The 102,064-nt window shown below is 41.2% G+C and overlaps 1 protein-coding gene across 2 annotated transcripts; it reads left to right on the forward strand.

Moving 5' to 3' along the window:
* The first annotated feature begins 15,988 nt into the window (after nt 1-15,988).
* cmtm6 (CKLF-like MARVEL transmembrane domain containing 6) lies at nt 15,989-92,398 on the forward strand. 2 transcript variants are annotated; one of them, XM_072575762.1, is made up of 5 exons: nt 15,989-16,010; nt 16,414-16,807; nt 70,882-71,058; nt 86,340-86,438; nt 88,325-92,398. In XM_072575762.1, the coding sequence occupies exons 2-5, from the start codon at nt 16,676-16,678 to the stop codon at nt 88,496-88,498; spliced, it is 582 nt and encodes a 193-aa protein (XP_072431863.1). In that variant the 5' UTR covers nt 15,989-16,010; nt 16,414-16,675; the 3' UTR covers nt 88,499-92,398. The 2 variants fall into 2 exon arrangements, with proteins under 2 accessions (XP_072431863.1, XP_072431862.1); XM_072575761.1 differs by lacking the exon at nt 15,989-16,010 and adding an exon at nt 16,098-16,207.
* The last annotated feature ends 9,666 nt before the right edge of the window (nt 92,399-102,064 follow it).

The following is a 102,064-nucleotide window of genomic DNA, read 5'->3' on the forward strand; positions in this document are numbered from 1 at the left end:
GAACATCTCCGAGACACCCGCACCAATCAACCAAACCGCCCCGTTGCCCAACATTTCAACTCCCCCTCCCACTCTGCCGAGGACATGGAGGTCCTGGGCCTCCTTCACCGCCGCTCCCTCACCACCAGATGCCTGGAGGAAGAACGCCTCATCTTCCGCCTCGGAATACTTCAACCCCAGGGCATCAATGTGGACTTCAACAATTTCCTCATTTCCCCTTCCCCCACCTCATCCTAGTTTCAAACTTCCAGCTCAGTAACTGTCTCCTTGACTTGTCCGGACTTGTCCGACCTGCCTATCTTCTTTTCCACCTATCCACTCCACCCTCTGCTCCTTGACCTATCACCTTCATCTCCTCCCCCACTCACCCATTGTACTCTATGCTACTCTCTCCCCAACCCCACCCTCCTCTAACTTATCTCTCCACGCTTCAGGCTCACTGCCTTTATTCCTAATGAAGGGCTTTTGCCCGAAACGTCGATTTCGCTGCTCATTGGATGCTGCCTGAACTGCTGTGCTCTTCCAGCACCACTAATCCAGGGTTAGAAGGTAGCCAAGAAGGAACTGAAGAATGGACTTAGGAGAGCGTGTAGAGGGCATGAAAAAGCGTTGGCGGGGAGAATTAAGGAAAACTAAGTAGAATTAAGGGCTGCGTACATTAAGTTACTACATTTTACATTAGGATTAAGTCTCGGCACAACATTGTGGGCTTAGGGCCTGTTCTGTGCTGTACTTTTCTAAGTTCCATGTTCTAAAACCCCAAGGCATTCTACACTTAAGTGAGGAACAAGGGGATGGCCAGAATGAGGGTAGGGCCAATCAGGGATAGTGGAGGGAATTTGTGCCTGGAGTCAAAGGAGGTAGGGGAGGTCCTTAATGAATACTTTGCTTTAGTATTCACGAGTGAGAGGGACCTTGTCGTTTGTGAGGACAGCGTGAAACAGACTGATACACTCGAACAAGTTGATGTTAAGAAGGAGGATGTGTTAGAAATTTTGAAAAACATGAAGAGAGTTAAGTCCCCAGGCCAGACAGGATATATCCAATGTTACTACAGGAAGTGAGGGAAGAGATTGCTGCACCTTTGGCAATGATCTTTCTGTCCTCACTGTCCACTGGAGTAGTACCAGATAATTGGAGGGTGGCAAATGTTATTCCCTTGTTCAAGAAAGGGAATAGGAATAACCCAGGGAATTACAGACCAGTCAGTCTTATGTCTGTGGTGGACAAATTATTGGAGAGGATTCTGAGAGACAGGATTTATGATTATTTGGAAAAGCATAGTTTGATGAGAGATGTTCAGCATGGCTTTGTGAGGGGCAGGTCATGCCTCACAAGCCTTATTGTATTATTTGAGGATGTGATAAAACATATTGATGAAGGTAGAGCAGTGGATGTGGTGTACATGGATTTAGCAAAGCATTTGATATGATTCCCCATCGTAGACTCATTCAGAAAGTAAGGAGGTATGAAATACAGAGAAATTTGGCTGTCTGGGTACAGAATTGGCTGGCCCATAGAAGACAGAGGGTGGTAGTAAATGGATAGTATTAAGCCTGGAGCTCAGTGAAGAGTGGTGTTCTGCAAGGATATGTCTTGGGACTTCTGCTCTTTGTGGTTTTTATAAATGACTTGGATGAGGAAGTGGAAGAGTGGGTTAGTAAGTTTGTTGATGACACAAAAGTTGGTTGAGTGGCAGATAGTATGCAGGGCTGTTGTAGGTTGCAACAGGACATTGATAGAATGCAGAGCTGGGCTGAGAACTGGCAGCTGGAGTTCAACCTGGAAAAGCGTGAAGTCATTCATTTTGGAAGGTCGAATTTGAATGCAGATTACAGGGTTAAAGGCAGGATTCTTGGCAGTGTGGAGGAACAGAGGGATCTTGAGGTCCTCAAAGTTCCCAACCAAGTTGATAGGGTTGTTAAGAAGACTTTTGTGTGCAGCTCTATAAAGCCCTGGTTAGACTACACATGGAATATTGTGTTCAGTTCAAGTCGCCTCATTATAGGACAGATGTGGAAGCTTTAGAGAGTGTGCAGAGGTGATTTACCAGGATGCTGCCTGGACTGGAGGGCAGGTCTTATGAAGAAAGATTGAGGGAAGTAGGGCTTTTCTCATTGGAGTGACGAAGAATAAGAGGTGACTTGATAGAGGTATACAAGACGATCAGAGGCATAGATAGAGTGAATAGCCAGAGACTTTTTCCCAGGGCAGAAATGGCTATCACGGAGGTGACTGGAGGAAAGTTTAGTGGAGATGTCAGAGGTAGGTTCTTTACACAGAGACTGGTGGGTGCATGGAATGTAGTGCCCAGCAGTGGTAGTATAGTCAGATACATTTAAGTGACACTTGGATAGGCACATGGATGACAGTAAAATGAAGGGTATGTAGATTAGTTTGATCTTAAAGTAGGATAAAAGGTCAGCACAACATCAAAGACCAAAGGGCCTCTACTGTGCTGTACTGTTCTATATTCTATGTTCTCACTCAATCTTTCCTCAAAAGAAAATAATTCCATACCAGAATCAACTGTGTGAACTTTCTCTGGACTGCCTCCAATGCCTTTATATTTTCCTGTCAATAAAGGGATTGATATTGTTCACAGTATTCCAAGTGTAATGTAAATGCTTTATAAATAGTTTTGGCAAGACTTCCCTATTTTTACACTATTTCCTTTGAAAATAAAAGGCCAACAGTACATTTGCCTTCCTTATTATCTGCTGAACTTGTACGCTAGCTTTTTGTTATTTATACATGAGGACACTCAAATCCCATTGTGTGCATCTTTCTACAATTTTTCTCTAGGTAATATTCATTGCTCTATTCTGCTTGCCAATGTGCATCTTCTCATGTTTTCCCCCAATATATTCCATCTGCCAAGTTTTTGCCCACTTACCTAACCTGCCTATATCCCTCTGTAGTATCTGTCATCCTCAGATTCCCACCTATTTTGGTGCAAATTTGGCACTAGTATATGTTTTTCTCCTTTTTTTTAAATTAGACAATACAGTTTACAAAACAATTAACATTAACAGCTGTACACAGAGAAACAGCAATTTTACAAGGGAGAGGAGCAGCAAAGCCAGGCCCCAAACCCTATCGTTCAACCAGTTTTCAGGGAAATGAGGACAAACCTCAAATCCCACTTTCAGTCATCACAAAACAGTAACAGTAACAAATAGATATAAGACAGTACAATTAGATAAAAAAAACAGTTTGGCACTAGTATATTCCTTCATTTAAGTCATTAACATATTGTAGTGATAGGAACCAGGTGGGTCTCATTGATGGTGGGTGGAGGTGTGGGATTGAATGGTGGGATCATACCAGCTCTATCTCATCATCACCTCATTCAGTACCCCCACTATTGCTAAATTATCAGAATGCTTGTCTGACATTATGTGCAAACATTTCATCCAATTGAACATTTAAAAGACTGAACCTATTGTTTTGATCCCCAAAATGTAAACCACGTGAAGGCAGTCTCTCGCAACAGGATGACCATGGAGAGGCTCAGAATAGGATAGTATAGTCAACTATGTCAGAGGTCACAGACAAGATGAGAGACATTCTGACTTTAGGCGCATTCCCAATTACAATTGCTAACAATTGGTGCTTTGGAAGCCCTGGAATTTCCTCAGTACATGTCTCTGCCCTGCCACTTTTCTTCCTTCTTTTATTTGCACATGAGACAAAGCTGGTGGAAGGATGAACTGAGCAGAGGATGTAAGTTTGTTTCAGTTTGATTTGGGACGGGCTGGGTGAGTTAGACAAATGCATGGTAGATGCACTATTACGTGGATAAATGTGGGTTATCCATTTGGGAGCAAAATAGGACAGCAGATTATTATTTGAATGGCTATAAGTTCAGAGTCAGGAATATTCAACTAGCACCAGTCACAGAAATGAAGTGTGCAAGTGTACAGGCAATAAATAAGGCAGCCTGTATGTTAACTTTCATAGTGCGAGGATTTGAGTACAGGAACAAGGATGTCTTGTTGCAATTATACAGGGCACTGGTAATGCCACACCTGGAATATTGTGTGCATTGTTGGTCTCCTTATCTGAGAAAGGCTGTTCTTGTTATATAGAGAGTCAAAGAGTCATACAGCACAGAAACAGGCCCTTTAACCCAATTCGTCCAATGATGGCCAGCTTTCCTAAATTGAACTAATCTCATTTGCCTGCATTTGGCCCATATCCCTCTAAACCTTTCCTATCCATCCTGTCCAAATGTATTTTAAATGTTGTAATCGTACCCACATTACCAATTCCTCTGGCAATTCATTCCATACATGCACTACCCTCTTGTGAAAAAGTTGCCCCTCAGGTCACTTTTAAATCGTTTCCCTCTCACCTTAAGCCTACACCCTCTAGTTTGGACTCTTTTGGGGAAAGGAAGTTGTCTATTCACCTTATCTATGCCCCTCATGACTTTATAATGACCAATGAAGGCAGGCATGCCACATTCTGCCTTCTTCACCACCCAGTCTACCTGTGATGCCACTTTCAAGGAGCTACATACCTACACCCCTAGGTGTCTCTGTTCAACAGCACTCCCTAGGGCCTGACCATTAACCGTGCTCGCCCTGCCCTGGGTTTGTCTTACCCAATGCAAAACCTCGCATTTATCTAAATTAAACCCCATTTGCCACTCCTCGGCTCACTAGTTTAGTTGATCAAGATCCTATTGTACTATTTTACAATCTTCTTCACTGTTCACTATAACCACCTGCAAATTGGTGTCATCTGCAAATTTAATAACAATGCCTCCTATATTCTCATCCAAATAGTTTATATAAATAACAAACATAGCAGACCTAGCACCGATCATTGCAGCACATCGCTGGTCTCCAGTCTGAAGAACAATCCCCTACCACCATCCTTTGTATTACTAATATACCAATTTTGTGTCTAATTGGCCAGCTCTTTCTGGATCCCATGCAATCTAACCTTACTAACCAGTCTACCATGCAGTACCTTGATGAAGGCCTTGCTAAAGGCTACATTTACCATCCTGCCTTCATCTATCTTTGTGGTCACTTCTTCAAAAAACTCAATTTCCCATACACAAAACCTTGCTGAGCATCCCTCAACAGTCCTTGCTTTTCCAAATGCATGTAAAGATCCTGTCTCTCAGAATCCCCTCCAATAACTTACCCACTGATGTCTGGCTCACCGGTCTATAGTCCCTGGCTTTTCCTTGTAGCCTTTCTTAAATAATGGCACAACATTAGTCACCTCCAGGCTTCTGGCACTTCACTCCTGGTTGTCAATGATGCAAATATCTCTGATAGGGGTCCTGAACTTCTTTCCTAGCTTTATACAATGTCCTGGGATACAATGTCCTTGATCAGGTCCCAAGGATTTATTTAACTTTGTGTTTTAAGACCTGCAGCACCTCCTCTTCTGTAATGCAAACTCTTTTCAAAACGTCACTAGTGATTTCCCCGAATTCCCCAGCTTCCATGTCTTTCTCCACAGTAAATCCTGACTAGAAATATTCATTTAGGATCTCACCATCTCCTGTGGCTCCACACATAGAAGACGTAATTTTGTTGAGGGGCCCTGTTCCCTCTCTAGTTACTGTTTTGCCCTTAATATAGTTGTAGAATCTCTTTGGATTCTCCTTTACTCTAACTGCCAAAGCTCTGTCATGTTCCTTTTTTGCCCTCATGATTTCTCTCATAAGTGTACTGCTACACACCCTATATTAACCTCAGCAGTCTATACCTAACACATGCCTCCTTCTTTCTCATTATCTCTAGTCATGCACTGTTCCCTACTCCTACTAACCTTGCACTTCACTCTAACAGGAACAAGCTGTTAGAAAATTTCCCATTTGCCAGATATCCCTTTACCTTTGAACAACCTCCCCGAATCAACGTTTGAAAGTTTCTGTCTAATACCATCAAAATTGGCCTTGACCTAATTTAGAGTTTTACTTGTGGACTAGGTCTATCCTTTTCCATAGCTGTTTTAAAATTAATAGAATTATGGACATTGGTCCCAACTGAAGCAAAAGTTTGCCAAATTGATTCCTGCAATGGCAGAATCGACATTTGAGGAGATTAAGTTGTTTAGGATTGTATTCAGTTTAGAAGAAAGGGGGAGGGAATCTCACAAAATTTTAACAGAACTACACAAATTAAATGTAGGAAGGATGTTACCAATGGTGGGGATGTTCAGAACCAGGGGTCATAGTTTAAGAATAAGGGGTAAACCATTTTAGCACTGTGATGAAGAGAAATGTCTTACACATAGTGGTGACCCTGTGGACTTCACTTCCATAGAAACTGGTTGAGGCCAAAACAGGATGTGTCTTCAGGAAGGAGGTAGATATAGCTCTTGGGTCTAAAGGGGTCAAAGGATATGAGAGGAGGGCGAGATTAAGGTATTGAATTCAATGATGAGCCATGATCACATTGAATGGCAGAATAGGCTCAAGGGATCGAATAGTCTACTCATGCTCCTATCGTCTTTGTAAGGCACTTTTTAAAACATTATTTGATAGATATTTTGGTCATCTAAAATAACATGTGGCTCATTGTCATATCTTTTGTTTTTATTGCTCCTGAGATGCTCAATGGGATATTTCATTACATCAAAGGTACATATAAGTTGCTAATGCTGTTGTTAAAATGAAATAGAGTGAAACTAGATGAGATCCTTAAAGGAAGAAGAGGTGTCATGAAGTAAGGGGACAGACAAAAATGACTCAATATTGAATTGCACTTTAACAACACCAGACTGGCAAGTGGTAGAAGATACAATCAAACAGAAAGCTCCAGTTAGTGGGAAGGTGTTACCACCATCAATGAAGTGTCTATCATGAGAAGATAATGAATCATTAGATCATCAAATGATACAGCACAGAAACAGACAATTCAGGTCACTGTGCAATTCTTTTCTCCACAGTCCTGTAAATTCTTTTTTTTTGGATGATGATCAAATTATCCGTTGAAAGTCTCCTTTGGTCACCATAATGTCAAGCAGTTTAGATTAGAGTGGCGCTGGAAAAGCACAGCAGGTCGGGCAGCATCCGAGGAGCAGGAAAATCGACGTTTCAGGCAAAAGCTCTTCATCAGGAACAGAGCTATGAAGAGCTTTTGCCTGAAACATCGATTTTCCTGCTCCTCGGATGCTGCCTGACCTGCTGCGCTTTTCCAGCACCACTCTAATCTAAACTCTGGTTTCCAGCATCTGCAGTCCTCACTTTTGCCTATAATGTCAAGCAGTATCAAGAATTCCAGATGCTAACTCCTCACTGCATGGAAGAGAATTTCCTCGTGTTGCCATTGTATGTTTTTGCCAATCATCCTTAAATCTATGACATCTGGTTCTTGATCCTTCCACTAATGGAACCATTTCACCTTATCAAGTCTATCCAGACTCCCCATAATTTTAAATATCTTGTCAAATCTCCTCTCAACCTTTTCTTGTCCAGCGAAAACAGTCCCAACTTCTCCAATCTCTCTATGTAACCCCAGTTCCTCATGCAGGTGGTTGGAAAATTTCTTCTGCTTTTAATTCCATTTACAAAAATGTGTTTGTTTGAATTTGACCTTTCTCAGTGGTAGGATATCATAATACTTGATTTCTAAATGTTGCTGATAGCTTTGATTTTTTTAAATTCCATGAGGCAAGCCTTAGAATACACAGTGGTAACTGAACTGTTTCTAGTGAGAGGGTTTTGAATCCAGTTCTCTCATTTGAAAGGCTTGCTGAGTCAGAGTCATGGAGATGTACAGCATGGAAATAAACCCTTTGATCCAACTTGTCCATGCCGACCAGATATCTCAACCCAAACTAATCCCACCTGCCAGCACCCAGCCCATATCCCTCCAAACCCTTCATATTCATATACCCATGCAGATGCCTCTTAAATGTTGCAATTGTACCAGTCTCCACCACATCCTCTGGCAGCTCATTCCATGCACGTACCACCCTCTGCGTGAAAATGTTACCCCTTAGGTCTCTTTTATATCTTTCCCCAAGCCCTCTAGTTCTGGACTCCCCCTCCCTAGGGAAAATACTTTGTCTATTTATCCTATCCATGCCCCTCATGATTTCATAAACCTCTATAAGGCCACCCTTCAGTCTCCAATACTCCAGGGAAAACAGCCCGAGCCTAGTCAACCTCTCCCTATACCTCAAATCCTCCAACCCTGGCAACATCCTTGTAAATCTTTTCTGAACCCTTTCAAGTTTCACAACATCTTTCCAGTAGGAGACCAGAATTGCACGCAATATTCCAAACAGTGGCCTAACCAATGTCCTCTACACCTGCAACATGACCTCCCAACTCCTGTATTCAATACTCTGACCAATAAAGGAAAGCATACCAAACCCCTTCTTCACTATCCTATCTTCCTGCAACTCCACTTTCAAGGAGCTATGAACCTGCATTCCAAGGTCTCTTTGTTCAGCAACACTCCCTAGGACCTTACCATTAAGTGTATAAGTCCTGCTAAGGTTTGCTTTCCCAAAATGCAGCACTTCGCATTTATCTAAAATTAAACTCCATCTGCCACTTCTCAGCCCATTGGCTCATCTGATTGAGATCCTGTTGTAACCTGAGGTAACCTTCTTTGCTGTCCACTACATCTCCAATATTGATATCATCTGCAAACTTGCTAACTATACCTCTTATACTTACATCCAAATAATTTATATAAATGATGAAAGTAGTGGACCCAGCACCGATCCTTGTGGCCCTCCACTGGTCACAGGCCTCCAGTCTGAAACACAACCCTCCACCACCACCCTGTCTTCTACCTTTGAGCCAGTTCTGTATCCAAATAATGAGTTCTCCCTTTATTCCATGAGATCTAACCAGTCTCCCATGTGTACTTTGCAATGTTTCCTTTTGATTTCCTTTTGAATCATTAAACACATGCAAATCTGTTTCTCAAAGTTTGGATTTTAAAATGCATTGAATTATGCTTTGCTGCGGTTAAATTTTAAGCATGTTTTTGCACAATAAACTCTTGGGTTGTAAGGGTCTTATTTACCACTGAGTGGGTATTCTGGATGGAGATGCGCAAAGGGACTATGATAGCTGATCCACTGAGAGGCCCGGCTATGGGGGAGGTAAGCTGAATGTGGAGGAGTTTGGCAACCTTAATACCAAAAGGAACACTGGCTGATGGGCAGCAAGAGAGCAGAATCGGGTGTTTGAGGTTGTTACTTCTGAGGAGACAGTGACAAATGTCTAAGAAAGTCTAGAGGGAGAAGGTGAGGACTGCAGATGCTGGAGATAAGAGTTGAGAGTATGGTGCTGGAAAAGCACAGCCAGTCAGACAGCATCCGAGGAGCAGGAGAATCGACATTTCCGGCATAAGCCCTTCATCAGGATGCTTTTCCAGCACCACACTCTCGAATGTCTAGAGGGAAATACACAAAGGTAGTGGGCCTACCTAAGAGGGAGTCAAACCTGAGATTGAGGTAAGAGCATTGAAAGATTGAAGTGGGAATTTGGGATGGCAGAGGGCACACAGGGGGATCAATGAAAGAAGACATGACAACAAGAAGGAAGAATCTGGGAGAGGTAAAAATGGGGAAGTGATGGGCTCAGGACTGGAGACTTGATGGGGATGGTATTTTTTATGATATTGGCACTTATTCAGAGGTAGCTTTTGATATAGAAATAGGTCTGGTAAGGATTAAAGGTGTGAAGACGCAGTAATCGGTTGGAAGGAATGTTTTCAGTTTAGTCAATACTGTAATAATAAAATACACTACAAAAGCACGGTTTTATGAATGAATGAAATGTGAATGCAGTGTTATTAAATATAAACACTTGTGAGTGGGTTAGTAAAGAGTAATGAATGAGTAAATCTAAAGTGTTTGTGAGTGGGTTAGTAAAAAGACCTATAATACAATATCTCACAACAGTGAGAAAAATGTTGGAAATTGTATCTAGAGGTTCCAGAGGTAGGAATAAGGCTGGAGAAATAATGGCAGCAATATTAGAGGTGAAAGTAAGCAGTCCTGAAATTTGGACAAGACTGATAGTTTTAGGATTTGGAGTAGCAGAATTAAAAGAGAGATGAGGAGAAATTACTTCTCTCAAAGGGTTGTGAATCTGTTGAATTTGCTAAGCCAGAGTGTTCCAAATGCTGGAACATTGAATAAATTTGAGGAGGTGATAGATTTTTAATTAGTAATGGGTTGAAGAGTTACGGAGAGTGGCAGAAAAGTGGAGTTGAGGCCAAGATGAGATCAGCCATGATCGTATCAAATAGCAGAGTTAGTTCAAGAGGCTGAACTGCCTGATACTGCTCCTAGTTCTTATGGTTTTATAGACAAAAATAGAAATTGTTGGAAAAACTCAGCAGGTCTTGCAGCATTTGTGGAGAGAGATCAGAGTTAACATTTCAGGTCCAGTGACCCTTCATCAGGACCGAGAACCTTTTTAAGTAAGAGTCACGCCGTTGAAGTTTGAGAACCCCAAAAGTAAAAAGTTCTATTTTACTGACTAGTCATAGTGTTTTGGATTATTGGGAATTTTAGGGTTAAAGAGCCCCTATTAGAGTGATTTATTATATGTTCGAATATGTACCTGTCCTCTGACAGGCTGAGACCAGAAATCTCAGCAGGTGTCTGGCTACCTCCGAACTGTCTGGAACCATTGAGCTTTATGAAGAGATTGACTAGGCTGTTTTTCCTGGAGCTTCGGAGGGTGACCTTATAGATGTTTATAAAATCATGAGGGGCATGGATAGGATAAATAGTCAAGGTCTTTTCCCTGGGGTGGGGGAGTCCAGAACTAGAAGGCATAGGTTTAGGGTGAGAGGAGAAAGATATAAAAGAGACCTAAGAGGCAACTTTTTCACGCAGAGGGTGGTGCGTGTGTGGAATGGGCTGCCAGAGGAAGTGGTGGAGGCTAGTACAATTGCAACATTTAAAAGGCATCTGTAAGGGTATATGAATATGAAGAGTTTGGAGAGATATGGGCCGGGTGCTGGCAGGTGGGACTAGATTGGGTTGGGATATCTGATTGAAATGGACGAGCTGACTGAAGGGTCTGTTTCTGTGCTGCACATCTCTATGACTCTATAACTACACAAAATAATGTTAAAATGGAAAAAAAATTAAAAATGTATATCAAACATTTAAAACTTAACTAAAATTAACTGCTTAGCTGATTAACTGAAAAAAGTAAGCCTCCTCTTCAATAAACTCCTCAAAGAAAAAAAATCTTCTCCACAGCTGACCACGTGTAGGAATCGCCAAATGGAAAACACAACTCCACATTTTTAAAAAAAAGTTATGTTTTCAAAAAAAATTTCCAATAGTTTTAAATTGAGGGGTGATAGATATAGAAAAATGTCAGAGATAGTTTCTTACTCAGACAGTGGTAGGGGTGTGGAACACACTGCCTGCAACAGCAGTAGACTCACCTTCTTTGAGGACATTTAAATAGTCATTGGATATGGATGATAATGGAATAGTGTAGGTTAGGTGGGCTTCAGATTTGTTTCACAGGTTGGCGCAACATTGAGGGCCAAAGGGCCTGTTCTGCGCTGTAATGTTCTATGTTCTAAATGTAAAAAAAAATCCCTTTAAAATGCATATAGTCTTCTGTAACTTCTAAATTTAGAATTTAAAAAAACCCCAGCCATTCATCTTAGATGCTGAAAAGCTCATTTTAAAAAAAGTGAGTTTGAAAAAATTTCAGGATTTTTTATGTTTGATATTTTTGGGTTTTGAATGTCAATGAAACAAAATGAATACAGTTCTTATATTAGTGAAGTATAATAACTATAATAACTTCAATAAAACTGCAAGAAATTTTCTAGCAAAGGAAAAATAATTTCTTAGGTGAGTGGGTCAAAAACTAAAACTCATAGATTATAAATGAACACTTAAGTTGATGGGAAAGTGATGGTGTAGTGGCATTGGCACTGGACTAGTAATCCAGATATCCAGGTTGTATTCTGAGGGCTAAGGTCTGAATTCCAACATAGCAGATACTGGAATCTGAATTCAATAAAGATCTGGAAGAGTGTAACAATGACCATGAAACCATTGTTGATTTTTATAAAGACCCGACTAGTATAAAAGTCCATCTGGTTCTGGGTGATGTTTTGAACTGACAGATGATTCTAAACCAGCAGCAACATGGTTGACTCTTAACTGCCTTCTAATATGGCTAGCAAGCCACTCAGTTGTATCAACCGTGAGAAAGTATCAAAAATAAATAAAATCAGATCAACCACTTGGATCCACCTCATTGGTAACAGCAAATTCAGCCCTGTTGACACTGTAAAATCCTTCTTAACAACAAAATTGTCACATGGATGAGAAGCAACAGCTTGACATGGTCATACAGAATCATACCTTTCAGACATACCTTGTCATAGACGCTACCATTACCATCTCTGAATATAACAGACCCATCAGAGGGGTGGCATGATGATATACAGTCAGGAGGAAATTACCCTGCGAGTCCTCAACATTGACTCCAGAGCCTATGCAGTCTCGTGTCATTAGATTAAATATGTACCATACTCCTCCATGTTGAACACCACTTGTAATGAAGCACTAAAGGTTGCAAGGGTGCAGAATGTGCTCTGACTGGGGGGACTTCAATGTTCATTACCAAGAGTGACTTGCATCACAACTGAACAATCTGGTTAAGTCCAAAATGTCATGAGTCATTGGCATAGTGCACTGGAAATCAGGTCCCGTTATTCCTGGAATAATCACAAAAGTTAAAAATTTTAAAATCACTATAGAATTTCTCAGTTTAATTTGATTTCAGACCCAGGTTGATAGAAAGCATGGACCAGGTTCTGTACTTAACAAGAATTGCCATTTATTACATGTACATCTAGCTACAGGCAAGCAGTTACAAACTGTTGGCATAAAGCACTATAACCTTAAATTATAATTCCCTAATATAGTCCCTTTACAAACACTGAGAGGTAGATGTAATGGCAGACAAAAAAATGATAAGGAACTAAAACTGTAAGGACAGTCCAATAATCTTTGTTCCCAAGTTCTGTTGAATTGGTTCTTGCTGATCTGAAAGTTTTTCATGACTGTCCTTTTCTTGCGCTGGTTTACAAGAGGCATGGGGTGGCTGGTTCACTTGTCTGATTTAACAATTCAAAGTCAAAGTTTAAAGTAACTGCTGAAGATTAAATAGTTATCTTAAATTTTAAAGTGATCGTTGACTGCAGAGTACAGAGATGCAACTTCCATGCTGGTGGATATCAAATCCTTTCTCTTTATCTTGTTCCCAACCATAAGCTATTCAGTTACCTGACAAACTATCATACAGATTAGATTAGATTCCCTACAGTATGGAAACAAGCCCTTCAGCCCAACAAGTCCACATCAACCCTCTGAAGAGTAACCCACCCAGACCCATTCCCCATATTTACCCCTATGGGCAATTTAGCATGACCAATTTACCTAACCTGCACATCTTTGGAATGTGGGAGGAAACCGGAGCATCCAGAAGAAACCCACACAGACACAAGCAGAATGTGCAAACTCCACACAGTCACCCAAAGCAGGAATCGAATCTGGGTAAAAGTGAGGACTGCAGATGCTGGAAACCAGAGTCTAGATCAGTGATGCTGGAAAAGCACAGCAAATCAGGCAGCATCCGAGGAGCAGGAAAATTGAGGTTTCAGGCAAAACCCCTTCATCAGGAATAGAGGCAGGAGCCTTCAGGGTGGAGAAATAAATTGGCGGGGGGGGGGGGGGGGGGGGGAGCTGGGGAGAAGGTAGCAAAGAGTACAATAGGTGAATGGGGGTGGGGATGGAGGAGCAGATAGGTGGGAAGGGAGATTGGCAGGTAGGACAGGTCATGGGGACAGTGCTGAGCTGGAAGGTTGGAACTGCGGTAAGGTGGGGGGAGGGGAAATGAGGAAACTGGTGAAGTCTACATTGAGGCCCTGAGGTTGAAGTGTTCTGAGGCAGAAGATGAGGTGTTCTTCCTCCAGGTGTGGGGTGGTGAGGCAGTGGCAGTGGAGGAGGCCCAGGACCTGCATGTCCTCGGCAGTGTGGGAGAGGGAGTTGAAATGTTGGGCCACATGGCGGTGGGGTTGATTGGTGCGGGTGTCCCGGAGATGTTCCCTGAAGTGCTCTGCGAGGAGGTGTCCAGTCTCCCCAATGTAGAGGAAACCGCATCGGGAGCAACAGATACAATAAATGTCATTGGTGGATGTGCAGGTGAAACTTTGATGGATGTGGAAGGCTCCTTTGGGGCCTTAGATGGAGGTGTGGGCACAGGTTTTGCAATTCCTGCGGTGGCAGGGGAAGGTGCCAGAACGGAAGGGTGGTTTGTTGGGAGGGGGGGGGGGGGGGAGTGGGGGCACGTGGTGTCAGGCAGCAGTGCCTGATTACTACCTCAATGGAATCCATTTAGGTAAAGGGGCAGTTCAGAGAGATCTGGGTGTTCTTGTACACCAGTCAATGAAGGCAAGCATGCAGGTACAGCAGGTAGTGAAGAAGGCTAATAGCATGCTGGCCTTCATAACAAGAGGAATTGAGTATAGAAGCAAAGAGGTGCTTCTGCGGCTGTACAGGGCCCTGGTGAGACCACACCTGGAGTACTGTGTGCAGTTCTGGTCTCCAAATTTGAGGAAAGACATTCTGGCTATTGAGGGAGTGCAGCGTAGGTTCACGAGGTCAATTCCTGGAATGGCGGGATTACCTTACACTGAAAGACTGAAGCGACTGGGCTTGTATACCCTTGAGTTTAGAAGACTGAGAGGGGATCTGATTGAGACATATAAGATTATTAAAGGATTGGACACTCTGGCAGCAGGAAACATGTTTCCGCTGATGGGTGAGTGCCGAACCAGAGGACACAGCTTAAAAATATGGTGTAGACCATTTAGGACAGAAATGAGGAGAAACTTCTTCACCCAGAGAGTGGTGGCTGTGTGGAATGCTCTGCCCCAGAGGGCAGTGGAGGCCCAGTCTCTGGATTCATTTAAGAAAGAGTTGGATAGAGCTCTCAAAGATAGTGGAATCAAGGGTTATGGAGATAAGGCAGGAAGAGAATACTGATTAGGAATGATCAGCCATGATCATATTGAATGGCGGTGCAGGCTCAAAGGGCTGAATGGTATCCCCTACACCTATTGTCTATTGCTAACCACTTGAGCTGCCCCATGTTGGCAGGCAAAACACTTTTGTTAACACCATTTCTCAAGGGCAACTAGGGAGAGGCAATAAATGCTGACCCAGCCAGCGATGCCCTCATCCCACGTGAATTTACAAACAGTCTGAATCAACCTATCTGCAATAATCCCCACTTTCCAGCACTTGACATTTCAAGCGTTCATCCACATACATTTTAAAGGTTGTGAGTTTATCTACCAATGCAATCCTCCCAGGCAGTGCATTCCAAATTGAGGTTATTTTTCCTCAAATTCCTTCTAAACCTCCTACCCTTCACTTCAAAATTATTCCGTGTCATTACTCCCCTTCAACTAAGAGAAACAGCTGCTTCCTTTCCACCCTGTTTATTCCCCTCATAATCTTATGCACCTCAATCAGGTTCTTCTCTACTCTAAATCCTCTCCAGCTTCTTTTTCACGGCTAAACTACTCGATCTCAGGCAACGTCCTGGTGAATTTCCTCTGCGCCGCCTCAGTGAAATGATATCTTCCTATAGTGTGGGGCGATCAAACTGCACATCGTGCTCCAACTGTGGCCTAACCAAACTTCTGTACACCTCCCTGCTTTCATAACATATGCCACGACTTTTTCTCGATTCTTTCTCTCTGTCGGCTGATGCTGTTTAATTATTTCCATTTTCTGTCTGGGTTTTACTACAGTTTCATTACGCAGTGTCAGCCTAGGTACTTTCTGAAAATTTCCAATTTACTGGATTCCCTGAGAGAAATCCACACCAAATCGTCTTCCACTCGTCTGCCCAGGGAATTTCCCCATGCCCCACGTGTCAACCTGGGAAGTGTTGAGGGGAGCTGGGATTTCGAGAAGGTCATCTCGAACTCGAAAGGGTTTTTCTCCCCGTGCAGGTGCTGATTGTAACGGATGAGGTGTAGTGTGGGAAGTCCCAGTAGAAGCCATTCTCCTCCCCCCCCCTTCAATGATGAAAGTGAAACCAGGAAGTGAAGCAGTTGAGTGAGACAGACAGGGTTCGAGCGAGGCGGGGAAGCGCGGTGTGTGATCGGGGCGGCAGCAAGAGAGAGTCAGCCAGGGCTCGTCCCCCTCGGTGAGTGGACAGAGACGGTGTTTATGGTGGTCGGGGGAGCTGTAGGAGCCGAGTTGCTGCAGTGTGGGGAAAGTGTGGCCTTGTGACGCCCTGAGCAAGCGGAGAGAAGGCGGGAGGGACTGGGTGGAGGCGGAGAGGAGAGGAGGGGAGGGGAGGTTGGATCTGAACGTTCTCACCAACATCTCCCCCCTGTTTTCTATTCGCAGATGCGTTCATTTTCACTCCGGGCGACGCGATGCCAGAAGTGATCGGCGGCGCTGAGGGAAAAGCGAGGCTCTCGGAATTTTTGTCTTAAAGCCCACCGATAGGACTTTCCGTGTGACAAAATAAGATCAGCTCCAAGGAGGGGAGGAGGTGAATTTCGGTGTCGCGTTTCCTCCTCTTTCCCTTTTTCTGTTTGGTTTAAAAAAAAACACACAGTCGAAGTTGGCCGACAGGGCAAGTGGGTATTAAAGAGTCAGCGACAGGATGCGGCAGGGACAAGGCAACGGCATGGATGAGGTTTACCAGCGAACCACGGAGCCAATCCAGAACTCCGACTCCTGCTGTAACCTCGGTTACCTCCGCACTCACAAAGGGATCCTCAAACTGCTACAAGTGGTGAGTCTGACCTGTTCAGCTCCTGGCTCTTCTACATGGATGGCAGAATTATTTTGGGCGGGTTAAGAACCCAGGTTGACAAGTCAGTCGAAGTCAGGGCGGGATTGAGGTGCGATCCCGGTTTAAGGAAATCCTGTATATCATTTGTAATTATATTAATTCCGCTTGGATGTGCTCTTGGAGTTTCCTTCACACGGTTTCCTAACAGCCAAACAGGCCTCGCCCAGCGTTTCCCACATTTCTGTCAGTTAAAAGAAAATGTAAATGCTAACGTTGCCATGATTTTGGTGAACGCAGAGAACTGCGGATGCTGGAAATTTGCACCAAAAATAATAAGTTTCCTCCAGCACTTTGTGTTTATTGCTTATGATTTCGATGATGGCTTGCTCACTAGCGTCCTGGAAATGGATCTTCAATTCTTGGAAATTCCAGGACACTCCTAGATGTTGGCAGCCGCAACTGAAGAGGGTCACAAGTTTAAGACAGTGGAAAATAATTATATTCCTTTTACTTTTGCTCTCAGTTTCAAGGAGTCCAGTTCATTGCCAGCATGTGTTAATTGATTACCTGATTTATATTCATCATGCAATGCTACCCTCATTTGAAGGCCAATGTGAAAACGTTTAGTACAGAGTGATGAACAAAACCAGCTTCTTAGATGTAAAAGATTCGAGATGCTTTTAATCTGACAGCAAAGTAGAAGGATTGCATTATGAAGTGGGAAGATTTTGTTGGAAAAGAGGGAATGGAGTCTGGGAGTAGTGAGAGGAAGGAGAGAACAACCATTAAGACAGCACAGACAGTGCTGCCTGAGATATCTAGGCGAGCATAAACATGACAGTTCTTTTAAGAAACCTTCAAGTAATTTTAAGACTGTACTTAAAGTATTTCTCTGGACATAGAATCAGTGGGCTCAACATGTATAATGCTGGCATTACTTTTACATGAAAAAATTACATAACATGGAATTTTTTTTGGAATCAAGTTCTTTGCAATTGACTGAACGTTGTTATATTGAGATGTACATATTAGAAAGTTTTTGCAAATGATCCTTGAACAGTACATGAGCTAGCTTATCTGAGAAAATAGTAATTGACTTCAGTGTGCAGAGGCTGTAGTGACAATAATCATCCTGCAGTTCTGTCATCTGTCATTGGAAAAATATTTGAGCTATTGTAAAGTATATGATAAAGAACATTTAGAAATACATAATCTAATCAAAAAGAGTCAACATGAATTCATGACGAGAAATCATGCCTAGGAAATTTATTCAAATTTATTTGAGGAAGTAAAAAGCTGGATAGATAAAAGGGGTCCAATAGATATAATATATTTGGAGTTTCAAAAGGCATAGGATAAGGTACTGTACCAAAAGCTACTTAATGAGATTTGCGCCCCTGGTATTGTGGCAGTATGTCAGCATGGATAGAGAATTAATTGGTTCACCAATAAAAAACAGAGAGTTAGGATAAACGGGCATTTTCAGGAAGGCAACCTATAACTAGTGGAGTACCACAGGGATTAGTGCTGAGGCCACAATTATAACCATAGCGATGTACAGCATGGAAATAGGCCCTTCGGTCCAACTTGTCCTTGCCAATTGTATCCTAAATTAATCTAGTCCCATAATGATATACTAAAACTGGTCAAAATACTATAAAGAAATAATCCATTTGCTCCACCAAATCTGAGCCATGCTTCTCTCTATAAGAATCACACCGTCTAATTCCATTCACCTATCTGTTCCCAAGCTGTTTAATATTAACTTTTTTCTCAGAACGGATTTTTAAAAAATGTTCTTATGGACAACAATAGGTTTAAGCAAAAAAATTATGTTCTGACCTCACTTTTCTTATAATTATCTTAATTTTGTTCTGTCTTATCCACCTGTGAAAATACTTTCCTTAGCACAATTCTTCATAACCTGCAACTTTTAATCCTTTTAGTTCAAGTGAAAAAGCCAAAGCTTCTAGTCCCATTTGCCAGCATTTGGTCCATACACTTCTATACCCTTCCTATTCATTTACCCATCCAGATGCCTTTTGTAATTGGACTGAGGTGTGTTAACATGTTACAATTCAATTCAAATTCTCTTTATTGCAAAAAGATTCAATTCACACCTGCTGTTCAGTAGCAGTAGACAGTTTCTCATCTCCTCACTTGTGAAGAAAGTTGAATTGATTTAACTCGCAAAAATAAATAATATATAGGCATAATGAATATTTTCCACACCTTTGTCATTTCTAACATTTGTGTGCCATTTAGTTAACAGAAGGAAATGAGAGTAACAGAAAAGAGCTGAAAAATGTGTTGCTGGAAAAGCGCAGCAGGTCAGGCAGCATCCAAGGAACAGGAGAATCGATGTTTCGGGAATAAGCCCTTCTTCAGGAATCCAATTCTGATCTGACCTGACCTGCTGTGCTTTCCAGCAACACATTTTTCAGCTCTGATCTCCAGCATCTGCAGTCCTCACTTTCTCCTAGTAACAGAAAAGACACAGCCTGCAGATTTCAGGATCTTACCAGAGATATGAGGTGATGTTTAAAGAGAGACGTGAAAAGCTTTGGCTTTTTCACTTGAACTGAAAGGATTAAAAGTTGCAGATTATGAAGAATTGTGCTAAGGAAAGTATTTTCACAGGTGGACAAGACAGAACAAAATTAAGAGATATATAAATTAGGTCAGAGCATAATTCTTTGCTTAAACCTATTGTTGTCCATGAGAACTCTTTTTTAAAAATCCATTCTTAAAAAAAAGTTAATATTAAACTGATTGGGGAACAGATAGATAAATGGAATTAGATAGTGTGATTCTTACAAAGAGCAGCATGCCTCAGATTTGGTGGAGCAAATGGATCATTTCTTTATAGTATTTTGACCAGTTTTAGTACATCATTAAAATAGGAATTGTATTCAAGCCTAATATCTATCAAAACTTGCACAAATCATCTCATATTTGTTATTTTACAATATTTTAATTGCATATTCATTAATTTTGATTCATAGAATCTCTGCAGGGTGGATGCAGGCCATTCAGCCCACACTGACCCTCTGAAGAGCAACCCACCCAGACCCACATTCCTGCATTTCCCTGGCTATTCCATCTAACCTGCACATCTTTGGACTGTGGGAGGAAACCCACAGATACACTGGGAGAATGTGCAAACTCTCGCCTGAGGGTGGAATCCAACCCAGGTACCTGGTGCTGTGAGGCAACAGTGCTAACCACTTAGCCACCCCAGAAATAGCTTTCTAGGCAAGACAGACAATCTAACTCTTGCTATGTGGGCAATCTGGATGTGGGTGTAGAAGGATGGGTTAGTAAATATGTGGATGACAATTAGCTAGGCAGAGTTGTGGATAGTGCCTAAAATATTTTGGGTTACAGAGGGACATAGATAAGGTTCAGAGCTGGGCTGAGAAGTGGAAAATGGAGTTTAATGCAGAAAAGTGTGAGGTAGTTCACTTCGGCAGAAGTAACAGGAATGCAGAGAACTGGGTTAATGGTAAAATTCTTGGCAGTGTAGATGAACAGAGAGATCTCTGTGTCCTGGTGCATAAATCCCTGAAGGTTACCACCCAGGTTGAGATGGTTGTAAAGAAGGCATATGATATGTTGCCGTTTATTGGTAGGGGGATTGAATTTCGGAGCCATGAGGTCATGCTTCTGTTGTACAAAACACTGTTGAGGCCGCACCTGGAGTATTGTGTGCAGTTCTGGTCACCAGATTATAGGAAGGATGGAAAGGGTTTAGAGGAGATTTACTAGGATGTTGCCTGGTATGGAGGAAAGGTCTTATGAGAAAAGGCTGAGGGAACTGAGGCTATTTTCATTGAAGAGAAGATGATTGAGAGGTGACTTAATTGAGATGTATAAGATAATCAGAGGGTTAGGTAGGTTGGACAGTGTGAGCCTTTTTCCTCGGATGGTGAAGGCTAACATGAGGGGACATAGCTTTAAATTGAGGGGTGATAGATTTAGGACAGATATCAGGGGTAGTTTCTTTACTGAGAGTGTAGAAGGGGTGTGGAATGGCCTGCCTGCAACAGTAATAGACTTGCCAACGTCAAGGGCATTTTAAATGAGCATTGGACATACATTTGGATAATATTGGAACAGTGTAGGTTAGATGGGCATCAGATTAACTTCACATTTCGGTGCAACATCGAGGGCCGAAGAGTCTGTACTGCGTTGTAACAGTCTATGTTCTATCTGTCTCCTCTGAGCTGAATGTAATTGTTCTGTTATCTATTGAGTTTAGAATCATGAGCGCAAGGAGGCTTTTCAGCCTTCAGTGTTTGCTGGCTCTTAGATTCACCGTAGAATCCCTACAGTATGGAAGCAGGCCATTCTGTCCATCAAGTCTACACTGACCCTCTGAAGAGCATCCAGCAAGACCCACCCCTACCCTATCCCTGTAACCTTGCATTTTCCATGACCAATCCACCTAACCTGCACATCTTTGGACTCTGGGAGGAAGCCCATGGGGAAAATGTGTGAATTCCACACAGACAGTTGACCAAGGGTGGAATCAAACCTGGTTCCCTTGTGCTGTGACGAAGCAGTGCCAACCACTGAGCCACCGTGCCAATCTGTATTCATCTATACTCAAGCTCCTAAAAATATGTTGAACTGATCAAATTGCTCTAGATGTTTATGGAAGTTTTGTAAGCGCTCTGCTGGTCACCTCAGCTGAGTAACAAGTAAATAATTAGTTTATAGTAATTAATACTGAAATGAATAAATAAAAATTGCACCAAATATGAATTTAGAAGTATTTCAACTTGCCCATAAAATTGACCAGTTCTTATTGAATATATTAGGTATTGCTCTCGAGCCTAATCTGTTGAGTCTACAATCTTTAATCACCTGTGAAGTATCTGAGGATTCATAATGGAAATGCAAGCTCTCATGCCTGGCTCCAAGAGTTATTTGTGCTCCCATTTGCAGTTCTGTACAATGTCATGAGAAACCTACTAACTATTATCCTTTTTGATGTTTCTCACTAGTCCTCTATGCTGATGCTGCAAATCGCCTTCCTGTCCAAATTCTTCCAACTCTGATTCAGCGCCATATTTACTTGGGCAATAAGTGCTAGCCAGTCAGCGACTCCCACATCCCACAAGCAAATTTTTTAAAAAAATGTTTTTGATCTACAACGTCCCATTCTCTTCCGCTTGTCCCCTTGACCCTCCAGATCATCTCAAACCTCACTCTAGTTAATGATTTACTTTTTGGGCCACTTTTCAGGGCTTTTGAACTTTGGGTTAAAAACTGATTTCTGTTCCAAAGCCAAAATATACATAGCCGTAAACAATGTTTGTGAACAGGTCACAGGCAAGACTATGTGCTAGAGGTAGGTTAGTGTACAGGTATTTGGTTATGTAGCTGGTCTATCAAGGAAAGAAATAAAGTTATCTCACTATAAGATATACATTTAAATCACTCATAAACTACACTGTATAATTCTTTCACTGGAAATACGTGCTAGGTCAATGGTGTGAATCTTCCATTTGGCCATTTCCCTGAAAATGAATGATAATATTGGAAGGAGTACCCTATTCTTGATTACTTACCAGTCAAGAAATATTGTGGCATGGGGTAGTAAGTGTACATGTAGTAAATGGCTGAATTCGATGAGTATGCTTGGTATTTACTGATTTGCTGAATTAATAAGTAGTGAGAATTTTGAAAACAGTACATAGGACTATGCAGTTCATTGTTCTACATTATTATCTTTCTCTTAAGTCTTTCAACTGGGTTTGTGGGCAACCTAACATTTTTGCATACTGGTAATGAATGGGTAACTCTCACTTGCATAACAAGTAGGATGCATCATCTCACAGTCCAACAATGTGCAGGTTAGGTGGATTGGCCATACTAAATTACCCTCAGTATCCAAGGATGTTGCACAGTGTGTGTGCTATTTGCATGGAAATTTGTCTGCAAATTGTCTGCTCACATATGAGCCAGGGCACAATGGCAGAAAATTGCTTCCTCAATACCATTGTCTATCTTATGCTGGAATTATAACTCGACTGAAAGCACACAGGTTTGTTTTACGTCTACGTAGCTACATACATTGATTAGAGGAAGTTGCAACTGAATAGGTAACTCTTTAATCATACAGTCACAGAGATGTACAGCAAGGAAACAGACCCTTTCGTCCAACTCGTCCATGCCAACCAGTTATCCTAACCTAATCTAGTCCCATTTGCCAGCACGTGGCCTATATCCCTCTAAACCCTTCCTATTCATGAACCCATCCAGATGCCTTTTAAATGTTGTAATTGTACCAGCCTCTGCAATTCCTCTGGCAGCTCATTCCACACACGCACCACCCTTTGCGTGAAAGTGTTGCCCCTTAGGTCCCTTTTAAATTTTTCCCCTGAACCTATGATCTCTAGTTCTGGACTCCCACAACCCAGGGAAAAGACCATGTCTATTTATCCTATCCATGCCCCTCATGATTTATAAACCACTGTAAGGCCACCCCTCAGATTCTGACACCCCTGACTATTCAGCCTTCCTGATAGCTGAAATCCTCCAAACCTGGCGAAATCCTTGTGAATCTTTTCTGAACCCTTTTAAGTTTCACAACATCCATCCTACAGCAGGGAGAACAGAATTGCACACATTATTCCAAAAGTGGCCTAACCCATATCCTGCAACATGACCTCCCATCTCCTATGCTCAATGCTCTGACCACTAAAGGAAAGCATACCAAATGCCTCCTTCACTATCGTATCTACCTGAGACTCCACTTTCTATGAACTATGAACCTGCACTTTTTGTTCAGCAACACTCCCCACAGCCGTACCATGTAAGTTCCTATAAATTCCTCATTGCCTCTAAGTGCTGCTCCAACTGATCCATGCGATCTGCTAGGATTTGCAACCAAGCACTCTTAACTGCAGACGTAATCTTCAATAAATTGGAATTGCTCCCTAATCTCCCACATCTGACCGGAAGAGCACATCACCTACTGAAGGCCATCTTTGCACCTTAACAATCCACAGAAAATAGCACAGTCTTACTGTTCCAGGTTAACTTAGTACCTGTGTTTTATATTTTTAAACTTTAATCAAGAGACAGATCTCAGTAAAACATATTCTACTCGCTATTTTAAAAAAGACAGCAAGGTTAGACTTTAAATTCATGCACTTATCTGCTGCTGTGCTGTGAGCTCTCTCTCACAGGTTCCTCCAAAGTCAGTTGTGAATTTCACTGTTTGTTAATTTTTCTTAAACACACTCCAATGTCCAGAAATACTGAAAGGCAGAAGCTGTGCAGATTCACTGCTGTATCAGACAGCAGTGTAGGCCTCTTTTGCTCTCTCTCTCTCTTGCTCTTGCTCTGTGTGGCCTTTGCACGTTCTCCCCATGTCTACATGGGTTGTCTCAGGGTGCTCCAGTTTTCTCCCACAGTCCAAAGATTTCCTTACTCCTCTGAGTATAAGAGTTGGGATGTCATGTTGAGGTTGGTGTGATCTCTTCTGGAGTACTGTGTCCAGTTCTGGTCGCCCACTTATAGGAAGGATATTATTAAGCAGGAGAGGATTCAGAAGAGATTTTCTAGGATGTTGCCAGGTATGGAAGGTTTGAGTTATAAAGGAAGACTGGCACTTTTTTCACTAGAGTGAAGGAGGGTGAAAGGTGACTTTTTCGAGGCTTATAAAATAATGAGATGCATGGATAGAATTAATGGTAGTTGTCTTTTCCCAAGGATGGGTGATTTCAAGACTAGGGGGTACATTTTTAAAGTGAAGAAGAAAGAGATTTTAAAAAGACATGAGGGCCAAAATGTTTACACAAGAGTGTGATTTGCATGTGGAATGACATCCTGAGGAAGCAGTGAATGTGAGTAAAATTACAACGTTTAAAAGATATTTGGGTAACTATATGAATAGGAATGTTTTGTGGGCATGTGGGCTAAGAGCAGGCAGGTGGGGCTGATTTAGTTTGGGATTACGTTCAGTATGGACATGGTCTACTTCCATGCTGTATGATTCAATTTGCAGATTACATGGATTGGCCATGCTAAATTGCCCACCGTGTTTAGCGATGTGCAGGCTAGTTGAATTAGCCATGGGAAATGTAGGGTTACAGGGATGGGGTGCGTCTGGGTCTGGATGGAATACTCTTTGCAGGGTCAAAGAGTGATCTCTTTGTGATCACAGAGTGATCACAGGCCATTCAGTAATCTGAATGGCCTGCTTCCATGCTGTAGGGATTCTATGATTCTATTCTATAATTCTTTGTGTACAAATGCTTCCTAATATCTGTCCTGAACAGTCTCTATCTAATTTTTAGACTTTGCACCCTAGTTCTAGAATCCATAACCAGTGAAAATAGACTATCTTTTACCTACCCTGTCTTTTTCTGTTGATATCTTGAAGCCTTCAATCAGCTCACCCCATTACTTTTTAAATTCTCAAGACAATGGGCCTAATTTGTATAATCTGTCCCCATAACTTAACCCCAAAAGTCCAGTATCATTCTTGTAAACCGACACTGTATTTCAGCCCTGGACACTATGGGCAATTTAGCATAGCTTATCCACTTCCATAGCCAATTTTTGCTCTATGCAAGGAAACCAGAGCACCCAGTGGAAACCCAAACAAACAAAAGGAGAACATACAAACTCCACACAGACAGTCACCCAAAGATGGAATTGAATCCAGGTACTTGACACTGTGAGTCATCAGTGCTAACCACTGGGCCACCTTACCACCTGCCACTTGTTTACGGTCAATTCTATCTGCCAAAGTTTTGACCATTCACTGCATCTATCAATGTCCCTTTGTAATTCTATGATATCATATGCACTGTCTGCAATGCTGCCTATCTTTGTGTCATTAGCATATTTGGATATATGATCCGCTGTGCATTATCAAAGTTGTTCAAAAATAATATAAATATTTGAGGCCCCAACACAGATTCTTGTGGGGAAACCACTAGTCACATTCAGCTAATTTAAGTACCTGCCATTATCCCTACATTCTCGCAGACAAATCAGTAATTTGTCCTGAATTCAATGGACTTCTGTCTTTGTTAACAGTCTGTTATGTGGATCTTTAATGGTAATCAGACAGTGGCCAAATAATCTGTTTTAGTAATAATGTTGGTAGTTTCATAGATATTCTTAAATAGAATCATACAGCAAGAAAACAGACCATTGGGTCCAACTCATCCATGCCGACCAAGTTTTGCTTGACACTATCAACTGGAATGACTCTACAAGACTTTGGGGAAAATTTGTTGTCCATCAAGCTGCCCACAGTGTATTCAATTGTTTTCATGTGAACAGGTGCTGTATGGTATAATTTGATGATACCAGCTATAGAGTCATACAGCACAGAAACAGACCCTTTGGTCCAACTCATCCACACTAACCAGACATTTCAAACCCATAAACACATAAATAGAAAGTGGGCCTTGCCACCAGTGCTTCATCCAGAGGCTCACTGATGATGTTACCAAGTATGATGATGAAACGTCTGAAAACAAACCTTCCAGCTCGGCAAGCAAACATATATCCAGAATTTCAACCTGAGCTACAAATCTTGGCAAAACTTGCTAATCCCAAAGCCTATCAGTTTTTCCAGGATTTGGCCAATATCTGTGTAAATAGTTCCTATTAATATACTGATCCAGATGCGTTTTAAATGTTGTAAATGCACCTGTCTCCACAACTACGTGTGGCAGTTTAGTTCCATACATGTACCATCTTCTGTATGTAAATGTTACCCCTTAGGCCCTTTTTTAAATCTTTCCCCTGTCACATTAAACCTATGACCTCTAGTTTTGGACTCTCCAGAATGGAATGAACTAGGTTTGGGTCCTTGCCCCCACTTTATTTGGTATTTCCTTCTCCATGCTCCTGATCTTTGAATTCTTGATAGGTATGAAAGGAGTTTATTTGGTCCAATTGCAATCAAAGTCAAAAATACAGCATACCATGATAAATGACTCCTGTCGGCTGAAGATGCCATGCCAGTCATCCACATACAAATGCAGCCATGTTGACTCATGGATTGTCATCTCAATATTTGTATTTTGCTGTAAGCACCACAAAAACTGTGATTATCTGAGAAGGTATTACATTTCTGTCCTTGATTGCTCTGCAATAAAGCCCTCTGAAAATGATTGGCTAGCTCTTTTACCTTGGTACCACAGACTGTCTTTTGATGCAGAACTGTGGGAAAGCAGCTAGCATCTTTGTCAAACTCATGAAATTCATATAGACTGACATCATGCTGACTCTTAGAATCAAGATGTTGGTTTATGAGAATAAGAGCAACATACTATGGATGCTGGGGATCTCAAGTGAAAATGGAACATGGTGGCAGCAAGCATGAAATCAGCTAAGGAGAGGCACCAGTTAACTTTTCAAGTTTAGCATGATTCTTCGGTACTGAAACCAGGTGTAGACACTGTAGGCTTCTGGACTCAACATTTGAGTTTGACAACTTCTGACTATGAATTCAGTCCTCCATTTTATTCCATCCCAACTCCCTCCCCCTCTTTATTTGGTTACCATGAATTTGCTTTCGGCTATTGACTCCTACAATTAACACAGAATCTGATTGTATTTTTCTTAATGATTTCCAGAAGGTATTAGACAGCATGCCACAGTAAAGGATAGTACATTAGATGATGGCACATGGGTTTGAGGTAATCTATTAGCATGGATAGAGAATTGGTTAATAGACAAGAGGCAGGAAGTGTGGATAAAAATAGGCACTTTTAGGTTGGCAGGCTGTAGCTAGTGCGGTGCTACAAGGATCAATGCTGGGGCCTCCATTATTTACACTTTGTATTAATGACAGATGAAGAGATCAAGAGTATTGCATCTAGATTTTCTGTTGTCATTTATATAAATGATTTGGATATAAACATAGGAGGTATAGTTAGTAAGTTTACAGATGACACCAAAATTGGAGGTGTCGTGGACAGTGAAAAAAGTTACCTCGGATTACAGCGAGACCTTGACCAGACGGGCCAATGGGCTGAGGAGTGTCAGATGGAATTTAATTTAGATAAATGTGAGGTGCTGCATTTTGGGAAAGCAAATTTTAGCAGGACTTGTACACTTAATGGTAAGGTCCTAGGGAGTGTTACTGAACCAAGAAACCTTGGAGTGCAAGTTCATAGCTCTTTGAAAGTAGAGTCACAGGTGGATAGGATAGTGAAGAAGGTGTTTGCTATGTTTTCCTTTATTGGTCAAGTATTGAGTACAGGAGTTGGGAAGTCATGCTGCAGCTGTACAGGATATTGGTTCAGCCACTTTTGGAATATTGCGTGCACTTCTGGTCTCCCTCCTATTGGAAGGATGTTGTGAAACTTGAAAGGATTCAGAAAAGATTTCCAAGGATGTTGCCAGGGTTGGAGGATTTAAGCTGTGGGGAGAGGTTGAATTGGCTAGGGCTGTTTTCCTTGGAGGCTCAAAGGCTGAGGGGTGACTTTTTAGAGAGCTTTATAAAATTATGAGGGGCATGGATTGGGTTAATAGACTAAGTCTTTTTTCTGGGGTGGAGGAGTCCAGAACTAGAGGGCATGGGTGAGAGGGGAAAGATATAAAAGGGACTTAAGGGGCAACTTTTTCACAGAGGGTGGTGCATGCGTGGAATGATCTGCCAGAGGAAGTGGCGGAGTCTTGTACAATGACAACATTTAAGAGGCATCTGGATGGGTATATGAATAGAAAGGTTTGGAGGGATATGTGCTGGGTGCTGGCTGGTGGGACTAGATTGTGTTGGGATATCTTGTCAGCATGGACAGGTTGGACTGAAGAGTCTGTTTCCGTGCTGTACATCTCTATGACTCTATGACAGAAGAAAGCTAGGTCAAACTGTAAACTGTAAGGAAGATTCAAAGTGTTTTGCGCAGATTAAGCTGATGGGCAACAAAGTGGCAGATGGAGTATAATGTGGAGAAATGTGTGGGTTGTCACTTTCGTAGTGCTCTAAGGCAAGCAGAATATTTCTTTAAAACATGTGAAATTGTTAAATGTCAATGTTAAGAGGAACTCTGAATTAGTCATACCTAGAATGCAAATAGCTAGCATGCTGGTGTAGCAAACAATTAGAAAGGCAAATGGCACTTTGGCCTTATTACAAGAGGGGTGAAGTATCAGAATGAGGATTATTTGTGACAGTTTACATTAGGCATTGGGCTTTGGTGAGACTGCACCTGGAGTACTGTGTACAGTTTTGGTCCTATAGTTAAGGCAAGATATTCTTGCAATGTAGGTGGTGTCGTAAAGTTTCATGAGAATGGTTTATGGGATAAGAGGATTGTTTTGTGCTGAGTCACTGAGTAGTTTGGGCCTATTTTCTCTGGCAAGTAGAAGAGTGAGTGTGACCTCATTGAAATGTATAAAGCTGTGAAGGGGATTGCTGGAGTAGTCACCAAGAGAATATTCCTGTTAGCTAGGGATTCTAGGTTGTGAATCTTAGGAAATTCCTACCCCAGGAGGTTGTACTTGTTGGTATTGTATATACTGAAGGTGTTTAGCCTCCCTGGAGATCACTGGACAGGGGTGTCAGACAGGAAATCAGACTTCAGGGCAATGGTCTATCGTGATTGTTTTGAATGACAGAGCAAACTCGGGCCATATAGTCTTCTCCTGCTCCTATTTCTTATGTTACCCAATATTTATTTAAATTTATTGTTTCTTTTGTATTGATTCTTGAGGTCAGCCAAAACTGATCTGCACCGTCTTAACTTGGCAGACAGTAGAAAGTGAAGATCCCAGATGCTGGAGATCCGAGTCTAGAGTGTGGTGCTGGAAAAGCACAGAAGGTCAAGCAGCATCTGAGGAGCAGGAGAATTGATGTTTCGGGCAGAAGCCCTTCATCAGGAATGAGCCCTTAACGTGCAGCCAGGCTATTCTCCGATCACCTTGTATTCATTCACCTAAGTTACCTCCTAATCAAGAAATATTTTGCTTTAAAAATTCTCATCCTTGTTTTCAAATCCCTCTATGGCTTTGCCCCTTCCTATCTCAGTAGTCTCCTCCAGTCGCATAATCCTTAAACTGTCTGCAACCCTCTAATACTGGTTCCTTGTCCATCTGAAAATGTCATTGCTCCATGTTGGTGACCATGCCTACAGTTGCCTTTTGGAATCCCCCTCCCTACACTTCCTATCTGACTTCCTTCTGTTCAAACACTCCTTTGAACCTACAATTGATCTGTGTTGATACTTCCTTGCATGTTTCGGTGTTATACTTTGCCTTGTAATGTTGCTTTTTGAAGAATTATGGGATAACATTAAATACAAGTAGTTGGGGCATAAGGATTTAGAGCTGAATATTTAAATATTAATTGTAGCTAAATTGCAGCACTCTGCCCTCTGGGTCAGAATGTTTTCTTAAAGTACTGCATTGATTGTAATGTCTTCTCCATTACAGCAGTGACTGCCCTTCAAAAATTACATAATTAGATGAATGTCCTTTTGGAACACCTTATTGGAATATTCAGGCTGTGCAAATATTCAAGGTTCTTATTTTAATGTTTTTTTCAAAATCAATGAGCACTGAAGAGAAGCTTCACTGCATACAGCAACTTATTCCACAGAATACAGAAAGGAAGCAAAACATATTTTTACTGAACAACTTACCTTTGACCAACACCTTCATTGGTTCATCAAGTTAGTAAGTGAGGCGTACAGATGCCTGATTTCAACTGGATGCTGCCATTGGTGTTAGATCTCATAAGAACATTGATATTGAAGTGTTGTGGAATTTCAAACATTGGGGCACAGATTCATGTTATGGGGTAATCATTTCAGACTGAGATGAGGAAAGCTTCTTCACTCAAATAATTATAGAATCATTGTCCCAGAGGTTTGTGGGTGTGCCGTTACTGATTATATTTATGGCTGGGACTGAAAGATAAACTAATACCAGCAGAAATGTGGAGTTGTAGCTGACAATCAGCAGTGATCATAATGAATGGTGGAGCAGGCTTAATCAGCTCTTTTCCTGATCCCATTTCTTATGTTCTATTAAATGTTACATGAAATAAGGGAAACTGATTCAACTGTAGATCTCCATGAACTCTGTTGCAAATACACGTAGTGCAGCATCACCATTTGCAAGTTCCCTGAGTAACGAATTTTGAAACAGAATACTGCCATTCATTGGATCAAAAGAATCTTTGAACTCTCTTTCACAGCATTAGGTGTACGCACCCTATGTGGATACAAGGGGTTCAAGACAGTTCATCAACACCTTTTCATAGGCAATAAGGCATAGGCAATTAATATTGGCCTTGATAGGGTTATATATATTACACAAATGAATAAATTTAAACAAGTAATTTTCAGCCAAAGGTGAGAGGAAGTGTCGAGCATAATTTCTTTCAGTCCAAAAATGCCAGAATTCACTGTTTATGTTCAAGAATGAATGATTATTACTCGGGCAAAATTGTAGAGGGACAACCAATCTTAGGGAGGGAGGTGTTGGTGGGAAATTGTCAAAGGGAAATTAATTATTTTAAAACAGTAAAGTTTCCTTTGGTTTAATTGTTGGGAAATGTAGTGCAATTTAATACTCAATATTTACATACGTGTTTTGGTAAAAATCCCCAAAACACATGTTTGCTTCATGATCGGAAAGTACATTTGTGAGTCATATGATAGTCAGTGCAAGTCTTTGATACAGTCAGAGGCCTTTGTTGTTTTGCTGAAGTTTAAATGCTTGATTTGCAGGTCCAAAGAAAAGAAATCCCAATGACATAAAACCAAACTAAAGAAATATTCACTTTAATCTATGACCTAAATCAAGATGAAAATTTTCAGACTGAACAAACAATTCTGGTAGCACACTTTGCGTGTGAAGCAGGGATATGAATTTAAAATGATTGTGTAATAGATCTAAACATCTGGTACATAGTTGAATGTTTCCAAAATGCTGTCTCAGGATCTCTGCTTTTTGCTTGGCAATCCTACTGTGCAGAACAATCTGTCCTGTTCCCCTGAAATAGCTAATCACAGTGCTCTGACTTGGTTTGCTATTTTCTTGGTTTTTTTCGTATTTGAGCATACTTCCTTCTTTTAGCTTGATAATGTTGCACATTACAGCTGACATGAATATATTTTAAATTCACTTGCAATCCTTTGAGCTGCAGCTCCACCCCCAGTGCATTCTTTCCAACCACCTGTGTTAGAGGCACCATGTTGGTAACAGCAAGAGCAATGTCAAGATGTGGCAAATCGCCTCCAGCTTCTCAAAGGATAAAGTTAGGATTGTTTAAGATATAAGTTTCACTAAATGATGGAAAATTCAGCCACAAGCTTTCACACTGCAGGCAGCTGCAAGTTCCCTTCCAAGTGACTCACTGTCCCAACTTGGGAATACACCATTATTCCTTCAGTTTCACTGTGTCAAAATCCTGGAATTTCATCACTAATAGTGTAAAATAGTGGATTGTAATGTTCAAGAAGACAGGTTACCAACTTTGTCAAGGCCAACTAGGAACAAATGCTGGCCTGGCCAGCAACACCCACATCCCACAAATTATTTTCTAAAAATGACTAATTTCGTTCCCTCTCCATCATTCTGAGTCTGCTGTGAATGTAAGAGCCATGACATAGCAGGGCACACTTTGTCAGTGATGTGTGATAGGAAAGCTGACTGTAGTAAACTAGGCTCAACTGCTAATGGGTAAACCACAGTAACAGTGTGGGCTGTTTAAAGGTTTTCTTGTAATCAAATACGTCAGTAAGCTTTAAATGTTGGCTTTACATGTGCAGTTGAGAATCATGCTCGACAAATCAGACATGATTGAGCTAAAAGGAGGAAGTGTGCACATATACAAAACAAAAGGAAAAAGGAAATAGCAAACCAAGTCATAAACAGTTACAAAGTGGTACAAAGAAAATAGGTGGTGGCTTCATGACAAAAAACTACAAAAGGTGTCCAATCTGATATCATAAGGTTTTTTTTAATATAATAAATGTGACAAGGGTGAATATGGATTTATTAAAGGCAAATACAGATACTATTATAGTGGATAGGAAAACCTTGAAGGTTTGTTAAATGCATCTATTTCATAGTACAAGGGGACCTAAAAGTAAATTGCATGGAGAAAGCTATTGGATTCAGTACTGGTGTAATGGGGAAAATGATGGGGTTGCTTAGTTTCCACTCACGGACACCAGAGATCCCTTTAAATTCCTGTCCAATTCAAATTAACATTGGGAAAGCTGAAATTCATAGAGGTTCCTTAATTTTTGAATTTCCTTTCTTTGGCACTGATCATAAAATTTAGGCCGACAGCTTGGCTGAATAAAGAGGGTTGTAGGTTTGTAGTTTATAATTAGAATTAAGTTAAAAATAATGTATGTAAGTAGGAACACGAAGTTGTAACATAATAGACTGAATAAGTGGATGGGAATGGCTATGACAGACACACAATTGTTTGCATAACTGTAAGAGATCAAGATGCAAGAAAGACAAATCAAATGGTTTTCTTGACAAGAGTCTTGGAGTTGTACAGAAGCAGAAGTTGTCAGTTTGCTTTCTAAGTATATTCAGCCTTGTATTTATAGTAAACGCGATCTGGCATGTTTTAATAGTGGCTAATTAGCTCAATAACTATTCCACACCCCACCCCACTCGAATTGCATGTTTAGATTCTTGTCCCATTGAGGATTAGTGCATATAATCTAGGCTGATGCTTCAATAGAGGCTTCCTGCCACAAGGATCGATGCTGGATCCAGTACTTTTTGTCATTTATTTAAATGATTTGGATGCGAGCATAAGAGGTACAGTTAGTAAATTTGCAGATTACACCAAAATTGGAGGTGTAGTGGACAGCAAAGAAGGTTACCTCAGATTACAATGGGATGTTGATCAGATGGGCCAATAGGCTGAGAAGTGGCGCATGGAGTTTAATTCAAATAAATGCGAGGTGCTGGATTTTGGGGAAGCAAATCTTAGCAGGACATATACACTTAATGGTAAGGTCCTAGGGAGTGTTGCTGAACAAAGAGACCTTGGAGTACAGGTTGATAGCTCCTTGAATGTGGAGTCGCAGGAAAATAGAATAGTGAGGAAGGCGTTTGGTATGCTTTCCTTTATTGGTCAGAGTATTCAGGGATATCTGGTCGGCATAGACAGGTTGGACTGAAGGGTCTGTTTCCATGCTGTGCATCTCTGTGACTCTAAATTGCTGGAGAAAATGAGCAGATCTGGCTGCATCTGTGGAGAGAAAACCAAATTAATATTTCAGGTCCAGTGACCCTTCTTTGATACTTGTTTTCTGCTCAGTTATGCCTCAAAACATGGCATTTCTCGAAAGAGCACTGACTTCTTTGCACATTTCAACATTCTTCCTGTAATCATTTTTTTGGGAAATGAAGAATAAATATCTAGATTACTATTTGTTGGCATTTTATGAATAGAAGTTGGCTGCTATGTTTGCTTCCAGAGCAGTAGTAATTGCAATTCAGAGTAATTAATCAGGAAATGCTGGAAATACTCAGCAGACTTAATAACATCTCTGAAGAGAGAAACAGTTAGTATTTCAAGTTGATGAACTCTGGAAGATTATCCATCTGAACCATTAAGTCTTTCTTCACACATGGTGCCAGATCTACTGAAATTTTCAGAATTTCTGTTATTATTTCTAATTTCCAACTTCCTCAGCTACTATGCTTTTGGTGACCTGAAAAGCGTAAGGTTTAGTCTTTAGATTACATTGATCAGCGTAGAATGTTAGTTATTTAATACAAATTTATCTTTTTAATGATTAAAACAATTTCAGCGTATGATTAATGTATATACTAACTGCAGGTGCCACAAGACTTTGACATAGATTGCAGGTGCCTGATTGCAGAATTGTCTGTTGAACAATATTCTTTTGGCAACTCCTCCTAATTATTGTCATCTTGTTGCTTTCTTAATCCTGATCATATGTAGTTTTAGTTTAATTTCTGATGCTTTTGTCTTCTTTCATGGGAAGAGAATCAGCTCTAGTTTTCCTTCTATCCCTTCACGTTCCTATATTTTAGAAAGGGCTTTGTGAGATGGGGGGTTGCATTTGCATGTCGGATTGTTAGGTTTTAGCGGGGGTGGGGATTACACGCCACTACTGCAAGGGCTAACATCCCAGTGAATGGAGGTGGGTCTTTCTAAGCTGCCTACCTCAGCATTCACCCATCTCAGTTTCTGGCTTGGTCCAGCTTCATGAGGCAGTGACTTCAACTGCACCCTACTCCTACCACCCCGCATTTAAACTAATGTGGTTGGGTTCTGCCGAAGGTAGGGTGGAGGATTGTGAGATCAAGAAAAAGCCCAACTCTCTCTTCCTGTCTTGAAGGTGATTATCTGTGCCTACCTTTCTGATTTTCAACATATGTCCAAAGTTGTTGGTGAATGACAGGAGATTTTTAGAGATTTGCAGTACTCTTAAGTACTGTCTATTTACCTCATTCTAATTCACGTTTTGATTAATAGTTTACTGCTAATTTAAGTGAGGCGATTATTTTGATTACTACTGGTTTCTTCAATGTCAAATTCCTTAGAATATAATTGTCTCACTATCTCCACTTTGACCTTCCAACTTTTTTCCCCCAGATAATGTCCATTCTATTGTTGTCAAAGATTACCACTATTCAGAAATATATACAAATGCTTACCATTGGATACTACTATCTGCGGCATGTTAACGTATGGCACTTCAATAGCGAGTGTTAATCCCACTTTCCTACCAACAAATATTCAACATTAGTTTTTCATAGCAACTAGTCTCTGTTTCTGTACATCAATTTGCAGCCAGTTCTCAACACTAATCAGAAGAACCATTTGACAGGGTAAATGCTGAGAGGCTATTTCTCCTCATGGGACTGTCTAGGACCAGACAACAGTCTCAGTAAGGGATGCTAACCTAAGACCGAGATGAGGAGGAATTTCTTCTCCTGTGGGTTGAGTGTCTTTGAAACTCCTTGCCATAGAAAGCTGTAAGGACACAGTCATTGTGTCTATATAAGGCTGAGGTAGACAGGCTCTTGATAAGTAGGGAAATCAAGGATTATAGGGAAAGGGCAGGAAAGTGGAGGTGAAGAATGTTGGCTCAGCCATGATAGTTTGGAATGGTAGAGCAGGCTTGAGGGGCCAAATGGCCTACTGGTTTGCTGAAAACAGTTTGCTTAAAAGAGAGGGTATTACTAACCAACTCATTAGACACACCGTCACTTTCATTAATCTCTTTGTCCACAGTAATTTGCACTGCTCATTCAAAAACACTCCTAGCTAAAGCAATATAACTCTTCTAACTTGTGAATATATCAAAATTTCCAGTTTCTTGTCATCAGTGTCCAGTTTAAATATCATTGTATTTCATTCTAATTTTAGTGCCAAAAAAATCAATATTATAAATATTTTTACTTTTAATTTTTGTCAATGTTTTTATTGTCAACTGTTGCAGAGGAGTTATCCCCAGAGCGCTGGCCCATAGTTCTTCCTGACCCAATATGATGAAACCACATTATTACATTGCCGTGTGATATATCTGATTGTGTGCATGTTGGCTATTGCAATTACAACATTGCAATGACAAAACTTTATGTAAGCTGAGAATGGCTTGCGCTGGACTTTGCTGAAGCACTGCAGCAAGCCTGAGACCGAGATTGGCCAGGGAACTCAGCATTGTGTTGAAGTGCCAGGCAACCGGAAACTCAGGGTCATTTTTGTGGACAGCATGTAGGTATCTGCAAAGCGGTTACCTCGTCTGTGTTCCAACGTAGAGGAGACCATATTGAGAGCAGTGAATGTAGTAGTCCATTTTTCACTTGGGAACCTTGCAGCCTTCACGACTCCATATAAGAGTTCAATAATTTTAGACACCTTCTTTCATGTCCCTCCCCCCAATCCCACACACCAGGCCTTGTCATCACTTGGGTTGCTACCATAACCAACCCGTTGTCGGCTTCTAATAGCCCTCATCAACAACTATTCATTCCCCCATGGCATCTGTTGCCTACCCAACTGCTGTTCTCTTTCTCTGGGTTTCATCTCCACCTTTTCTTTACTGCCCTGCTCACTCCAAACCCAGTTTCAGATTATATTCCACCCTTTCCTTAGCTACAGTCAATTCTGAAGAAGGATCACTGGACCTAAAGTGTTAACTCTGCTTTCTTTCCAAGGATGCTGCCAGATCTGCTGATTTTTTCCAGCAATTTCTGGTTTTGTTTCTGATTTGCAGCTTTTTTTTAAAATTTCCTTCCTCTCTCTCTTTGCTATGTTTGCAATGAACTTGTCAGCTCACCAGGTGGGCTAACGTTGCTGCAACATTCTGTCCAGTTCAAATGCAAATGTCTCTTTCAAAGCAATAGAATGATTGATTCTATTTTATCGCTTGTGCTTTTGTCTTTATGCTCCCAAATTTTAGTGGTACTTTCAGATCATTACAGAAGCTTGTTTGTACCAAGTGGTGAAACTTGAATTCAGGGTCTTATGGTGCAATGGTAGTGGCCTTACCTTTGACCCAGAATTTTAGGATTCGGGTCCCACCTGCCCTGCAGGTGTGTTATAACAGCTCCGAATAGGTTGATTAAAAATAATTACCACTTTGCTCGCCATGAGTCACAACACAGGCAATTCAGTTTACTAAAACAATGTATAGGTCTGTTTTAAGTATAACCTGATATCTACTGAGGAGGCCCATATGTTAGTACTGGTTGAAACACGAGGACTTGTTTTCCAATCCAGAAATGCTTTCACACGCCACTGAACATACTTTTCCACCACCATGTTAATTATTTTTCCTTTTATTCTCTACCACTAAATCAGCTATGTTCCTAAATCAGTGACAAATTTACATGCAAAAGGAATTTTATTTAACTCTATCACTGTGCCATGAGAGCCCTACATGATTTTTATATCTTTAATTACCTGTTCAGGGATCTTATTGCATTCCGCTGGAGCAAGTAGGACTTGATCCTGGGTGTCCTGGCACAAAGATGGGATCACTACTACTGTGCCACAAGAGTCTTGAATGAGTTTTTTTAAACTTATTGAAGCTATTTTTCTAAGCAATCTGTTCAGACATGTCATTACACATCTCTGAGGCAGATGGGATTTGAAAACCAGCCTCCTGGTAGGGATACAACCACAAGAACCAAGGCCTGCATGAGTTTTATTTCATAAATCTGCTGACCAGGTGCACCGGATACAGCTTTCCTCATACTATTAATGAGATTAGCACCCAAATCTATGAAGTGAATTAGAATGAATTGACACTAATGATTGCTCATTTGCCAGTATTATGTTGAGTTAAGGCCTTTTTGGCGCAGTGTGGTATCGCTGTGACTGAGCCAGAAAATCTTGATTCAAGTTCTATCTATCCCAGGTGTGTCATGTAACACTCTGAACAAGTTCATTAAGTATAATTACCAGGATGGGTTTATTTGGACCAGTAAGACAGCTGCGTGTGGATACATCTCTGCATCTTCTGTACAATGGCAGAGTAGCATAACTTGTTTGGTTCTAGGGAAACCACGTTCTGAATGCACACTTGAAATGTCATAAGATTCTAGGTTGCCTGTACTAATAAGCTACATGGAGTTGTGAAACCTCATTCTGTCGTCTCCTAGCAGTTTTTTTTCTCATAGTGTAAATTTGTTCCATCCTCAGTAAATGGATGTGTAGTTACTGGTAATCAGGAGGTTTCCTTGCCCCACATTTTACTTGATGCCCTGAGACTTCACTGGGTCTAGAATCAATGTTGCAGAACCTGGGGCAATGTACTTCCAACAATATATACTATTGTGCTGCCTGTTCTGCTGGATCTGACTTGCCAGTGGGTGGACAGGATAGTGTTGGTGTTGTCTGGCACATAATCAAACACAAAGTAATCATCTGGCTGTTCCTCTCCTGATATTGACCCTAGCCCCAAGGTGGTAGTAAGGACTTTCCAGGGTTGCCAGGACTGAATTTGCTGTTGTTATTTGCTGTCCCATGTTCAATATCAGGTGGACTGTTTGGTTTTATTCTTGTTTTTCAGCTTCTTAGTGGTTAGAAAGGACTGAATGGTTTGCCAGGCCATTTCAGAGGCCACAACATTGCTGTTCATCTGGAGTAACATGTAGGCCAGACCCATGGAAGGATAGTAGATGGATTTTTACAGTAATCAACAGTGGTTTCATGGTCATCATTGCACTTCTAATTCTGATTTTTTTTTTCTGCTTTGAATTCAAATTCTACCATCTGCAGTGAAGAGATATGAGCTCAGGTACCCAGAGCATTACCTGGGTCTCAGGGACAATGTCATCACGTCAAACCAAGGTCACTGACTTTGTCACTGTATTCCCAAATAGAAGAAATAATTATTTACTGCACTAAAATACAGCATTTTAAAAATAATGTCCTACTAACAATCCTCTGAGCTCCCTGTTGTCCAGTGGAAATTGTTCCCTTATTCCTCCCTGTGATGAAAAGTTTTGAAATCTTTCAAATTAGTATATTTAGCTTGTATGGGTTTATTTTGTTTTTATCTATTTTGTGTAGTAAACCTCTGTTTTATTGCTAATACCAAATGTATAGCCTTGCATGTTTATGTTTCAGTGAAAAACCACAATGTTAAATTAGATTTGACTTTGCATTTCATTTATCAAGACATGTTTAATTCTGGGATGTAACCTGTCCAGTAGTAACATGAAGTGGGATCATTAACACTCCTCAATGAAAGTTTCCTATCAGTTATATCATCCTGCCGAATCAATGCTATACACATACTCTTTTTATGGTTTTCATATAATTCCTACCTTGAAAGCAACATGTTCATGGGAAGCAACTTTATTTGCATTTGTGTTCATGTTATTGTACCTGACCTTCAGGTAATGACTTCCAATGGTCTTCATCTTAAATTCATAATTCCTTATTCACCTGGCTTAAGCATAGTGAAAGGGGATTTGCAAAACAGCAATAAACTGTTTGTTACATTAATGTTTTAGACATCAAAGTTCAATAATGCATATTCATTACCAGATGCTTGCCTCGTGTTGTTGAAGATATGCGAGTGTCAAGGTTTCAATATGTTCAGTCAATGTAGGAGCTCAGTAGCAAATGAAGCAGAGCTTGCCAGCCCTAGCCAAGCTGTTCCAGTAAAGCTACAACACTGGCATCTATCCAATGATGTGAAAAATTACTCCGGTATGTCCTGTTTGCAAAAGGCATGACATATTCAACCTGACCAATTATTGCCTCAATCGCCTGGTCTTGGCTATCAGTAAAGTGATGGAAGGGATCGTCAACAATGCTGTCAAGCACCACTAACCCAGCAATAACATGCTTGGGTACCAAAAGGGCCAATCAGCTCTTGATTTTATTACAGCCTTAGTTCACACAAGGGCAAAAGAGATGAATCCAAAGGAAAATGATGGAGACTACCTTTGTTTTTGACAGCAAGATGGCACGGTGGCTCAATGGTTAGCATTGTACCAGGGACCCAGGTTTGATTTCACCCTCTGGGCAACAGTCTATGTGGAGTTTGCACATTCTCCCCATGTCTATGTGCGTTTCCTCCCATGGTCCAAAGATGTGCAGGTCAGGTGTATTGGCCATGCTAAATTGCCCATAGCCTGAACATCCCTGGATACTATGTAGATGAGTCATGGGAAATGCAGGGATGTAGGGATAGCGTTGGGGGGCAGGTCTGGGTGGAATGTTCTTTGGAGAGTTTGTGTGGACTTGATGGGCCGAAAGGCCTGCTTCCACATTTGTAATAGTTCTGTGTAGGCAGTACTTGACCAAGTGTGGCATCAGGGAGTTCTAGCAAAACTGGAAGCAATGAGATTCGAGAGTTAAATTCTCAGTTGTGTGGAGTCATGTGCTGCCCAGCGGAAGATGGTTGTGGTTGTTGAAGGTCAATCGTCACAGCCACAGGACATTTCTGCAGAAAAGTATACATATTTCAGTGAAAGAATGGTTTGGTGATCACCTGAAATTTGGCTAGATTTGGAAATAATTTCTCTAGCTGCTGCTATTTAATCCCTGAAACACTGGGCAAGAAGCTTTATGAGATTCCCACAGGTAGATTATTTTGCCTTTTCCAATTTTTTTTGTTTCACAGTTACTAAATGTTTTCAGTTTCAGTGACAACTCAGTGTTAATGCTATTCAATTTAGAAATAAAAGATTTAATGTATTTAGTGAAGCAGCAGTCTTGGCAAACTGCAAAACAATTACAACATGTTGTCAGAAATATTGGACAATATTCTCACGAGGTATTTTCATCATGTATTACAGAAGAAGAACGGATATCCTTGTGCATGGTGGGGGCACATACCCTGGTTTATCATTAATAGTAATCATGCTAACGCCAAAAACAGGAGAGGGAAAAGTCAAAGTCAGATACAGTTTAATTTTTGGGAGTAGCATCTGTTTATTGTAACAGAAATTGCTTCTTGGAATTTGTGTCTGTGAATAAACAGGAATTCCTGTCCAGTTTTGTGAGCATTTTTTGAACCATCATGTGCAACTTATGAAGTTAGGCAGAAATTAGTAGGTGTGAGGCCTTGTGTTGCCTTTTGAGAAAGCACTGGTCTGGGCAATAAGGTTCATAAAATCTATCTTTACTTCACAATCAGTAAGTGGAGTTAATGTGCCCAACATGGGGATTAGGTACACTACATTCTCTCGCAAATCAGGCAATTCATAGACTAGCATTATCTGAAAACTAGATAATTTTTAATAATCAATATTTTCTCCTTTCAAATAGGTTGTGCTGATAAGTCCATAAACTGTAGGAGCAGAAGTAGGCCACGCACTCCATCAACTCTGCTGTGCTATTTAATTAGATCGTAGCTAATCTGATCATCCCAAATTGCAATTTTCAGCCTTTTTCCCCATAATAGTGATTCCCTTCTTGGTTAGAAACTGTCTATCAGTAATTAACAACCCAGCCTCTGTAGCCCTCTGCAGTAAAGAATTCCACAGATTCACCACCACCTCAGAGAAGAAATTTCTCCTCATTTCTGCCTTATTCTGAGATATTCCCCTTTGGTCCTAGATTCTCCCACAATGGAAAACAACCTTTCAGGCGAACAGCCCCCAAAGAATCTCCTTTGTTTCAATAAGATCACTTCACATTCTTCTAAACTGCAATGAGTACAGGCCCAAACTGCTCAACCTCTCCTCATTAAAAAAAATCCCTCCAGATCTGGGATTAATCTTCTCTGGGTTGCCTCCAATTCCAGTGTTCTTGCCCTAGCTAAAAGGACCAACACTGTACAAAGTATTCCAGTGTGGCCTGATAAATACTTCATAAAGTTTTAGTAAGACTTGCCTATTTTCATATTCCATTTCATTTTGAAATGAAAGCCGATAGTCCATTTGCATCCCATATTGCCTACTAAGCCTGGCTGCTAACTTTTTGTAATTTATGTATGAAGATCTCTAAATCCCTTTGTGTGGCAGCATTCTGCAGTTTGTTCATTTCAATATTGTTCTGCTCTCTATCTCTTACCAAAATGCATGCCGTCACACTTTCTCACATTGTATTCCAGCTACTGAGTTTTTGCCCACTTGCTAAATCTTTGTGACCCTCGTCAGACTCAGCACTTACGTTCCCACCTATTTTGCTTGATTATGTTGAGTTTTTTTTAAATGCTGTGCTGATACATCCTTGATAATAGATGTTAACATTTTCCCAATAACTAATATTAAATCAGCTGGTCTGTAGCCACCTGTTCTATACTTTGAATGAATGTGTGATACTGGCAGTTTTCCAATGCTCCAACATTTTCCAGAAACAAAGAATTCTTGGAAGATAATTACTACTTTGAAGATTACTGGATTCTTGGGAGTAGTAGGGAAGCAGGAGAAGCAAGAAAGAATTATTAAATCCAATGCATGAGAGTGAATTAATATTAGCAGTGACATGGCCATTAACCTAAAGTGCTTTGTAACTATATCACTTGGGTTTCCTGTGCCCCCAGGCCCCAATTCAGTGGATGAATAGTTTCTGATCTAAGTTAGTATGGTTTTTTTTCCACAAAGACTCCAGTTCTGAGATCCAGCATGGCTTCGGTCCTCTGGCTGCTGGATTTGAGGGAATGTACCTGTGTAGGCTGGGATCTCTCTTATCTGGGGAATGAAGTTGAACGTGGTGCTTGATTGTAAATGTTCTAATGGTTGAGTGGTTTCTAATTGGCAAAAAGGCTGTACCTGCTCACCGTGCTACAGTGCAGTTAGTTAATGGTTTTGATCTTCTGGTAATAAGAGCAGTGAATGTAGAGGCACACAAGCACTGTTGCTAGTCAGAAACATTTGGAAGTCCAGACTGTGTTGTTAAAACAGATGTTTAAAATTCTACTGCTGGACTCAGTTGGCTGCCTGGATCATAAAGGAATGTCTCTGACACTGACCTCAGTGTAAACAATTAGGATTTGATGGCCCGACCATGCACAGAAATTTCTCCTGCTGTTAATCAGAGGCAAAGAACCTGGGATGATAGTGATTTACAGCAAGCACTGTATCAGGAAGGAATACAAATTAGTTTAAACCTTAAACAATATTTATCCAGTGCTCCCCACTATCATGATATCACTCAACTTCCTCCACACCCCCGACACAGCTTACCATGTACAAATCCCCCACCACAAAGGAAGCCCGGAATTAGAAGACTTTTTGAAGCTTAGTTGAAATTTTTTTTTACTTAATATTTCTTGGCATGTCTTTTCACTCACAGACCCATGTAACTGTTATAATAATTCTCAAAGTGTGAATGTTCAAGTTGCATTAGCTCCAGCTAATCTGACAATGTCTGTCAGTCTTTGGGTGGAGTTGGTTGAGTTCCGTTCTCATAAGGGGACAGATAAGTATTCTGCACAGCTCTCAAGAGACCTGGGTAATTATGCCTGACTAATAATGTAAGTACTTAGTTTATTGCACAGCAGCAAATAGCTTTAAACTATATCTTGTTATCTATGATGTTCCTCTTCTGTTTAGGTTGACCAGTGGCTTATCCTCTACCACTGATAATCAGACAGACCATAGATGCCCAGGTTTCTTTTATTCACTCTGACATGGGCATCACTGACTGGCCAGTATTTATTACCCATCCCCAGTTGCCCTTGAGAAAGTGGTGGCGTGCTGCATTCTTGAACTACTGCAGTCCACCCATCCACATCCACTCACAATGCTGCTGGGGAGGGAATTGACCCAGCAACAGTGAAAGAAAGCGATATATTTACAAGTCAGGATGGTGAGTGGCTTGGAGGGGAACTTTCTGGTAGTGATGTTCCCATGTATCTGCTGCCCTTGTTCTTCGATACGGAGGTGGCTGTGGGTTTGGAAGGTGCTGTCTAAGGATCTTTAATGAATTTCTGCAGTGCATCTTGTAGATAGTACACACTGCTGTTACTGAGTGTCAGGGTTGGAGGGAGTAGATGGTTGTTGATTTAGTGCCAATCTAGTGGGCTGCTTTATCCTGGATGGTGTCAAGCTTGTTGAGGTATTGTGGGAGCTGCACCCATCCAGGCAAGTGGAAAGTAATCCTGACTTGTACCTTGTAGATGGTGGACATGCTTCATGGAGTCAGGAGAGGAGTTACTCACTGCAGTATTCTTAGCCTCTGACCTGCTCTTGTAGCTGTTATATTTATATGGCAAGTCCAGTTGAATACAGGGAGAACTAGCTACTTGGAAACAGCTGGCTCGATGGTAGGAGATAGAGGATGGTACTGGAAGGTTGCCTTTCAGACTGGAGGCCTGTGATCAGCGGTGTGTCACAAGGATCGGTGCTGGGTCCACTGTATTTGACATTTTTATATAAATGATTTGGATGTGAACATAAGAAGTATAGTTAGTAAGCTTGCAGATGACACCAGTGAAGAAGATTACCTCCGAGTACAATTGGATCTTGATCAGATGGGCCAATGGGCCGAGGAATGGCAGATGGAGTTTAATTTTGATAAATGTGAGGTGCTGCATTTTGGAAAGGCAAATCGGAGCAGGGCATACACACTTAATGGTAAGTTCCTGGATGGTGATACTGAATAAAGAGACCTCGGAGTGTAGGTTCATGGTTCCATGAAAGTGGTGTCATAAGTAGACACTATACTGAAGAAGCCGTTTGGTATGCTTTCCTTTATTGGTCAGAGTATGAAGTATAGGAGCTGGGAGGTCATGTTGCAGCTGTACAGGACATTGGTTAGGCCACTGTTGGAATATTGTGTGCAATTCTGATCTCCCTGCTATAGGAAAGATGTTGTGAAACTTGAAAGGATTCAGAAAAGATTTGCAAGGATGTTGCCAGGTTTGGAGGGTTTGAGCTATTGGGAGAGGCTAAATAGGCTGGGGCTATTTTCCCTGGAGATTTGGAGGCTGAGGGGTGACCTTATAGAGGTTTATAAAATCATGAGGGACATGGAAAGGGTGAATAACCGAGGTGGCTGGGTCCAAAACCAGAGGACATAGGTTTAGGGTGAGAATGGCAAGATTTAAAAGGGATCTAAGGGGCAACTTTTGTTTAACACCGAGGGCGCTGCATGTATGGAATAAACATGCCAGAGGAAGTGGTGGAGCCTGGTACAATTACAACATTTAAACAGTATCTGAGTATGTATATGAATAGGAAGGATTTAGAATATTATGGGCCAAATGCTGGCAAATGGGACCAGATTAATTTAGGTTTTCTGGCTGGCATGGACAAGTTGGACTAAAGGGTGTGTTTCCATGTTGTTCAGCTCTATAACTCTTAAGATAACGTCCTCTTAGGATCTGTCATCTATTAGAACAAACTATTGTGTCTAGACAGCCCCTGAGGCCTGCAATAATGTTCCAAAAAATGCCCATTATCACTGAGGTATTGAGTACAAATATTATAAAGGACCTTTTTAACCCAGCTCAAGAATGATTCTTCTCCCAGGATTGGGGCCTGTTAATGTGAAAGCAGCAGATACTTTTTAGTGCTTAGTGTTGTAGAGAAAGCCAAAGTCACATTTAGTTGAATCTTTTCCAGTTTGTTTTATATAAATTTCATTCATGGTTTTGATCAGCAAATGAGCAGAAGTATAAAGGTGGGGAACAAAGAGAAAGTTCTCTAGGTTAAGTCCTGTGAGAAATGTTGATTCTATTGAATCTACATTCACTGAAGGTTAGAAGAATGAGACTTGATCTTACTGAGAAACCTCAAGATCCTGAATGATCTTTACATAGGATGTTTGTGGAAAATGGACAACAGGGAGGTAATGGCCTAGTGATGTTATCATTAGACCCGGAGACCCAGGTAATGTTCTGGGGACTTGGATTTGATTCTTACTATGGTAGATGGTGGAATTTGAGTTATTTTAATAAATCTGAATCTTATATCTTATGATGACTGTGTGAAACTATTGTCAACATTGTAGGCAACCAGCTGATTCACTCATATCCCCTTTTTAAGGGAAGGAAACTGTTTTCCTTAAATGGTGTGGTCTACATATGACTCCAGTTCCCTAGAAGTGTGTTTGACTCTCAATTGCAGTCTGAAAAGGCCTAGAAAGATTGTCAGTTGTACAAACTACAGAAAAGGAAAGGAAGGAATAAAATTGAACAGATTAGCTGTATTGACTAAGGCACTGGAAATGACCAATGACAAACACAGCTCGGTTGATCTTACATAGGCCAACCTGCTAAGGTCTAGGGGCTGGTGCCATAATTGAGAGCGCTGTCCCATTGACTACTCAAATAGCAACCTGGCATAGTCAAACCAGCACCATGCTATAATAAGCCATACCTTACACACAATGTCTGGATAGCACCATCACTGTTCTGTGGACATCCTGTCCCACCAGAGGTCGGGGGGAGCTACACAAGGAGTCTTTCACATTGACTGCAGATACCATGAGGTCTCATGTCTTTGGGTCAAACATGAGTATTGAAACCTCCTGCAAGTTATCATGTAAAACCAGCTCTTCTCCACCCCTCACCCTCCACGCGTGTGCCCACACGTGCACACGCACTTTCTCTGCTTTAGGTGGGGATCTTCAATGAGTGACTCAGCACCACTGCTGATAAAGTTGGTCAGCTTGTATGAAGATATCTGCTGCAGAAACCAGATTAGTGGCTGTGATAAGGGAACCAACAAGAGGGAAAAACCGGCTCAACCTCTCCTTCAAGCTATGTGCTGCTGATGCATCTATAAATGGCAGCATCAGTGAGAGTGACCACCACGCAGTCCTTGTGAAGACAAAGACTCTCTTCTCATTGAGAATATCTTGCAGTCTGTTGTGTGGCACTGTCTCCGGGCTAAACTTGATAAATTTCAAACAGATGTAGCAACTCAAGTCTGCGTATCCATGAGGTGTGGTAGGCCATCAGCAATAGAATTGTACTCCAACATAATCTGCAACATCTTGGCCAGGTATTTCCCCATTCTGCCATTAAGCTAGGAGATCAATTGTAGTTTAATGAAGAATGCAGGAGGGCCTGGTAGGAGTAGTACCAGAAATGGCACCCACATCCCATGACTGAATTAAAGAAAGTAGTTTCAGAATAGGAGATCATCCATTTAGAGCAGAGATGAGAAGTAACTTCTTCTCTGAGGATCCTCAAGTTATAGAATTCTGTACCCCGTAGAAGTGTGGAGACAGTGTACCATTGAATGTTTTCAGAATGGTGGACAGACTTTTGTACCATAAGGGAATCTAGAATTATGGGACAGGGAGGAACATTAAATTGAGGCCAAGATCAGATCGCCTTAGTGATTGGCAGAGCAGCACTGGCTGACTGATGCAATTCTGCTCCTGTTTCTTATATTCTTATAAAAAGCTGGCAGTACAAGGTAATAATCCTGCACAATGAGGAAAACAATGTAATTTATTCTTAACTAATATAAAAAATGAAAGTACTTTTTAAAAAGAGCAATATTTTAAAGTTCAGGGATATCCATCCAAATTAACTGTAAATAATGCAGAAAATATTTTGGTAGTTGTTTGTCCCACCATTGTGAGGGATGCTGGTAAATGTTTAAATATCAAGGTTGGTGAAGTATAGATGTTTAGAAGTGATATTCCCATGTAGTTTTTCCTAAAAATGTGCATTGACCTCAAACACAATAGCTTCACCTAATGGTCATGTGTTCCTTTTTTTTTGTTTCTTTCTCCAGTCGCCCATGTGGCTGTTGAAATGTGATTAGTTATTAATCATGGCCAGTCTTGGTGACTTTGGAACTATGAGATTCTTGTTCAAATCTATCTAGTGTGATAATGCCCTTCTTAGAGAAGGAAATCTGAAATCTGGTCGACGTGATTCCAGCACCGCGGCAATTCTTTGGTTCTTTAATTGCTCTCTGTTGCCTCAAGGGCAAATGGGGATGCTGGACATGCCAGTGATGCCAATATCCTGCGAGTAAATGAATATAAAAAGATCTGCACCCACACGAAGAACTCTCAGAATGTTTATTTTATTTGTCTTGAGGGAGAATTTTTGCAAACTTGTACATCTAGCATTGATGATGTGTGAAGGGGAAAGTTTAAGGGAGAAGTGTGGGGAAATGTTTTCACACACAGGGTGGTGGGTGCTTGGAACACACTGCCAGTGCAGCTGGTGGAAGAATGCGCATGAGCAATGTTTAAGACATATCTTGACAGACCGATGAACATGAGGTGAACAGAGGGATAGATACTGCGCATTGGCAATATGTAGCGGGTCTCAATAAGGATTAGGAATCGATGCAGGCTTCGTGGGCCAAATGTTCTTACTTGCATTGTATTGTATTGATTTCCCACAAAGAATTTGGATAAAATTCCAAGTTGTAACCATCAGAGAAGAGCTAATCTCAAGAGTGAATAATTCTAAGTTCCTGAGATGGAAGAGGACTTGCCAATCATTAATTTAAGAATAATGAGCAAATTGAAAGCAATATAATTTGTCAGTATCCAGGATCAAGGTGTCAAACTGGACAGCCTAGTACCTAGTGGCTTCATTAACAGTTCTATTTAAACAGTAATGCTTAAAGATACCAGAGCCAAATAGTTTTTGAGAAACAAAATGTTCTAATTAAATGATAAAATAGCGTGCTTCCAATATCTGAAAGTTAATCCATATGGCTCTGTCCTGTGCTCATGTATTCCTAGTAATTTTAAAAATTGGGGTTTAGTCAATGAGTTTGTATCCTTTTTAGCTGTTCCTAAAATCTCGGCAAAATAGAACAAATCTGTTCTGTGATGGGGCAGTGGTCGGGTGGACTGACCACTATCGGTCTGTTTTAAACATTGTTTGGGTGAGGCAAATAGAATTAAGGAGAATCCAAAGGGATTTTACAAATATATTCAGGACAGAAGGGTAACTAGGGAGAGAATAGGGCCCCTCAAAGATCAGCAAGGCAGCCTTTGTCTGAAGACACAGAAAATGGGGGAGATACTAAATGAATATTTTGCATCAGTATTTACTGTGGAAAAGGATATGGAAGATATAGACTGTAGGGAAACAGATAGTGACATCTTGCAAAATGTCCAGTTTACAGAGGAGGAAGTGCTGGATATCTTGATACGGTTAAAAGTGGATAAAACCGCAGGACCTGATCAGGTCTACCCGAGAACTCTGTGGGAAGCTAGAGAAGTGATTGCTGGGCCTGTTGCTGAGATATTTGTATCATCGATAGTCACAGGTGAGGTGCCGCAAGACTGGAGGTTGGCAAACGTGGTAAGAAGGGTAGTAAAGACAAGCCAGGGAACTATAGACCGATTAGCCTGACCTCGGTAGTGGGCAAGTTGTTGGAGAGAATCCTGAGGGACAGGATGTACATGTATTTGGAAAGGCAAGGACTGATTCGGGATAGTCAACATGGCTTTGTGCGTGGGAAATCATGTCTCACAAACTTGATTGAGTTCTTTGAAGAAGTAACAAAGAAGATTGATGAGGGCAGAGCAGTAGATGTGATCTATATGGACTTCAGTAAGGCGTTCAACAAGGTTCCCGATGGGAAACTGATTAAAAAGGTTAAATACAGGGAGAACTAGCCATTTGGATACAGAACTGTCTCAAAGGTAGAAGACAGAGGGTGGTGGTGGTGGAGGGTAGTTTTTCAGACTGGAGGCCTGTGACCAGTGGAATGTCACAAGGATTGGTGCTGGGTCCTCTATTTTTTTGTCATTTACATAAATGATTTGGATGCGAGCATAAGAGGCACAGTTAGTAAGTTTGTAGATGACACTAAAATTGGAGGTGTAGTGGACAGCGAAGAGATTACAACAGAATCTGGACCAGATGGCCCAATGGGTTGAGAAGTGGCAGATGAAATTTAATTCAGATAAATGCGAGGTGCTGTATTTTGGGAAAGCAAATCATAGCAGGACTTACACACTTAATGGTAAGGTCAAGGGAGTGTTGCTGAACAAAGAGACCTTGGAGTGCAAGTTCATAGCTCCTTGAAAGTTGAGTCGCAGGTAGATAGGATAGTGAAGAAGGTGTTTGGTATGCTTTCCTTTATTGGTCCGAGTATTGAGTACAGGAGTTGGGAGGTCATGTTGTGGCTGTACAGGACATTAGTTAGGCCACTGTTGGAATATTGTATGCAATTCTGGTCTCCTTCCTATTGGAAAGATGTTGTGAAACTTGAAAGGGTTCAAAAAAGATTTACAAGGATGTTGCCAGGGTTGGAGGATTTGAGTCACAGGGAGAGGCTGAACAGGTTAGGACTGTTTTCCCTGGAGCATCGGAGGCTGAGGGGTGACCTTATAGAGGTATACAAAATTATGAGGGGCATGGATAGGATAAATAGGCAAAGTCTTTTCCCTGGGGTTAGGGAGTCCAGAACTAGAGGGCATAAGTTTAGGGTGAGAGGGGAAAGATATAAAAGAGACCCAAGGGGCATCGTTTTCACGCAGAGGGTGGTACGTGTATGTAATGAGCTGCCAGAGGATGTGGTGGAAGCTGGTACAATTGCAATATGTAAGAGGCATTTGGATGGGTATATGAATAGGAAGTGTTTGGAGGGATATGGGCCGGGTGCAGGCATGTGGGACTAGATTGGGTTGGGATATCTGGTTGGCATGGACGGGTTAGACCGAAGGGTCTGTTTCCATGCTGTACATCTCTATGACTCTAAGTGCCATGTTCCATAGCTCTCCAGGATTTTGGAATTCCTGCCAGTTTTATCAAGCAAACACGAGTATTCAGGCAAGTGCAAGGTACGGAACTTTGAAGAGAAAAGGATGCTTATTAGTGGAGCTTGCGCTCAACAAAACCTCTGTGTGTACAAATGACCACAAATTCCTGTTGAATTTCCACAGGGTTGAGTGCAGCTGGTGGCTATATGTTGGTGTGACACCAAACTGAAGGGCCAAAACCTGCAGGGTGAGCCCCGCAAAGCACAACCATGTGAATAAGTGAGAAAATTAAGTTTGTGTTTGGATGGGGTTAAGCTTGCGTGAGAAATGTTTGGAAATGTAGGAGGAAGGAAGGAGCTAAGCATTTCCACTGTTTCAGTCACTTGGCAGTGAGTACACTGGAGTGGCAGGCAATGCAATGACTACAAAATACATCTCTTTTCATCACAAACTGAGTATCAAGTTAGCATACATAACAGCTGTAACAGTTTGACGGCTGCAGCTGTAACAAACCGTTGAAACTTTAATGGTGAAACCTACTTAGTAAACAGATTGCACCTCTGAGGTAGGGGAAAGAGAACAGCAACTGAGTACTGTTACTATTATGTGTGCTGTAAAACTATATCATCAGTTCAACTGCATCTGCCCTCACTGTTTCAACTTATTTGCCATTTAAACAAATGGTGATTGTACCAACTTGGTCTTGTAATGCATGTTCAGCTATCTCTCTGTTGTGCAGTATAATTATTGGTCATTTCTAAAAATACAGTTTATCTACCAGAAGGATATTAAATTTTCCTTGTCAGTACTTTGCAGTATTCAGTTTGTGGCTTTCTTTGGACGGTGCTTCTCATTCTCTGCTTTGGTGATTTGCCAATTTAAAGTTTATTGCTGTTGTGTGGTAAGGAGTGGTTGGCCGTGGAACAGGAACTATTACTTTTGCTGCCAGTAAGTCATAGGTGGCCGTCAATGCTTTTCTTTCGCTAATAGCTAGCAATGGGTTTTATGTGACCTGTCATGGCATGAACTGCCTTATTCATCGGAGTATCCCTGCATACATCGCCCGGCAAATGAAGATCTCCCCTGAATAGACGAGGGCAGAATGGGCAGGCAGGGACTGCCAGTGGGGAGGGGGATCTCAGTTCAGCTCATTAGTGAGCAGATTGCAGCAAGTTCAGAGCTAATCTGTCAATTTAGTGTTGGCCTGGAAATTGGCTTCATGCATCCGCCTTGTGGAGTGTGGGGATAGTGAAAGATGCAATCAGGCACTCTACCCACTTGAAGGAACTAACATCTGGAACAGGGGGTGCTGAAAGCACCTCTCTGCCCCCATCTCATGTGCTTTCCCACTTGTAATCATAGAGATGTACAGCACGGAAACAGACCCTTCAGTCCAACCTGTCTGTGCTGACCAGATATCCTGCATAATTCTAGTCCCTTTTGCAAATATTTGTCCCATATCCCTCCAAACCTTTCCTATTCATATACACATAAAGATGCCTTTTAAATGTTGTAATTGTACCAGCCTCCACCACTTCCTCTCGTAGCTCATTCCACACATGCACCACCCTTTCTGTGAAAAAGTTGCCCGTTTGGTCCCTTTCATATCTATCCCCTCTCACCCTAAACCTATGCCCTCTAGTTCTGGACTCCCCCATCATAGGGAAAAGACCTTGTCTATTTATCCTATTTATGCCCCTCATGATTTTATAAACCTCTATAAAGTCACCCCTCAGCCTTCAATGCTCCAGAGAAAACAGCCCCAGCCTATTCAGCCTCTCCTGATAGCTCAAACCCTCCAACCCTGGCAATATCTTTGTAAATCTTTTCTGAACGTTTCACAACCTTACCTTCAATTCTCAGCTATATCGTGCCTTTATGCTCCTGTGGCCTGGGTCTCTGTGATCAAGGGCCCCTGGTGTCTGCAGTGTGCTTGGTGCTGGAGAAATGTGAGCTCTTGGCCACTGTTTTACCAGCAGCCCTCAGCTGGTGGCAGTTCCACTGCTGAAGACCTGGATCATAGGGAAGGCCCATTGGTGACCAGTTAAGAGGCTGACAGGCACTTGAGTCTGTCAGGCTTTCCCACCAAAGTGACGGGGGTTCCCATTGTTTCTCTGACCGTTGGGAAGACCCTTTTAACACAACAAAATCTTGGCCACAGTTGCAGTGCATCATGTTATCGGGTCTTAATAACGTGATCACTTATTTCACACCCTTTGGTTAAAAACCTTCAAAATAACTACCTAACAAACCACCTATTAATTTGAATCTGTTGTGGAATTTGGAATGCTGCAAAGATCATATCAGAAAGAAGGAACTAAGCAATTTATATTTAAAGTTACCCCTAACGTTTATTGTATAGAAACAGCTCTCTGAGCCATCCTGGAATATGCTAGATTTATGCTGCATACCTGTCTCCTCTCACCCGTCTTCATTTCATCCTCTGTACTTTGCACTGAACAAATAACTAGTTAGAGCAGCCAATATCTCAGTTGGGAGCTTGCAGTCAAACACCAGGCAATTATATGGCTGCACATTGCATTTGGGATCAGACCCCTGATGTCGAGATCAAAATGGTGGACCAACCTGCATTGTTGTCAGGAATAGTCATGGGCCAATCTTGCAAACATTGTGTTCAGTCAAGGAAAGTAGGCTGGTTCTAGGTGCTGGATAGTCCATAGAAAACCTTCCAGCATTGAGAGGGTTTTAGCACCTTGGAAAATTATTGCAGGTTTTGTCTGTCATTCTACTGCCCAGAGGCCACCTCCTTTCACTTGCTGTGTTTCACTCACATGGGATGTTTGCCTGCAAACTGCAGAATTCTGGTCAGTGCAGGAGACTGCATGCTGCTTGCAAGTTTGTAGCTATTGTGCCTCTGTCTTGGCTCATTCGAAAACAGCCTGAAGGCTGAAAGTTTTTGGTAGACCAGAGCACTGCACCCTCAAGGTAATATTCCTGCAAGCCTCCACACCCACCCCTAGCAATCTTCGAGAATCCAAAGTAATGGAGCATTGTGTTATTTCAAGTAACTGCTTCCATCTGTATTATGTGACATATGTAAACTACTTTGCAAACTGAATCAGTTAACTGTGGAAGTAGAGAGAGCTTTAAACTGAAGAGAAGGGGGCTGGGCTCCAGTTGGGGAAGATTGAGTAAATATTGAGGATATAAGAAAAGGGTAGCAAGCAGTAAATGGTATGCAGAGCATGGCAGGACGATCCAGTGATGGTAACCCTCTGAGTGAGCCAGTGGTAGGGACAGAATTTACAAGAATAGTAACGAAAAAAAAAATGAATTAAGGGCTCTGTATATGAATGCCCACAGCAGTCACTTTTTTAAAAAAAAAGCTGAATTGTCAGCTCAAATTTAAATGAATAGGTACAACATGCTGATCATTACAAAAGTTTGGCTACAAGGAAAACCAAAGCTGGGATCTGAATACCTGAGGATGCATGACATTTTAGGAGGGACAGATGCTAGACCTTTGATTAAAAAGGGCTATGTACTGTTGTGAAAGACAACCTCAGTTCAAGATGTAGAATCAGTTTGAGGGGAACTACGAAACAGCAAGAAACATGTTTTCAGGAGTTTTTCATAGGAATCCAAGTAGCTATCTAAAGTTCAGTACAATTCAGGAAGTTAGATGCAGATGTAACAAGGGTAATGTCGCAATCATGAAGGATTTCAATTTACATATAGTATGGGTAAAATTAATGTTGTTGCAATGGAACCTGAACTCCCTGCCTCACAGCTCTGTGGGTGAACTACACCATATAGACTCGAGTGGTTCAAGAAGGTAACTCACCATCAATTTCTCAAGGTCAATGAGGAATGGGAACTACATGTTGGCCTGGCACTCTACTTCCATATTGCATGAAGGAATTTAAAAAAAAATGTGAGTGTTTGCATGCCAACTATTTGCAGTCGATAGCAATGATTTAGGTGTGGGGTTTAAATGTAACATCACCAGGTTTGTACATGAGACGACTAGGTGGAAGTGGGAGTTCCAAAGAGGAAATAGAGGTGATTCAGAAGCATTTGGAGAGGCTACATGAGTAAACAGATGTTTGGCAGAAGGGATACAAGGTGATGAAAAGTTACCCACTTTGGTAAGAAAAAGCAGCACAACAAAGTATTCCTTAATGGTCAGAGAGTTATATTGAAATTCAAAGAGACTGGGTATCTTTGTTTTGGGTCACAAAAAATTAGCATGCAGGGATAGCAAGCAAATTAAGAAGGTAAGTAGCATGTTGCCATTGTGACAAGCGCACTTGATTACAGAAACATAGATTTCTTGTTGCAGTTAAACTCTTGCTGAGATCACACTTGGTGTATTGTGTGCAGATTTGGTCTCCTTGCCCAAGAGAGGTTTATACTTGCCATAGAAAGAATGCAATAAGGGTTCAATAAACTAACTTCTGGACAAAGGAATTGTCCTTTGAGGAATGATTAAATAGACAATGCCAATTATTCTCTAGAGTCTAGAAAAATGTGAAGTAATCTCATTCAAACATACAAACGTTTTACAGGGATCAATGGAGTTGATGGAGGAAAGGTGTTTCCCCTGGCTGGTTGGTTGGGGTGGAGGTGGTCTAGAATCAGGTGTACAGTCACAGATTAATGGATAGGCAATTTAGGACTGAGCTGAGGAGGAGTCTTTTCAAGCAGACAATGTTGAATTTATGAAATTGTCTGCCCCAGGGAAATGCGGAAGCTCAGTGGTTGAGTATGTTCAGCACTCAGATCAATAAAGGTTCCATATGTTAAAGGCATCAGAGAACTTGGGGACAGTGTGGGAAAATGATGTAGATCATCAAATATAATCTCGCTGTTTGGCAGAGTGGGCTTGAAGGGCTGAAAGGCCCCCTCCTGCTTCTAATTATGTTTTACTGAACTCCAAGGATGTATTGACCATTTCCTGAAGAAGGGCTTATGCCCGAAACGTTGATTCTCCAGCTCCTTGGATGCTGCCTGACCTGCTGCACTTTTCCAGCAACACATTTTTCAGCATTGTCCAACCAGCCTACCAAATAGATAGGACCTGGACAAGTTGCTATGGCTTCATGTCCTAATGCAGAAGATCCAAACTTTGGGTATATCTGGTGTCCTTTTTAGCTAATTCAGTGCTGTATCACTTTTTGTTTTGGCAGGTTTGCCACTATGAGGTGTATGGAGATCTCTTGCCACATCTTACCAATCTCACCTCATTAATCAGCTTATGTTGTGTCTCAAGTCTGATTTCCACCTAATTTTTGCCACATTCCATTCTAGGAATAAATCACTTCCTGTATTCACTTATATAGTGGAGGAATGGTTGTGGGTCTGGAGCTCTTGTTGGGTGCCGTTATTTGATCAGCCATGATCTCAATGAATGGTGGAGCAAACTGAATGGGTTGAAAGGTCTATTTCCCCTCCTATGTTTTATGGTCTTATGAAGCAGAATATCTAAGCCTTGCTTTTCCTACCTTAAATATGTTTTCTGACCTATAAATGGTGAATTATTTTTCCCTACTGAATACAGACACACAGCAGTATTATTTATGAGGATTGTGTAGTAACATGGCATTCTGCACACTTCTCAAGAAGGCTGACTTTAGAAAAAGACACTTTGTATTTTTTTCCAGTCACTTTGTTTCCTTCACATAATAGTAAATTCATAAACTACCAAAGAAGAGATTGCATTGTAATGAAGGAAAGAGCTTGGATTGGAGCTTACTGTGACCAGTTGCACCATGAGCTAAATTCTGGAGGTTTACAAAATTCTGGTATCAGACCAAAGTCATTGTCAGTTCAGAAACAAAAATTCAAGTGGGTGAGAATTGGACTTAAAGCATTGGAGAACAACAAACCTCTTTATTTCTGTAGTGGGTAGAGGTGATCAGGCTTATTTCAGACCCTTTCAGCCAGATGATAAGAAAATGTTACTTCATGGCCTGGACTTGAGTCAAGGTCCTCGAGGTGAAAGGCCAATGGGCTTATTTGCTGTGGCACCATCTCCTTAACTATTTTGGATTTAAAGTTTATATGGTATTCATGAACTTTACTTAACTAACTTATATTTTAATTCCCTATGCTTACATGTACCACATGGAGTTTTGCTGTGGATAAGGAATACAATGAAGGCATATATCTTTTAGCTTTTCTGGTTCGGCCAAAATTGCAGCACAATGCTGAAAGTTAGCAGGGATTAATTATTAAACACAGTTGTGTGATCTATACAAGGACACAGAGTATGGTCAATAACATGAGAGGTTAGATTATTTGGACAGTGAAATTAATTTTTTACTGCAGACCTTTTTCAGTAGACGCTCCCATAGAATGGCTCTGCTTAAGCCTTGTTGTTATCTCCTCTTAACATTTCTGGTTAATGGTCTTACTGAAACTTTGGGCTTTTTGGGTCATTGGTTAAGATTTGCAAATGCCTGGCTCATTGGCCTCAATATTAATCTTCCCTGCAGTGGAATAGGTGACGGTCGAGCACAGATCAGAGGTCAAAGGCAGTCCAGTGTACAGGCCACAATCTGAACCCAGCGCAATGGATTTGAAGCTATGCAGGTGACCTGCAGTGGAGAGGCAGTGAGCTTCAGTAATGCGCTTAATTTGGGCTCCCACAATGCACAGTTTGGCACTGGGTTTAAAGTTGCTGCCAACCCGGTAGTGGTTTTTCCAACTTTCGGAAGACTGAGTGTAAACCTGCCCAGATGCAGAAAATTGTCAAGGCTTTCAATTTTTTAAAATAGTTTACTGCAATGTTGGTAAACTCTCATATCAGTATCCTGATGCCCTTTTAAGATAAATCAGTATTTGTAGTTTAACTTGAAAGGAGCAGAGCATCGATGTTTTCAAGTTAAGACAGTATAATACTGAATGTACTGAGAGCACTAGGCTGTTGGCTACTGCTTTTTCCCTTATTTACTTTGGCACTGGCATCACTACACTGAAAACTGCATTCACGCTCATGACAAAGTTTGTTGTAAGAAATCCTTTCCCATTTCTTATATACTGGAACAGTTGCATGAGTAGCCTAGTAACATCTGAAGGTGATTTCAGTTTGGCAGATCTTAGTTATATCAAGTCAGTTTTGCTTTAAAAGGTTCTCTGGGATTAGCATTTGAAAGGAATATTCAGCTATAAGGGCTCCAGATTTGTAAGTTTATTTATAGTCCTTTCTCCCCCTTGTAGACACGTCCCTATTGTGTGGTCTGCTGCCTGAGATTTGAAGAACTGACTCTGTATGCCAGATTTTCTGTGAGCTGTGGAATGCTGGGAGATAGAATTAGGCCAATATTTGAAAATCATCTACAACAAAAAGCTTTTGCTTTGAAATGTTGGTTTCTTTTAAGTTGTATGCATTCTTACTGAAGGATAGGTGATACAGCATTCCTAGTTAATCAGGAGAGCAGATGTACACACTCCTGTTCCTTTACCAGCACCACCTCCACCCATTCCTTCCCCTGCTATTTGTGGCCTTTCTCCCCCCTGCTGATAAACTCTACATGCTCAGTTTGTACCTCCATAGTGACTGGCCATCCAGAACTTTATGATTGTGATGGATCATCCTCTGTTTCACGAGCCACAGCCCCCTCCTGTTGGTTTCACCTCTGGCTAGCCTGTTAATGACTGCTGTCGTGTGGGAAATGGTCCAAAAACATGTTCATGACGTTCTGCTATTAATTTTGATGGACCGGCAGCATCCCTGATTTTGCAAGGTTCCTTTGCTGTTTTGTGGTTTTGCCACTTTCCCTTATGCATCTTATTTCAGATTGGGATTAACAATAACTCACTTGGGTTTTCAGTGTGGCTGTTTTTGGGGGATTTAGTATCACATACATGTCATGTCTGATATTTCTCAATGAATTCCAGTTTTGTTGTTAACATATTTCCTGATTTCTGTTAATGTCATGTTTTAGATTTGTTGTGGGGATGCCGGTGTTGGACTGGGGTGAACAAAGTTATAGGCGGCACGGTGGCACAGTGGTTAGCGCTGCTGCCTCACAGCGCCAGAGACCCGGGTTCAATTCCCGCCTCAGGCGACTCTCTGTGTGGAGTTTGCACATTCTCCCCGTGTCTGCGTGGGTTTCCTCCGGGTGCTCCGGTTTCCTCCCACACTCCAAAGATGTGCAGGTCAGGTGAATTGGCCATGCTAAATTGCTCGTAGTGTTAGGTAAGGGGTAGATGTAGGGGTATGGGTGGGTTGCACTTCGGCGGGGCGGTGTGGACTTGTTGGGCCGAAAGGCCTGTTTCCACACTGTAAGTAATCTAATCTAAAAAAAAAGTTTTAAAAAATCACACAACACCAGGTTATAATCTAACAGGTTTATTTGGAAGCAGTAGCTCCTTCAGGTAACTAGTAATGATGGAGCAACGCTCTGAAAGCTAGTACTTCCAAGTAAACCTGTTGGACTACAGTCTGGTGTTGTGTGATTTTTAACTATGTTTTAAATTATCCAGGTATATCTGATGGAAATATCAATAAATTGGAAAAGATTTGTACACTTTCATGAGAGTTAGCACTTGTTTCCCAGTTGCTCACCAATATTTGTTTGGTTTATCTCACTGTTTCTAAAAAAATTCATTTGACCCTTATGCAAGTAAGCTAAACAAGCCATATTTATCTACAGGAATTGAAAATCCTACAGTCAACAAAGTGGGGCTCAACAGGAAAGGATGAGGTGCAGCACATGTTGTCAGGAAGCACTCAAAGGAAGGGAGTTGTGAGCAATACCAGGGTACAAATAAAAAGGGGGAATGAGAATAATAGAACAACACCCCACAAAAAGAGGCACTTCATCCATTTTACTTGTGTCCCCTGTTTGAAGGGTTGATCCAATTAATCTTTTTCTTTCTCTCTCTGTCTCTCATTCTTTCATCCAACCAAACAATTTAAGAATTAAACCAATTCCCTTTTGAATTACTAATGAAATCTGCTTTTACTGATCTTTTTAAGTACTGGCTTCTAGAGCTCATAACAATTCATGTGAAAAGATAGAAATGAGACATTTGTAAAAGTGGGGGGACAAGGGCAAGATGTCTAACGCTGGCATAAGTGGATCTAGTGGTATAGTAGTAGCACTCCTACATGAGCCAAGTGGCCCGGGTTAAAGTCCCACCTGCTCAAGAGGTATGTAATATCTCTGAACAGGTTGATTACAACATAGGAAGGCACAGTATACCCCTCCTCCAGAATATTCACTGATTCGCCACATGAAATGTAACAGACGATCCATCAGTATTATGTTTAAAAAGTATAGGTATGTCTCCTCAAATCAAACCTCACATTTCCAATAAACAATTCATTGTGTCAACGTTTCTCTCAAAACTTTGCTTTCTTACTAGGCTAAATCACCACCACATTCCTCTCATGTCAATATAAACTCCAACTCACTCCAAATAACACAGCACCTAAATTTAAATAGTATTGCTGAGCAATGTTTATTTAACAGGTCCTGACGAGAATTGGAATGTTTTGACTTGTAGTGTAGGGAAAAAAAAGCATCGTTAGTAAAAGTAACCATTGCCTTTACCTCAGTAAAACAAATGTTATGTATTGGGAAGGCATGCAATCTGCAAATTAAAAAGATGGGTTTGTTTGTGGAATGACATTCCTGTTATACAGACTCCAGTGACAACACCAAGACAGATTATGTACCTTTGTACATGGCACGGTGACTCAGTGGTTAGCACTGCTGCCTCACAGCACCAGGCACTCGGGTTTTTGATTCCAGGCTTGGGCTACTGTCTATGTGGAGTTTGCACATTCTCCCTATGTCTGCATGGGTTTCCTCTGGGTGCTCCGGTTTCCTCCCACAGTCCAAAGATGCACAGGTCAAGTGAGTTGGCCAAGTTGGATTGCCCATAGTGTTCAGGGATGTGCAGATTAGATGCATTAGTCGGGGGGGAATGTAGGAGAATGGGTCTGAGTGGGATGCTCTTCAGAACATCGGTTGGATTGTTGGGCCAAATGGCCTGTTTCCACAATGTAGGGATTCTATGAAAGGATATTCTGGCTGTCAACAAAACCTCAGTAGCTATCTCATTTTGCATCAGTTTCATGTTTTACTTTTACTCACTTGCCCCCACCCGCCTCTTCTCCATTGGATTCTGGTTTATTACCAGGTTATTATTCTAATACCTTACTTAATGTTCTTATTCTTCATTGGCTGTGATAGGTTTTATACCATGGATTCTGGTTTCAAATGCAAAGCTAAAATGTTGTGGATGCTAAATCAGAAATTATTTTCAAAAAGCACTGAAAATTCTAAGCAGTTCAAGGAGCATCTGTGAAGAGAGGAAAGAGTTAACAATGTATCTTGATGACCTGCTACCAGAATTGGAAAAGGTTAGAGATGTACCTGGTTCTAAGGAAGCACAAAGTCATGCAAAGGGTACTGAAGGAATGAACATAAATGAGGTTCTAGGCAAGGTTGAAAGCTAGAAGAGATTAAACAACAAAATAAATAGGGGTCCAAGGGAAAAAGAGATGGTGGTGTTACAAGCAAAATGGCTGTCAGGAGGGGACAGCAGAATCATTACTAACAGTTGTCCAAAATATTATAAAATGGAAAGCAAAATAGTTGCAGACATTTCTAAATTCTGTTGAGTCCAGAAGGCTGTCAAATGCAGATCCAAAAGTTGAGGTGCTGTTCCTAAAGCTTGCTTATGTTCACCCTCGTTGTTACTGGCCAAGGATCGAGAAGTCAGAATGTGGGAGTGAGGCAAAGAATTAAAATGTCGTGGCATCATGAATCTTGGAGTCACATTTGCAAATGAAGTGGATCAGCTCTGCAAACTGGACACTCAATCCCTGTTTGGCATCTCTCTATGAAATAGGACACTGCATCGTGAGCAGGGAGTACTGTAGACTATATTTGAAAGAAGTACATGCAATGTGTTGTTTAACCTGGAAAGGTATTCAGGGCCATAAGTGGTAAGAGTGGAGAATGTAAAAGGGAAGCTGTGCACAGGGTGGGGGAGAGGTGGAAGATACTGTTAGGAAGGGGAGGGGTATTGTGGTTGAATGTGGATTGGACTAAGGTGTCAAAAAAAGAACAGTTCCTTTGGAGCACTAAGAGGGGAGGAGAGGATGTGTGTTGCTGGTGTCAGTGGCTTCCACCCTTGCCTGTATATTACTCTTGTAAAGTGTCAGCTCAGTACATAAATGGGCTGAAGCTGTATTTTCTGGCAGGGTCAGTGCTACAGGCAGCCAGCAGCTGGAAGGCTTTTTTCTGGAACACAACACCGGTATAAATAATTCTTAACATGTTCAGGGCCAGCATTTCTCGGAAGGAAAGTAACCTGCCCACACTTTGAGGAAGCCATGATCAGGATTTCCTTTAATTGCTTTCTTCTTGCCACCTAATGATTTAAAGGGATACCCATTTTGTCTGATGACAAGCTCAGATGGAAATAAATGCTGCTTCGCACAGATTAGAGTTGTGAACACGCATTAAACCAGGCCCACATTGAGCGAGTCTGTACCTTTGGGTGAAGGGTAAGAAATGTAAAAATAACTGGGCAAAGAGGACAAATTTTGAGAAATTGGGCATTTCAGAGTTTTAAATGGCTATGTAACGTGATTGATTATGTAGAAACAGTTTTTTAATAAACTGTTTACATTTGCTGTTAGTACTTCACCGTGCTTAACTTTGAATCTGTTTTCATGAGGAAATGATGACGTATCTTTCAGATATTTTTCATTTGCTGATTGTTTATCATTTAAATTAGTAGAGCTCTTTGATAGGGAGGCTGGTTTTCACTGCTATAAACACTGCCTTGAATTGTGGATGATTTGTGTAAATAAAGTGTAACAGCTAAAATTCCAAAGGGAAACAATTAAAACTGAAATTTAAACTATGTTGAGGGTAAATTTTTGGGGATTTTCTACTTTGTTTAAAAAACAGTCCACATGTTGGTGCATCTTTTCACTTTTGTTTTCTGGTGTAATTTTTTCAGAATTTTAGAATTTGATTACAGGAAATCCTAATTGAGTCCAACCCATTGTATGCCAAACCTCCTCAGTAATTAGGCCTAATGTATTCACTTGCTAACCCTCTGTTGAGACTGCAGTGAGGAATCCAGCATGTTGACTGAGAACTGAGTACAAACTGAAATCCATTTGATTTATTACTGTAGTTTGGTTTCCACCTTTGTGCTCCCTGAAGTTCAGCTTGTTTATGGCATGTTAATATGTTCTTCTTAAATAGTTTAATCAGTCTAAAGTGTTGGCTTTTTCCAGTCACTTGGGTGTAGGATTTTATTTAGTTACCCATATCTAATCATCTTTTTGTCTATGAATACGTTCAATGAATATTAATGAGTGGTTTTGATTGGGCTTGCCATTTTGAAGTTTTCATTCTGTTTTTCTATGAAGGACACAAAATTTCTTGTCCATCTACACTTGAGGAATGGCTAACACCTTTGAGTAGAATTTCCATATGGCTTGTTCTGTATCTCGTGCGAGGGTGAGCAGCAACTCAAACCAACTTGAAATGATATTGGAGAGGATCTAGGCATTCAGAAAAAAATAGACAGGATGTTCTGTGCAGATAATACCAGGAACAAGGAGCTAACTTTGAGAGTTACACCCCCTGAATTATTACCCAAGCAACTTTTCAAATTAATGTTAGAATAAGGTTTTCAAGGAAGCTGAAGGAGCAATGTGTCAAAAGGATTCCGGTTCATGGAGCTTTAGTATTGGGGGCATGAAGGAGCTTGCTGGGCGTCGTCACCTGAACCAGGCTGGAGTCAGGGTCTCAGTGGAAAGGATAGCAAGTGTGGTCACAGGAACCCTCCGTTGTTAAGTGGGATTCCAGGGGAAGGTTCGGCTGAAAAGAGTTCTGTAGACAGTAATTTTTTAAAAGGGAAGGGAGCTGAGTCGTGGTGGTTAAGACACAACAGCAAAAGGGAAAATTTAAAAGGTATAAAATAATTAAGCCAGGAGAGAGAGAAATAGAAAATGTACAAGTGAAGCAGAGAACGAATTAGGTTGATTGGTGGCTAGATTGGTGTTTTTATACTTGAAGGTACATGGACTAAAAGGAGCAAATTGGAAAAAAAAAAGTGCTGTTGGAAATTCAGCTGTGCCACTGTTAACCATTACTGAGACATGGCTGAAGGACAGTCCGAAATGTACCAGGTGTCTCACATACCAGGTTATAGGATTCAGAAGAAAGATGGGTAAGATGAAGGAACATGAATTAGTCTTAATTATTGAAATCTCTTCAGTGATGGCAGTGGCAACAAATTAGAATTAAGAACAAGTAAAATATTTAAGACTTCAATGATGGTTGCTTTTTGGCCTTCTGTAAATGTTTAGATTGTACAAATCCAAAGATTAAAAAAACATTTAGAAAAGGTTGGGGAGCTCTTGTCATGCAGTGCTGGCATCACTACCTCTGATCAGAAAGCCTGGGTTCAAGTCCCACCTACTCTAAGTGTGTGTAACATAGAAAAGGTAGAATCATTTAATGGGAAAATTTAACATTCGTATGCTTCTCCCAGTTCATACTAGCATATTTTAAGGTTGTGCATGTCTTGAACGCTGGATAGAGTTTTGCAACAATATGTCTGAGAAGCAGCAAGTGGGTGAACCATATTAGATTTTGAAAGAAATGACACACCACATTTAATTAATAACCTGATGGCACATGAGCATTTATCAAATAGCAATTATAACATTATTGAGTTTAACTTTGGTCTAAAGTTTTGAGTGCTATCAAATTAGGGAATGGAAGCAGATGGAAGTTAAAAATGTCAGTACTGACCATGTATTTGACAGTCTGTGTTAGGCTCATTAACAGCTAAAATACAGCCTTCAGCACAATGAGATGTCAGTTTAAAGGGGATATTCTGAAGTTGCAGATTGTGGTTGAATGTAATTCTGCTGTGGTTGATAGACCAATTTATAACCTTGTGATCTGCCAAATGTCAATCCTCCCCATTGCCTCAAACCAGGGAATCAATTGGGATTGGCCTTCCAGCTTTGAAAGTCCACTTATTACCTGTAATTGGGGCATGGAATTGGCCTTCGTGCCAATTCAATGAGTGCCCATGTCAAAATTCCAGAGTAGGTAAAAACAATGACTGCAGATGCTGGAAACCAGATTCTGGATTAGTGGTGCTGGAAAAGCAGAGCAGTTCAGGCAGCATCCGAGGAACAGTAAAATTGACGTTTCAGACAAAAGCCCTTCATCAGGAATATGAAGGCTTTTGTCCGAAACGTAGATTTTACTGCTCCTCGGATGTTGCCTGAACTGCTCTGCTTTTCCAGCACCACTAATCCAGAAACAAAATTCCAGAGTGACCATTTTCTCCCAAGGATCAGTTTAGGACCATGAAACAGTTTCAGCCCCATTTCCAACCCCATCTGTTTACACCAATGTTTGGAGGCATCAAGGGTTAACTTGTCCACCAGCATTTTTGGTAACTTGAGTATCTGTTCTGTGAAAAGATTAATTGTAAGACCTCTTATGCCATATTGTATGTCAGGTAAATTCACCTGAGCCAGTTCTGCTGCTTGCAGCAATATTTTAACTCCACCCTGAAGTATTATCTTTGTTCTTGTATGGATTATTCTTGTTCATTTAAAGCTACTTAATACTAACTACCAGATTCTTTAATTGCATTTAAAAGGACTATTGTTCCACTTTAATGCAATTGTTTTATTTCTACTTTCTTGGTGGGGGCGGGTACAAACACCATTTGGAATGTGAGTACAATAAAATACAACCAAGTTGGTTGTCACACAAGCAAATTGAACTCGAGCCTTTTGAGAAGACTTTGGTTTTAACAAGACAAGGAGCCACTCCAGCAGTGACTATTTAATGCTGGAGAACTTTGAATGCCTTGTTGACAATGTATCCAAGGAAGGGGACCAACTCTGAGCTGGTCTGAAAATACTTTACAAGATTGACACATCGGAGCCTTGCAACATTACCACACCGCTGTATGGGAGGCAGAGTAAATGCAGAACATTGGACCACAAACACATGGCTGAACCCACCTCTTAAAGTCAGCTGCCAAGCTGAAAGTAGGAACAGCTAAGGAAAGTCGAATGTGCCAATTTCACTGAACTTGCTGGTGACCAGCCAAGTGTAACGTGGCAGCCCAAGATTGAACAAATAATTTGGTGAGGTCTATTCAAAGAAAAGAGCAGAAATTCAAGGAGTTAAAACCATTGTTTGCCCCGCTGTAAGAGTCTATATCCTCTAAAGTTTAAAAAAATTAAAAATCTTTTATTAACTATATATAATTATGATATGCTGACATACAAAATCATTTAGCTTTCTCAATCCCTTCAGCAAGCTCTTCCCTTAAATTGTTTTTGTTGAACTTAGTTAAGATCTCCTCAACCAAAACATGCAACTGATCCCAAATCCAATTTCATTGCCACATAATATTCGAATAATCAACACAGAATCTTGGATCTTTACTTCATGTGGGTGATGGAATTAATCTGCCGTTGGGCCACACAAGTATTTTCTTTCTGGAGTTTTGTGATTTTTAAACAAAGTGATCCACATCAACCTTGTATTGAGATGAGTGCATTGGGATGGGGAAGTTGAGAAGGAAATAGTTGGTACTGAGAAGAGAAGATTGGTGTTGTCCTTTCCCTTCACGATGCTCCTGTAGTAAACTGCAACTTAGTTCTTAGGGGAGCATGGCACAGCCGTGGTCATACTACATCTGATACAATGACCAATGCAAACCTGGCACAGATGTAATGAAATTTTCACACCTCTCACTTAAGGGACTGATGTTGGGAGAGCCTAAAGTGACAGACATTTTCTAAATGAGCTAAAATATGGGCATCAAAGCATTCATTGTGGTGATTTGAATGTATAAAATGTCTTCCATGGAGATCTGTATGAAGAAGTGAATCATGAGTGCCAAAAATGAAACTTTGCCAAAGGTGGGAGACACTGATTGCACTTTGGCAATACACTGGAATTGTATCACATTCACCACCCGTTGCTGCTATTCTGAAACCTTGCCCAGCAATAGTCCTCTCCTGTGTGGCAGCCAACACGATGCAACACATGATCCAAGTGAGTAGCATTTGGAATTCCAGAATATAATCACCTATCACTGTGGGTTAATGCGATTGGTGCTGTTCCCCCTATGATCTGTATAACGCAGCCTTAGTTATTTTTTAATGGTGTTCATAATATTGAAGGCCTAAGCAGAGCAGCCAAGACAGGCACTATTATCAGTGAAAACAGCAGAAGGGTCTGCCCTAATGGCATTGAGGTTAGAGTGATGCTGGAAAAGCACAGCAGGTCAGGCAGCATCCGAAGAGCAGGAAAATCGACATATTGGGCAAAAGCCCTTCAACATTCCTGATGAAGGGCTTTTGCCTGATACGTCAATTTTCCTGCTCCTCGGATGCTGTCTGACCTGCTGTGCTTTTCCAGCATCACTCCAATCTTGACTCTAATCTCCAGCATCTGCAGTCATCACTTTTGCCTAATGGCATTGAGGCTACCTACAGCACATGGTCTGCAGCAGTTCAAGAAGGTGGTTCACCATCACCTTCTCAAGGGCAATAAGAGATGGGCAGTAAATGCTGGCCCAGCACCCATCTTATGAGTGAATTTTAATAAAAGGCAGGATAGTTACATTAGTGCAGACAATGAAATGGATGCAGGCACAGTGAACTGAATGGCCTCATTCTGCACCATAATAATTCTGTGATTTGCTGGTTTATTTAAATAAAACCTGATTAAATTAACTGTTAAACATCATTAATATTCTCTATGGCAGCACCTCTAAGAATCAGAGTCTTAATCGTCTCTGCCCTTTCATACAGTATTAAGTTTGGTTTTGCCCTCAAATTGGTATTTTTTGCAAATTGTCCTGTTAAGTGCAAGATGAAAAGCTTCAACAAAGGCTGTCCTTTTTTTTTCAGCAATCAATTTGAGAATCCTATTGGGAGTTCTTACTCTTGGAAAGTACTCTGTCTCTCCTGTGACAATGGGCTATCAGCATGGTACCACTCAAGGTGGTTCCTGATTTAAAAACTGCATTACTCACATATTTCAACATAAAACCTCGTGATTAGTTGATCTTACATATTTAGGCTAAGCTACAAACACATCTTTAAAATTTAAAAAAAAATGAATTTTTTGCAGCAAGTCTAGCAATTCATATCTGCCTAGCTTCAAAATCAGGTTGTAAATCATAAACTAAAGGAAATATTAAAAGAAGCATAACTTTAATTCGCTGTTGCTGGAAACCATAATGGAGATCTGGATATTTAAATAACATTCAAGAGAATTCTGTGCCGTCAAATTAAAATTCTACATATGTACAGTAGATGGTGCCATATATCCTTCTGTGTGGACCGTTGCGTTTTAAATAATGTTCCGTGTACAAGTTTTTCCCATGTTTGTATGAAAACCACACAGGTCTTGTCCCTATGACCTTTAAGTTGTTTTGGAGTTGGTGTTTTTTTAATCTGGTGGTCAGTTTCTGCTCATGCCAGGTCATTTTAATATCTCTAACCAATGTCCCAGTAACAATATCTGTGCTCATGGTGCATAACCTATCCTTAGCCTCTCCTCAACCAGGGAGACAATAGGTGCAGGAGTAGGCCAGTCTGCCCTTCGAGTCTGCACCACCATTCAATATGATCATGGCTGATCATCCTTAATCAGTAAAAGCAGACATGATCGCAACATTTGAGTTATTTAGACAGACGTGAACAGGCACATAATAGAGGGATATGGACCACGTGCAGGCAGATGGAATTAGTTCAGAATGGCATCATGGTCAGTGCAGATATGTTGGACTGAAAGGCTTGTTCCTCTGCTTTGCTGTTCTGTGTTCTTTTGGATAGATTCTCGTTAGGCAGGAGAATAGAGAGAAATCGGGTATAGATAGGAATGTGGAATTCAAAATACCAACGGACCAGTCATGATCTTATTGAACATAAAGGCTCAGGGGTTCAAATGGTGTACTTCTGCTATTACTTCATATAGCATCCCTATCACTGCACCCCTTTCCAATTCTACCCACCCTCTTAAAATGTTGTCCCTTACTCCTCCCCTTCTCCCCTTCAACACATTATTTGTTGGTCATGTGTTAAACTTGTAATTGCTGGAATTCCTTTTTAAAACCAATGGCTGTCCACCTCACACTCCTCCTCTTAGGCTCTCTTTCAGGCCTATCTCTTTGCAATCTTAGTAATTCATGTATTATTGATAGAGACCTGGAGCAACGGTACCTTTTTGCCTCCTGAATCTGTACATGGTCAGTTCAGGATCAAGGAAGAAAAAGGGGAGAACAGAACAAAGTAAGAACTTAACAAAAGAAACCTTTAATGTGGAACACATGGTTTGGGAATGTGACACTTACTGGCTCTCCAGCCACTTTGATTCTCCAGTTCTTTTTTTTAAACCACATTCTTTGCAAAATGTACAGTTTGGTGTAGCAGTTAAGCATTATTTTGCCAACATTTCAGAGCTTGATCACAGCATCATTTTAGTTCTTACAAGATAATGTGTTTACAAGTTCATTACTTAGTAGAGGTTTGGGTTTGTGCCATGAGCTAATGAAAGATTGAAAGCAAATCAGTTGGACAAGTGGTGTCAGTTTTAATTTAACGATTTAAAATATTCCGTAGAATATTTCTGGATCAAGGGAGTATCGCCAATGGAAAATTGCTAGTAAACCTAAAGAGAACAATGTTTTGCGTTCATATCTTTCTAGATTTCAGTTGATGGAGTTATTAGTTATTGCATGTCTTAAATCATCTTTTTCTATACACTGTCCAGTCAAATGATCAAGCCAGATTAGATAAATGCCTTTTCTTCTATTTTTAGGGGAGAAATTACAATTGATAGAGCTTGCATTTGAATTTTGGGCGTGCTGGGAAAATATTCCTGCATAAGTCATTTTTACATAAACATTAACTTAGCTAATTTCAGTGTTTTCATTCCTTACCTTGAAGTCTCCTGCATGAACAGGTTTGTATGTTGCATTAGACACATGCTGGCAACTATTCATTACCCCATTGCAAACATTCCCCTAAGCTTCTTGGTTTCTGTTTATTCAGATTGAAGTGGATCCTGCAAAACACAGTAATGTTCTCGACAGTAACCTTGGTTGAATACCACTTACAGAGGGTTTGATTACCATTTAGTACTGGGTACATTTTTTTACTCTGTTCTTATTCAACAATTTTCCTGGAATATTAAACATTTTGAATATGTTCAGGAACAGGTAATCATGTAGGTTTGAGAAAAACCACTCTATTGAAACTGAAGCATTGTTAAGCTGTTTGGGCCTTTTGGGACAGGGTACTACAGTGGGTTAACACATGCTTCATGCCTCATCCCTCAGGTTTGTATACAACCTAAGTGGCCATTGCCAGGGCCCCAAACAAAATGAGTTTCTTATTTCTTAACAGGCTCAAAAGTATCCTTTTGGTTTGACACCAAACTGAAATATTAAGATAGAGTCATAAAGATGTACAGCACGGAAACAGACCCTTCAGTCCAACTTGTCCATACTGACCAGATGTCCCATTTACCAGCACTTGACCCACATCCCTCTAAACCCTTCCTATTCATATACCCATCCAGATGTCTTTTAAATATTGTAATTGTGCCAAACTCCACCACTTCCTCTGGCAGCTCATTCCATACACTCACCACCCTCTGCATGAAAAAGTTGTCCCTTAGGCCCCTTTTAAATCTTTCCCCTCTCACACTAAACCTATGCCCTCTAATTCTGGATTCCCCCACCCCAGAGAAGAGATCTTGTCTATTTACCCTAAATATGCCCCTCATTAGTTAGTCTGGAAGTGGAATGAGTCGATTTGTGTGAGATAGTGTATTCTTTCAAAGCTGAAGTTACAGTGTGATAAAGGGGGTAGTTTAACTGTATGTGATCAATACCATCAGTTGAGAAAAGTTTAATATTAACAGTGGCGAAGGCCAACCTGAACTGAATTGTCTTATGTCCACATGAAAACATGATTTACAGGAGGTTTGTCTGAATTTACTTTTTTTGCCTTTTCCCCGAATAGATCCTATCATTTGTGGCCTTTATTCTGGAGGAAATAGTGCAGAACTGCATGCACTGTCATGCGCTTTACTTCTTTGAGTTTGTCAGCTGCAGTGCCTTCTTACTGACTTTCTTCCTGCTGTTCGTACTGATGACATCACTGAAATCCAAATTGAACCGGATCAACTGGACACGAGTGGTAAGTGAAGTTATTTGATTTATTTAAAAATGCTTTGCGTTCTGTTTAGTTTGGCATTCCATGGTGCTGGATATCAAATCCTGTAGTATTTCTATCTAAGCTTCTATTTTAATATTTATTTCCAGAATTGTTCAAATTCAAATTTATCCCAGTACTTACCTAAACAGAGTCAGAAGTCATGCGACACCAGGTTATAATCCAACAGGTTTATTTGAAATCACAAACTTTCAGAGCACTGCTCCTTTGTCATTTCACACTTCTGAAAGCTTGTGATTTCAAAAAAACCTGTTGGACTATAACCTGGTGTTGTGTGATTTCTGACTTTGTCCACCCTAGTCCAACACTGGCACCTCCATATCATGCTTAAACAGTGTTTTGGCTACACTTAGGAAAAAATAAATTTGCTCCTTGTGATATTGAGTAACAACCAAATACTTTTGCTATGCTAGAGGCTATCGCCCACAACAGTATCATAGCTCCAGTGTTGGAGACTGTGGCTACAGCACAGGTACATCTATCCACATACATTCAGTCCACAAGTGACAGACAAATCCACTTTGGCCAATTGTCCCCATCAGTTTACTCTTAGTCATTAGGGAAATATGAGACATGTATGTATATACAAATAGCTTATTCCTATTTTCTGTTTCTGTCTACAACCTTAAACATCTGCTGCCTCCATCATTTACATACGTAGCAGCAGTTTGTACAATCTACAAGGTGGGCTGCACAACTCACCAATGCTCCTCCTGTAGCACCTCCCAAACCTGCAACTGTTATCACCTAGAAGAACACAGGCAACAGGCACATGGGAACACCAACATTTTCAAGTTCCTTCTAAATTTCTCTCAGTCTCTTCCTGGAGCTTCCCTCATCATTGTTATTTCAAAATCCTGCAAGTCCTTACCTCGCAGTACATTGGTTATGTCTACATATACAGGCTGCAGAGATTTATGAAGCCAGCTCAGCACTCCAGGATAATTAGGAATGAAAGTAAATACTAGGTTTGGCAGTGACGTGCATATCTTGTGAACAAATAAAATAAAATGTTGCACTGGTGGAGTAGGAGTAGTTCTGAACAACTCATGGGTTATCCCCTTTGTCTGTGGTACTGTTGTCACTGGATTATGGTTAGCCAGTTTGATTTCAAACTGACTATTTTTTACTATTAAGTAGAACCTAGTAGCTAAAAGTCTGGCATTCCTTTCGTCTCTGGGTTTTATTTTGGCTCTTTCAACCTATTGGTGCTGACCTACAATAAAATATCAAAATTGGAGCAATTCCAGCTCCTCCCCCAGCTGCAAGCACAACCTTGAAAAGTTCAGTGTTATCAATAAAGAAGAAATCCGCTAAAAATAAGATGTGCTACAATAGAGTGAGAAAGATACTGCATTAAATAAACGCACCCTCTGGGTAATACTTTATTAAGGCCACAGAGGAGTTAAATAAATTTACCTTAATACAGATCGATGAAAGGTATGCCACTTCCTCAGCCATGCCTTTGTAATTTTCTTGTGAATTTGTATTTATCAAGAAGTGGTAACCTGTTCCGCAATCATAGGAATAGAACATAGAACAATACAGCACAGAACAGGCCCTTCGGCCCACGATGTTGTGCCGAACTTCTAACCTAGATTAAGCACCCATCCATGTACCTATCCAAATGCCGCTTAAAGGTCGGTGCATCTGGAATGAGGAAATATCAGTGCCCCATCCTTCCACAGGTTCTGTATCGGCCTCTTTCTCAAATACTGAATCCATTCACTTTCCTAGGAAAATGGCCTTTATAGTTTCTTCTTGCCCAAAAGAGTTCATTTAAACAAATCCCTCCTATACTATATCTGTGTAATATTTGTGCCACACAAGTGACCATCCCCAAGACGAGAGAATTCAACCACCGACACCCTGTCCTCTTAACATGCAGTGGCATTACTATTATTGAATCCCCCACAACAACATCCAAGTAAGCCAAAACTTGGATTTACCATTGGGGGGGGGGGTCACCATTGACCAGATACTGAACTGGACTAGCAATATACATACTGTGGCTACAAGAGCAGGTCAGAGGCTTAGATTCCTGCAATAAATATCTCTCCTCCTGACTCTGCAAAGCCTGTCCACCACCTACAAAGCTTAAGTCAGGATTGGAATTTTTCCTACTTCCCTGGATGAGTGTAATTCCAAAAATACTCAAGCCTGTCGCCATCCAGGACAAAACAGCCAGCTTGATTGGTACCACTTTCATAAACATCCATTCCCTCTACCATTTACAGTAGCAGCAGTGTGTTCCATTTCTAAGATGCATTGCAAAGTTCACAATGTTCCTTAGACATTACTTTCAAACCTATGACTGTTATCAACTACAAGGGCAGCAGGCACATGGAAACAACACTAGCAAATTTTCCCCTTAGCCACTCACTATCCTGACTTGGAAGTGTATCACTGTTCCTTCAGTTTTGCTGGAACAAGATCATGGAACTCCCTTCCTAATGGCACCATGAATCTAGGTATAGGATATAGACTGTAGCGATTCACATAGGCAGCTCACCACAATCTTTGCAAGGACAACTAGGGAGGGACAATAAATGCTGGATCAGCCGGGAACGTCCACATCCCATGAGTGAATAAAAAAAGACACCGCTATCTCCTCAAACTATACAGAATACAAATTATGTATTATTTATTTCTTAGTGTTCACTCGGTTTTGGTTTACTTGGAGGCTGTAAGTCTCTATGTATAATGTTTTGGACAGAGGGCAGAAAGGGTTAGTAGTTGTAGCAGATGAGGTGTGAGACTCCCTGGGTAAAGATGCTGTATCCAGTAGTGATGTCCATAGTCCATGAATATTGGTGAGGTTAATGTAATAGAGCCGGAATTTGAGTGGTAACACAGAAAGATTGTGGGTAAGATCATTGACCTTTCCCTGAATTCCTGGGCATTTTGTTTGAACCTGGGACATCACACTGGCCCAGGCTGCTATTTGTTTCCAGGCCAGCTGTCTGCTGCCTCTGGTCTGCTGAGTGAAGAATGGCCTTTTCTTTCAATCACGCCATTCACCAGGGCCTTCAGGTCCCAATCTGGAAAGCAGGGTCCCAGCCTCCCATTCTGAGCCATTTTGGTTCATAAGATGATCATGTTCTTCACTTGTAGCATCTGAAGCGATGTGCAGTTGTGCTTTAAATATGTCAGCTTATGTGAGAAGGGCCTGGCATCATCAGGAATTTATAGAACATTACAGCGCAGTACAGCACCTTCAGCCCTCGATGTTGCGCCACCCTGTGAAATTAATCTGAATCCCACCTAACCTACACTACTCCATTCTTGTCATCATGTCTATTATATGCATGTCTGAGAAGGATGCCAAAGGGGCCAGTTATATAATTAATGACTTGAGATGGAGGGGGGCTAGTATGAGAAAAGTAATTTTGTGAAACTTCCCAAAAATTACACTGTCTAAAAATGGGAAAATGCAGCCCCAAGACTGAGCTTCCTAACAATACAAAATCCAGTCAAGGTTATAAAGTCGAGGCTGCAAAAAAAAATAGACACGTCAAGTGCTAAGATGGCAGACAGGAATAAAATATGGGGAAGCGAGAGCTATTGACGTAAGCTGTAAGAATTAGAAAATTAGTATAATTTTTAAAAGGCCTGAAACTTCTAAATGCTGATGTTGAGAGAGATTTGGGTGTGCTCATTCTTGGAACATATATAAAAAAAATTAGTGTGGAGTTACATCAAGCAAGTAGGAAAGTAAATCCCATTAATCATTGGGATTGAAATACATGATAAAGAAGTCTATCTCAAATTGTACAGGACTTTAGTGTGAAGTAGTGCCCTTAATATTTAAGAATGGATATTACAGTGATACAACAAAGGTTCATTACATTGGTGCCTGGGATGAGGTGGTTGGCCTACATAGTGAATTTGATTACATTTGGGCCTGTTTCACAAGTTAAGAAGAATGAGAGTTGGTGTCATTGAAACATGTTGCTTCAATTCTTCACTTAAAGTTGGAGTGTACCTGAGCAGGTGAAATAACTGTGTGAGTCATGTTAAAATTGAAACTGTGGTACTGGAAAAGCACAGTAGGTCAGTCAGCATCCAAGGAGCGGAAGAATCGACATTTATGCATTAGCCCTTCATCAGGATTCCTGCTCCTCAGATGCTGCCTGACCTGCTGCGCTTTTCCAGCACCACAGTCTCAACTCTGATCTCCAGCATCTGCAGTCCTCACTTTCTCCTGAGTCTTGTTAAAACCAGTTTTGGTTCCTTTGGATGTTTCTCATCTGGAAGAAACAACATACAAGTTAAAATGTTGGACCATACATGTGCAGCACCATCTATAGATGCAGCTTAGATAACTTGCCAAATACAATACTTTGTATTTCTTTTTTATTAGCAATGTATCATTTCATCAACACATTGTAACCTGTTCTAAAACGTTACTCACCCACAGTACAGTACTTTAGATTAATCAGGCTCCATCTAGTGGCAGAAGGCAGCCAGTGCTGGTATCAGATGGTGAGGACTACCTGCACCAAGGAGGAGAAAGTGAGGACTGCAGATGCTGGAGATCAGAGCTGAAAATGTGTTGCTGGAAAAGCACAGCAGGTCAGGCAGCATTCAAGGAGCAGGAGAAGTGACATTTCGGGCATAAGCCCTTCTTCAGGAATGAGGAAGGTGTGCCAAGCAGGCTAAGATAAAAGTTAGGGAGGAGGGACTTGGGGGAGGGTCGTTGGGAATGCGATTGGTAGAAGGAGGTTAAGGTGAGGGTGATAGGCCGGAGAGGGGGTGGGGGCAGAGAGGTCGAGAAGAAGATTGTAGGTCAAGAAGGCGTGCTGAGTCTGAGGGTTGGGACTGGATAAGGTGGGGGGAGGGGAAATGAGGAAGCTGGAGAAATCTGCATTCATCCCTTGTGGTTGGAGGGTTCCTAGGCAGAAGATGAGGCGCTCTTCCTCCAGGCGTTGTGTTGCCATGGTCTGGCGATGGAGGAGGCCAAGGACCTGCATGCCCTTGACGGAGTGGGAGGGGGAGTTAAAGTGTTCAGCCACAGGGCAGTTGGGTTGGTTGGTGCGGGTGTCCCAGAGGTGTTCTCTGAAACATTCCGCAAGTAGGCGACCTGTCTCCCCAATGTAGAGGAGGCCACATCAGGTGCAGTGGATCCGCTGTGGCCTCGTCTACATTAGGGAGACAGGTCGCCTACTTGCAGAATGTTTCAGAGAACACCTCTGGGACACCCGGACCAACCAACCCAACCGCCCTGTGGCTGAACACTTTAACTCCCCCTCCCACTCCGTCAAGGACATGCAGGTCCTTGGCCTCCTCCATCGCCAGGCCATGGCAACACAACGCCTGGACGAAGAGCGCCTCATCTTCCGCCTAGGAACCCTCCAACCACAAGGGATGAATGCGGATTTCTCCAGCTTCCTCATTTCCCCTCCCCCCACCTTATCTCAGTCCCAACCCTCAGACTCAGCACCACCTTCTTGACCTGCAATCTTCTTCCCGACCTCTCCGGCCTATCACCCTCACCTTAACTTCCTTCCACCTATCGCATTCCCAACGCCCCTCCTCCCTACCTTTTATCTTAGCCTGCTTGGCACACCTTCCTTATTCCTGAAGAAGGGCTTATGCCCGAAATGTTGCTTCTCCTGCTCCTTGGATGCTGCCTCACTACCTGCACCAACCAAACTTTGCACATGGTGCACTTCAGTGCAGAACAGGAGGAACCTGTCAGGAGTAGTGCAACTAAAGAACAGACCAGGGGCTAAGGTAAGTGCAGGGTATGCATGCAGGAGCAAGAGCCAGAATAAGGTCCAAGCTGAGAATCACAGCAACATGTGAGGACCAACTGAAGCCCCCAGTGATGACAACAGACACCAGGAACTTCATAAAGGAAGAATGAAGAGTAGGAGAAGGAACTGGGGTGAAGAGAGGGTTTTAGAGCTGGCAGTGAGGGAGGGGAGAGTGGAGTGACCTTCAGGATTGTGATTGGAAATGGAAGCACTGGGCAAAAGCCTCTTATGCGAGCAGGTTGCAGAACAGGAAGTCTAGAGCTGATAACATTTTAATGTTATGACTTTCTTTATATTGACACTACTTTATTAACACAGTTAGAGCAAAGCGACATTAAGTGATTTACCGTTAGGTGGAGACATACTGTAGATTCCGAAGGGCTTTGACACAATAGAGATTGAGAGGTTGTTAACACAGGCTGAGCAGTCTAGGACTCCGATAAGGCCTCAGGATAAGATTCTTTAGGACTGGTGAAGAAAATCATTTTCATCAGAGGATTGTGGATTTGTGCAATTCTTCATCCGACATTGGAGTTGATGATGCTGAATCATTGAATGTAGTCAATGCTGAGATCAATAGATTTCTGTGTACCGTTGGAATGGAGGAATATGAGGACAGGGTGTAACTCAGTTGAAGTAGATGATCAGCAACTTATTAGATGGTAGTGCAGATTCAAGGGGCCCTGCTCTCATTTGTTATTAGGATTGATTCATTTAGCCATTTTTAAACAATGGTACAGTTTGGGATTGGATAATTGAAAACGTTACACTGTTGTTCAAAGTTTTTAAGGATAAGCTCCAATGATTATGCTTCAGTCTCACTGCTGGGGAACTATTAGAAATAAGCATTTGGAACAAAGTTGGTGGTCAGTTGAGAAACTGCAGTCAATTAAGCAAATAGGGTAATGCAATGGAGATGAATTTCCAAAAGGCATTTGATAAAGTGCCCCACAAAAACTTTGCATGTAAAGTTATCTCATGGAATAAGGAACTGCATCAAGATGGACATGAAATTGACTGAGTTTCGGAAACAGAACGCAGTGATGAATAATTGGTTGTTTGACAAACAGGAGGAAGATTTGCAGTGGTATCCCTGTGAATCCAGTGTTTGGACCCCAGCTCATCTTGATGTAAATGAATAACCTAGACTTTGGTATATGGGCCATACTTTTAAAATTCATGGATGGCACAACATTTGGATATGATGAGGACAAAGGGAGGTTGATGGAATGAGTGGCTCAGTGGTTAACACTGCTGCCTCACAGCACCAGGGACCTAGGTTCAATTCCAGCCTCAGGTGACTGTTCTATGTGGAGTTTGCACATTCTCCTCATGCCTGCATGGGTTTCCTCCAGGTGCTCCAGTTCCCTCCCATAGTCCAAAGGTGTCCAGGTCTGGTGGATTGGCCATGTTAAATTGACCATAGCATCCAGGGATGCTCAGGTAGCTGGATTAGCCATGCAAAATGAAGGGATACAGAGATAGGAGTGAGTCTGGGTGAGATGCTGTTCAGAGGATCAGTGTGGACTTGATGGGCCAAATGGTCTACTTCCACACTGCAGGGATTCTCATAATTTTGTGAAAGGACAGAGAAGTGGAAAATAAAATTGAATGTAAGGAAGTGATTTATTTTGCTAGAAAGAACAAAGACAACATAAAATGCACAATTCTTACAGTTGCAGAGCAGATCAGTTAAAAAGCAAATTGGATCCTGATCTTTATAAATATGGGCATAGAATACAGACAAGGAAAGTTTAAAAAATAAAGAAGTAATAATAAATTTGAACAAAACAGTGGAGTGTGGCATTCAGTCTTGGCACCAGACTTTAAGAAGAATGTAAAAGATTTTGAGAGGGCACAGAAAGGATCCAGAAACCCAGGTTGTTTCCCAAGGGATGAGGAATTTCACTGACCTCGATGGATTCAATAACTGGGGACTGTTTTCTTCAGAGAAGAGAGGGTTGAGAAGGGATTTGGTAAAGCTAAGTGATTGACAAAAGAACAAGGGGAGAATGAAGATCAATATTTTTACACAGCAAGTAGTTAGGATCTGAATTGCATTGCCTGAGAGTGATACATGCAGAGCCAGTCACAACCTTTGAAAGAGAGCTGGATCATTATCTTCACAGGGCTACTGGGAAAAGGCAGACTGTGTAAGGAAATTGGTTTTGCAGAGAGCCGGTACAAACACATTGGGCTGAATAGGCTCCTTCTGTGCTGTAACCAATCCATGATTAACGTAGCATTAAATAGTTTAACTGGAAAAATAATTGCTGTATATCCAAAACTGGATAGAGAAGAAGAGGATTATCCTAATTTTAATTTTCAATCTAAGCATGCGTTTGCATCATCTTTATACTGTGGGATGTGCCAATTGGACGTGCTTCTGTAACATGAAGCTGATGATTTAAATTCTTTTTCCATTTGTGTTGGAGTATCTGAACACAGCAACAATTTTGGCCTCATGATACCTGGCAATAGATCTCTCCCCATACTGGAGGAATGTGTGAATAACACAGTCATGCAAAATAAATACTCTGTTGGCTTGTACTATTGGTCTGAGGAAGCAATCTCCAGCATCACTGGAAGCATGAAAGTGATTTACTTCTAGAGATGTCTCAGAAACCCACTTGTTAAAATGAATATTCGTGCCACTTGTTTATATTACTTTGCCATCTTCAAATATTGCTGGAGGCCATGAGAAAAAAATATTTTGCAAGGAAGTAATTTCAGTTCACACATCAACAATAAAGAAAAGAAAATATTCATCAGTTCCTTAAAGAATGTTACAGGAATATACAACCAAAATATCTATAGGAAAACAGAATTTCACATTTTTCATGGGAGCGTTAAGTAAAAATAAATATTCAATTAAATTCAATGGTTAATTACTTTGGTATTTATGTTTAGCATTTAAAAGCTGAACTAGTATGTTTCAGATCTGTGTTAATAGAGAGCCTGTTAATGGGCAAAGCAGGAAACAAAGTTAAATACTATCTGTGAAATTTCTCAGTGATGTGTTGGGATTGACTGTGCTAAATATGTAGCAGCTGTTGAGATTGTACCGAATGAATTATTTATTTTGTAATTAAATAACTGATTTTTATAAGACAACAACTATAAAAGAACTTTTCCCTTCTTCCTCCCCCTTAACACTCCATCATTTAGAGTCCATAGTATTGTATCGTATGGAAACAGACCCTCGATCCAACTGGCCCATGCTGACCAGGTATCTTAAACTGAGCTAGTCCCATTTGACTGCATCCAGTCCATCTCCCTCCTATACGTTTCCTAGTCATGTACCTGTCCAAATATCTTTTAAATGTTATAATTGTACCCACCTCTACCACTTCCTCTGGCAGCTTGCACCGCCCTCTGTATGAAAAAGTTGCCCCTCAGATCCCTTTAACTCTTTGTCCCTCACCTTAAACCTGTGCCCTCTAGTTTTGGACTCCCTGACCCTTAGAAAAAGATCTTAGCTATTCACTTTATCTAAGCCCCTCATGATTTTACAAACTTCTCTAAGATCCCTCAGCCACCGACCCTCCAGGGGAAAGAAGCCCCAGCCTATCCATTCTCTCCTAATAACTCAAGTCCTCCAATCCTGGCAACAACCTTGTACGTTTTTTTCTGCACCCTTTCTAGCTTATCAACGTCTTTCCTATAGCAGGACAGCCAGAATTGTACGCAGTATTCTAAAAGTGGCCTCAACAATCTCTTGTATAGCCATAACATGATGTCCCAAATCCTATAATCCATGCTGTGACCAATGAAGGCAATAGTGCCAAACACCATCTTCACCACCCTGTCTACCTGCAATGCCACTTTCCAGAAACTATGAACCTGAACCCCTTTAGTCCCTCTGTTCAATAACACTCCCCAATGCCCCACCATTAACTGTATAAGTCCTGCCCTGATGACTCGATGGTTAGCACTGCTGCCTCACAGTGCTAGAGATTTGGGTTCAATTCCAGCCATAGAGTCCTACAGCATGGAAACAGACCCTTCGGATCAACTCATCCATGCCGACCAGATATCTTAAATCTAGTCGCATTTGCCAGCATTTGGCCCATATCTCTCTCAACCCTTCCTATTAATTTTTTTAAAAAATTTTTGACAGGGTGAGGGCATTGCTAGCTAGGTCAGCATTTATTGTCCATCAGACAATTAAGAGTCAACCACATTGTTGTACATCTAGAGTCACATGTGTGACAGACCAGGTAAAGATGGCAGTGTCCTTCCCTAAAAGAGATTAGTGAACCAGATGGGTCTTCCCCAACAACTGGCATGGATTAATGGTCACCATTTGACTCTTAATTCCAGATGTTTAGTGAGTGCAAATTCCACAATCTACTGTGGCAGGATTCAAACTTGGTACCCCAGGACATTACTCTGGATTAACAGTGCAGTGGTAATACCACTGGGCCATAGCCTCCCCTTATATCTATCCTGATGTCTTAAATGTTACAATTGTTCCAGTCTCAAATACTTCCTCTGGCAGCTCATTCCATACACGTACCAACTTCTGCGTGAAAAAGTTGCCCTTTAGGTCCCTTTTAAATCTTTTCCTTCTCACCTTGAACCTAAGCCCTCGAGTTCTGGACTCCCCCGCCTCGGGGAAAGACCTTGACAATTCAGTTGAATAATTGTCTCCAAATGGAGAGTCATAATCAGCCCATCTCCAAATTCTATAACAGCTCAGCAGTGCAGAAGGCTCAAGACTGGAATGTGTGGATGATCCTTCTTGGCCTTTTTTTTGGTAAATATCTTTATTGAAAAGAAAAAGATTTTTGAGTTTTTCTTGGCCTCGTTCAGGGGGCCCCAGATACAGAAGTCAGGCTTCAGCCAATGTGATTTACTCCAAACAAAATTAAAAAAAAACCAACTGGATACTACAAAGACAATGGACCCTGACACCATTCCTGATACCATGACGTGTGCTCCAGAATTAACTGTGTCTCTAAGCAAGTTGTTCAAGTACAGCTGCACACTGACATCTATCCAGCAATGTGGAAAGTTGTCCAGGTATGCTCTGCAGGATAAATGCAACCTGGCCAATTTCTACCTCATCTGTCTACTCTTGGTCTTAAGTGATGAAAGGTGTCTTCAACAGTGCTGTTAAGGAGCAGTTGCTTAGCAACAGCCTCTTCACTGGCACTCGGTTTGGGTTCCACCAGGGCCACTCAGCTCCCTGGAATTGTACCATAATCCCCAGCACACTCCCACGAAGAAGTAGGTAAGTACCCACCCACAAGAAGGTTGCCCCTTCACAAAAACCTGCTGGGCTATTCACTTGCCTCAATTCTTTCCCTATTGAGGGCAAAATAACAGAAGGGATCAGTCAGAGCATTGAGTATAGTAGTTGGGACATCTTGTTGCAGCTGTACAAGGCATTGGTGAGGCCACATGTGGAGTATTGGGCGCAGTTCTGATTGCCCTATTATACAAAGGATATTATTAAACTAGAAAGATGCAGAGAAGATTTACAAGGATGTTTTTGGACTAGAAGGTTTGAGAGTTAAGAAGAGGCTGGGTAGGCTGGGAATATTTTCCCTGGAGCTTGAGAGAATAAGGGGTGCCCTTTTAGAGATCTATAAAATCATGAGAGGCATAGATAAGGTAGCTAGCCAACATCTTTTTCCTATGATAGGGGAGTCTAAAAGTAGAGGACACTGGTTTAAAGTGAGAGGAGAGCGATACACAAGGGTCCAGGGAACAATTGTTTTCACACAGGATGGTGAGTGTTTGGAGTGGGTGCCAGAGGTAGTGGTGGAGGTGAGTACAATTTTGTCATTGAAGGGATGTTTGGACAAGTAGATTGGATGGGATAGGTAAGGTGGGATATGGACCACATGTAGGCGAATGGGTCTAGTTTAATTGTGAAAGCTGGGCAGCATGAACAAGTTGGGCCAAAGAGCCTGTTTCCATGCTGTAAACCTTTATGAATATGGCAGGAGGAGGCCTTGAAGTGACCATTAATTAGAAACCTATTGGTCTCTTGTATTGTCCCAATGTCTGACTGTTCAATGCCCCTTCCACCCTCACAAAACTGGGGGATGGGTAGGGGATAGACAGAATGGCAGAAAGTGGGTCACATATTACAAGCCAACTTTCAACATGAAGGCAGTGAGTGTGTAAAAAAAAAAATTCCTTTGTTGCTGAGCACTGATAAATGTTTATGGACTCAACTGTGTTAAAGCTTTATAATTGCATGTGTACTATGCTTTTAAGGACTCCACACACTCTGTAAAGGCACTGTTTGCATTCTGGTTGGCCTTGCATTCTGGTTGGCCTTGCATTTGCAAGCTGCAGACACACTGAACAGTTGGTTGCTGTAATATCTGTGTCATAACTTGTAATGTGTTTTACTGGTCTACACTAACCCATGGAGTTCCTCACTTCCCAACATCCAATTTAATTAGTTGACCATGATTGTTAAAATAATGCAGATCGTCTGATGGGGACATGCTTGTGGTACAGTGGTAGTGATTTCACCACTGTATTAGGAGGCACAGGTTTAAATCCCACCTGCTCTAGAGGTGTATAATAACCTCCCCGAACAGGTCAGTTAGAAAAATAGGTTAAATAAAAGAAAAAGACAGACTTGCTTCCTAAAACATTGCCTATGAGTACCAAAGATCAGTTGTCCAGCTGTTTTAAGAAAATAAATTGTGTGCTGGTTCTTGCACCTCAAATTTGCAGGTGAAGGAGAGCCATAAAATTGGGTGCCACTCTAGTTTACTAATTGTGGGAAAGGTGTTGGGAGGCTTGTTTATTCCTGGGCCTCTTCCTATTGCTCTATTCCTGATGAAGGGCTTTTGCCTGAAACGTCGATTTTCCTGCTCCTTGGATGCTGCCTGAACTGCTGTGCTTTTCCAGCACCACTCTAATCCAGAATCTGGTTTCCAGCATCTGCAGTCAGTTTTTTACCCAGCCTGTAACCTGGCAATGTCAAGGGATGGATGCCACCTTCATGGTACCCCTGTGTACATTGGAGGGGTCCCCAGGTACACTGCCAGTCCTATAGCTGTTAGATTGCTTGGCAGCTCCAGGATGCTGTCAAATAGTTACAGGACAAGAAAACAAGACAGAGATAGATTTGTTCCTAACATTTCAATGTGACCTTCAGCTGTGTGTTGTAATAATGATACCCAGCTCTGCTTCTCTACAATCTCTCTCTCAAATCTTCCTTCTGTTTCTGATTTGCCATGCTGCTTGTCAAATTAACCTTTTCAAATTATACATTTACTTTGGGATTACTGCTAGGAAATGTTCTTGACACTTGCTGATGAGCTGCATCATACAGGAATAACTGTATATGTGTAAGTTGTAATAAGAGCACTTTGTCTCATCAAACTGTATTGAAATGAGCACCTGCTCATGTGAACTCATGCGTTACTTGCGATGTTAGTAAAGAGGAACTTTCAAAGATGTGCAGAACCCGATATCAGAGATTTAAATCTATTTTGAAGTAGTAAGTTTGAGAGAAAACCATTCCGGGGGAGTGTGCCTATGTCTTTATGTCCTACCAGCCCTCCACCCACAATGATTTTCCTTCCTGTTTCTGAGTGTGTGCAGTCTACTGATTAAAGAGGCAGTCATCTAATTTATTGAGCTTGTACTTCCACCATGTTTGATATCAGAAAATGTGTCTATTTATGAACCAGAAATGTCTGACAAATTCAGTCTGCCAGGATATTTGTCGTCACACTTGGTTTTCATACATTTTGCAACATGTGACACCTTCATGTCTTTTCAGTGAATCGGGGTGTTTACTACACATTGACTTTCCTATTGCCTTTTGCACTGCTTGGTGCATATCAATTTTGAAGGAATCCAGTTCTCTTGGCATCAACTAACTTGATAGAAAAGCAAAAAAAGCCAAAGTTTGAAAGATTTTTCTTCAGTTGCTTGCGTGATCTGAAATGCAAACTGTTTGCTGCCACCTCCTATTTTCTCAGCTGCTTAGGTTAAAGCACACATTGAACCAGTTAAACAGAGCAGCTCTATGCTGTCTGCCATTTCATAAGAAAGACTCCTGTGTGCACTGAAAACTAGCAGTTGCGTTTCTTTTCCTCTTGTACTTGATACGGAGAAACCAATTCATTTGAACAAAGCATGTTACAAGTCAGTCTGATGGAAGTTTTAAAATAGCAGTTTTCCATTGGCCGGTACATTAGTAACTTATTGCCAAAAGTCTTTACTAGAAAAGTGAAGGAAGCAGTTGGGATTTTGTTTCCACAATGCAGGTTATTTTGGATTTAGAATGTCTTCTCAGAAATACTAGTGTAGCTAAATGCCTACGTTTGTAAGACAGGAAGTGAATAAGTGATGGACTGCTCTTTGTGACAGCTGGTACAGGATCTGATTATCCCCCCGAATTATAAAATACTCTGATACTACACTGGCCTTCATTGTCAGCTTAATGCAACAGTTATACATCTAATCTGAAGGTTGTGAGTTCAAGCACATTAATCCGGGATACCACTTCAGTGAAGTTGAGACTGTAATTTTATTGGAGATACCATCAGATTAATCCAAACTCCTTTTCAGTCAATAAATGGATCTGGTGACACTTTATGCTGGAGAAGAGAGAAATCGCAAGTGTGCTTATTAATGTCTATCCCACAGTTTTCTAAACCTCTAAAGTTTGCTGCTGCCTCATTAGTGCATATGTGCCTTTCAAGACAATTAACTTACTGTGAGAAACCTTGATATTTTAAGGATATTAAAAGTACTATATCAATGTGAATTATTTCATCAAAAAAAAGATTACTGTAAAATTGATAACAGCCAGCATGAATTACTTCCATCAGCAAAGATTCTAATTTTAATCCTGCATTCTATTGGCTTCAAATTGGTGCCATGCGGGGCAATTTTTAAGGACTGATGTCTCGCACACATTGGGAACTTCGAAGACCTAACAACCTGATGATGAATTTATTCAGCCTTGTTTAATGTATCCAGCAGGAGTCATGAGTCTTTTAACGATTGGTTGGGAAATATTCAAAATTAGTAAAGAGTTTACAGCAGTTGTTAGGACCTAAAATGTAGATAAAAAAGAAATACTCCAAAGGTAAATTGAATGAACAGTGAGAAAGTTCACCTCCGTCTTTGCCATTAAGAGTGCAGGTGATTAGAGGAACCTCAGAAAGTTATAGGAATAGATGAGGTAAACACAGCATGTTAATTAAATCATCAACAAAATAGCATCAGTCAATAATTATGGGCTTTTGTGGAGAGCAAGTTTAGAACAACTAGTGGGGAAAAAGGTTTCTTTACTAATATTTACAGCAATCTGCTAGACAATGTAATAAACATTAGTCCCATTCCTTTTTTAATGTTAGATTATATCATGAAGAGAGAGCTTAAGTACTTGGAACACAACGGTGCATCAAACAGCCTTTCTCATTCATGACTTGTTTTCAAAAAATGTATGCAGCACCTTTCTCAAAATTCACTCTGCATCCTTTTCTTTTCCTCCAGGACTTTTTTTACACTCTTGTGATTGGGATTCTGTTCCTCATTGCTGCCATTGTGTTTGCCGCAAAGAATGATGGGTCTGATTTGGAGAAAACATCTGTGGTAAGTTTTGTTTTTAAAAAAATACCTTTTAATTTCAATCTCCCTTGTTTCAGGCTCTGTAAAATGATATCAGATTTTGCTTGGACCACAGTTCTTTGAGCATTAGTAGCCTTCCAATCAGTTTCCTCGGGGGTTGGTGGGCTGTTTGAAGGTGATTAAAAACCAAAAGAACTGTGGATGCTATTAATCAGAAACAAAAACAGAAAAGCTCAGCAAGTTTGGAAGCATCTGTGAAGAGAAATCAGAGTTAACGTTTCAGGTCCGATGACCCGCCCTCAATGCTTCCCGAAACATTAACTCTGATTTCTCTTCACAGATGCTGCCAAACCCACTGAGCTTTTCCAGCAACATCTGTTTTTTGTGTTTGAAGCTGGTGATAGTTTTAAGCCAATCTTACCTTGTGGTTAAGTTTCTCAGGCTAAACATCTGGGTATGTTGTCAGCCTTGGACTCGAAGTTGCAAAGGCATGGCCTGCCTTTATCCATGTGACATAAGTATCAATTGTAATTGGTCCTCAGGCCTCCGATAAATAAAACTCTGCCACCACCGATCGAACCTCCACAGGCAGATCACTGAACAGGAGGGAGAAAGAACAATTTCAAGCCATTCACGTCATCAGTAGCAGTCCTCCAATATGTCCCAGGAGCCATTTCATTTTGAACCAATCATTCATATTATCTTAAAACAAAACAATATGTAACTAAAAAGAACCTGTAAAACATTGAGCATTAATGAACCTGATGTGTGTCATATGGTTAATTGTTGGGATTTTTATTATGGTATATAGACAATATTTGTTGTCATGCAGCCATATGCAAGGAAGGAATTCAGCATAGTTAAATACCTGAAAGTCTTTTAAAGGAACTGATATACTTGAGGCCAATATCAAGATTACATTAATTTACTCACAGAAGATAGATTCATTGCAGGCAATCCTGCTTATCCCTTCAGTGCCTCCTTTCTTCACCACCAAACATGCAGCTACAATTTTGAACTATTTATACTATTTGTAGCTTCACTGTAACATGCATCTGTATTCCATAACCCCTTATTTGTTTCAGTAACAAGCCCCACCAAGCTCATCGTTGTCCTGCTAATTATAGCTCACCAATCCCCCATGATATTTGATCCAAGTTCCCATTCATCCCAGCTGACCGGATCCTTGTCTGAATACAGTAACAGCAGAAACCACCACTCTCCCAGTGAGGTTTCTGGGTATGTTGAGAACTGCCAGCACCTGATTGGACAGCCACTTCCTGAGCTAGGACTTCATGTCCCCAGGTCCAAATATCCCATTTCCAGCTCTCATACCTGCAGGGCAGCCCCTTCTCTCCTGAAAGGTAGGCTCCCATTGACTTCGTAGTTGAGGTGGCAGTTACCATGGCACCCAGTATAATCCAGTCTGTGACTTGACTAGCTTGGGTATTGTCATTCTACCCTCCAAGGAGGTCCCCAGAAGCATCTCAGCACTTTAATATTAAGAGAAGCCAAGTATTCTGGGTCTTTATTTTCTTTTCGATCCTTTTTGCTTGAACTTAATTAGTGCAACTCACAGGAATTTCATCCCTACTGCAGTCATGTCAGATTTTCCTGTAATCTGTGTTATACCTGCTTCATAGTAGGGTAATTATAATGGAATGCTTACTGTCTTATATATTTGGAGGTGTCAGTGTTGGACTGGGATGTACTAAGTTAAAAATGACACAACACCAGGTTATAGTCCAACGGGTTTAATTGGAAGCACTAGCTTTCGGAGCAGCACTCCAAAAGCTAGTGTGCTTCCAATTAAACCTGTTGAACTATAACCTGGTGTTGTGTGATTTTTAACTTTGTCTGATATATTGTTTATCTGGAGCATTTCCCATTGTTCTCATTGTTTTCTGTAGGCATTTGGATTCCTGGCTACAATTGCCTTCTTTGTGGATTTGGTGCTGCATGTTCAGAAAGAGGGTCTGCCCTGGAAAGAAAAGGAGGATAAGCCAGTTGAAACCAAAAAAGTTGAGGAAAATGTGAAAGCGGAAACCCAGCCACTGAATGAGCAAGGAAATATACCTGTCTGAGCTACAGAAGCAGTTGTTCTGTTTCTAAAAACAGACCCTTTTTTTATACACATTTGAATTTTAAGTTTCCAAAGTTGTTCAGACAACAATAGCAAAAAAAATCTAAGCTTCTTTATACTTGTTGTTCTGACCGGAGAGCATTTGTTTCTAGATTTGGGGTGGATTTAATAAAAATTGCTTTTTGTCATTTGCCTGTTTATCTGAATACAAACTACTGTAGTTTCATTGAAAATTAATGAATTGAACTTGTATCTTAAATATGTATGATGTTCTGATGCCTCTGTTTGTAGTTTCTCTCTCTCTCTCTCTCTCTCTCTCTCTCTCTCTCTCTCTCTCTCTCTCTCTCAGCATTTAAAGATTATTAGGATGATTAAGCAACTTTTATCTTAAAGCATTTCATAATCATGCCTTTTAGATGCTTGGATCAAATTTTTATTATATAAAAAAACTTTGTAATTTATTTTTGGTGTTGGTGTTCATATTAGTTTTATTTAGCTTTTCAGAAAAATGACCATAGGAATCTCCAGTTTACTTAAACTTCCTTCGAGGAAACATATAAACATGCATTGTCACACATTCAGCTGTGATTGGGGGGCAATGGCAATCTCATAGTAGTGTCATTGAGCCAGTAATCCAGAAGCGCAGTGTAGTGGTTAGGGGATAAGCATTCAAATCTCATCATGGAATTTACATTTGGCTTTTTAAAAAAAAATAGATTGAAAGCTAGTCTCAATAATGGTGACACCTAACATTGATTGTCATAAAAGCCATCTGATTCATTGATAACCTTTAGGCAAGGAAACCTGCCATCCTTACCTGGACTGACCTATGTTATGGCTATGGAGTCATACAATGTGGTTGACTCTTAACCTTCCTTTGAAATGGTGAGGAAAACCACCCACTTCAGGGCCAATTAGGGATGGGCAACACCTCTCGGCTTTGCCAGCAGCTACCACACCTAATGGAAAATTGGAAAGAAAACTATAATTGGGCTGAAATGTGAGCATGAGTAGGCACATGAAATCACCTTGATAATTTCTAAGGTTCTTTCTGCTTTGAATTGAAATGGAATTTGTAATTGTAACAGATTTAAATCTATCTTTGTTAATGGCCAATGTGATCATTTGACATTAAAATTGGCTTTAATCTGAAAATTGATTTCAGGTCAGTTCCGTGCTTGTCACGTTTTTAAAAATGCTTAAATTTTAACTATATTTCACCCCCTGCAACATTAATGCTATTGCGAGGAACTTATTTAGTTTCCAGAGTTCAAAATTATTCTATTAAGTAGTCAAACATTTTGTTTGAACTGGCCAAACAGAACAGGTGAAATATCAATCTATACGAACTGAATTGGGTTTATTTATATGAATTTATTAAACATAACAGTCCAGCCTTAACTTTTGTGTGGCCTTAAAATTGTTACTTACTGGCTGCAATCACTACTGCTGTTACTGTCTGTTGAGTACTTAAATTCCATGTGGGAAGAAGTGGAAAGATAAAGCCACCATAGTCTCACCAGACTATCAGACTGCTCTCTCACTGGAGAGAGAGAACTTGTGGCTTAACTTGAGAAGTCCGTTGTGGTAATCTCGGTGAGTGCAGAAATTGAATCTATGCTGTTAGCACCAACCTGTATCGCAAAGCTGCTATCCACCCAATTAAGCTGACAAATTCATTGATAATGAATAGAAAAAAATGTTTTCAGGCTTACTGACCGATTTATAAGAGCCAAATATTAACCATGTGCTTTTGTTTTTCATTTAAAATCAAACAGCTTTTCACTTTCAGGACCACTGTGGTAGTTTTGCACTGGAGGAAAATTCCAGTCAGGTCACTGTGTTCTCAGACATCAGTGACTTGTTAGAATTCTCTGATCCTGTTTTATAATTATTATAGGAATCTCAAGACCCTGAGGTAAGAGGATGATTTTTCTGTATCAAGACATCCTTCAGTCATTCCAAAAGAAATTAAACCTATAAATAGATCTTCCTATGTATTCAGAAACCTGGTAGTTTTGATATTTTAATGGATTTTGCACCATTCAGTGCCTTTCATCAAGTTATGTCTGAATGATATAAATTATTGTCTGGCAACCTCGAGGTCTCTGTATTGTAATATCTATTCGTTTGTAATTATCACAGCCTCGCAATGTAATACAAATCACTGTAGAATAAATCGTTTGCTGTCACAATTTCTTTCTTTATCTTGGCTTCACTTTATAGGTGGTGAAATTGGTCTGCACAGTAGTGTGAAATTGAGTCCTGCTGAATCAGCAACTGATATTCACTGTGCCCAAATGTTTGCTCCACTGAAATTCACAGAGAAGTTTCATTGAGCTAGATTTTATGGGGCACCATATTTTCTGCTCCTAGCCACCTGCTGACTAAAACAAAGCAAATAGAGGTATAGCCTGTTTTCTAAATTGTGAAAGGCTTTGGAATTCTGGAGTACAAAGGGAATTAGGAGCCCTAGTTCAGGACTCTCTTAAGGTTAACATGCAAGTTCGGCTGGCAGTTAGAAAGGCAAATGCAATGTTAGCATTCATTTTAAGAATGCTAGCATACAAGAGGACAGATGTACTGCTGAGACTGTATAAGGCTCCAGCCATATGTGTTTGGAATATTATGAGCAGTTTTGCTCCCTGTATCTAAGGGAGGATGTGCTGACATTGAAGGTCCAGAGGAGGTTTACAAGAATAATCCTGGGTTGAAGGATTTGTCATATGAGGAGCAGTTGGGCACTCTGGGTCTGTACTCAATGCAGTTAGAAGAATGAGAGGGAATGTCACTGATACTTAACAGAATACTCTGAGGCCAGGATAGAGTGGATGTGGAGATGATGTTTCCACAGCATAAGAGTGAATGGACAACCCTTTAGAACTGAGATGAGGAGGAATTTTTTCAGCCAGAGGAGACGGTGAATCTGTGGAAGTCATTTGCTGGGGAAGGCTATGGAGCTAAGTCATAGAATATATTTAAGACAGAGATATATAAGCTTTTGATAAGTAAGGGGATCAAGGGTTACAGGGCGAAGGCAGAAGGATGGGGTTGCGAAACATATCAGCCATGATCGAATGACAGAGCAGACGAAATGGGCCAAATGGCCTAATTTTGTTCCTATGTCTTACCTTATAGTCTTATCTCCCAAAACACCAGCTGATTTGCTGCCAATTTACACTGGAAGCAGCAATGATTGCCAAAGGTGAAGGCTCCCACTGCCATCCAGCCTTCAAGGTAAATGTGGGTATGAGTAGGGTCTGGCTGGACAGGTCCAGGTGAAGGGATTGGCAGACCAGCTTTGCGGCAAGTGGTGATGAAGTGGTGTTATGTGTGTGTTAAACTTCAGGGATATGCCACTGTGTTTGAACCCAGCCCACATGATAAAAGCTTTGGGCTATTCATCTGTGGTTACCTGGTAAATAAATAAATAAACAGGCTCAAGGGCACATGGGTTGCATTATGCCCCAACCTCATAAAATCAAGGATGAATTGAAAAACACCGTTCAAGCACACAACTTGCACAACTGGCATGGACCAATTTTACTTCTACAGGGCTTTAATTTTTTTTTCCGTATTTCCAGTATTGAAGTTACATACCTGTATTAGGGGCTGTAAAGAAAAGCAGTGTAAGGTCACTTGGAGTCTCCTTGAAATGAAGTAAAGATCTTTAATCTGAGAAAGAAATAAAAAATGTGCTTCTTAGTTAAATGTGAATTGGATTTCAATAATATTGCAAACCTGTGATTGCAGAATGCTGTTTTATCCTTGCGCTGTAAAAATGTTAACATAGATGCAAACAGATATATCTGTGAGATATATAGTTGCATGTCTTGAAACAACTGTAATCTGAAAAACACTATGTATTGCATGTTCAATTAAAGTGACTTTATATACTTTTTTTATATTTTCATCAATCTTGTGAAAACTACTTTTGTATCAACTGAAAAAACATTCTCTTTACAAATGCTCAAAAAGCAAGTGTTTCTGTGGCTGGGTGTGATAACGTCTGTTCTTGTCAATCAAATCACATTCCATCTGAAGATCCCTGATCATTCAAAAAAGACAACTGTTGCAAATCCTGCCAATCAGGCTGAGAAAAGAAACTGAATAATTTTCCAATATAAGGAGTAACGAGGAGTGTACGCTGGGAGAGACGGAGGAACCAAGTGGTAAATGCCCGAGGCTAATATTCCCAGGACATGGATTTGAATCAAATCGTGACAACTGGTGAATTTGAATTTCTCACAATCTGAAATCAAAAGGTCACCACCAATCGTTGCAAAGACACATTTGCTTCAGTAGCATCCTGCTTTAGAGAAGCAAGTCTGTCTTCCTTACCTGGTCTGACTTACATGTGATTTCAGACCCACTATATTGTGTTGACCCTTCACTGCCCTCTGAGCAATAAATGGTGGCTCAACTTGCCATGCCCACATCCCAACACTCAAAGAAATAAAAACAATATAGCCTACAAGTTTTTACTAACTTGGGACATGACAATATTTTGCTTAAAGTGTAGGAGACTTCAGTATCTGAAGTTGACATTACCTATGCACAGTTACATATTATCTTCAAAACACCAGTTGCACTAGAAAGTATTTTAACTGGATGTGGGATAATGGGCCCAACCAATCTAAGGAAGGTGTTGCCCAAGTACCACCAGAACATTACCTGCCCCACGAGGGGCCCGAACATTTTAGACCACTGCTACACCACTGTGAAAGATGCCTACCGCACGATCCCCCGCCCTCATTTCGGGAACTCTGATCACGATGCTGTGTTTCTTCTCTTGGCTTACAGGCAAAAGCCCAAGCAGGAGATTCCCCTCACAGATACAGGTCCGGTGCTGGTCAGAGAAGGCAGAGGATCAACTCCGGTTTTGTCTGGAATCAGCTGATTGGGCCATGTTCAACCAGTGTGCAGGTACTTTGGACGAGTACACCTCCGCTGTCACAGACTTTATCAGCAAGTGTGTGGAGGACTGCATACCGAGGAAGTCAATCAGGGTGTTCACCTGCAGGGAACCCTGGATGATTCAGGACATACAGAATCTGCTAAAAACCAAGTGAGAGGCCTTCAGATCAAGAGACCCATTCAAATATAAGGAATCCAAGTATGACCTTCGCAGAGCCATTAAGACAGCCAAGGACCAATACCGATCTAAACTAGAGACCCAGACAGACACCCGGCGACAATGGCAAGGACTGAATGACATCAGAAGTTCTAAAAAGAGACAGTGCATGATAGAGAACGATGACACATCCCTCCCAAATCATTTCATCGCCTTCTATGCTCGCTTTGAGCAGAATTTTGGCAGAGAGGTAACTCCTATTCCAACAAGTCCTGACAAACCTATCCCAACAGTCACTGCATCAGAGGTCAGATCAGTTTTCCTTTGTGTGAATCCAAGGAAAGCGATGGGACGAGACAGAGGCCATGCACTCAGAGCATATGCAGATCAACTTGGACTTCTTCAGCCTCTCCCCTCAGTAGGCCACTGTCCCTGCCTGTTTCCAGAGGGTCAACATCATCCCTGTCCCTAAGAAGGCTCATGCAGCATGTCTCAATGACTACTGCCCAGTGGCCCTAACCTCGGTGGTCATGAAGTGCTTTGAAAGGCTTGTCATGGCATTAATCAACTCCAGCCTCCCCACTACTCTTGACCCACTCCAATTTGCCTATCAGACCAACAGGTACACATCAGATGCCATATCATTTGCCCTTCATTCCTCCCTAGAACACCTTGACACCAAGAACAGCTACGTAAGAATCCTACTCATTGACTGTAGTTCAGCCTTCAACACTATTATCCCCTCGAGACTGATTACTAAACTTAGTGATCTCGGACTAAGCCCCATTCTCTGCTACTGGATCCTCAGTTTCCTGACCCATAGGCACAATCAGTGAAGACGGGGGCAATATTTCATTCTCACTAACACTCAACACTGGAGATCCCCAGGGATGCATACTGAGCCCCCTACTGTACTCACTATATACCCATACATCGCCAAATACCAGACTAATACCATTTAGAAGTTCGCTGATGACACCACCATAGTTGGTTGAATCTCAGATGGCGATGAAACAGATTACAGACAGGAGGTGGAAGACCTGGAAAAATGGTGCACTGAGAACAACCTACCTAACTCTGGCAAAACCAAGGAACTCATTATTGACTTTCGACGGGATGTTACTCATGCTCCCACCTCCACCCCCCCCCCCCCCCCCCACACACACACGCATTAACAGCACAGAGTTGGAACAAGTGGACAATGTCAAGCTCCTGGGAGTGGTCATCCACAACAACCTTTCTTGGACTCTTCACGTGGATGCACTGGTTACAAAGGCCCTATCTTCTTCCTCAGACAGCTGAGGAAATTTGGCATGACAGCGAATACCTTTGCCAACTTTTATAGGTGCGCCATCGAGAGCATTCTGTCTGGATGTATCACTACCTGGTACGGCAACTGTACCATTCAAGATCGGAGATGTTTACAGAGAGTGTGAACTCAGCCCGGACAATCACAAAGGCCAACCTCCTATCTATCGAATCCATTTACCAGGCCCACTGTCAAGGAAAGATTTTCCTGCTCCTCGGATACTGCCTGACCGGCTGTGCTTTTCTAGCACCACTCTAATCTTGACTCTGATCTGCAGTCCTCACTTTCACCTAGCATTCTCAAAGATCCATCCCACCCCGGCAATGTTTTCCTACAACCTCTACCATTGGGGAGAAGGTACAGAAGCCTGAATACATGCACCAGCCGGTTTTGAAACAGTTTCTACCCTACTATTGTTAGACTACTGAATCGACTCACAATTCTTTATATTCGCCTGTCCCTGTGCTCCTGTTTTCGCTGCTGTTTACCTATTATTTACTTATCTATGCTACTTAACTATGGGATCTGCCTGTTTTGCTCCAAGACAAAGAGTTTCACTGTGCTTCAGTACACGTGACAATAAATTCAATTCAATTCAATTCAACCAGCCCAATTTTTAACTCCACAACTTCATTTGTATGTCGTTTGTGCTTAAGAGATCTTCAAATTTCCTAAATCTCCACAGCAACAATAACTTCTCTTTTTAATCCTCCTACCTGCCTACTACAGGCTGCTACAGAATAAAATCATGAGGGTGGATTCAAGTCCCTGATGGTAGTTCATGGAGGCCCTTCCTCATATACTCCAAACTTGGTTGTCATCAAGCTATACATAACTAATTGTCTCTCTGTAATGGAGAGAGTTATTGGTGTGGACTATCACAAATTTCCTTCACCACCTTGATTTACTTCACAATGGAAATGCAACAGAGAATCTGCATGCTGACTACTATTTCAGGAACAGTCAATGGGTTGGGCACAGCAATCGCCAGCAGGGAAGCGCCAAGGGAACCTGAGAGGTGGGAGTAATCGGAGGAGGATTGGAAAAAGACAATAGAATTAGACACAGGCAAACTAGGGGTGAGAAGAGAGTGCGGATATGTGGCTGGAGTGGGACTCGGCATTTTCTGCAGAGCTGGACATAGCGGCAGTGTTGAATGGGAACTGAGATGGGATGAATAAAATGTAAGACCATCAACAAAGAATGCCAAGTAATTCTTATTGGAGGGCTAGTAAGGAAAGTAGTCAGAAATGTAAAAGATCTGGGGGTAATGGGGTTCCATGAGTGGGGCTAAAAGGTTTTCTCCATTGATGCAATTTCTATTATTCTACAAACAAAAATCTACTATTAAGTGCAATCACAAGGAGTCTGGAATCTAGTAAAATTATGCCTCAGCAACAGCAGCATGGGTCAGTTTCTGGTGGTTGATTTGACATGGGAACTCCGAATGCATGTTAGCTCTGACTGAATCTTTGAGTTTGGTGATGTATCTGAGCCAAGAGAGATGGGGAAGGAAATCATGTCTTTGAGAATTAGCATCAATAGGGATTTAAAGCCAGACTCCTCCCCCACTGCACAAATATCAATTGGTTATAGGGTAACTACTATTTTATTTAGGATATACAGTACAGGCTTAAGGCCATTCCATTCAGCAAGTCCACAACATTATTTATGCTCTATTCAAGCCTTTCACTTTTCTTCGTCTCATGTACTTTTGTAATCATTCTAATCCCTTCTTCCTCATCAGTTTGTCCAATCTGCTGTTAAATGCATCCACCTTATTTTCTTCAAACACTCCCTCTGCTAATGAGTTCCATACTTGCACCAGTCTTGGGAAGATACATTGCTTCTGAAGTCCTTACTGAATTTCTTGATGGCCTTTTGCTGATAAGAAGAAACATTCTCTGTGTGTCCACCACATCACTACTTTTCACATTTTAAATACATCTGGTAGGAAACCCCACCAATGTTTTTATAGATACGATAGACTTTTACAGGATTTCCTGAGTTCAGTAGCACACGAATCAGGCAAAACATGTTTGTGTCTGTTTCCATTGCTCTTTCCTGAAACAAGGATTAAGAAATAAACCAGGAACATTCTTGTTCTGTTTTTCAATATGATCACACTGACTTTCTAAATGAAGTTGATTTTCCTGTCTCACAAGTGTCCTTATAAAACCATGAGGGTAATGAATAGGGTGAAAGGCCTTTTCCCTAGGCTAGGGGAGTCCAAAATTAGAGGGCATAGGTTTAAGGTGAGAGAGGAAAGATTTAAAGGGACCTGAGAGGCAACATTTTAACACAAAGGGTGGTCTGTGTATGGAATAAGCTGCCAGAGGAAGTGGTGGAGGCTGATACATCATTTAAAAGGGATCTGAATGGATATATGAATAGGAAGGGTTAGAGGGATAGCAGCCAAATTCTGGTAAATGGGACTAGAGTAATTTAGGATATCTGGTCGGCATGTCTGCATTGGACTGAAGGATTTGTTTCTGGGTTGTACAACTCTATGACACTCCAAGTTCACTCCTCAACCTTCTGTTGTTGCCCAAAATCGCCGGCTACAGTTATCAGCTTGTACAGAGAGGAAAAAAGTCAGTTCTCTCTTAAGTCACAAGTTACTTTATTCATGTGTTTATGAATACACATGTAGCTTATATGTTTTACCACAAGCTAGAACCTATTTGTACACCAACCAGGATCCGCTGACACTCCCCAAGTAGTCAGAATATTAGAAGCTAATACCCGAGCAGGATAGCGGCTGATGCTGACAGGGACTGACGTTGGCCAGGCACTCTGTTCCCTCTCTCTTGGTGTCGTCACCATATCTTTGACGTAGGGTCTGCTTCCACAATTGTTGGTTTCTGGAGTTTTCGCTGGCTCCATGCCTGAGAGTTGTCTTCTTATTCCTTATCTCTTGTGAGCTGTGCTGTCTCTTCCTCATTGGCTCAGGCTCATCTGCTTTGTCACATATCTTTATCTTATTAGCCCAGGCCAAGAACCTACCTAAGTAGCATTGCCTCATTACTCCTTGTTCAGATAGGGCTTTTGCATTACATCATCTTCCTTGCTTTCCACATAAGTTTGTTGGTGCATTGTTTACCACATAACTTTGTTAGTACAAACCAGTACCTGAACTCAGATAATTTTTAGTTCACAAGCCGTTCCTTCCTGCATGTCAGCAATTTCAGTATTTTACTGCAGCGTTTTGGCAGCTTGTATCTCTCTCTCTCTCTCTTTTCCTGCAGCCCCTGGCTAACACGCCTAACTCCAGTGGAAAACGTCCCAGCCTATCCATCCTCTCCTTATAACTCAAACCCTCCATTTCCAGCAACATCCTGGTAAATAACTTCTGAAGCGTCTTCAGCTTAATAATATTCTTCCTATAACAAGTGGTGATGTTTTATTATTTTGAATAATGTGAATGTCAGGAATTAATGAAATAATGAATAAAATTTGATGTAAGTCAATTTGGATACAACCTTGTTACCTGAAATCTGAGAATCTACAAATAGTATATATTCATTGTGTGAATTCAGAATTCTGAATTTATCAAGTGTTCCACTTCAGGTCAGTTGACTCAATAATTACATTTTCTAAAATATCTGAACTAGACGTAATGAAACTCTTCAAACGAATAATTTGTGTCTATTTGCCTATTGGGACATGTGCCTGAATTTGTTTAAACAAAAATGACAAAATTTCTTTCCAGATTTGAACATAGATCATAGAACAGTACAGTACAGTGCAGGCCCTTCAGCCTTCAATATTGTGCCGGCCTCTAATCCTAGTGAAGAGTGACACGATTTGTCATTTGAAACTTGTAGATTTTTCAGGTTTGTACGGAGAACACATGTTATCAGAATGCACACTTTCAGAGAGATAAGAAATGTGTACATGACCTAGATTTAACACTGTATCCTACGTCAAATAATTTCTTAAACTGGGATTGCCAATTGACTTGCACCCAGTATGAAATCCCATTGAACATCCAAAATTTTTACTGGAGTTGGCAAAAAGAGAAAACAATTATCAGTTATATTCCACTCCAGTCCCCACGTGAGTCCCTCATGCTGAGCAGTTTATTGCTCCAAAACTTTTAATTGCCAAATTCCCTGAATTGCTATCTACTGTCAAATGGTCTGTCACCTTTATTTGTTTCTGTGTAGAATTACCTTCATGAATGATTTTCCCTAAATATCAGAAAGAGTGGATGTGAAGTCAATATAACTTCAGCACAAAAGAAACAAAAGCATGAAATATTTAAGAAAGGAGTTAACCTTTCTCCAGTTCTAACAATAATCAGACATTTTGATGTGGATTTCCTAATTCAATTTACTATAAATCATTGCTTAGCCACCTTCAGGCTTCAAAACACTTGCAACGGAACTGCAATGCTGTCTGCATTACACAACCAATTTCAAGCACATCAATTAAATGTATTGATTGAAGTGTGAAAGGTTATTCAGACAACGCAATGGGGAAGCGTTAGCCTAATTATCGCTAGACTATTAATCCAGAAACTCGGCTGATGTTCTGGGGACCCCAGTTTGACCAAGCAGGTAGTGGAATTTGAATTCAATAAAAAGTAGTCCACACTTAAGCATCTTTGATGACCAGGGAACCATTGCCAATTGTTGGGTAAACTACCTGGCCCTTCGGGGGAGAAATTGGCATCCTCACCTGGTCTGGCCTACATGTGACTGCAGACCCAAAGCAACATGTTTAACTATTCACCACCCGCTGAAATGGCCAGCAAGCCAATCAGTTGTACCAATCATCACAAAGTGTCAAAGACAAGAACCACCTGGCAATGAAAGGCAAAGACAGTGGCAGAAATAGCCCCGTTGACCCTGCAATTCCCATGCTAATATCTGGGGACTAGTGCCAAAACTGAGAAAGCCATCTCACAGACTAGTAAGCATCAGACACAGTCATACCCATGGAATCATACCTCACAGACAATCACTTTCCTTGGTTATGTTCAGTCCCACCAGCAGAATAGACCCAGCAGAGGTGGCGGCACAGTGGGATATAGTCGGGAGGGAGTTGTCAGGGAGTCCTCAATGTTGACTCCAGACACCATGAAGTCTCGTGGCTTCAGGTTAAACATGGGCAAGGAAACCTCCTGTTGATTATTATGCAGCATTCTCCCTCAGCTGATAAATCATTGCTCCTCTATATTGAACAATACTTGGAGGAAACACTGAGGATGACAAGGGTACAGCATGTACTCTGGGTGGGGGATTTCAATGTCCACCATCAAGAGTGGCTCAGCAGTGTCAAAACTGATCGAATTGGTTGGGTCCTAAAGGACATAGCTACCAGACTGGGTCTGCAGCAGGTGGTGAGGGGAACCACCAAGAGGGAAAAACATACTTGACCTCATCCTTACAGACTTGACAGCTGCAGGTGTATCTGTCCATAACAGTATCAGTTAGAGAGAACACTGCACAGTCCTTGTGGAGACAAAGTCAGGCTTCACAACTATCACTGTGCTAAATGGGACAGACTTTGAACAGATCTAGAAACTCAAGACTGGACATCCATGAGACATTGTGAGTCTTCAACAGCAGCATAATTGTACTCCAGCACAATCTGCAACCTCTTGGCCTAGCATTTCCCCCAGTCAAACATTACCATTAAGCCAGGGGATCAACCCTGGTTCAATGGAGAGTACAAGAGGGCATGCCAGGAGCAGCATCAGGGATATCTAAAGATGAGGTGTCAACCTGGTGAAGCCACCAAACAGGGCAAAATGCATACCAAGCAGCATAAGCAGCAAGTGATAGACAGAGATAAGAATTCCATAACCAATTTAAGCTCTACAGTCCTTCCACATCGGGAATAGTGGTGGACAAGTAAACAACTCACTGGAGGAGGAAGCTCCACAAATATCCCCATCTTTAATGATGGAAGAGCCCAGAACATCAGTGCAGAAGATAAGGCTGAAGCATTTGCAGCAATGTTCACTAGAAGTCTGAGTGGATAATCCATCTTGGTCTCCTCCAGTGGTCCCCAGCATCACAAGTCTTCAGCCAATTCGATTCACTCCAGGTGATATCAAAAACAGTTGGAGACACTGGATCGTGCAAAGGTTATGGACCCTGACAACAGTCCAGCAATAGTACTGAAGACATTTGCTCTCGAACTTGCCACTCCTCTAGCCAAGCTCTTCCAGTACAGTTACAACACTGACATCTACTCAATTGCCCAGGTGTGTATTGTACACAAAAAGCAGTACAAATCCAACTTGGCCAATTACTGCCCTATCGGTCTACTTTCACTCATCAGTAAAGTGATGAAACATGTCATCAACAGTGCTATCAAGCAGCACTTCTTCAGCAATAACCTGCTCAGTGACATGCAGTTTGGGTGGGGGAGTAGGGGGATGCGTCTGTGTGGGATTGATGGCAGAATGGCCTGCTTCTGCAGTGTAAGGATTCGATGATGATTCTAAGAAGCAGCATAAACACTTGCTTGAGTAGCCTCCTTGTGCTCATGATTCTAAACTCAATAGATAACAGAACAATTACATTCAGCCCAGAGATAGCATGAGTTAGTTTGTCTGTCTTGCCTGGAAAACTACTTCTAGAAGATGTTTTAACTTGCCTGTGCTCACTTTCATACAATTGTGAAATGCTGCAGTTTGATAAAGTTCCCCATGGTAGGCTCATTCATAAAGTCAGGAAGTATGGGATACAGGGAGATTTGGCTCTCTGGATTCAGAATTGGTTGGCTGACAGAAGGCAGAGAGTGGTTGTAGGTGGAAAGTATTCTGCCTGGAGGTCGGTGTTGAGTGGTGTTCCACAGGCCTCTGTTCTTGGGCTTCTTTGTAGTTTTTATAAATGACTTGGATGAGGAGGTTGAGGGGTGGGTTAGTAAATTTGCTGATGACACAAAAATTGGAGGTGCCGTTGATAGTATCGAGGGCTATTGCAGGCTGCAACGCAACATAGACAGGATGCAGAGCTGGGTTGGGAAATGGCAGATGGAGTTCAACCTGGATAAATGCGAAGTGATGCATTTTGGAAGGTCGAACTTGAATGCTGAATATAGGATTAAAGACAGGATTCTTGGCAGTGTGGAGGAACAGAGGGATCTTGGTGTTCAAGTACATAGGTCCCTCAAAGTTGCTACCCAGGTGGATAGGGTTGTTAAGAAAGCATATGGTGTTTTGGCTT

The sequence above is a fragment of the Chiloscyllium punctatum genome, chromosome 8 (genome assembly GCF_047496795.1).
Source record: "Chiloscyllium punctatum isolate Juve2018m chromosome 8, sChiPun1.3, whole genome shotgun sequence".
NCBI lineage: Eukaryota > Metazoa > Chordata > Chondrichthyes > Orectolobiformes > Hemiscylliidae > Chiloscyllium > Chiloscyllium punctatum.

Coding starts and splice junctions, on each gene's coding strand:
- cmtm6 (XM_072575762.1), top strand. CDS start 16,676: ATGCGGCAGGGACAAGGCAACGGCATGGATGAGGTTTACCAGCGAACC. Junction 71,059..86,339: donor GGATCAACTGGACACGAGTG/GTAAGTGAAGTT, acceptor CTTTTCCTCCAG/GACTTTTTTTACACTCTTGT. Junction 86,439..88,324: donor ATTTGGAGAAAACATCTGTG/GTAAGTTTTGTT, acceptor TGTTTTCTGTAG/GCATTTGGATTCCTGGCTAC.